Source organism: Clytia hemisphaerica, unplaced genomic scaffold (genome assembly GCF_902728285.1).
Source record: "Clytia hemisphaerica strain Z4C2 unplaced genomic scaffold, Clytia hemisphaerica genome assembly, whole genome shotgun sequence".
Classification (NCBI taxonomy): domain Eukaryota; kingdom Metazoa; phylum Cnidaria; class Hydrozoa; order Leptothecata; family Clytiidae; genus Clytia; species Clytia hemisphaerica.
Genome location: NW_027103315.1, coordinates 101,953 through 225,137, shown reverse-complemented (window position 1 = coordinate 225,137; position 123,185 = coordinate 101,953). Strand labels below are relative to the sequence as shown.

General features: G+C 36.5%; 7 protein-coding genes across 7 annotated transcripts; 3 read left to right on the top strand and 4 right to left on the bottom strand.

Moving 5' to 3' along the window:
• Nucleotides 1-1,813: 1,813 nt before the first annotated feature.
• LOC136813610 (uncharacterized) lies at nucleotides 1,814-7,619 on the top strand. The gene is made up of 2 exons (XM_067070114.1): nucleotides 1,814-3,877; nucleotides 7,398-7,619. Exons 1-2 carry the CDS (start codon nucleotides 1,814-1,816, stop codon nucleotides 7,617-7,619), a joined length of 2,286 nt encoding a protein of 761 aa, XP_066926215.1.
• Nucleotides 7,620-37,623: 30,004 nt separating this feature from the next.
• On the bottom strand, nucleotides 37,624-39,257 carry LOC136813685 (uncharacterized). Its single transcript, XM_067070185.1, has 2 exons — nucleotides 37,905-39,257; nucleotides 37,624-37,681 (listed from the first exon to the last, which is right to left on the bottom strand). Exon 1 carries the CDS (start codon nucleotides 39,164-39,166, stop codon nucleotides 38,435-38,437), a length of 732 nt encoding a protein of 243 aa, XP_066926286.1. The 5' UTR covers nucleotides 39,167-39,257; the 3' UTR covers nucleotides 37,624-37,681; nucleotides 37,905-38,434.
• Nucleotides 39,184-45,250, bottom strand: LOC136813591 (uncharacterized). Its single transcript, XM_067070093.1, has 3 exons — nucleotides 44,875-45,250; nucleotides 39,401-44,640; nucleotides 39,184-39,252 (listed from the first exon to the last, which is right to left on the bottom strand). The coding sequence occupies exons 2-3, from the start codon at nucleotides 44,540-44,542 to the stop codon at nucleotides 39,184-39,186; spliced, it is 5,211 nt and encodes a 1,736-aa protein (XP_066926194.1). The 5' UTR covers nucleotides 44,543-44,640; nucleotides 44,875-45,250.
• Nucleotides 45,251-45,964: 714 nt separating this feature from the next.
• Nucleotides 45,965-47,071, bottom strand: LOC136813580 (uncharacterized). Its single transcript, XM_067070085.1, has one exon. It carries the CDS (start codon nucleotides 47,069-47,071, stop codon nucleotides 45,965-45,967), a length of 1,107 nt encoding a protein of 368 aa, XP_066926186.1.
• Nucleotides 47,072-56,869: 9,798 nt separating this feature from the next.
• Nucleotides 56,870-65,577, top strand: LOC136813674 (uncharacterized protein DDB_G0288805-like). The gene is made up of 2 exons (XM_067070173.1): nucleotides 56,870-57,199; nucleotides 64,754-65,577. Exons 1-2 carry the CDS (start codon nucleotides 57,172-57,174, stop codon nucleotides 65,482-65,484), a joined length of 759 nt encoding a protein of 252 aa, XP_066926274.1. The 5' UTR covers nucleotides 56,870-57,171; the 3' UTR covers nucleotides 65,485-65,577.
• Nucleotides 65,578-69,450: 3,873 nt separating this feature from the next.
• Nucleotides 69,451-70,954, bottom strand: LOC136813570 (uncharacterized). The gene is made up of 2 exons (XM_067070077.1): nucleotides 70,799-70,954; nucleotides 69,451-70,320 (listed from the first exon to the last, which is right to left on the bottom strand). Exons 1-2 carry the CDS (start codon nucleotides 70,952-70,954, stop codon nucleotides 69,451-69,453), a joined length of 1,026 nt encoding a protein of 341 aa, XP_066926178.1.
• A 14,365-nt stretch (nucleotides 70,955-85,319) lies between these two features.
• On the top strand, nucleotides 85,320-88,148 carry LOC136813562 (uncharacterized). The gene has a single exon (XM_067070069.1). It carries the CDS (start codon nucleotides 85,320-85,322, stop codon nucleotides 88,146-88,148), a length of 2,829 nt encoding a protein of 942 aa, XP_066926170.1.
• Nucleotides 88,149-123,185: the final 35,037 nt, after the last annotated feature.

Genomic DNA, 123,185 nt, shown 5'->3' with positions numbered 1-123,185 from the left:
AAAAAGCGAACCTTTTTTTGATAAATACTTTATTTTTTTCATGAATCGAAAAAACCGTGTGGATAGTATGTCTTGGTGCCCTTGGTAGTAACCATACCAATGCAGTGTCTGTTTTCAAATTTTGAAAGCTCTATACCTACTGAATTGTTAAGCTCTGACTAGCTCTGTTTTTAAAACTTTGAGCCATGTTTTTTTCTTTGTTGCTATTAAAGATGGATTTTTAAATTGTCGTAATGTAAATTTATGGTAAAGTTTTAGTTTTTGAGTTTAGTTCATCAGTAGTACATACAGAACAGTAGTATTTTTTCAGTAATCCTTTCTTGTAAATATAGTAACATTTAACCAGACTCATTGCCCTCATTATATTCGAATTTGTATTTTTTTAGGACTGATAAGTACATATTTTTAAACACCAAAACAAAGCAAACAACATGCCAATTCTTTCTGGAAAAATATATATTTGAGTTCTATTTTAATCAGACCTCTCAACTACTGATCTTTCAACTATCATTTAGGAGTATAGAATGGGCTTCCATAGTACCATTTTCTCTAAGTATTTTGTGCAAATTTTCAACAAAGAAGTAGACTTCTTGACTGTCCTTGTCCCTTATGTTAAAGTTGTTCTGATGGAGGACATTGCTATTTATATTTGACGGTTGAAAAGAAAGATGGAGGATGCAAAATGTAAACAAACGAAAATGAAAGTGAAACTGGTTCTCGTTGGCTGTCAGCGTTAAACGTAAATTAGTACAGACAAAAAGAACTACTTTGCTGTAAACATTTCTTTGCTTGCTTGCTGTGGATTTTGGGCAAACAACAGGAGCTTGAGGTATCCAATCCTCTTGGGACTGCCCGATTATCTGAAGTGATCCTGATTTTCAACATGTTGCAAGTATCGCAGTCTTCTCTAATGCTTGGAGGAGACAGTGAACCTACAGCCACATGCAGCCGATGCTACAAAAAATGCAAAAGCATCGCTGGGTTGAAGAACCACCAAAGGGCGTGCAAAGTGATGGTTCAACAAGCACCTCCTATTACTGAACGGAGCCCTCCAGACCCAGACCCACCGGATGGATTATACAAACACCCCCCAGAAAACATCCATCTCAATTGCCTCAATGAAGATGTACCCAACAGAGAATGTGGAATCGACATTCCAGTAGTCAATCCAGCCGAACCAAATGACACCTTTTGTTGGGGAAACTACAAAGGATCAGAATACACGCAGACTCTAGATACCGTTTACGAAAAGATCGTCTTCTGGCGACAAAATCTCTTCCGTCTACCATCAGGAAACAGTGGCAAAAGGTTTATTCGTGAACTCAGCCGACTCGTAAACGCCTGGGTAGAAGAATCATCAATCAAGCCCATTGCCCTCAAAGCGATTATGGTAATGCCTGCCCTCCTCCTGCAGAAACCATCGAGAAAATCGAAATCCAAAGAGCATGCCGACGCGCTTTCCAGACGCCTCACCCTATGGGAGAATGGAGACCTGCTTGAGCTACTGCATGAAGGTGATACCATCCAGAAACATCTCTACTCGTCGAGCCCAAAAAGCCTATCAATCCAAGAGATCTCGAAACAGTTCGTCAAGAAAATGTCGAAGGGGAACGTCAACGGTGCGATTAAATTACTCAGTAAAAACATGAGCAACGGAATCCTTCCCCTCAACTCAGAAACAATAAAGCTTCTTAAGCAAAAGCATCCTCATTCCGAGACCGCCGATCCAGCTATCCTCCTTGAAGACTCTCCGATTAAACTCCACCCTGTCAGATTCGAAGAAATCGACGGAGACATGATTCGATAATCAGCAATGAAGACAAGAGGAGGAGCTGGACCTTCGGGACTAGATGGAGATGGTTGGCGACGCATCCTTTGTTCGAAAAACTTCAAGACAGAGTCAAACGATTTGTGTTTATCGCTCGCACGAATGGCGAAACATCTGTGCACCACAATCGAAACAGACAACTCACTCGAAGCTTTCCTGTCAAGCCGACTAATCCCGTTGAACAAAAATCCCGGGTTACGACCAATCGGCATCGGTGAAACATTGAGACGAATCATCGGTAAAACCGTAGCGCGATTACTGAAACAAGACATCGCTGATTCCGTTGGTTCTTTGCAAGTTTGCGCCGGCCAAGATGCAGGCTGTGAAGCTGCTATTCACGCGCTGAGAGAAATCTTTCGACAAGATGATACCGAAGCGGTTATGCTGGTTGATGCCTCAAATGCTTTCAACGCGGTCAATCGAAACGCATTCCTGCATAATGTCAATGTAATTTGTCCATCCATCGCCACCTTTACGACGAATTGCTACAGCTCACCATCTAGACTTTTCGTTATCGGCGGAATTGAAATCGCTTCTTCCGAAGGAACCACACAAGGCGACCCGATAGCCGGATTAGTCTACGCGATCGCAACAATTCCACTCATCATGTACACAGTTGGCGAACTGCGCGAGCACAACACGAACACAAAAGCAGCTGGATATGCCGATGACGTTTTCGGAGGCGGTACGATTCGTGGACTCAAACGATTGTGGGATACCATCGTCAAGTGGGGACCGAAATACGGCTACTTTCAACAAGCCAGCAAAACGTGGGTAATCGTCAAACCACAATATCTTGAAGAAGCCACTGAAATCTTCAAGGATACTAACATCAAAATCACTACCGAAGGAAAGAAACACCTCGGAGCTGCCATCGGTTCAGAAAACTTCTGTGAAGAATTCATCACCGATAAAGTCAACACGTGGATCAGCGAAATCGAAACGCTCACAGAAATCGCCAAGATTGCCCCACACGAAGCCTATACCTGCTTCACATCAGGGTACAAGCACAAGCTCAACTTTACCCTAAGGACAATCCCCAACATTAAACAACACCTTCAAAGGCTAGACGAAATCATCACAGCGCGGTTTATCCCAGCCATAACCGGTGGAATTCAGCCAAACGAAACCGAACGTGAGCTGTTCACCTTGCCACCAAGCCTTGGCGGTTTAGGTATACCAAAGTTCAGTGACATTTCAGATCAAGAGTTTTCCAATTCGGAAGCGCTGACCAAACAACTCCAAAATAAGATCAAAAGCCAAGACTATGTCAACGACATTGACAAAGACGAGATCACGAAACTGAAATCATCATTCAAGCGTTATCGAATGCAGAGTTACCGCCAAAAGCTTGAGCTCATCAAACAACAGTCGCCAATTGAGATGAAGAAGTTGATTGAAATCAACAGCGAACCAGGAGCATCCCTTTGGTTATCAACGCTTCCAATCAAAGAAGAAGGATTTCAGTTCGACAAAACATCCTTTTGGGATCTTATAAAAATCCGCTATGGTCACCAGCTGAGTCGCTTACCTACCATCTGTCCATGTGGTTCACCTTTTGATCTGGGACACGCACTCTCTTGCAAGAAAGGCGGTTTCATCATTCAGCGTCATAATTCCATCCGTGACACCACAGCATCCCTCCTGACACAAGTATGCAAGGACGTGAAGGTCGAACCGATATTGACCACCTTGTCAGGGGAGACTTTTGAAACTAAATCGACCAACATCCAAGACCATGCCCGTCTCGACATTGCTGCTAGGGGATTTTGGATTCCTGGCCAGAAGGCATTCTTCGACGTAAGGGTTTTCAACCCAATCGCCAAAAAGTTCAGGAATTCCACTGTCTCCAAAGCATGCGATGCAAACGAAAGGGAGAAAAAGAACGTTTACAATTCAAGAATCATGAAAGTTGAGCACGGCTCCTTTACCCCAATAGTTTTCACCGCAATGGGCGGAATGGGGAGAGAAACGAGACATTTTTACAAAAGACTATCAGAACTTTTATCTGAAAAACGAAACGAGTCCCTTGCCATCACGACAACTTGGGTAAGAAGAAAGATTAACTTTGCCCTCTTGAGTTCGGTTCTCCTGTGCCTCCGCGGCAGCAGAACTCCATGGAGCAAAGATAGTCTTTCTTCTTCGCTCTCATATAGTTCTAGTGATTCTGAACTTTTGTGTTCCTTCTAGATTTTCGACAAAACTTACTTTATTTAACATATCTAATATTTGGCGTGCCGGGACTGCCTCCGTGCAAAAATTGTGTAGTATATATTTAATATTTGGCGTGCCGGGACTGCCTCCGTGCGAACATCAAAATAGAACGATGCGAACTTGGCTCGGAAAATTAAAAATTTTTGGTAGCCTTCACATATCAATAAGGAGCTTTGGTGTAAACGTTTTTTCTGATGAAATCATACTAATCTGAAACTTTTAGGCCTTTATGAACTTTCTAGAACAAGAATCTTGCTCCAATCTTGAGAAACACTGGAAAAATAGGTTAGCATTCCCTGCCATAATTTCACAGATTTCCTCTGCTTTCTGCTTGAAAACGCTGTCGTATAGCCGAAAACGAAAGTGAAACTGTGAAAACGTCCGCAAATTCGGGCCCAGTCCTCTTCCGAGACGGAGGCTAATTAACATAAATTGACTGAAAATGTCCAAAAACACTGAAAATCCCAAAAATGCAAAAACAGAGAACAAAACACAGACCAGACAGAAATAACGGCCAAAACAGGGAAAACACAGAAAAAAACTGAAAAGGCCAGAAAGACAAGAAACTGAAAACTACGGCTGATGCTGTGACAAAGACCCTCTGATATCGACAATCTGTTCTATAAGGACGCGCAGTATAAAGACGGGACTCCAAGGACTCCTTAATGTATTAATGCAAGTCTGACTTTTAATAATAGCATTGTTCTTATAGTAAGACCATCTGATATCGATATTCTGTTCTGTAAGGACTCGCGGTATTAAGACGGGACTCCGAGGACTCCTTAATGTATTAATGCAAGTCTGACTTTTAATAATAGCATCGTTCTTACAGTAAGACCCTCTGATATCGATATTCTGGTCTGTAAGGACTCGCAGTATTAAGACGGGACTCCGAGGACTCCTTAATATTTTAATTAAAGCCTGACTTTTAATAACATTGTTCTTACAGTAAGACCTTCTGATATCGACAATCTGTTCTGCAAGGGCGCACAGTATAAAGACGGGACTCCGAGGACTCCTTAACATATTAATAAAAGCCTGACTCTTAATAGCATTGTTCTTATAGTAAGACCCTCTGATATCGACAACGGTCTGTAAGGGCGCGCAGTACAAAGACGGGACTCCGAGGACTCCTTAATATATTAATGCAGGTCTGACCTTAAATAATAGTATTGTTCTTATATCTAAGAAAAGTTTGAAAATCTCTCATGGATCAAAACACTACCCTCAACATAATCTCAGCAAAAGCTGAAACAGTAAGACCCTCTGATATCAATAATCTAGTTTGTAAGGGCGTGCAGTATAAAGACGGGACTCCGAGGTCTCGCACCGTAATATATCGAAAATCTGACCTAAGGGCGCGAGTGTTTTCGCTGGGACTCCAGGGTCTCCGCATATTACGTATAGTAAGTGTGACACGCAATATTAACCCCATGTTTCGCGACCATGTTTTCACGCCCTGAAAGAAAAAACATAAGAAAAAATTTAAAACCCAGAGTACAGTTTTTATTAAATATTTCCCTACTATAGGGGAATATTTGTTAAAACGGCTTTTTTCCGTTTCTTCTTCTTCTTCCATTTTCGATGTTAATTCTTATTTATTATTATTATTATTATCTCTTTTATCACCAATAATGGTATAAACTTTATTAATCGTTAAAGTTTTCTTTATTCACGTGACTAAAAACCATCGCGAAGATTTAGCAGGGAAGCGTTTTTTTATAAAGACGAGGTTTTGGGTTTTTTCAAAAAATAGTATACATTCTTTTATCAAAATATGGCAGGGGTTTTTACCAGCTTTTCATAAAACAAATGATTGTGTGTAAAGCTCAGACTGCCTGGAGTTTTTCTCGTATGTGCTGAATTTATTGTTTTTCCAAGTAAAATTCTACAGAGCTTTGAAAATCTTTTTTAGTGATAACTTATTATAAACTCAATATTTAAATATAGCACATCTTAAGTATTAGAGAACAAAAACTTAACTTCCCAAAAACTATAAACACTTTATATCCAGTGTATTAGAAAGACCATGCCAAAGTTCAATATTGTGATTTTCAAATTTCCAACATAACCCCCGTCCCGAAATCACTTTAGATTTTGCACGGGTTTTTTGAGATTCCAGATCAAGAATAACAGTCAAGGACTATTGCAAACCAGGACAAACTATCCTAAATAGGCTAGAATATTTATCCTAGATAGGAGACTTCAAAAACTATCGGATTTGGCTGAAATTTGGCACATTTGTTCCTTGAGTGAATATCTGAAAGCATTTTTTTTCATTTTTCAAAAGTTTTGATTTTTGGGGCCTGGGGACGAGCTTTTGCTAAAACGAGGCTAAAACTTTGGGGCAGCCTGGAAACTTCAAAAATTGTCGGATTTAGCTGAAATTTGGCACACTTGTTTCTTGGGTAAATATCTGGAAATGTATATTTCATTTTTCAAAAATCTTGATTTTTGGGGCCTGGGGACAAGTTTTAAGCCAAAACGAGGCTAAAACTGTAGAGCAGAGCCTACAGGCCTCAGAAATGGTTGGATTTGGCTGAAATTTGGCACACTTGTTCCTTGGATGAATATCTGGGGGTTTACAATTGGGACTATGAATAATTTGAAGCCACTGAAGTTAAGCCCAGTGCGTTGCGCACGTTCGACTATTAGTTAAATAAAATACATTTATTTTTGTGTTAAAATGATTATCATTTGCAAGCAATTTTTTAAAAAGTTTTTTGACTTATATCATCTGTGAATATGTCCATGAAATAACAACAATTTCTAGCAGGAATATGGTTATATTTTGTTTTCCATCGGATATTGCTTAATATAAAGGCTTTAATAAATCCATGTTACTAAGTTGGGGCTTCACGATAATCTGTGGGGTTCGACTGCGACTGCGACTACGATCTACGCTCTGAGCTATTGGAGGAAATATTTAACCACATCTTTGTGGCTCTTGTTGATTTTGAAACATAATTTGTTTTTAATAGTAAATTTGAAACATTTATAATCGAATTTTACAATAAAATTATAATGATATGCAGCATGCCTTTTTAATAAAGTTATTTTGGGTAATATTTGGTCTTGAAATTTAATACCCACCAGTCGAAGCGAGCGTGTGCTTCCCCTCGTGTGCTTGGTCGACTTGCTTGCTCTCGAAACTTGAAACTAACAAGACACAAGATGAGAGTACCCCAAAGTTGGGAACGTTTTATTGATAAAGCTTTAATGTTTCTCTTCGAAGTTTAATCTTAAAAATGGAATAATCACACCGCAACTAATAGCTGGCTATCGTCGAACAACTGATGTCTACAGTTAATTTGCTCCAGATGTTTTCATATGGGATCCAGTTGAATCTTCTCAGGATAACAACCGTTTATGTCCAGAACATTTGACAAGCTTAGAACTGTATAACCACAAAGTTCGTTCAAGTGATAAGCAACTGTTGGATGAAATTCCTCGTTACACAAATGATATTTTGTTTGGGTACAAATTCGCTGTTAAAAACCAGTTTTTGAATAGTATATTTCAAGATATATGGAAAGGCTTGACCTTTAACAATATCTACCAAATCTTGGAGGAATGAACACTATCAACATTACTTTTCAACAAGCAAAAGTACATGTTGGATTGCCAGTTGAATGGCATTTTACCAGAGGAAGATTAAATGGAAGCAATCAAAGCAATTTATTTGAATATGCTGACAAAGCCTGACACGTTAGAAGACCTTTTCAAGGTCTGGTTCAAACAAAATGAAAACTGCTTGAAATCATCAATGGCATCACTGAATGAAACAGTTTTGACTCCTGACCACAATTTCAAGGTACTGTTATGTTATAACAACATGTGGTATCATCGTGAAAGCTTGGACTTGACCATTAACACATTCAATAACTTTGTAAATGATAAATCAATGCCATGGACATGTCAAAATTGTGATTTTCAGAGTGATTCCAACAGTTCGAACACAACATTGGATACTTTCAAAACACCAAACAACAGCAAACCACATGTAAGAACAAAAACAGCAGAAAGATTGACTCTTGTAGTTTGCAACTTCCAAGGTATCAAACAAAATTTAGAAATGGATCCCAATGACCGCTTTCAATCTCAAACACTAGATGACCGAGCTCAACGGCAAGTGTATGTTGTCACTTATTCAAGAGCAAACCTGGAAAAATTCCCAAGCCGAGAATCCTTTGCATTGAAAGTTGTCCATGCGTTCGCCTTTGGGTCTAAAATCAGTGTGATGCAGTGGGTTTGTTGCCGTAAACCCCACAAAGAAATTGGACTCCACTATCATTTGGTTCTCAAACTTTCTGCAAAGAAAAGATGGCTTAGTGTGAAGAACCAATTGATGGAGCACGAAGGAATTGTACTCCGTTTTAATGACGGTCATGATGATTACTGGGACGCCTATGATTATGTAACAAAGGAAGACTAAATTATTAAGAGCATTGATCACTCCGAGAAACCCGTACGCCCTTCGCAAATCAAAAAGGCCATAGCACAGACCTCGATATTTCCACAACCACGAAATTGATATTCTAATGGGCTCAGAATCGCACCAATGAGAAAAAAAACATCCGAGTGTCTGATACAGCAACACGCAAAGACCAACCTGACGGCAAAGGTCGTGTGATCATAAATTATAAAGAGGAACTAATTATTGATGAAATAAAACACGAAACCGCAAAAGTACAAAAAACTCTTGATAAACCTATATGATAATTTGTGCATGTTACCGCTCAATGTACAACACAGACATCCAAAATAATCAATTGATATCAGAAATCAAGCAAATATGTAAAAACTACAAGAACAATCCCATATGGATAGGAGGAGACTTTAACCTTCAAGATATTGATTCGTTAAACAGCAGCATCACAAGCCATCAATATCTAAAGGCACTGAACGAAAACTTTCTAGAAACTTTTGAGACATGTGCATTGAAGCAGCTGGTAGACTCTCCTACACGCTTAGAAAACACACTTGACCTACTACTAACAAATCGACACGGTCTTCTCAACACATGTACACATACTATGGGTTTTGGAGACCACGAAACTGGAATCCTTGCTGACACATTCTGCTGCCCTAAACGCCATAAACCAGTGAAACGAATTATCAATTGCTGGAACAGAGCAGATATCGAAACCTTAATATCAGAAATGAAAAAGAACTTGACTACTGCCTGCCAAAACTACACAATTGACACGCCAATTAACGACCTCTGGAATGATATTAAGACAGTAATGCTGAACACTCAAAAAGAACAAGTACCAACCAAAATAACCTCGCAACGCTCTTCTTAACTTTGGTTCACCCACGAATGTAAAAGAGCAGCATGAATGAAAAAACGTACGTACAGACGTTATAAATCTACTAAAGACCCAAAAGATGAGGCCCTCCCAGCGGTTTGCGGGATAGCGTGATTGGGACTTTTTTCTTGCGGGATGGCGTGATCAAAATTTTGGCGTGATAGAGCAAAAATTTGAGGCGTGATGCGTGATTCGAGCTATTTTTCGCTATTTTTTACGTGATGACAAATTTTAGCGATTTTCGCGATGCATGATGGAGAATTTTTTTTTGCATGATGGCGTGATTAGGGGTGCCGCTGGGCGGCGGCTCAAAAGATTGGAAGACGTTTCAAGAGCATCACGTATGAAAAGTAAATTATACAACAGAGCAAAAAGTATCTTTATCAAGAATTCTGTTGGTGGAGACAAAAGCTTTTTAAATATATAAAATCGAAGCGTAGAGACATTGTCGGAGGTGCACCATTAGTCGACGAGAACGCGGCCATCTTCAATCGGACGATAAAGTCATAGCTGAGTAAACAATACTGTAGCGTTTTTTCAAAAGATGATGGCAAATCACCCACCATCAACGCCAAAAAAGGTTGCCAAATCAACCAATTCATCATAACACGGCACGGTATTGTAAAACTCTTCAACAATCTTGGCCCAACAAAAGCAAGCGGACCAGACAATGTTGCATCACGACTACTAAAAGAATGCTCGGGACAAGTTGCAGATGCTTACGTTCTGCTGTTTAATGCATCATTGAAACAATCATCAGTACCAAAAGACTGAACACAGGCTCGTCTAACACCCATACACAAAGGCAACAACAAATCTAAATCAAAAGCACAAAAGTACCGACTAGTAAGTCTCACTTCCTTTTCGTGTAAACTCTTAGAGCATGTTCTACAAAGTCATATTATAAATCACCTGGAGGAACAGAAAATACTATCCAACAGTCAACATGGTTTCGGTAAGAACCGCTCATGCGAAACCCAACTCCTAACCACTGTAAACGACTTTGCTAAGTCCTTAAACAATGGTGAACAGGTAAATGTAATACTTCTCGACTTCTGCAAAGCATTTGACAATGTATGTCATCGTAAACTACTACTAAATTTTCAACATTACGGAGTCTATGAAAAAATCCTTGCTTGGATTAAAGATTTTCTGCCAGGAAAATCACAGAACGTTGTTGTAAGAGGCACAATTTCTGAAAGCTCCCCATTTACATCAGGCGTTCCCCAAGGAACTGTTTTAGGGCCCCTGTTGTTTCTCGTTTACATTAATGACATGCCTCTAAAGGTAGAGTCGTCACTTCGATCAGCGATAAATTTATCAACTTGTCCTTCCACAATGAACATGGGTACATCACCTAACGAACACAACATTGTATGAAATTCACCCACATTGAATCTCTCGCCCAAGCTCTCTTCTGCTTTCTTGCGATACTTCAGGAATTTATCTTCCCCAAACAGATAACATAATGCTTGGCCAGGAAGAAACATATATCTGAAAACTTCATTTCGAAGCCCCAACTCATCACAACAACAATTATCCAGCATGAATTGGTAAGCCTTCTCTCTCGACCATCCATACAATTAAAAACATCGTCATAAAGTCCTAGTTCGTGATCGATATGTTCTACATAAGTAGCCCAGCCTTCATGATAAGCTGACTTCATACCAACGTGTGCCGGTAGATCCCAGTATCTCAATTCGTCAGCGAAACGTCGGTGATCACGAAGGTCTGATTCTGCAGCAAGAACAAGTTGGATGTGATGACCTGGTAAAGCTTCGTGAAGAATGATTCCTGATACATCGTACTTCTTTCTGCTTTTTGGTGAATATGTGTTCAAAATGAAGAGCCCTGGCCGGTCTTTTTCCACATCTCCAGCGACATAAGGTCCAACACAATAATATTTTTCAATCTCCACCGGTGCTGGAACGATTTTGTCGGACAGTTTTGTAAGCTTAGAAAAGACTTTCGGTAGAAGGCTGTAAACGCGTTCACTCTCCTTTTCGTAGACTTCCATCATCTCTTCGCGTTATGAAAAGGAGAATTTTGGATCTGTTCTCAGGTATTCAATGAATTCACGTTGTGTTCCTTTGAACCCGACTTTCTTCTGTTGCTCTTCAAGTTTCGGTTTCAACATTTCCACTTTGGATTCCAAACTCTCATTCAGTCATCATTTAGACGAAAAAATAAAAAAAGCCAATAAAGGTATTGACCTCATTAACAGACTTCGCAATCATGTACTAAAAAAATCTCTGCTTACTTTAAATAAATCTTACATTAGACCTCACTTAGACTACGGGGATATCATATACAACCATCCTGGAAATTTGACTTTTGTGCGTAAGCTTAAATCTATCCAATACAATGCCTGCCGTGCTATAACAGACTGCTTTCGTGGAACGTCTCAAGAAAAACTTTATTCTGAACTTGGTCTCGAGAGTCTTGCTGATCGTCGATTTAGTAGAAGAATGATCTTCTTCTACAAAACTTTGAACAATTTAGCCCCCATTTTATTTACGTAACTACTTACCAACAAGACTTGCGGCACCAGATAATCTAAGAACAAGAAATCCTATTTATCAACTTAATATTCGAACTGAGCGTTTCCGAAATTCTTTTTACCCTTACTGTATATCACAGAGTATGAGTATAAGAGATATGCCTTCAGTATCTACCTTCAAAAAAGCAATCTTCGAGTTTCTACGGCCCAAACATTCTCCTGTTTTTGGAGCTCGTGACAACCAGGGTGTGGTCCTTCTCAACCGTCTTCGAGTAGGATTTAGTCAGCTCAATGAGCATAAATTTAGACACGGTTTTCGTGATACCTTGGATCCTTTTTGTGCGTGTACGACAAATTCCATGGAAAACTCTCAATACTTTCTTTTGCACTGCTCTATTTTACTCCCAGGCAAGACATCTTTTGTTCAACAAACTTCAGTACCTAGACATAAATATTTATCCACTAAGCCCTTCTAAGCTCTTCAACCTTTTGTTGTACGGTGATCCAGAATTACCTTTCAACCTAAACAACTCAATAATTAATCTTTCCATTTACTTTATTCCTGACTCTGAGAGGTTTAGTGGTGCCTTATTTTAGTTTAATGATCTTCTCACACAGCTCTAATATTTTTTAATATTTGTGTTTATCCTTTTAGTGATGGTTTTCCCTTTAAATTTTTTCTTTCATTCAATAGCTTAGTACCCTTGGCGATATCACTTAGTCCCTTGCTGGGGGAGGAGCTTTTTACTTTTTCTGTGTTTGTTTTTGTAAGTATGTTCCTAAGTGTAATGTAGTTTCTCAAATCATATTATATATAAAAAAAGGATGATCATCACCGTTTCCTTAGATGAACTGACCACCGTTGTTCAACTTTTCAATAATATTTTATCTGCAAAATCGATCAATCAAACCGTTCACCAGTTATTGGGCACTTTCGTTTTCGAGAGCTCCCTCTATCCCGTCCTCATCCCGGTTGAGATCCCTCTAAATCGAAATCAAGATAATTCCGGATAGAAAAGTGCTAGGGACTTGAAATTTCCCCATAATGTAATTATATTTGTCCTGTAAAGGATAAAAGAAAAAAAAAGCATTTCTACTCAGTTTATTTCTTAAAATTTGGCTAAAACAAGGAAATTTGAATCCGATTAATCCAATCAAAGATCGCCGTGCAACAGCTAGAAGTATCGGTTTCAAATATTGAACGTTTATTAAACGAGTTCAAAGATCGTGAGTTGTATGAAGATTTCAGAAAAGTCAGAGAGGAAGAAACCAAAGATAGCAAGTCTGACTCTAAATTTGGCAATGGGATAAACGATAACTTGGTGAAGAAAAAGAAAATGAAGAAGAGTGGGAGGAAAAATGAATGGATTTGGTATTGGAATCGTATGAGTGAAACAAAGTGATCAAACCAAAAAAACGAGTACTACTCGCCGTCATTTCGGAAGGAGATGCTTCCAAAGACAGTATTCTGGACAAAGATTTGTTCTTAAATGTCCTCAAATGCAAGTGTTGAGAATTATTTCAAATATGTGAAGTCAGAACACGATACCAACTTACCGGTTACTAATCTCATCCAACAATATAGAGAAAGAACCAAAGAACTTGCTGTTGAGTAGTCTACACAATAGACAGATCCAGGCTTTTAGGCCTTACTCTTGGTCTATAGGCACTGCTATAGGCGGCCACTAGTGACCCCCACCGGGAATTGCTTATTAATAGGTTTAAACATAATAGACAACATTCACAAAAGATGTTTACCAATAGATATTTTAAATAAAAGAATGTTTAAAACACAGCTGATTGGCTTAGGTTTCGAAACTCTCTATTGTTTCATTAAAACCTCAGTGCGCATGCGATTTATCTGGAGAATTTCAATATTCAAAACAAGAGCAGTGCTCATAGCCCGAAGAGTAGGAGTTTTACGCTCGAAACGAAGGAAGATATGACGTAGCCTAGCTGTTGAGTATAGAGAAGAAATTATCAAATGTGCTGGGAAGTTCAGGGTAAGAGAAAACATCAAGATTGCTCAAGATTGCTCAAGACGACGTTGAAAATAACCAAGTAAAAGTCGTGACGGAAAAATGGAATCGAAGATCAAAAAGGAAGTATATTACTGGAAACAAGTTCCTCCATCCTTCAAAAAAGGCTAAATTTGATTATGTGCAAAACAAAACTCCGACAAGGGAAATAAAGAATTCAGGTAGAGGAGGAAAACAAACAAAAACACACTAAACTGGAAAAGAAGATGTAGCTACAGAAAGTCAAAGAAAAGAAGATGCAGAAGAAGATCAAGAAAGTACAAACGAAACAGCAAAATTGGAGGAAGTATACGAGGAGATTGCAAACGCTAACTAATTGACGTAACTAAAGGTGAAATCAACCCTCAAGATACCACATTACAAGGGTACTGTTCCCGGAATTTAGGGAATATATTCATGGTGATCCGTTTTGACTGTGAGAAGCAGTATTGTGGACGTTGCCTAAGTTTAAATGCAAAGTTTTTGGATTTGGTGAAGATCTTTATTTTTAAATAATGTCAAAAAAAGAACAGACTAGTTTAGCTAACTTTTTTCATTATCAGGCTAGGAAAACGGAGCCAATCGAAAATTGGAAAACTCTACTGAATAGTCTTGAAGCTGACACGCTTGAAGTATTTGATGGCCATAACTTCGTCCTTGAAAATGATATCATCGCCGAAGAGATTAAAGTAATAAGCAAAATCGGCATCTTCAACAACCAAAGGAATTGTTGGTTTTCTGCCAATTAACGTCTGTCATCGATGGATGGGAATCTGGAACACATTTCCGTACAACTGGAATTGATTCCATCCTCAAAGAATCCAGCTATTAATCTGGATAAAGAATGTTCTGCACTATGTCATACTGGGTGTTCAAGTTGGCAGAGACCAAAATCAAGATCCATCAGAACTTCTCTTCAAATGGATTGAACAAATGTCGGAAATAAGCAAATTCCTATTGCACCCTATTACTGTTTCTCTTTGTGGATCTTGCAAAATGGTTGGACAACATGGTGGCGAGGAAAAATACATGACTCTTAACATTTCCCGAAAATTGTCAGCAAATAAAGGTATCAGAACTATTTTGGTACAATCTTGCTAGCTTCGATCTCTAGATTATGATGATGTTATGATGAAGTGCAATATTGCCCAACCGCCACTCTACGTAGTTTCACCGTGTTGCTCAACTCTCTAGAATACCTGATCGTTAAGTTTGATCCTTGTCCCCATCGGATTAAAGATCAGGTCAATGTGGTCCAGTCAAAGGTCGTACTAAACGAAATGATTGACTTATCCCCCTTTTCTACAAAATTTCAAATCCCTGCAGCATATACTCTTTTTGCAACCATCAACTATGGCTATAACCACTTTACCGCGACCTTTTTCGATAATGGTGATGGAAAAGCCATCTGGTTTGACAATATTACAACCAGGAGATACGACTTAGTGACCAAAACTTTCAACAAACTCTTTACATTGGTCTATTCATTCGTTCATCTTGTGTTGGCGTGAAAATTCCATACATCAATTATCCTTCGCATTTACAATCGGCTGAAGTTTCATTAGTTCCTTGTTCGGTGAACTCACAGAATCGTCACTAAAAGGTAAGATTTGTTAACCTGTTCTGGTGATAACCGTCTCAATTGCAATGTTATTTCAGCTTTCCCTAAAGGGAAGAAATTTTTGGTACGCAAAAATAAAAATATGAAGGTATCTGATTAAAAATGATGCATATTAGACCCCACAACAAAGAATTTCATGTTTCAATTTCTCTGCTGAGGAGCCCTCCTGAGTGTGGTTTTACATCACAAAATTGACTAATGATAGGGTTTAAATTTGAGTGGATCTCTCCAATAGTATTACCTGTGATAATTTATTTCGCTCTTCAGATTTTAATAAAAACATTGTAGCAGATTAACATTGTAGTAGATAGCGAAGTGAAAGCGCGCGAAAAAGATTGCACAAAAGGCATTTATAAGTCTTTGTTGATGGCCCTCCATCTGCCATGTTTAGGAGTGCAATAAGGGATAAGATATCGTATAACAAAAAAATGAAAAAAATACAATAATGAAAAAAAAATTATTCATAACTCAGGTTAATGGAAAAGAGAGTCTTTGACGGCGCCCTAGTCAACGCCCATTACACCCTGTTAGTCGTGTGCGTTCACCAGATCTACTTTAAATTTAGCTGACCTCGTGCGTGGTCTCATATAAAATACCTCAGTCTCTAGTAACGCTTCTTCGAACATCGTCAGTCCACTCAAAGCAGCCATGAAGATATTTATTTTTATAACTTTCACAGTTCTGACCTTGTGCTTGGCTGATCCTTTGTCTTCGAGCAGTGACACCAGCTCTTCAAATTCATCTAGTTCTTCTGATGAGGAACCACCACCACCTAAGAAGAGAGCAAGAACACGGCGGTTGGTGGACGAAGAATCGGTCTTATCAGACAACCAACACGAGCCACAAGACACAAGAACTGATACTATAACCTCTGCCTCTTCTTCATCTTCATACCAACGCTTCACTAAAGAGGCCCTTCAAGACGCCTGCAAATTATGTAACATTCAAACTTCAGGGTCACGCCCTACAATAATTCTACAGCTTGAAGCATTTGATCGCGAGCAAACCAATTTAAACTCAAACAGACAGAGACAGCAAGAAGAGGATTTACATCGTAAACCCCCACCGCCTCCGCCACTCGTCGTCGTTCGAGGAGAAACCGACGAAAAACTCGTCGTACGAGAAGACACTGCAGGAGGAGAGAAAACAACAACAATAATCCTGCATAACTTCGCCGCCATTTTGTACGCAGTGCTGAGGCTCCCCCTATACTTTCGAGGCTAATCTACACCCTCCACCGTTTTCAAACCGTCAAAACATTACCCTTCCTGGAATTCCAAAGCAGCAGCTATATAAAATTCAGAAGGGTGAGTTTGTTAACTTTAACTTGCTTCTTCCCAAGCCAGCTTCTGCCTCTAATTCAACTCAATCATTTACATTTTCTGTTTCGGAGAATGATCCTGGGAGCCTTTCTATTTCTGGGACTGGGGACTTAAATTATAGACTGTAAAAAGGTAAAGTAAAAGTTTCAAACCAACAATGGTGGTTTCTTGCTTGGTCGTTGTTTTTTTGGTCTATCGTGGTGTTTCATGAACACTTAGCCCCCTTTCTGATTAGATACCAGGAAAGGATTTGCTGAATTTTTTCCGACGTATCCCGTTCAATGTGTGGCTGATTATGAGTCCAATTCAGAAGGAAGTTGGCTGGAAACCCAACCGAAACCTTCTGGGACAGAATCGACCTGGATATTTTTTCTTCTACTTTGAGGCCTCAGGTTGTTAGCTCTTCCTCCAGCCAAGCTGGTTCGTTTCCTGATGTGACTTGCTACAAATGTAAGAAAAAAGGTCATTATGCAACTAGGTGTCCTAACCCTTCGTCCTCACAGGATCAACCCACTAGTACCTTCACGCAGTCTCGACCACCTAGACCTCCCATTTCTGGTGCTAATGCACAAATCCCCTTTCAAGGAAGTGCCCATGATGCATCGACTGAGGCATGCCCCTATTTCAATTCTAGCTTCGGCAGGAGAGGCGCCACGTGTCCGTTATGCCCATAAATGCTCCTACTGTGGAAGGCCAGGTCACCCTGCACACAGCTGCAGAGCAACCAGGCCCTCTGACTGTTTCCCCTACCTCCTTCTGCTATTTGCAGGATTAATGTACGATTGTTTCTTGTTTTTCTTGAAGGTCATCCTGACCTCTACATTGTTGATTTTCTTAAGTCTGGTTTCACAGATGGTTTTCGTGTTGGTTTTATTACAAAAATGTCGTCCTATGATGTTTCTGAGGACATTTCTACAGCCATTCTCAAAGATGAACAGGGGACACACAAAAAGGTCCCTTCACTATACCTCCTTTTAAAAATTTCTCCTTTCTCCATTTCTTACTGCTTTGGGTGATGTGCCGAAACATGATGGTTCGATCAGAGTTATCCTTGATCTCAGCAGCCCAAGAGGGTCTTCAGTCAATGATGGTATCTCTAGGGAACCTTTTTCTGTAAAATATTCTAAGTTTGATGATGCAGTCGATTTAGCTGCTACACCTACAGGTTGTTTCATGGGAAAAAGGGATATTAGACACATCCGGAAGACTGGCCTTTAATGGTTTACTGATGGAAAGGCAAGTATTATGTAGACCTTGTGTTGCCTTTTGGTTTGCGCTCTTCCCCATATATTTTCAACACATTTGCTGACTTCTTGGAGTGGATTTGCAAAGTTAGAGGAGGAATTAAAGATATGTTACACTACCTGGATGATTATTTCTTCACTGGTTCATCTGTAGATATTTGTACACAGGCAATGAAACAATTTGACAGGATTTGTAACAGTTTGAACATTCCCCTAGCAGAGGACAAAAAAGAAGGCCCTTGTCAGACAGTAACATTTTAGGCATAGAAATAGATACTCTGAACAGGTGTTGTCGATTACCAGACAAGAAGTTAAAAGATTTGTTAGGTAAGTTACAAGGCTGGAGTAACGCTTCTCAGACTTCAAAGCGGGAGTTGCTCTCGTTGATTGGTTCTTTGTCTTTTGCAGCCAAGGTTGTTAAGCCAGGTCGCACTTTTATGAGGCGGTTGATTGACCTCTCCAAATCGGTGACGGAGCTTAGTGACATAGTGGAAATTTCTGAACCTGCTCTTAAAGACATCAAGTGGTGGAGTGACTTTGCCCCGTGATGGAACGGGACCGCCTTTTTCCAGGATCCTGTAGTGACATCAGAACACTTAGATTTCTTCACAGATGCGTCTGGTTTCGGGATAGGTGCTGTCTTGGGTCCTAAATGGTTTTCTGTTGCCTTGCCAATGAACGAAAAAGGCACAGGTTTTGCACTTTTATCCGCAGGAGCCTGCGGAGTACCTCGTCTCTCTTTAAAGATAATAATGATTTTCTCGTTTCAGAAATGTAATGATAACAGCCCCCAGAAATCATGTTCCGCCGCCGCCTGCGGAATCGCGGATATTCGCGGATATCCTGCGGATTTCATCGTTTCAGAAATGTAATGATAACAGCCCCCAGAAATCATGTTCCGCCGCCGCCTGCGGAATCGCGGATATTTGCGGATATCCTGCGGATTTCCTCGTTTCAGAAATATAATGATAACAGCCCCTGAAATCATGTTCCGCCGCCACCTGCGGAATTGCGGATATTTGCGGATATCCTGCGGATTTCCTCGTTTCAGAAATGTAACGATAGCAGCCCCTGAAATCATGTTCCGCCGCCGCCTGCGGAATCGCGGATATTCGCGGATAGCCTGCGGATTTCCTTGTTTCAGAAATGTAATGATAACAGCCCCTGAAATCATGTTCCGCCGCCACCTGCGGAATCGCGGATATTCGCGGATATCCTGCGGATTTCCTCGTTTCAGAAATGTAATGATAACAGCCCTCAGAAATCATGTTCCGCCGCCGCCTGCGGAATCGCGGATATTCGCGGATATCCTGCGGATTTCCTTGTTTCAGAAAAGTAATGATAACAGCCTCTGAAGTCGTGTTCCGCCGCCTGCGGAATCGCGGATTTCCTCGTTTCAGAAATGTAATGATAACAGCCCCCAGAAATCATGTTCCGCCGCCGCCTGCGGAATCGCGGATATTCGCGGATATCCTGCGGATTTCCTCGTTTCAGAAATGTAATGATAACAGCCCCTGAAATCATGTTCCGCCGCCGCCTCATGCCAAAAATCTTGATATTATTTCAAATTTTGAATTTGTACAAAAATTATTTGAATGAAGGTAAGCCTTTTTTGATTTTATAACTTCTTGATACGAAATTTTTCTAATTAAAAATTGTATAAATTTATCATCCTTCATTATCCTTACACCAGATATGAATTATAGAAAAGATTTAATACAACTTAAGTTATATTTCCAAGTAATCTTTTAATGTTTTTTCATAACAAGATATACTGATCAAAGCTATTTTTATAAATCATAAATCACAAACATTCAATAAATAAATAAACTCTACAAAACCAACGTACAATCGAAAGTTTAAAGTTTCAGAATGCATACAACTAAACTGGAAAAGAATAGAAAAAAGGAAACCTAAAAAACACAAAGATTCTTAAAAACTTTAATTAGAAGGTCTCATTTCAAAATAAACCATTGTTCAAATGACATATCTAATTTATCATAAACATATTTATAAATCAATATTTAACAGTCTATATTTCTTTCTGAGGTTCTCCTTATCGGGACATGTTTCATCGTCCAACGAATAACGTTTGAATGATTTCGATTGAGGGGACACTCTTCCAAATCCCAGATGCTCTAGTCCGGCAACAAATTTCTTTCCAATATGTGACCCAGACTCGTTGTTTATTTGAGGGTATACTTTATCCCTGGATATGTGTGCAAGAGGAATTGATTCGTCTCGTAAAACTCTTTTCACTTGCTTGTGGAATGGCTTTAAGAAATCAATCGTCATGTTTTCACCTTCAGGTACTGGCTGTGATGCCTGCCATGTAATACTTTATTTACACCTCTCATAGAATTGAGCAATTTGTAATAACATGGTGAATTATGCGTTTTGTCACGGTTCTCAATTTTTGATTTATTCCACTATTTAGGCTTGAAACTGGATGGTTTGTATATAAAGCATCGTCTTATATTAAAGAGTTCAATACTTGGCCACGAAAACCTAAGACTAAGGAATTCGACTTGGAGAAATTTTGTGCAGATAATTACGAACAAATTCGTAGAATCGTTGACTCCAAATGGTTGAAGCATGTTTGTAATGAGACAGGCTGTAAGGAACGTCTCATAGTGATAGATGAATTTAAATATCTGAAGAATGGAGGTATTTAGAATTGCAAGTTATGATTTTAGTATCTATGTGATTCAAAATTCATGAATTGTAAAGTCCGAACCCTACCTCGGCCGCGCATTTTTGGAGCATAATACGCTGGTGGCGAAAAAGCATCATGTAATCTGTCAAGGATATCAGGCGGATGATGATTTTAAGAGACGTCATAATCTAAAGATATCCGCCGGACTTCCGCGATTCCGCAGGCGGCGGTGGAAGATGATTTCAATAGACGTTAGAATTTAAGGATATCCGCCGGACTTCCGCGATTCCGCAGGCGGCGGCGGAAGATGATTTCAATAGACGTTAAAATTTAAGGATATCCGCCGGACTTCCGCGATTCCGCAGGCGGCGGCGGAAGATGATTTTAATAGACGTTAGAATTAAAGGATATCCGCCGGACTTCCGCGATTCCGCAGGCGGCAGCTGATTTAAGTACTTATGTATCTATTCCGTAATAATGAATGGAATGATAGTATCATTCGAGGATATGTTAATTTCCGCCGGATCCTGCGGAGAGGAATGAAAAATCTGTGCCCTAATGCAATGAACTCCTATTCACATCTTTAAAATTTACTTACTTTGTTTTCATACTTTACAGTGCCATGTTATTATTTGTTTCATTTGCATGTCAAATTTTATGCCTCTGTGAAATGAAATATTTAACCCCTATTTTAACACTTTCTTTAAAGTTTGGAGCTGAAATTATAATTTAAAAACTAAACATAAAGAGTGGGAAAACGACTTCTATTACACCAACCGTTGACATGTACCAATACATTAAACATGGTATTTATCCCTTATTTAATTTTTCTTTTTACCTTTTACTCTTGGGTCTGATAAACAGGCAGTCATCTCAAATTAGCAGCAGGGGTGAATTGGGAATTAAAACGTGTCTATTGCTACAAAAGGGGCAGCTATGTAAGAATTGACACAAATGAAAATGTATGTGGAAAAAATTACAGTAATTTTTTAATGTTAATTTACTTTTATTTATTCCAGCAATGAAATTTCGCCCAATGCAGTTGAGTGGTTGAAAAAGGCGAATTGTATTGGAAAGTATTATTTACCAGATTACATTGATATGGAAGAAAATTATAAACATCGAATCGCATTATTATCATTTAAGGCGACATTGGGCGATATTACAGACAAGGAAAAAGAAGAAATGAATGAGGCATTTTATTTTCAATTTTGCAAGAAAGAAGACTTTGTTGAATTTTGTAAAGCAATGTTAGACCAAAATATTGATATATGTGCATGTGTCATTGCAGACTGACTTCATTAAAAACACTGAATAGCCTGTTTTTGAAAGTTGAAAGTGACGTTGTGTCAGAGAAACATTTTTAAATATATTTGCATATTTTAACATGCTTTATTTACATTTCTTTTGATTTCATTATTATATTTTATTTTATAAAATAAATGTCCACTGTCATATCTTACTTTTTGGTAACTAATGTACACCCTATTTTTTATAAGCAACCCTAATTTTCAGGTCAGGTCTGGCATTGCTCAACATTTTAGCTCAATTTCTGAAAAATTTGCTTTAACCACCTAATATTATACCATATTTATGCTTATTATTGGGCCAAGGGCTATCGTTTACCATGGTTAGATTATCTAAAAAGCTTTTACTTTAAGCGATAGTGAAAATCTTTTTTGGAATTTTGAGGTTGCTTATAAAGAAAAATGTGTAGACTGATTGGTTTTATTTTTTATGATTCTCATTCAGAAAAAAATTTATTCACATCATGATTTAGGATTCTCTAAAAATTGTTTGGAATAGAGAGATATTTTGAGTTTTTTTGTTTATAATTTATTTATTCTGATTTATCTTGCAAGAAAGATAGCATCTATTGACCTAGATCTGTAAAAATTCATTATCCAAATGAAAATAGATGGACTATAAATGCAAGTAATATGAGCAGGTATTGATTTCAGGTTTTCTAGAAGACATGTAATCTGACTAATCTCTCTTTAATTTTAGTAAAAAAAATAGAAATGACAGCAAGACTTAGAAATCCTGAATGGAAAGTAGATAGAGAATTAGAGGAAGAACTGAGAGATCTTTTACTATGACCGTAAAAAGGAAATCCTTACTCTAATGAAGAAAAAATACCCACAGTATGCGTGGTCCTTGCGAGGCCTTGCTTTGCGTCTCAATCACTTCAATATCAGGTACATAGAATACAACACCTCCATGGATCAAGTTTATGAGGCTGTAACAGAAGAAATCAATGGACCTGGGAGAAATCTTGGTTATCGATCTGTTAGTCAAAAGGTACAAGAGCTCCACAATCTGAAAGTACCACATGATGTTGTTTAGCTCTGGTTTAGTCGGCCCACTTTTAGCCCTGCCTATTCTAATTGCTAATTAAAGTTGGCATAAAGTGGATCGAAAGTGGGCTGTCTAGAGTGAAATGTTATGTAAAGTCGACATGGTGCCCTCTTTTGATTCGCGTCGAGTGGTTTTGCCGATCATAATCAAGAAAGTAGGCAGAAAGCGGGCTCTCTTTAGACAGCCGTTTTTCGATCCACTTTTAGCCAACTTTTGTACGATTTCTTGTAAAAGTACACGAAATTTAGGTTACTGCGCATGCTCAGATTGAATTTCGTCGAAAATTCGAAAAAAGAATTAATCAAAACAAACCATCGGAGATACGAAAGGAGAGACAAGAAATCAGCAGAATTATCAGCAGAATTATCAATCATCTATTACAAATTTATTTATTCTTTTTTACTTGCACTCACAGAGGACATTAATTTCCAAGTTTTTCTACATATTTTCTACATATTTTCTACAACAACAACGTACATATACAATTGAACATTCAGCCCAGAAGGTAGTATCCCATCCCATTTTTCTACAGTTTTTCATCATCATAACATTGTCAACCAAACCTTTGTCATGTCTCTCTTGGACGATATTAATACACCATGCTTCTATGAAGATGAACTCAGAAATCAGTTATTTTGTTCTGATTCTGAAATTAACTCTGATGAAGATCATGATGATGGTGTACTCTCCCCAATCATAACAGATCCGAGAGACATCCGTGAGAGATTAAGGGAGGCTGAAGGTTCACGTGAAGGTTCTCCCATAAAATCAAATGGTAAAGGCAAAAAGAAAAAAACGGGTACAAAGGCTATTTGGCCTCAGTCTGTGGTAACAGACATGGTTGACATTATATTGGACACGCCAGAAATAAAAAAAAGACTTTTTACATCAATCTCCTCAAATAAGAGAAACAAGGAAGTTTTTCAACAAGTTATAAATATTCTAGAAGAACGATGTGCAGCCAATGGCACTTCTTTTATGTTCAATGTTGAACAAACAAGACGAAAATTTCGCAATTGTATAAGCAAAGCAAAAAGTTTTATGCTAACATCCCAAAAGGGTTCAGGGTTGACCAGTTTCATGGAGGACAACGAATTGGGTCCTTGGTTCGCCCGTCTCTGCCAAGAACTCAAATCAAGACCCACGTGCAGAAGGTCAGAACAGATTGAACCGAGTTCGTAAAAACGGAAAGTGGTGGAATCTGAGTCTCTTTCTTCAAAGAAAGACAGTGATGAGACACCACCAACTTCGTCGTCATCTGCCTCTGCACGTGGCTTTGTCCCAGATCACGAGACATGTAAAAAGTCTACAAAATCCAAAAATAAAGAAAAAAATTATGTTTTACAAGAAATTTCAAATACTATGAAAAACTTAAATGATGCGTTATCAGCTACTAAACCACTCGATGATTTAGTGAGCCTCATGAAGGAGGAGTGCAAGCGTTTGAATAGTGTTTGAATATGTCCTTTGACTTCTTTTCTAGAAAGTTTATCTAACATTAACTGTGTACTAGTATTCTGCTTTTGAGGTAACTTAAGTTTTGATAGTTTTTCAAGCTTTTGTTTTGATTGTAGCTCAAACAAGTAGACCAATACATTTTGTTTGCAAAGGTTTGCAGTTTTCAAATATAAATTCAGTTATTTTTAGCAAAAGGTTAATTGAATTGTAGTTATTTATTATTTTTTCAGCAAAAGTTGAATTGAATTGTAGTTATTTATTAATTTTTTAGCAAAAGTTGAATTGAATTCTAGTTATTTATTATTTTTTAGCAAAAGTTGAATTGAATTCTAGTTATTTATTATTTTTTTTAGCAAAAGTTGAATTGAAGTTACCGTTGACATTATGATTTCACGTTTTTTCCTTAAATATTCGGTTAAGGATCTCAAAAAAATCAACCTTTTCTTTTGTCTCGATTGTCGTCTTTTCAACAAAGTAAGGAGAAGGGCAGTATTATTTGGTTTCATACTTTCTTCACGTCACGTGTACTGATTGATTATAAAATGAATAAAAAATGAATGTCCAACTGCAACTGCTGTTGTGTTCTGTGTGTACGTTGTGAATTATAAAAAAAAGTCCAATAAAATATGTAGAAGTTAATTACAAAATTGTATGTCCAGGTAAGTATGTACGTTGAATCGAATATAAAAACAAATATCAAATCTTGAATTGTAATACAGTTAAAATTCTCAGCAACTTGCTTCACTTGGGATTGAATTTAATGTTTTCTTCGTTTGAGATCTGACATCCGTAGAGTGCAGACGTGTCAAAAAATTTTGGCGCGTAAAAAGTAGGCGTTTTGTTTCTCGAGCCATTTTTTTACAATGAATGTGACAACAAGAAAGCAGCAAAAGAACATCGAAGAAGTACTTCAAGATATACCTTTATACACTACTACACAAGATTCTCCAACACAAAAAGACACTCAAGACACCTCATCACACCAAGAAAAAGACTCTCTTCAAACAAAAGACACAGATAAAGACTTTGTGACAAGTCCTGGTGGTGATGTATCTTATTCTTTTTCTCAACCTTATAATCTTCATAAATCATTCGAGGAGGAACCTATGGAGGGGGTTACACTTGAAATGATCTTTTACGAAATGAGGGTTATAAAGTATGACATTGCATCAAAGATAGAGAGTGTAAAAGAAGATATTACAATCAAGCTCCAAAATCAAAACTTGGAGATGAGAAGAGAACTGGACGAACTTAAGCAGGAACTTTCTTCGAAAAGCAAAATTATTGACGATTTGAGAACTGAACTGGATCAAGTTGGGAAAGGAAAGGTTGATTTGGACGACGTTAGCACAGTAGAGAGACAAAACAGTGAACTTCAACAATACATAAGAAGGAATAATATCGAAATTGCGGGTATCCCTGACTCTGTGAAACAAAACGAGTTAGAATCGAAAGTGATCGAAATAGCTAAAGCCGTCAACATTGATATTCCTCCCAACGAAATCGAAGCTTGTCATCGCCTGTTCCAAAGAAAAAATCAAAAAGGTCCAAAGCGCACAATAGTGAGATTTGTAAACAGAAAACTTGCAGAAAAGTTAATCAAAAAAGGCAAAGACTTCAGTAAACGTGAGGTATTTGAAAAAGCAGATTTGACAAATAAAATTTACATTAATAATAACCTTTGCAGTTACTACAGATTTCTCTGGGGAAGAGTTAAAGCGTTGTATGGTCGTAATGCTATTGAATCGTTTTGGGTGTTTAATGGTTCTATTAACTTGAGATTTAATGATGACACAGATGAAGTCTTGAAAGTAACACATTTAAATGATTTAATTGAATTCTTTCCTGATCATAAAGATCTCTTTGTTTCTAAATAATTTTTTCATTCTGTAGCGTTTCTTATTTATATCTTAGTTTTTGAATGCTCTGTTTTTTATTATACTTTGGCTCGAGAAACATTTCTCTTTTGCACACTGATTTTCCAGTAATGACAAACGATGATTGCTCTGTTTGCTCGAAAAAAATTACTTCTAAAACCTTTCATTTTTGTCCCAAGTGTGAAAGACGATCCCATGCAAAGTGCTTAGGCGTTGAACCAAAATACATAAAAAACATTTGGCTCTGTAAACTTTGTAGGCATGATGCTCTACCTAATCTTGAATCCGATGAAAAATTACCCATTGGTAAAGACATAAGTCACTTAAAAAATTATTTTAAACATCTAAATTCTATCTCGAATTCTTTTTCTAATTTTGATTCACAAATCGACGATCAACTTGATAATATTACTTATGATGATCACGTTAATCATTTCGACTGCAAATACTATAGTACTCAAGAATTTGCTTCTCTTCCTCTTAAAAAACAAAATTTTTCTTGCTTTCATCTCAACATCTGTTCTTTAGAAAAACATCATGACAATCTTACTACTTTACTTCATAATCTCAATCATAATTTTAGCATTCTCGGTATCAGTGAAACCAGACTCAAATCTTCTATCGAAAACACTGAACTTTCTATCAACGGCTTTAAATCCTTTGATACCCCAGCCGTCTCATCAGTTGGGGGAACTGCTCTCTTTATTTCTAACTCTCTCAAAAGCAAACCTCGCACAGATCTTTCAAAGATAGTGCACTCAGCCTGTGGTAATCTTGAGTCAACTTTTGCTGAAATCGTCTTAAAAAATAGGAAAAACTATATCGTTGGTTGCATCTACAAACATCCAGACCTTGACGTTGATCTTTTTAATAAAAATTTTATATCTCCTTTGCTGAAGAAAGCCTGCCAAGAAAACAAAAATCTTATTTTATTAGGCGATTTCAACATAGATCTTTTGACTTGTGACTCTGTAATCTCTCACTCTAAATTTCTTGATATTCTTGGTGCTTATCAGATTCTTCCAACTATTACCTTGCCAACACGGATCACTGATACCTCCAGTACTCTTATCGATAACATTCTTACTTCTCCTTTTAACTGTTCATCAACTTCTGGAAATCTAACTGTTGCTATATCTGACCATCTTCCTCAATTTCTAATTCTTAATACTGACTGTGATTCTGACTACAAATCTGAACTTCCTTTTCGTCGAGATTGGTCCAAATTTGATGAGGCTACTTTCAAAGATGAATTCGACAGCGTTGATTGGAAAGATCTTCTTAAAACTGAAAGGGGGGATGTTGACTTATCTTTTGATTCTTTTTTGACTCGTTTTTCTTCTTTGTATGATAAGCATGTTCCTCTGAAACAGTTGACCAGACGTCAAGCTAACCTCCTTCTCAAACCCTGGATCACCAAAGGCATTCTTGTCTCGATGAACATCAGAGATAGCCTCAAAGACGACTATTTGAAAGTTCCTGATTCTTCACCCGATCTTAAGAAATTTCTTCGTGACAGATACAAATTTTACCGAAATCGCATTGTATCTCTTATCCGTGCTAGTAAAAAACTCCATTATTCTCGCTACTTTTTTCAAAACTCAGACAATCTTCGAAAACTTTGGCAAGGCGTCAGAGAGATTATATCTTCTCCTTCTTCTTCAAACTCTATTTCTCTTAACATCAATGATTCTTTATCTTCCAACCCTGAAGAAGTATCTAAAGCTTTCAACGATTTCTTTTCAACCATTGCAGGTGAAGTTCGTTCAAAAATTCCTTTTACGCGTCATCATTTCTCAGAGTGGCTAAAGAACGAAAATCGAAATGCTAATGACTTTTTCATTGCTCCAGCTTCAAAACCAGAAGTCATCAAAACTCTCATGTCTCTCAGTGAAAATAAGGCAACTGGTCCAAACAGCATCCCGTATCGAATTATTTCTTCCAACTTGGACACGCTTTCTTCTATCTTCACTGATATTATTAATCTTTCTTTCTTTACTGGTATCTTTCCAAGTCAGCTGAAAGAAGCGAAAGTCATCCCTGTCTTCAAAAACAAAGGTTCTCCATTCGATGCTGAGAACTATAGGCCAATTTCTCTTCTTTCTAACATTGACAAAATCTTCCAAAAACTCATGCATTCACGACTGATGAACTTTCTCGACCAATCAAACTCGATCTACCCATTACAGTTTGGATTTCGATCAAACCACTCGACTGAAACAGCCCTTCTCTATGCTATCAACAAAATATCAAATGCTTTGGATGAAGGTAAGTATGGATGCTCTATTTTCATCGATTTACAAAAGGCATTCGATACCGTCGACCATTCTATCCTACTATCAAAGCTAGATTTTTACGGGGTTCGTGGAAAAGCTCTTGATTGGTTTCGATCATTTCTTACTGATAGATCACAGTTTGTTTCAGTCTCTGGTAAAATTTCTACTTCTAAAAATATGAAACATGGTGTCCCTCAAGGCTCTGTTTTAGGCCCACTTCTTTTTCTCCTTTATGTGAATGATCTCCATATTGCACTTCGATATGCTTTGGTCAATTTGTTTGCTGATGACACTATGCTTTTTTTTGAGAACGAATCCTTGAAACCGATCGCTAAGCAAGCCAATATCGATCTAAAGCTTCTTATGAATTGGCTTAAAGCAAATAAAATCTCTCTCAACACTAGTAAAACTGAGCTTTTGTTGTTTCGTCCTGTCCGAAAGAAGATCGATTATGACTTGAAAATCAAAATCAACGGACATCGGCTTAGACCCAGCAAGGTTGTAAAGTATCTTGGTGTATACATCGATGAACATCTGAACTGGAAACACCACATTGATTTTGTCTGCAATAAATTGAAGCGAGCTAATGGAGCTCTAAGTAAACTTCGGCATTATGTCGACAAGAAAACACTAGCATCATTATATTTTTCCCTTTTCCAATGTCACGCCTCTTATGCAGCCCAGATTTGGGGGCAACGCCAAACAATCCACGCCCGTCGAGTTCTTATTCTTCAAAAACAAGCTCTCAGAATCATGTCTTTCTCTGACTTTCGTGCACATACTTTTCCTCTGTTTTTAGAATTTAAACTTCTTCAATTTTTTGACTTTGTCAAATACCTTAATATCCTCTTTCTTTTCAAACTTTTGAATCGAAAATTACCTCTTCCTCTTTTACAAACTCTTGAATACAAACGTCTTAATGATACTGACCGTCATGAAGTAATTCGTTGTAAGTCTGGACTTCTAAAAATACCCGAAGTAAAAACAGTGACTTATGGTAACTATTCAATTCTATACCAATCCATCTTGGTTTGGAATGAACTTCAAAATTTCGTTTCTCTCGATGATTTGTCTACACTAGCATTGGATCGTCTTAAAGATTTGAGCAAATTATATTTCCTCTCGTCGTACACTTGATTTGTGTTTTTTTTCTTTTTCGAGTTTGATTTTAAATTTTAACATTTTCCTTTCTTTTCTTTTCTTTTCTTTTTCTTTTTATTCTTTTGATTCTCTTCTTTTTTAAATCTGTTTTTTTTTTCTGTTTTTATTAAAAACGAAATTAAAAAACGAAAATTATTTCACTTTATTACCCTAGTATGATCGTTTTATAAACTTAGTATTTTTTTTCACTTGTTGTTGTAATTATATCGTGCGGCCACCTCCTTAGTTTAGCATTATGTCTATGAGTGTGGTCGCTAGTCTCGCTTTCGTTGACAAATAAATGATTTACTTACTTACTTACTTACTTACTTACTTACTTACTTACTTACTACTTACTTACTTACTTACTTACTTACTTGCTTGTACATCTATATAATAATTTTAAATATATTCTCGAACCTTACTTACTTACTTGATATAGATCGACGAGAGAGGATAATTATTCCGCAGCTGAGTCTACCATGTTTGTTTACTTTTATCGCGGTCACACGCACCATAAAACCGGACATAAAATATTTTGCGCATAGAACTTCGAGCTCGCAACCAATGACGCTATACTATTGTTTCGCAAAAGTCGGCAAAGAGTTGGCCTTCTAAAGTCAAACAAAGACAGCCCACTTTCGATCCACTTTATGCCAACTCTAGCAATTAGAATAGGCAGGGCTAAAAGTGGGCCTACTAAACCAGAGCTTACGATGTCATGAAAGACATTGATCCAGAAGGTCTTGAAATTCGTTCTGGTGTTGGCCAGTCCAAGCGTAAAAAGCGGAATAGAAGATTTATTGCATTGGTGAGTATATACAATATATTGTGTGCAAATAGTGCAGGTCCTACCGAAATTCCAGCACTATCTGGAACCCGTCAAAAATAACTGAAAACCGGTAAAACTGGAAAAAAAAAAAAGAGATATTGAAAACAGTTGTGTGATTATTGGTACTGGTATCTTAAAAATGCCATGAAACAACCAAAATTTGACCCCTCTTGTGCAAGGAAAGATTTTTGTATCTGCAGACCGACTGAGAATGTGCCTACTGTTTGCTGTGTATGGACTGTATCACAAGATACCTTATGGGAAGAAATTTTGGCAGAAATTCTATTTAGCAGATTGGCAAATAAACTAATAAACAAAATAAACTTTTGGCGGATCGGCAAATAAACTAATTTTGGCGGGAATTTAATTTGGTTTCAAGGTTCAAAATCAAGGTGAAAATGTTAAGAATACCCCCTTTTATGACCTAATTAGTGAAAAATCAAGGAGTGACACATGTACTGGTTTGAAGTCGAGCCTAGAAAATTTAGGGGGTACCATTCACAGATCTTTAGATAAATTCTTACTGGGGACCTAAACCGTGATAGTTTCACGTAATGTATACATTATCTAGAAATATTGTAGAATTTATGGATTTTTCTATGTAACAGTTACAGTTACAGTTTTTTTAATTTTAAAGGGATAATCAGATGGTTTGAGATATTTGGCCTGCAGAAAGCTTATGTGAGCTTGAGTAAAACCTCCAAGTATGTTTGGGTAACTTTTTTCCAAAGGCGAGATATCACAATTTGAAATTTCTGAAAATGGGTTCTCACACGGTTCTTACGTTGAAATTCTATTGTTCTCTTACAAAAAAAGTCAAAAACTTGTAATTTTAATATCTCAACTTTGGAAAATATTTAGGCAAAAACATTTTGAGGTTTTCCTCAGGACAATAGAAAGATTACACATGCCAAATATCTCAAATCATCCCTTTAAGATTTTTGTACTGAAAAATGACGTCATGGGAAATTGGACGTATGTGGAACTTTTGATGATATTTCTTTGCAGAATTTAATTTACGATGTGTAAATTTATTAATGATAAATTGTGTTGTTATCTGAATTCATTGTCCCCCTTGTGCATTTATGGTGGTCAGAACACTTTTAGTGGAAAATAATGTTTTTAAAAATTTGGACATCAAACAACTCACCTGATGTTATTGGTCGTCATTACTTTGAACACATAACAAAAACAAACGATAACACACATTTTTAAAAGAAATAACTTGCTAAGACACCATCCCTGAAAACCTGAAATTGACCGTTGCAGAGGGGACATTGCTTTATTTTCGCGCAACTTAACAGTGCATGTAATTTTGTATTAAATTTCAAGCATTTGTGGGCCTCTGCGCAAAACTTAGTACGCGCAAAAATAAGATATTTTAATTAAATAAATCAATCCTTCCATACATTTTCAGTATACGATTAAGTAAGATTAAGTATTTTGTTGTAATGAAAATTCTCTTTTTTTACTGATGATGGTACTCTGTTGAGGCCGAAAAGTTTAGAAAAATAAATTTAAAAAAATGAACCAAAAGTAGCTTCTGTTACTTAATCTTAAGATATTTTAACTAAAAACCTCGTTTTTTTTGCATTCATGTATATGCTTGAGCTATATATTGTAATGTTCTGATCCTATTTTTTCCAAGGAATATTTTTAGCCTAATTGCAGGGTTGTAGCACCAACACAGTAGAATTTACATTTTTTATAAGCAACCGACACTACTAGGTCCAAAAACATTGATTAGGCCCATGTTCAATGTATTTCATGGACTGTCATCAAGTTTTATTGACTTTCAATTGTAAATTATTGACAAAAAATTGTTTGTATTGACCATCAATATTTCCTTTCTTACAGTCATTGATTTGTATTGACTGTCAATTATTTTGTTGCCAGCTGTAAATGTAAGTAATGAACAGTCAATACAAAAAATTGACTGTCAATATTGACAGTCAATATATTCTTTTGGTTTTCAAGAAAATTGATTGACAGTCAGTGTTAAGTACTTTTTGTCAATAATTTGATTTTGACACTCAATAAAACTTGCTGATAGTCAATGAAAAGCATTGAGCATAGGCCTAACCAATGTTTTTTGACCTAGTAGTGCGAGTTTCTAAGGGAAAATCTAATAATTGCAAACGATAGCCTTTGACCCAATTAGCAAAAATATGGTATTATACCAGTGGTGGTCAAACCAAATTTTTCAAAAATTGACCTAGAGTGCTATGTATGTATGTATGTATAAATTTACAAATTACTAATTCCTAGTAATATTTGTACATGCAATTCCCTAGTACAACAAGTACACTAAGTACGAGTTGTTCCGAAGAGCATGTAAATTTCATCTAAATAAATAATCATGATATTTTCTTCTTTTTCATTGCGCAATTGCATAGCTGGTCAAGAGATAATAACTCATTATCAAGAACTTGTTCTAAGAGAGATTTTGATGGTCTTCCTCTCTTTTTCGATTTATCATCATTGAATAAAAGCAGTTTTGGTGTTCGATTATGAGACATGCGTATCAAATGTTCAGTGTAGTTTCGCTGCTGTTTCTTAACAAATATCGAAACATCATTCGTACCACACAGCGAGTGAAGACTTTTGTTATTTAATTTAAATCTATAATCATTTTCACTCACACGATTAAAACCACCTCTTACCATACGTCTCAATAGATTACGATATGTAACATCAATTCTTTCGTATTGATCGGCTGTCAAGTTCCAATTTTGATTTCAGGTTTATTTTCACATTCTGCAATAGGGTTGACATCTCAACGAATTTACTGATAGCAGTTTGGATACGATAGCTTAGTTCAACATCTCCAGTATTCGGCTGGTCGTATTTTGTGAAAGCACCAAGATATTTGAATTTTTCTACGTTTTTGATTGGGATATTTCCGAGAGATATGATTGATTTTGGGTAATCAGGCTGAGTACTATTAAGAATCATTGTTTCAGTTTTTTGCTCATTAATTTTGAGACCAAAACGCTCAAACACATTATCCAAGATCTCTGTAGCTTTTTGTAATTCAGATTGAGATTGGATAAAAAGCATACCCACACCATGGAAGGTTTACGTTTCCCTCATGATTTCGATTTTTTGATCTCATTGATAGCCTTTCTTCTCGGCTAACAGAACGAAGGTTGATACGATAACGATGTTCGTAGAATTTAATATTAGCATGAGTGGCGTTATTAATGAAGATTCTCATTACGAAGTCGGTGAATAAATTAAAAAGAAACGGGCTTTCTGGACCACCTTGACGCACTCCAGATGTGGTTTCGAACGTTGTCTGTATTTCCTCATAAGTGAGAGTTGTAAGTTTGTAGAGACTATTAAGTATAGTAACAAGTCTAGGAATTTGGTCAGCAGGAAAACGCATTTCGATAGATTTAAACAGCCAGTCTCTTGCGGATGAGCTGGAGTTTTTACAACGTCGGTCATGATTATTGATGTGTATTTCACAGAACGCAAAAACAGAATAAGTTGAGATATATTCTATCAGAAAAAAAAATTTACACCCTCCCGAGGTCCCGAAGTCCCGAAATGTAAAACTTATGAAAAAAAAATTACACCAAACAAAAGTCCCGAAGTCCCGAAAGTCCCAAATTGAACTATATCAAATATCGAAGAAAAAAAATACACAAACCTAAAGTCTCTAGGTCCCGAAAGTCCCGAATTGAAATATATCAAAATTCTACTAGAAAAATCTTTTTACACCAACCTAAAGTCCCGAGGTCCCGAAGTCCCGAAATATATCAAACTTATGAAAAAAAAATTACACCAACCAAAAGTCCCGAGGTCCCGAAGTCCCGAGTTGAACTATATCAAATTTCTGAGAAAAAAATTACACAAACCTAAAGTCCCGAGGTCCCGAAAGTCTCGAATTATAATATATCAAAATCTACCAGAAAAAAAATTTACACCAACCTAAAGCCTCGAAGTCCCGAATGGAAATTTACCAAAGTATAGTCTGAAAAAAGGTTTTTGACTTTTGGTTGGTGTAAATTTTTTATTGATAAAATTTTGACATACTTCAATTCGGGACTTCGGGACCTCGGGACTTTCGATTAGTGTAATATTTTTTTTCAGAAAGTTGATGTATTTCATCTCGGGACTTCGGGACTTCGGGACTTAGGTATGGTGTGATTTTTTTAATAGATTTTCGATATATTGCAATTCGGGACTTCGGGACCTTGGGACTTTAGGTTGGTGTAACTGTAAATTATTTTTTGATAGAATTTTGACATACTTCAATTCGGGACTTCGGGACCTCGGAACTTTTGGTTGGTGTAATTTTTTTTCTCAGAAATTTGATATATTTCAATTCGGGACTTCGGGACCTCGGGACTTTTGATTAGTGTAATATTTTTTTTCAGAAAGTTGATGTATTTCAATTCGGGACTTCGGGACTTAGGTATGGTGTGATTTTTTTTAAATAGATGTTTGATATTTTGCAATTCGGGACTTCGGGACCTCGGGACTTTGGGTTGGTGTAATATTTTTTTCAGAAAGTTGATGTATTTCATTTCGGGACTTCGGGACTTAGGTATGGTGTGATTTTTTTAATAGATTTTCGATATATTGCAATTCGGGACTTCGGGACCTCGGGACTTAAGGTTGGTGTAAATTATTTTTTGATAGAATTTTGACATACTTCAATTCGGGACTTCGGGACCTCGGAACTTTTGGTTGGTGTAATTTTTTTTCTCAGAAATTTGATTTATTTCAATTCGGGACTTCGGGACCGCGGACTTTTGATTAGTGTGATATTTTTTTTCAGAAAGTTGATGTATTTCAATTCGGGACTTCGGGACCTCGGGACTTTTGGTTGGTGTAAATTTTTTTTTGATAGAATTTTGACATACTTCAATTCGGGACTTCGGGACCTCGGGACTTTTGGTTAGTGTGATTTTTTTTTCTCAGAAATTTGATTTATTGAAATTCGGGACTTCGGGACCTCGGGACTTTTGATTAGTGTAATATTTTTTTTCAGAAAGTTGATGTATTTCAATTCGGGACTTCGGGACTTAGGTATGGTGTGATTTTTTTTAAATAGATGTTTGATATTTTGCAATTCGGGACTTCGGGACCTCGGGACTTTGGGTTGGTGTAATATTTTTTTCAGAAAGTTGATGTATTTCATTTCGGGACTTCGGGACTTAGGTATGGTGTGATTTTTTTAATAGATTTTCGATATATTGCAATTCGGAACTTCGGGACCTCGGGACTTAAGGTTGGTGTAAATTATTTTTTGATAGAATTTTGAGATACTTCAATTCGGGACTTCGGGACCTCGGGACTTTTGGTTAGTGTGATTTTTTTTTCTCAGAAATTTGATATATTTCAATTCGGGACTTCGGGACCTCGGGACTTTTGATTAGTGTAATATTTTTTTTCAGAAAGTTGATGTATTTCAATTCGGGACTTCGGGACTTAGGTATGGTGTGATTTTTTTTAAATAGATGTTTGATATTTTGCAATTCGGGACTTCGGGACCTCGGGACTTTGGGTTGGTGTAATATTTTTTTCAGAAAGTTGATGTATTTCATTTCGGGACTTCGGGACTTAGGTATGGTGTGATTTTTTTAATAGATTTTCGATATATTGCAATTCGGGACTTCGGGACCTCGGGACTTAAGGTTGGTGTAAATTATTTTTTGATAGAATTTTGACATACTTCAATTCGGGACTTCGGGACCTCGGAACTTTTGGTTGGTGTAATTTTTTTTCTCAGAAATTTGATATATTTCAATTCGGGACTTCGGGACCGCGGACTTTTGATTAGTGTGATATTTTTTTTCAGAAAGTTGATGTATTTCAATTCGGGACTTCGGGACTTAGGTATGGTGTGATTTTTTTTAAATAGATGTTTGATATTTTGCAATTCGGGACTTCGGGACCTCGGGACTTTTGGTTGGTGTAAATTTTTTTTTGATAGAATTTTGACATACTTCAATTCGGGACTTCGGGACCTCGGGACTTTTGGTTAGTGTGATTTTTTTTTCTCAGAAATTTGATTTATTGAAATTCGGGACTTCGGGACCTCGGGACTTTTGGTTGGTGTAATTTTCTTTTCTGAGAAATTTGATTTATTGAAATTCGGGACTTCGGGACCTCGGGACTTTTGGTTGGTGTAATTTTTTTTAATAGATTTTCGATATATTGCAATTCGGGACTTCGGGACCTCGGGACTTTAGGTTGGTGTAAATTATTTTTTGATAGAATTTTGACATACTTCAATTCGGGACTTCGGGACCTCGGAACTTTTGGTTGGTGTAATTTTTTTTCTCAGAAATTTGATATATTTCAATTCGGGACTTCGGGACCGCGGGACTTTTGATTAGTGTGATATTTTTTTTCAGAAAGTTGATGTATTTCAATTCGGGACTTCGGGACTTAGGTTTGGTGTGATTTTTTTTAAATAGATGTTTGATATTTTGCAATTCGGGACTTCGGGACTTCGGGACCTCGGGACTTTTGGTTGGTGTAAATTTTTTTTTGATAGAATTTTGACATACTTCAATTCGGGACTTCGGGACCTCGGGACTTTTGGTTAGTGTGATTTTTTTTTCTCAGAAATTTGATTTATTGAAATTCGGGACTTCGGGACCTCGGGACTTTTGGTTGGTGTAATTTTCTTTTCTCAGAAATTTGATTTATTGAAATTCGGGACTTCGGGACCTCGGGACTTTTGGTTGGTGTAATTTTTTTTAATAGATTTTCGATATATTGCAATTCGGGACTTCGGGACCTCGGGACTTTAGGTTGGTGTAAATTATTTTTTGATAGAATTTTGACATACTTCAATTCGGGACTTCGGGACCTCGGAACTTTTGGTTGGTGTAATTTTTTTTCTCAGAAATTTGATATATTTCAATTCGGGACTTCGGGACCGCGGGACTTTTGATTAGTGTGATATTTTTTTTCAGAAAGTTGATGTATTTCAATTCGGGACTGTGGCGGGACTTATAATTGGAGCCGTAAATTGAGTTTGGTGTTGATAACGAATGTTTCAACTAAAAATTGAAAGCAAAATTTAGTTTGACAAAGTTTGAAAAATAAAAAAAATAAAAAAGTTGAAGGCTAGAATATTTCAAGAAATGTCTAGAAATAAACAAAATGTGCCTGAAAAATGTCTCTAGAAAACCTAGAAATTACCATAAAAATGGGTGTCAAAATGCCTGGGACAAAATATGTCCAAAAAGTAGCAGAAAAATAAGATAAAAAATACTATCTTACCAGCATGCGAAACTCTGAATGATGTAATAAATATGCTCCATAAATCCACATAAAAATGTAAGTAATGTGAATGCTAAGTCAATCAAACCAAGCCACATAAATAAAATTTCAATTCATTTTGATTCCATGAGAAAAATTCAAAGTCAAAACTTCAAGTCGAAAATCTCAATACTTGAAAAACGGATGTAAACATGCATCCTTTCTCTACAAAAGCTCTCATAAGAATGAATCTTGTTTCAAAAAATCAAAATTTGAAACGCCTAAAAAATTGCGTCATAAAAGTAACGCGTGAAAGTAATTAACTTGAGGCCAATTATCTCAAGACCAATTATATACGATATTGATTGCGTTTATAAGCACAATCACATCCAGATCACATCACACTCCCCACCATAAACCAATCAATAACGTAAAATAACTTTTGACCAATCAATAACGTATAATAACTTTTGACCAATCAATAACGTATAATAACTTTTGACCAATCAATAACGAATACATTGACCAATCAATTTAACGAATACATTTGATCACTGAAAAGCACCGATCCTTGAATCAGCGAGACAAGCCATCGTAGCAAGCTCCGTCATTATATCGAGTTCGTCGATAGATTGGATGAGTACCAATGAACGGATGGCTCGATTTGTAAAGCGAAATTTATTTTCTTGGTGATTCTTGTAGCGGACTGAAGCACGTCTTGCTTTCCCATCTTTTCCAATTTGAACATCGTCAACGATTCCATACTGATAATCTTTGCAAAGGACGGATTCCTGCTTAGTAAATAGGACAACATCTCCTTTCGATAACGGCTTATCGTCGCGAAACCATTTGCTTTGAGACATGAAATTGGGAATATGTAACAACCAGACTTCGAACCAGGCGTTGAAAATTTCTATATTCTCTTCCACAACCTTTAATGGATTGAATGTGGTAAGCATCTCACCGTGAGGGCATCTTTCGTTATTCCTTCCCAAACGAAGGCGGTTTGGCGTTAGAAGATCGATGGCTTCATAATCAGAAACTTCATTCCTGATTGCAATAGGTAGGTTGTTAATGGAATTGGCAATCATTGAACCCAACGTTTCCCATTGTAGCAAAGATAAACGACAGTTTAAAGTAGCTTTCTCGATCGACAAATTGATTTCTTTGATCTTTCTTTCAACCTTCCCATGAAAGTTGTGACCACCGACAGGGCAAGTGTTGTACTCAACACCAACATCTCTGTGAAGTTGATTCATCGTGTCTCTGAAGTTCAGTTTCATCTCGGAACAGCCTTTGATTAGCTGACTTCCTTCATCACACAACAAGGTTTTTGGAAAGCCGGAATCGCTTGCAAATCTGATAAATGCTTGGATAAATCCAGGGGTTGAATAATCATCCATTATTTTGATGGAAATGGAAGAAGTGGTACAACAACAGAAGACTACGAGCCATATCTTCAGGGTTGTTCGCTTGTTGTGCTTTGAATATGCCTTGTAAGGACCAGATAAGTCTACCTGGCTGACGTAGAAAGCAGGAGCGATTGTTAAGTTGAATGAAGGTAAGGGACCCATCGAAACTTCGATCGTCTTTTTCATCAAGTAACGACACCGTTGACATGACTTTTTGACCCTCTTAACAATTGATCGTAGCTCAAAGATGTAAGCTTCTTTCAAAATATTTCTGATAGTGGTTTCGATTCCACGATGAGAACAGGACTCGTTGTACCAGTGAGCCTCATTGATGATAGCATATGCCACAGGAGAGTGCTTGTCAATGATCGGTACACAAAATGTTGTGGATGTCAAATCCTTCATGACTCTGGTAAACTTTCCTGTGATTGTGAAGTCGTCACAAGATAGGATTCGTCCGGTGTAATACAGGATATCGTCATTCGTCTTGGAGATCTTCTTGTATTTGCTCTCCGGAAGAAAATGTTTGACTTCTGCTGTACACTTCCTGAAATAGTAAGCTTTTGCTGCATCGATGTCTTGTGATCGAGTTGCCTTTTGACTTTCGATTGGTGAATAATCAAACTTCAATCTAATGAATTTGTAGATGTAGCTTAATATTCTGACGACTTTGCTGAATCGATAACGATTTGGATCGATCAGGTAATTTGAAAATTGATGACGTTCCTTGACTTCATCAGGAACAATTGATAACGGTTGATCTGGATTTGATAAAAAGTGTGTTTGATGAGGCAAGGTTTCCTCATTGATCTTTGATAATTCTGTTTGGCTCAAGGTGATATCAGAAATACGAGTGATTGGAAATTCGGATCGATCTTTAGACATCCATGGAAGGCCATTGATCCAATTGGAATTTTGAGAAATTTCTTCAATCTGCACACCTTTCCTTGTGCCAACATCTGCTATCATGTTTTGTGAGCTGACATAAAACCAGTTATCTGGTGACGACAGTCTTCTGATTTCGATCACTCGACTCCTCACCCATTTTTTGAGTGGTTTCTCCTCATTATTAATCCAATGAAGGACGACTTGACTATCAGATAGCTTTATTGACGACTTGTGAAGTGCACCGAACGATCTGCTAACAACTTCTGAAGTGTGAACATTCATGATAGCAGCAATCATCTCACCACGTGGCTGAGATATTCCGTCTGGAAGGAGTTTTGATCTCGAAAAGATAAGTTGACAATGGTAGGATCCATCACGTCGCTTGATGCGAGCGTAGATTGCAGAGCAAGCAACGACTTCACTTGCATCAGCTGCATCTATTGTTTCGATCTGTAACGATAATGCATCTTCAGGTATGATACATCGTTTGAAATGAATCGATTTAAGATCCTGCATTAATTGGAAATTGCTGAGCCAAGTATCACGAAGCTCAGATGGAATGGGGTCATCCCAGTCTAGCTTTCTCAAAACTAGATCATGTAAGTCGATTTTAAATGTAGCTGTTATTGGTGTGGTCTTGCCAAGAAGATCATAGATTTCTCCAACCTTTGATGCACAATGGCGTTTTGTCAGTACATTTGGAATAACGTTTGATTTAGCTTCAGGTTTCTTTCCTCTTTGTCGTTTTGCAAAATTGAGGTCGCCGACGTTGAGCGAGAGTAAGTCATGCTTTGGTAGCCACTTCAGTCCAGCGACAATAAGACACTCTCCATCTTCTGATAGGTTTTCTAGTGGGTTTTCTCCTGAGAATGAGACTCCTTTCAACTGAAAGCCTCCTCGATTAACAACAGTTTCAAGCTCATCAGCTCTCTCACGTGCCCTTGTAATGGAAGATTCACCTGATATACAATCATCAACGTACGTATCCTTTCGAACAATACGACTTTCTGGGAATTCATCTGATGACATCTCAGCAACTTTCCTCAGACCATACTCTGCCTGGTTTCCGCTAGGCTTGACACCGTATATCAACGTTCTAATGACCTTTTCCTCAGGTGGTTTGGAAGGATCAAGGCTGTCGTGCCACAAATATCTTTGAAGACACCAATCTCTCTCATCCAGACAGATTGTGTTATACATTTTAGATATGTCAGTATGTAGTCCGACAGAATGGGTGGACCATCGAATAACGATTTCTTGAAGCTTGTTCAATCCGTTTTTTCCCTTCGCGAGAATGTCGTTCAAACTTGAACCGGATGGTGTGGGCATGGATGCGTCAAATACAATACGACAAGGGGTTGAAAGTGAAGACGGTTTCCAAACAGCCCTCCACGGGATATAATTTTGAACTGGATTGCCTTTGAGGTCGGATTGAATGTGCTGGGGTAAATCTTTGATGTAAGCTACGTAACCGAGCTTTTGCAGCTTTGCTTCCGATTCTAAAACATCGGATTTATCTTTGGTGTTTTCGGGTTTGTTCAGCTTTCGGATTTGCTGTTCATAGACTTTTAACGCAACCGGTTTGTTGGGTGCTAGCCGTTTGGCGGGGTTGTATAGCACGGGTAAGCGGGCGGTAGTGATATGGGATTCAATATCGATTGAAACGGAAGATTCGATAAGGGCTTGTTCGGCCTCTTCCTTTAGACTGATTGATTCAATGGAATCATGAGTTTTGCAATCTTTGCATTCACGGCAAGATACACAACGATAACTGATTTGGGAACCTGCATTCTCAGCATTTTCGAACGATTTGAGTGGATTTGCTTTGAATGAGGAATGAACAAAATCAGACTCTGACAGAGCAGAAACCATCATGATATTGGACATACCACTGACGAATGATGGTGAAGAAAAGTGAGATTGGAAGCGAATCTTGGAAAACGATTCGTGTGGACCACCAATGATGCCAGTGGTTCCGTCAGCACCCCGAAAGATGGATTTAAAAATGGTTAAACCCGTTGGTATTTGGAAGATTGGTTTCGGATGGTACTTTAGGTATTTCATACCAATCATAAAATCAACATTTCCACCGATATGACTTGGCACTTTTGGAAATGTTTTGGCTAGAGGTCCGGCAGCAAAGCAGAGATCCTTCTCGGCTTCTTTTAGTGGAAATTGCGGAAACTCCCCGGTTATATCGGTAAGACAGGTTCCTCTTAGAATAGCGGTTTCCCCGGAAACAAGCGGAAGTTGAACGCGGTAAATTCCATGCTCCGCAGAGGTGCTTTTCTTTCCCACTCCGGTAATCGAAACAGGGATGTTTGAGATCAAAGTAACGTGTGACCCAAGACGCTCAACTGCACTTTTTCTGACGATAAAGTCACTACACCCAGAATCAAAGAATATATTGAATACTTCACCATTGACTTTGATTGACTGGAACATGTAGATTCCTCGGTCTGGGATGTCTCCACCTTGATCCTCAAAATCTGTTTGAACATTGTTGACTTCGATTTCTCCACTTGAGATTTCTGAGTAGAAGGATAATTTGATGTCTCTGGAAAATGAAGGTAAGCTTGAATTTCTGGTAATGAATCTGGACTTGTACTTGTCCAATAGATCCTGATTTTCGTCAAAATGCTTATGCTCTTCACATATAAGGATGTGTTTCTTTTTGGGGTACTTTGAATGTGATCCATGTGGGCAAACAAAATCTTGCTGGCATTTCCCTTCCTCGTGTCTGCCAACGTTCCACTTAGCCCCTGGCGAAAGACATTGAAAGCAAAGACCCTTTTTGCGCAACATTTGAAGTCTTTGGGCAGGTGTCTTCTCGACAAACTTTCGGCACGAAAAGTATTGAATGACTTTGACTCCTCCCGGCCCTGTGGTAGCAACATGGTCATCTTCCCCAGCAGCACTCCCACATAAAATGCAGATTTCATTATCAAATTTGTCTGAATGATAGCCTGATAAGCCTGGGCCTTTTCGTTTTGGGGGTGCAGATTGTGGATCCTCCCTTCCTGAGAGTCTAAGCTTTTGTTGTTGGATCTTTAACTCCTTCTCTAAGAAGTCAATGACGTTTTCCCACAACACCTTCCCACTCTGGTTGATCCCAATAGACTGTTCAAGCCACTTGGTAACCCGGTAATCACCCATCAATTTGTAGACTGTATCCAAGGCATCCCCGTAGTAAAGGTACTTTTCGATTCTATGCCTGGACGCAAGGATCATCAAATCCCTCATAAGATTGATCAGCTGGCTTAACCCTGCAAGTACTTTTCCTGGGTCCCTGGATCCCTTGAAAGATTGGATGTCACTCAACGAAGAAATTTTCTTTGTAAGTAGAAACTTCGTATCCCCATAAACTTCCTTGAGGCGAACCCAGATTTCGTCAATGTTGTCTAAGTGTTTGACAAGGGACAATGCAGGCTCTGACAAATGATTGTTAATCAGCAAATCAGGCAAGAGACGTTTAGTGGTGGTTCGGAGATGCAATTTTTCGAATTCGGATTGAAAAGTATAAATGTCAAGATCTGAATTGTAGCCAGAGAAATGGGACAATTTGATATTGAGCTTCGTCTCTTTGATCAGATCCCTCTTATTCAATTCTCTTTGATCAATTTCACTTGTCAGATCTTCATTGAATTTGGACTTCAGAGTAACAACTAAGGTATATCTCTTACCAAGCTGCTGTTTTGCCTTGACAAGCATCTGACCTGATGGATTGAACTTCAAAGATTCTTGGTACTTCTGGGTTGCATGTTTGAAGCTCTTCAGGTAATTCTCCTGATTCTCCTTCCACCTTAGCAGTTGTTCATCAGTTGCAAGTTGCACATTCTTCTCCCAAGACATTTGCAACTCTTTCAAACAATGATCGGTTGATTCCACTTGAAATAGCATGGCCTCCTCCTCGAGGTCATTGGTCGTCTTTTGCTGAATCGCTTGTAGTTTGGATGACTCGTCTTTGGCGATCTTCATCTCGTCCTTGGCAGCTTTGATAGCATCTGTGATTTTGTCCACGAGTGTCTGGTAATCCATGGCGTGATTATCGTTGTAAGACACACCGAGATAGTGTCGAAGTTTGTAATGTTTTGCACGAAATGTCGTTCGATGCTTTTCCAATTGAGACAGCACGTCACTAGCAGGTTGCAATTCGTACTGTATTTCATCTATGAAGTCGGAAATGTCGTCTTTCAAGATGGCTACTTCAATTGACAATTCCTCAATAATAAGCTCACGAGGCGTGGCATCACCATCGTCTGCCATTGTTGTCGATTTCGGGATTCGTCTTGGAATACGACTGCCTGTCAGAATATTCAACGGCCTGTAGTCGACACGGTCTTGTTCTCGACGACGCATGAAACGATCAGCAGGATAAGTGTTTCTGCTGTTGAAATGTGGCGGGACTTATAATTGGAGCCGTAAATTGAGTTTGGTGTTGATAACGAATGTTTCAACTAAAAATTGAAAGCAAAATTTAGTTTGACAAAGTTTGAAAAATAAAAAAAATAAAAAAGTTGAAGGCTAGAATATTTCAAGAAATGTCTAGAAATAAACAAAATGTGCCTGAAAATGTCTCTGAAAATGTCTCTAGAAAACCTAGAAATTACCATAAAAATGGGTGTCAAAATGCCTGGGACAAAATGTGTCCAAAAAGTAGCAGAAAAATAAGATAAAAAATACTATCTTACCAGCATGCGAAACTCTGAATGATGTAATAAATATGCTCCATAAATCCACATAAAAATGTAAGTAATGTGAATGCTAAGTCAATCAAACCAAGCCACATAAATAAAATTTCAATTCATTTTGATTCCATGAGAAAAATTCAAAGTCAAAACTTCAAGTCGAAAATCTCAATACTTGAAAAACGGATGTAAACATGCATCCTTTCTCTACAAAAGCTCTCATAAGAATGAATCTTGTTTCAAAAAATCAAAATTTGAAACGCCTAAAAAATTGCGTCATAAAAGTAACGCGTGAAAGTAATTAACTTGAGGCCAATTATCTCAAGACCAATTATATACGATATTGATTGCGTTTATAAGCACAATCACATCCAGATCACATCACAGGGACTTCGGGACTTAGGTTTGGTGTGATTTTTTTTAAATAGATGTTTGATATTTTGCAATTCGGGACTTCGGGACTTCGGGACCTCGGGACTTTTGGTTGGTGTAAATTTTTTTTTGATAGAATTTTGACATACTTCAATTCGGGACTCCGGGACCTCGGGACTTTTGGTTAGTGTGATTTTTTTTTCTCAGAAATTTGATTTATTGAAATTCGGGACTTCGGGACCTCGGGACTTTTGGTTGGTGTAATTTTCTTTTCTCAGAAATTTGATTTATTGAAATTCGGGACTTCGGGACCTCGGGACTTTTGGTTGGTGTAAATTTTTTTTTGATAGAATTTTGACATACGTCAATTCGGGACTTCGGGACCTCGGGACTTTGGGTTGGTGTAATATTTTTTTTCAAAAAGTTGATGTATTTCATTTTGGGACTTCGGGACCTCGGGACTTGAGTATAGTGTAATTTTTTTTAATAGATTTTCGATATATTGCAATTTGGGACTTTGGGACCTCGGGACTTTTGGTTAGTGTAATATTTTTTTTCAGAAAGTTGATGTATTTCAATTTGGGACTTCGGGACTTCGGGACTTGAGTATGGTGTAATTTTTTTTGATAGAATTTCGATATATTCAGTATTTCAATGAATGTAACTTTGTAATTTTAAACATTGTAGTAAGAAAGGATGAATTGATGCTGTTCTGCAAAATTCAGCATTTTTCTATCTTGTAAAAACTCCAGCTTGTCCCGTCTCTTGAGATGTGATCGAATGCTGCGGTAAGATCAACAAATAGTAGATACAGTAGTTGCAACTTCTTTTGGGTAATTTGTTGGACTCGTTTTAGTGTGAAGATGCCGTCAGTTGTGCCACGATTTTGCCTGAATCCGTTCTTCTCGTCTGATAACTGAGTTTCGTACCACGGTCTTAAACGTTCAAGAATAATATTTATTATGAGTTTACAGACCGTTGACCCAATGCTAATTCCTCGGTATTTCGTGGGGTCAGACTTGGATCCTTTGTTTTTCCATAAGGTTTTCAGCTTGGAGTTGCCCCATGCGTCGGCAATGTCTAGGTTATTCCACAGATTGAGTGTCATTCGGTGGATGACTTGGTTCATTATGGGGTGGTTGCAGGCTTTGAGAATATCTGGAGCAATATCATTGCTTGCCTTATTATTTTTCAAGAGTTTTAGTTGGTGCTCAATTTCGTCAATTGTAGGGGGTGAATCGTCGATATGTATATTTCTTGAGATATTTTGAAGTTCTTCAAGAAATAAAGGTAGGTTATCTCTTTCAAGTTCAGGTGAGGTTGGACCAAAGTGATCGGTCGGGTTGAAATGATCAGCAAGCTTTTGAGCGTCGCATGAGTGGTTTAAGGATTTGAGTGTCTTTCCTTGTTGTTTGGCTCTGTGGAATAGTTTCTCTAATTCACGGTTGATGGCCAGTTGATTAAGCTTTTCAGCTTCGTGTTTAAGGTATTCATCACGAAGAAATCTAGCTCTTAAACGGATTTTCTTTTTCATTGCCTTCAGTTTATTGGAATCTGGAAATTTAGCTAAAAGCTCATCTTTTTCCTGGTAAAGTTGTTTCAATTTCTCGTCATCATGCCATGGCTGATAAAGTTTTGTGTTAGTTTTTTGCGGTAATATACTTTTTGCAGCTTCATTCAACGAATTAACAAATGCTGAGTTCAAAGTATTGTTATCTCGATCTAGTTCAATTGTGGTAAGTTTATTGATGCTTTCATTTCGTACATTCGCTGCTATATTTTCGTTTTGAAGGGCTGATAGATCTAAGTGTTTTGCATTAGTTTTCATATGTCTCTTTCAGAATCTGGCTGCTTTTGTGCACGGAGTGTTCATATCAGCTATCACTAGCCGGTGATCGCTATCGAAATCAAAACTGTTATGTACACGACAGTTCTTAACGTATTGACGTATCCATGAACATGATAATATAAAGTCATATACTTTTTTCGTGGTTCCATCAGGTGAGTGCCATTTTGTGTGGCCATTTTGAGTGCGGCGACATTTTTTGTGCGAAAACCAAGTGTTGAGTACTGATAGTTTTTGCGTGTTGAAAAATTTGTGGAATCGTTCTCCGTTATTGTTAACTTCGAGGTCTTCGATAACAACATGTTCTCGAAGTGATGAGTTATATAGGGTAGCAGAAGAGGTTGCATTGAAATCACCGAGACAAACAATTTTACGATCGGATTTAGTATTAAACTGTTTTCTCAGATTAGCATAAAACGTGTCTTTGGCGGACATAGTAGCGTCTTCTGTTGGAGCGTAACAACTATAGTATGTGGGAATAAGGGTTTTCCTATGAAAAAATAGTACCGTAAATGACCAATTAAGCACCCGGGGCGCTTATTTAAAAATCAATTTTTTGAGGGGGCGCTTATTCGACCCGGGGCGCTAATTAAATAATTTTCAAAATTGCAATATTTCTTTCATTCCTTCTTTTCATTTATATTATATCAATGTTCTCGTCATCCTCACAGTCTGAATCGATAGTGAGGAAATCAGGCGTAGTAGACCAGCGTCCGTGTTCGATAATTCTTTCACTTCGTAGGGCACCCCTTAGATCAGGGCAAATTTTTGATATTTTGTTCATACAAGTGTGTAGATCTCACAGACAAAATTTGCCTCTAAAATTCCCTGCAGATTTTTAGTAATTTAGCCCCAAAGTTCACTATTTTTCTCGATTGGGTTCGATTAAGCTCGATTGTCGATTTTATCGCATTCTTTGTTTTGATCCGGCGTTACAAAAGGACGAACAGACTTTCGACTGTATTTTGCCGTATTCTAAAGCGTTCTTCAAATTAGCGTTCTGCAAAAAGTCGCAAAATCGAAAGCGAAACCGAGTAAAAAAGTAAACAAAAATCTAGTAAAATGGCGAACAGACAGACAGTTGTAATTTGATATTGGTGTTCCTTTGATATTATTATGGAGGAATGTTTGATTCACTTTTTTAACAAAGACCGAGAAAACTGTTCGAAAAAGAAATTTACTGAAAAGACTTACAAAAATGTAATTTCTAAGCGTCAAAATTGGTTGAATTTGGCTGGGGAAAAACATCAAGCCATCGAAGTTGCCCAGCATATTGCAGGTCTAGGAACACAGTTTGATCTGTCTAAAGATTTATCGTACCACTTGGAATGTTACCAAGACTTTACTAACTCTTCCAAACTTGAACGTGTTAGTAACTCTGTAAAGAGGAAGAGAAATTACGTCTAAGAAAATCGACAAGACTCAATCTGCAACAACAGCCCAAACCAACAAATGAACAAACAAATGAAGTATCATCTTGTTCAAGAACAAATGCTGGTGTGTTGCCCAAAATATGCGTTATCTTTGATAGAGTTGATCACTTTTATACCGATAGAATTGATTCGAAACGAAAACATCAAGGCCTTACGAAATCTGAAAGCCTGCATGAGGCATTATTAAAAGAGGCAGCATCTATGAAGAAAGATGAATCAATGATTGTCAAAATGGGTTTGAAGGATGCTGTTGCGAGAGAAGTTCACTATCATAGGAAGTGTCATGCAAAATACACTGAATGTACGAGGAATGCAAAACAGAAGGTTGCAAGTTCTACCAACAGTAATCCAACCAAAATACCAGACTATGATTCTTCATTTGATTATTTTTGTGGTCGAATAATTAGAAAAATAATTATTGATCAGCATCGCGTTTACTGCCTGACTGCCTTATTGAAGACATTCATCTTTACTGTTATAAACAACGGCAACAAGTTGACATTCCAGACTATCAGTCAAAAAAAATTGAAATCCCGTTAAAATCTGGTTAAAAGGTTCCAAAACTTGATTTTTTATCAACCAGAGGATCAAACTCTCAGTGAGCTTGTTTTTGATGGAAACAATCCAACTGGTATTATAGCTGACAAAGAACTTGCAGAAGAATTCTATGATTCTCAAGCATCGCAGTCTTCATAAGATAAAGATTCACAATATGAATCTGATGACAACTCTATTGATAATTCTGATGGTGATTCTGATTCAGATTTGGATTCAGATGATGATGTGGAAGATGATAATCTCAGCCCACGTCTGTTGATCGAAAAGTCTTCCTATCACAACCTTATCGTAGAAATGCGTAATGGTTTAAAAGATGCACCTGGTGTGATAGGCTGGCCTCCACAAACTGATACATTCACCCTAGATGAGTACAAACGAATGATACCAGCGGCATTATTTAATTTTCTATCCCTTCTACTTGGTTACTGAGAAAACTTTTTCACTGATGATGATAAACATCTAAACTATTCAGAGAAAAATGCTCTGAAAGTCTATTCCATCGCACATGATTTGATATATGCCCATTCTAAAGGACGTAAACAAACATTGAAATCACTTGCTTTGTCAACTGCAATCAAACAGATCTCAGGCTCAACCCAGGCAGTTGACTTGTTGAATGGCTTTGAAACTGCCTTAGCTACAGTAAACACAAACACAGGAGCACTAGTACCAGAGAGGGTTCGGAGGCGGATATTTTCCACGTTTGTATATGACAATGCTGATTTCCCAGAAGAAACCTTGACAGGGGCTGTTAAGTAATTTAAAGCTTGAACAATTTTATGCATACTTCATTCAAATTTTGCACTGTTTGTGAACATCAAAGTCTAGTTTAATGTAAACTAGTTTTTTCTAAATTAAGTGATCAGATTTCATTAAAATTCTAACTTAAGAACTTATTAATAAGGGACAACATTTATGTGCAAATTAAATTTTGCAATCTGATTTTTCGTTATTCAAGTACACGCTTTTTTAATAAGAATAGTTTACTTTGGCTGAGGGTGAGGATCATTATTTTTTCTTATTTTTCTATTGTTCTAAACAATAGGCTTATTGTTCTAACTCCGAAATCTCACCCTGATTTTCTTATAGAAGTTATTCTTATAAAAAAATGTGTACCTGTTCCTGAATTTCAAGAAGACGATGTATGTCTGTTGTATTCTACCAACAAAGTGAGTCTTTTTGCTCCTGGATAGTAGGTTGATAGCTGCTTGTTCTTTTTTAGGTACCACACATGTAGCACATGGTACCGGGTGCCTCAGAAAAAACTTTGGACGTTTGGCGAGCCACTGAGGCCGAACAAAGTCTTGTTTAGACCCACTTTTATTAGAAAGAGGACATGCTAACTTAAATTTTGCGGTATAACTTTTTAAGTTTGGTCAAGTAGTTGTCAAGTTATAAGCTTTTGAAGTTAAAATTCACTTTTCGAAAAGTGTGAAAAACACGTAATAAAAGGGTATTAAATTTATGCAAATAATGAAAAAACCTCTTTCTAATAAAAGTGGTTTTGAGCCTAAACAAGGCTTTGTTCGGCCTCAGTGGCTCGCCAAACGTCCAAAGTTTTTTCTGAGGCACCCGGTATATGTATCCAGAAGGAAATCAACACTTATAATGTCACACAACCCATAGCACAAGTCAGCAAGCGTCTTAGATCTTTTGATACCACAACTGAAAATCTGCCCGATTTTTATCTTGGAAAAAAGGAATCGCCTTCTTTATCAGATCATGCTGACCTCATTTCATTGGATTTTGAAAAGTGTCATATTCAGGAAAAATTCAGTAACATTGATCTTGCTTTCAATTTGGTTAAATTTGTAGCTGAGCCAGTCGAGGAGCTACTTCCTGGTTGGACTGGTTTCAATACAATGAGAGCCAACTTCAGTGATAATAAGAGTGAACCAGTTTCATCAATCACTTATTTGCCAGCCATCAATGCACCAGTAACAGAAAACTCCACCATCAACGCTATACTACAGAATGGTGTTGACATTGCAAACCATCTGGAATTGGAATCTGTTGGCATGGTGTTTGATGAAGCTGTCTATGCAAAAATTCAACTCATTAGATGGAAAAATGAAATTTACCAAAAGAAAATCGTTGCCAGGCTAGGTGATTTCCATATGGTCATGTCTTATCTTTCTTCAATCGCAAAGATCTATCGATATGCTGGACTGAAGGTACGATTGATGGTTTATTTAACTTTCATTTCTTGCACTTTTATGATGATGTCCAAAATGTTTGTAAAATTGTAGCTTGATGCACTTTAGGGTTTTTGATGTAACCTTTATATAGGGGACCACCCTTTCCCTTTGAGGGTCAGATAAGATGACATTAGATAAGTAAATGTAATTGCATTACTTTTATTTTAAGAACGTTTTCATCGAATCAGATGTTGTTGCAGAGGGAGTACAATCGTGCAATGAGAGCCCATAAAGCTATGTATGAAGCACTGCATAGATTACGGTTTCGAGCATACCTTTCCAGTATGAGTTTTGAAGAAGAACAAATTGCTGTAGACGTTATCAATTCAGTATCATGCTACGTGGAAGACGAAGACTATGACATCCACCTTGGGTCTGAAGAATTGACAAATATCACTAACAGGTAAATTACAACTTTGCTCTGTTTTAGAACCTCGCGAATTCTCTCAAAGGGCATCATATCAAACATGAACAAATGCTACAATGTCTTATTAATATGATCAAGATTTGTGAGGTGTGAAACTTCTAGTGAATATCTTTTTAAACTGCTGCTTTGAAAGTAAACGTGATTGGAAAACTGTGTCTAATTTGCTAAACTTTCCTTCCAACTTTTCCTTTGTAGGTATGAACAGTTTGTAACAAAGAAAAATGAAGAATCAGAACTATTTGCATTTTTGAGCAATTATATTGGTATGGTCGAGATTTTACTTCTACATGTGAGAGCCACCAGAACCAGCAACTGGGATTTGCATCTGTCAGCAGTCAAATCTATGCTGCCTTGGTTTTTCGTTACAAATCATCCAAATTACGCTCGATATGGGTCTTGTTATTGGGTAGAAATGTATTGCTTGGAAAAAACCCATAAAAGTAAGTCTTTAAAATTCTTTAAATTTTGTAGGTTGCTGATTACTGCTAATAACAATCATCATATAAAAACTATATCAAATACATTTTTAATGGGCCGAGATTATTGTCGCTAATTATCTTTAAGGATTTTGTTTTCATTTCGTCTCAAGCTGGGCAAGCTCTCCTCAGACCCAGACTCCTTCAAAACTGACTTCACAATGGTACTTATCATCCTAGGTATTTACAAAGAAATTGCTGGCAATTGGACTGTCAAACGTCAAAATGAATATGGATTTGCCAATGTTGCATGCGATCAGACAATAGAACGTGACGCTATTCTATTAAACAAAAGAAAACATATTTTATCCAACTAAAACGAAAAAGAAAACATATTTTATCCAACTAAAATGAAAAATAGCATTCACGTGATCAAAAAAACCCTTATACAATGTAAAAAATTTTGAAACAAAAAGACATGTGGAAATAATAACGTTCAAAAGCCGACGTTGATAAAACATACTAAAAACATTCACACATAAAAGGAACTCAGAAAAAATAAACAGAACAATGAAACTATGGAAAAATAGATTAACTTATAACTTTTTAACAGTAATTTTTTGACAGAAATCTGAAAACAAAATTTATTCAACCTGCAAAACAAAGTTAAATAACTATTAAATACTACGAAACTAAATTTTAATAACTATTACCAATATACGAATGTAAATTGAAACCAAAGAAAATAAAACAGAAGATAAAACTGATTTACAAAATGAAAAAATAATAAAAAATTAAAAAAAATTTTTTTGGAAATTTTTTCTGGAAATAGATTAACCAAAAAATAAATTAATACCAAGAAACAATCAATCATGCTCGACTACTTACTACCTTCACATTTCTTTATTTATCAGACGAAGAATCACTGAATGACGTAAACCTTTCAATGAATGACGTAAACCTTTCACCATCAATATGTAATAAATACACCACCCCAAACGGCAACAACAACAACATCGAAACCACCCGAAATGGCAATGACAAAAACGACAACCCCATCAAACCCAGGATATTCAATCTCTCATTTTCCCGATCAAACAACAACAACAACCACAACAACGACAAAACGAAAACCAAAAACGCTGATCAGACAACCGTACAGAATGACAACAAAGAAACTCCTTTGAAGGATACTAATGGCACGATAGCCCGTCTCCGAAAACTTCAAAAAACACCAAAACAAGAAAGACCAAACGCAAACGAAAACGAAGACCACATTATAAGAAGCTATAAATATCACACGACCAAAATGCTTACGAACGAGAGACAAGGTGCCTACCTGGAGGAACGGAAATCTACACAGAAAACTCCACCGGGTCTAATCCCAACACTTAAATCCAACTGCATAATGTCCAAACCACTGCAACAACAGTGGACACATATTCTGGAGGAAGCGGGGAGAAAGCTTCGTAATACAATGATTGAACACCATAAAGAACAAACAACCTACCATGAACAAATGATGGATAACCTAGCCCGGAAGATCGATAGAGAAACTCTAAAAATGGTCGATGAACAAATTGAAATAGAATTTTTAAGCAAGAGAAGACGCTCGAATGATAATATACCATCAAAAAACGAGTAAACTCTGTATATAATGTAAATAACACTTTATTTTATACTAACCATTATATTAGCTCAACGAAAGAAACATACTCATCAAATCAAAAAACAAAAACTACTGTCTATAAAATGTCTGAAATACCTAATAAAACTAACAAAACCATAAATAACAATAATAATCCATCAAACAACTTAATTATCAACCTTTCTAAAATAAAACTAAACCGAACTGAAAAAAACATTTTGAATAAAGGACTCTCATTTATACCCACGCCTACTACTAAACATTTAGCTAAAGAAATTGAAATAGCTTTAGACAAATATAAAAATCGACTATATAGAATATACTATTTTTCTCAAAAAAATAAACAATCTAAACATTCAAAACCACTACACAGAACAACAAATTGGCAGGCTCCTACCCCGGATAACAAAAATTTATCTTTATATATTACCAAAACTATTGAAGAACTTACATTACTATACAATAAAATTATTAAAGGAAAACCATCCGGAACTAGAAATGTCACTGACAAAGAATTGAAAACATTAATGAGACTGTCAAGGAATAAAACAATAGTAATTAAAAAGGCAGACAAGGGGAACTCTATCGTAATTCTAAATCGAGATGATTACGAAAATAAAGTAATGGAACACCTTAACGATACAAAATCTTACGAAATAATTAAAGAAACTAATGTAGTTAAAGACTTACAAACAAATATTGAAACATTTCTAGAAACTATATTTCTTCACTATCATATTAACCAAAATACCTACAAATATCTAACCCCACAACAAAACCCACGAACTAGCCTTTTCTACATATTACCAAAAATACATAAACCACTTATACCAGGAAGACCAATCGTATCTTCTGTCAACTCTGTTACCGAAAACATGTCAGAATTTTTAACCAAATGTTTTCAACCTTTAGTTTATAAACTAGACTCGCATATCAAAGACACAAAAGCATTTCTTAAATACATTCTGAGACAAAAAAACAGCAACCAAACTAAATACTTTGTCACAATAGACGTAAAGTCACTTTATACAAACATATCCCACGAAGAAGGTATCCAAGCTTGTTTACACTTCATCGAAAAATACAGAAATGAACTACCCTCTTTTACACCCAACAATACTATCATAAAGACAATGCTATACTTTGTACTTGAAAACAACTATTTCCAATTCAAAGATTTTCTATACAAACAACTATATGGAACCAGTATGGGGACTAAAATGGCACCACCATTTGCTAATTTGTTCCTTGGAAAATTCGAACACGATTTCATAAAAAACAAAAATAATACACAAAATATACTATTTTACAAACGCTTTCTAGACGACATTTTCATTCTATGGGGAGGCTCTTTAAGGAGCTTAAAAATATTTTTGGAATATATTAATAACGTACACCCTACAATAAAATTCACATGGGACTATTCTAAGAAGAAAATCAATTTCCTAGATACTACAATATATAAAGACAAAAAGACAAACTCTTTTAAAAGCAAATTATACAAAAAATCCACTCATGCTAATTCCCTTTTACACTACTCTTCGTATCACCCAAGCCACACAAAAGAAAATATAATTTATACACAAGCCCGTAGATACCGTACACTGATCACTGATAACAGAATTCTCAAGAACGAATTAAAAAGTCTTAAAATTAACCTAACTGAAAGAGGTTTTCCTCTCCCAATCATAAAACGAAATATCAGAAAGATAACCAATTTAACACAAAAACAATGTCTATACGGATCACGAAAAAAATTAAAAAACACAATTATCGCCAAACAAAGAAAACCTCTGTACGGATTACAGAAAAATTCAAGAAACAGGACTACCCAAAAACAGAAACAGAACTTACCATTTATTATAAAATACTATGAACAACTCACTACATTACAGAAAGTAATAAACAAACACTGGTATATAATAAGAAATGACAGTCTCTTGAACAAATTATACCCAAGCAAACCTTTTGTTGTATATAAAAGGCAAAGAAATTTAAAAGACATACTGATCCGAACTCGCCACGTGGACAACGGAAAATAGCTATGATATTTTATAAATAAGATGTAAATTTACGATTAGCTTACTTATATATAAAAACAACTGAATTATATCATTTGTATCTTTATCCTACGTTTTTTCCCTCATTTAATCCCACAATTTACCCGATAATCTCTACCTAGAAATCATAGGAATACCATATTTCTTCCATATCTAAATGGAATGTAATGTTTTTTAAAACCAAAAATACCCATACAATAACAAAATAATTGATCCCTTACCCACGGGAAATCATCCCAAAAAAATGTTTAATAGTATAATTGACTTATAATAATTACATTAATTGACTTATAATAATTACATTAATTGAATTACTCATCGGAAAAGTATTCAAAGCTTAAGTAGAATACTTCTAACATACCTTTTTAGACTTATACACAAACAAACAAATATGAAATAAAAAATAAAACATAGACAAAACAAAACCAACAAAGTTAAACTGAACACAAATAAATAAACAAAATTAATATTCATTTTTAAAAAAAAGGAAAATCAATTCTATATCCAAAAAACAAAAAATAAAATAACCAAGTGAAATTGAGTACGAAAAAATAAACAAACAATCAATGTTCATTTATCTAAAAAATAATCAATTCTATCCAAAAAATACCTCAAATTACAAAGGATATTTCTAAATTTGAATATCTTTTAACTAAATTACAGATCCTCGTAAGGATTAAATTAACTCACTATACTGCCGTGTCAACTTATTAAACTAAATCAACAAAACTCGTCACATTTCAAAATCAACTACAAAGAATTCAAAGCGAAAATAATATATTAATTTACATGAATTATCGATTAGCTCAATTAGCTCAATAAATTTACATAAATTATCGATTAGCTCAATTAGCTCAATAAATTAATCAAAAAATTCCATACCCATATAAGAAATCATACTGAAAAGCTGAAGCAATAATTTCAAAAAAATTTAACACCAGAATGTAAAACCACTTTGAAACCGAAAACATGTGAAATTTTCACGACACTGAAAACAAAAAGAAAAAATATCGTCCATAAACCAACCTTGATAAAACATACAAAAAACCTTAATAAAAAATACAAGAAACGTTAATAAAACATACAAAAAACGTTAATAAAACATACCAAAAACGTTCACACATTTATTCAGAATTTACGATTCTTTCAAACAAAAGAAAAAATTATCCAATAAAAATGAAGAATAACACTCACGTGATCTAAATAACCAATCGAATCACAAATAAAACAATGAGACAATAACATTATGAAAAACACATGGTCTACTATACTATAAAACCAAAATCTAAATCAACTAATACCCTTCTTTACTTTCATTCAAATTTATTACCTGACAGACAAGATGGCTTCACAAAAAATTAACAAACCTGGTAAGAATATATATTTATCTAAATACTTATTTCTTTGCAATCTTCTACATCAATGTTCTAGGTATATAGTATGCACCTATGATATCTTAAGGGTCCTCTGAGTGATGACTAAGGCACTGTAACATACACTCAAGTCCCAGGTTCCTTAGTCTTTATACCTCTGAACACCTCTTAACGCTCTATTAACAAACTTGTAAAATTATTGAAACTTTTCATACGTGTACTAAATGATATCGAAACTTTCCATACGTATTAAATGATATCAAAACTGTTCTCTACAAAAAATAAATCACTTCATACTTACAAAAATTAAATCACTTCAAACTTAAATCAATTTCAATACACTTAAATCACTTCATAAAAATTTTAAATATACTTGAAAATGTTTTGCATTGACACCAACATATAATTAATGTAAACCACTTAACACAAAAAATTCCAGATATTACTTTCTGTAAGAAGATAAATTCACTTCGCTACAGAATTTTCAAAGGAGTACTCCACAAAAGAATGGTACTCCCATTCCTTTCTATCAAAAATCTCTTGAGATGTGATCGAATGCTGCGGTAAGATCAACAAATAGTAGATACAGTAGTTGCAACTTCTTTTGGGTAATTTGTTGGACTCGTTTTAGTGTGAAGATGCCGTCAGTTGTGCCACGATTTTGCCTGAATCCGTTCTTCTCGTCTGATAACTGAGTTTCGTACCACGGTCTTAAACGTTCAAGAATAATATTTATTATGAGTTTACAGACCGTTGACCCAATGCTAATTCCTCGGTATTTCGTGGGGTCAGACTTGGATCCTTTGTTTTTCCATAAGGTTTTCAGCTTGGAGTTGCCCCATGCGTCGGCAATGTCTAGGTTATTCCACAGATTGAGTGTCATTCGGTGGATGACTTGGTTCATTATGGGGTGGTTGCAGGCTTTGAGAATATCTGGAGCAATATCATTGCTTGCCTTATTATTTTTCAAGAGTTTTAGTTGGTGCTCAATTTCGTCAATTGTAGGGGGTGAATCGTCGATATGTATATTTCTTGAGATATTTTGAAGGTAGGTTATCTCTTTCAAGTTCAGGTGAGGTTGGACCAAAGTGATCGGTCGGGTTGAAATGATCAGCAAGCTTTTGAGCGTCGCATGAGTGGTTTAAGGATTTGAGTGTCTTTCCTTGTTGTTTGGCTCTGTGGAATAGTTTCTCTAATTCACGGTTGATGGCCAGTTGATTAAGCTTTTCAGCTTCGTGTTTAAGGTATTCATCACGAAGAAATCTAGCTCTTAAACGGATTTTCTTTTTCATTGCCTTCAGTTTATTGGAATCTGGAAATTTAGCTAAAAGCTCATCTTTTTCCTGGTAAAGTTGTTTCAATTTCTCGTCATCATGCCATGGCTGATAAAGTTTTGTGTTAGTTTTTTGCGGTAATATACTTTTTGCAGCTTCATTCAACGAATTAACAAATGCTGAGTTCAAAGTATTGTTATCTCGATCTAGTTCAATTGTGGTAAGTTTATTGATGCTTTCATTTCGTACATTCGCTGCTATATTTTCGTTTTGAAGGGCTGATAGATCTAAGTGTTTTGCATTAGTTTTCATATGTCTCTTTCAGAATCTGGCTGCTTTTGTGCACGGAGTGTTCATATCAGCTATCACTAGCCGGTGATCGCTATCGAAATCAAAACTGTTATGTACACGACAGTTCTTAACGTATTGACGTATCCATGAACATGATAATATAAAGTCATATACTTTTTTCGTGGTTCCATCAGGTGAGTGCCATTTTGTGTGGCCATTTTGAGTGCGGCGACATTTTTTGTGCGAAAACCAAGTGTTGAGTACTGATAGTTTTTGCGTGTTGAAAAATTTGTGGAATCGTTCTCCGTTATTGTTAACTTCGAGGTCTTCGATAACAACATGTTCTCGAAGTGATGAGTTATATAGGGTAGCAGAAGAGGTTGCATTGAAATCACCGAGACAAACAATTTTACGATCGGATTTAGTATTAAACTGTTTTCTCAGATTAGCATAAAACGTGTCTTTGGCGGACATAGTAGCGTCTTCTGTTGGAGCGTAACAACTATAGTATGTGGGAATAAGGGTTTTCCTATGAAAAAATAGTACCGTAAATGACCAATTAAGCACCCGGGGCGCTTATTTAAAAATCAATTTTTTGAGGGGGCGCTTATTCGACCCGGGGCGCTAATTAAATAATTTTCAAAATTGCAATATTTCTTTCATTCCTTCTTTTCATTTATATTATATCAATGTTCTCGTCATCCTCACAGTCTGAATCGATAGTGAGGAAATCAGGCGTAGTAGACCAGCGTCCGTGTTCGATAATTCTTTCACTTCGTAGGGCACCCCTTAGATCAGGGCAAATTTTTGATATTTTGTTCATACAAGTGTGTAGATCTCACAGACAAAATTTGCCTCTAAAATTCCCTGCAGATTTTTAGTAATTTAGCCCCAAAGTTCACTATTTTTCTCGATTGGGTTCGATTAAGCTCGATTGTCGATTTTATCGCATTCTTTGTTTTGATCCGGCGTTACAAAAGGACGAACAGACTTTCGACTGTATTTTGCCGTATTCTAAAGCGTTCTTCAAATTAGCGTTCTGCAAAAAGTCGCAAAATCGAAAGCGAAACCGAGTAAAAAAGTAAACAAAAATCTAGTAAAATGGCGAACAGACAGACAGTTGTAATTTGATATTGGTGTTCCTTTGATATTATTATGGAGGAATGTTTGATTCACTTTTTTAACAAAGACCGAGAAAACTGTTCGAAAAAGAAATTTACTGAAAAGACTTACAAAAATGTAATTTCTAAGCGTCAAAATTGGTTGAATTTGGCTGGGGAAAAACATCAAGCCATCGAAGTTGCCCAGCATATTGCAGGTCTAGGAACACAGTTTGATCTGTCTAAAGATTTATCGTACCACTTGGAATGTTACCAAGACTTTACTAACTCTTCCAAACTTGAACGTGTTAGTAACTCTGTAAAGAGGAAGAGAAATTACGTCTAAGAAAATCGACAAGACTCAATCTGCAACAACAGCCCAAACCAACAAATGAACAAACAAATGAAGTATCATCTTGTTCAAGAACAAATGCTGGTGTGTTGCCCAAAATATGCGTTATCTTTGATAGAGTTGATCACTTTTATACCGATAGAATTGATTCGAAACGAAAACATCAAGGCCTTACGAAATCTGAAAGCCTGCATGAGGCATTATTAAAAGAGGCAGCATCTATGAAGAAAGATGAATCAATGATTGTCAAAATGGGTTTGAAGGATGCTGTTGCGAGAGAAGTTCACTATCATAGGAAGTGTCATGCAAAATACACTGAATGTACGAGGAATGCAAAACAGAAGGTTGCAAGTTCTACCAACAGTAATCCAACCAAAATACCAGACTATGATTCTTCATTTGATTATTTTTGTGGTCGAATAATTAGAAAAATAATTATTGATCAGCATCGCGTTTACTGCCTGACTGCCTTATTGAAGACATTCATCTTTACTGTTATAAACAACGGCAACAAGTTGACATTCCAGACTATCAGTCAAAAAAAATTGAAATCCCGTTAAAATCTGGTTAAAAGGTTCCAAAACTTGATTTTTTATCAACCAGAGGATCAAACTCTCAGTGAGCTTGTTTTTGATGGAAACAATCCAACTGGTATTATAGCTGACAAAGAACTTGCAGAAGAATTCTATGATTCTCAAGCATCGCAGTCTTCATAAGATAAAGATTCGCAATATGAATCTGATGACAACTCTATTGATAATTCTGATGGTGATTCTGATTCAGATTTGGATTCAGATGATGATGTGGAAGATGATAATCTCAGCCCACGTCTGTTGATCGAAAAGTCTTCCTATCACAACCTTATCGTAGAAATGCGTAATGGTTTAAAAGATGCACCTGGTGTGATAGGCTGGCCTCCACAAACTGATACATTCACCCTAGATGAGTACAAACGAATGATACCAGCGGCATTATTTAATTTTCTATCCCTTCTACTTGGTTACTGAGAAAACTTTTTCACTGATGATGATAAACATCTAAACTATTCAGAGAAAAATGCTCTGAAAGTCTATTCCATCGCACATGATTTGATATATGCCCATTCTAAAGGACGTAAACAAACATTGAAATCACTTGCTTTGTCAACTGCAATCAAACAGATCTCAGGCTCAACCCAGGCAGTTGACTTGTTGAATGGCTTTGAAACTGCCTTAGCTACAGTAAACACAAACACAGGAGCACTAGTACCAGAGAGGGTTCGGAGGCGGTTATTTTCCACGTTTGTATATGACAATGCTGATTTCCCAGAAGAAACCTTGACAGGGGCTGTTAAGTAATTTAAAGCTTGAACAATTTTATGCATACTTCATTCAAATTTTGCACTGTTTGTGAACATCAAAGTCTAGTTTAATGTAAACTAGTTTTTTCTAAATTAAGTGATCAGATTTCATTAAAATTCTAACTTAAGAACTTATTAATAAGGGACAACATTTATGTGCAAATTAAATTTTGCAATCTGATTTTTCGTTATTCAAGTACACGCTTTTTTAATAAGAATAGTTTACTTTGGCTGAGGGTGAGGATCATTATTTTTTCTTATTTTTCTATTGTTCTAAACAATAGGCTTATTGTTCTAACTCCGAAATCTCACCCTGATTTTCTTATAGAAGTTATTCTTATAAAAAAATGTGTACCTGTTCCTGAATTTCAAGAAGACGATGTATGTCTGTTGTATTCTACCAACAAAGTGAGTCTTTTTGCTCCTGGATAGTAGGTTGATAGCTGCTTGTTCTTTTTTAGGTACCACACATGTAGCACATGGTACCGGGTGCCTCAGAAAAAACTTTGGACGTTTGGCGAGCCACTGAGGCCGAACAAAGTCTTGTTTAGACCCACTTTTATTAGAAAGAGGACATGCTAACTTAAATTTTGCGGTATAACTTTTTAAGTTTGGTCAAGTAGTTGTCAAGTTATAAGCTTTTGAAGTTAAAATTCACTTTTCGAAAAGTGTGAAAAACACGTAATAAAAGGGTATTAAATTTATGCAAATAATGAAAAAACCTCTTTCTAATAAAAGTGGTTTTGAGCCTAAACAAGGCTTTGTTCGGCCTCAGTGGCTCGCCAAACTCCAAAGTTTTTTCTGAGGCACCCGGTATATGTATCCAGAAGGAAATCAACACTTATAATGTCACACAACCCATAGCACAAGTCAGCAAGCGTCTTAGATCTTTTGATACCACAACTGAAAATCTGCCCGATTTTTATCTTGGAAAAAAGGAATCGCCTTCTTTATCAGATCATGCTGACCTCATTTCATTGGATTTTGAAAAGTGTCATATTCAGGAAAAATTCAGTAACATTGATCTTGCTTTCAATTTGGTTAAATTTGTAGCTGAGCCAGTCGAGGAGCTACTTCCTGGTTGGACTGGTTTCAATACAATGAGAGCCAACTTCAGTGATAATAAGAGTGAACCAGTTTCATCAATCACTTATTTGCCAGCCATCAATGCACCAGTAACAGAAAACTCCACCATCAACGCTATACTACAGAATGGTGTTGACATTGCAAACCATCTGGAATTGGAATCTGTTGGCATGGTGTTTGATGAAGCTGTCTATGCAAAAATTCAACTCATTAGATGGAAAAATGAAATTTACCAAAAGAAAATCGTTGCCAGGCTAGGTGATTTCCATATGGTCATGTCTTATCTTTCTTCAATCGCAAAGATCTATCGATATGCTGGACTGAAGGTACGATTGATGGTTTATTTAACTTTCATTTCTTGCACTTTTATGATGATGTCCAAAATGTTTGTAAAATTGTAGCTTGATGCACTTTAGGGTTTTTGATGTAACCTTTATATAGGGGACCACCCTTTCCCTTTGAGGGTCAGATAAGATGACATTAGATAAGTAAATGTAATTGCATTACTTTTATTTTAAGAACGTTTTCATCGAATCAGATGTTGTTGCAGAGGGAGTACAATCGTGCAATGAGAGCCCATAAAGCTATGTATGAAGCACTGCATAGATTACGGTTTCGAGCATACCTTTCCAGTATGAGTTTTGAAGAAGAACAAATTGCTGTAGACGTTATCAATTCAGTATCATGCTACGTGGAAGACGAAGACTATGACATCCACCTTGGGTCTGAAGAATTGACAAATATCACTAACAGGTAAATTACAACTTTGCTCTGTTTTAGAACCTCGCGAATTCTCTCAAAGGGCATCATATCAAACATGAACAAATGCTACAATGTCTTATTAATATGATCAAGATTTGTGAGGTGTGAAACTTCTAGTGAATATCTTTTTAAACTGCTGCTTTGAAAGTAAACGTGATTGGAAAACTGTGTCTAATTTGCTAAACTTTCCTTCCAACTTTTCCTTTGTAGGTATGAACAGTTTGTAACAAAGAAAAATGAAGAATCAGAACTATTTGCATTTTTGAGCAATTATATTGGTATGGTCGAGATTTTACTTCTACATGTGAGAGCCACCAGAACCAGCAACTGGGATTTGCATCTGTCAGCAGTCAAATCTATGCTGCCTTGGTTTTTCGTTACAAATCATCCAAATTACGCTCGATATGGGTCTTGTTATTGGGTAGAAATGTATTGCTTGGAAAAAACCCATAAAAGTAAGTCTTTAAAATTCTTTAAATTTTTGTAGGTTGCTGATTACTGCTAATAACAATCATCATATAAAAACTATATCAAATACATTTTTAATGGGCCGAGATTATTGTCGCTAATTATCTTTAAGGATTTTGTTTTCATTTCGTCTCAAGCTGGGCAAGCTCTCCTCAGACCTAGACTCCTTCAAAACTGACTTCACAATGGTACTTATCATCCTAGGTATTTACAAAGAAATTGCTGGCAATTGGACTGTCAAACGTCAAAATGAATATGGATTTGCCAATGTTGCATGCGATCAGACAATAGAACGTGACGCTATTCTATTAAACAAAAGAAAACATATTTTATCCAACTAAAACGAAAAAGAAAACATATTTTATCCAACTAAAATGAAAAATAGCATTCACGTGATCAAAAAAACCCTTATACAATGTAAAAAATTTTGAAACAAAAAGACATGTGGAAATAATAACGTTCAAAAGCCGACGTTGATAAAACATACTAAAAACATTCACACATAAAAGGAACTCAGAAAAAATAAACAGAACAATGAAACTATGAAAAAATAGATTAACTTATAACTTTTTAACAGTAATTTTTTGACAGAAATCTGAAAACAAAATTTATTCAACCTGCAAAACAAAGTTAAATAACTATTAAATACTACGAAACTAAATTTTAATAACTATTACCAATATAAGAATGTAAATTGAAACCAAAGAAAATAAAACAGAAGATAAAACTGATTTACCAAATGAAAAAATAATAAAAATTTTCAAAAAAATTTTTTTTGGAATTTTTTCTGGAAATAGATTAACCAAAAAATAAATTAATACCAAGAAACAATCATTCATGCTCGACTACTTACTACCTTCACATTTCTTTATTTATCAGACGAAGAATCACTGAATGACGTAAACCTTTCAATGAATGACGTAAACCTTTCACCATCAATATGTAATAAATACACCACCCCAAACGGCAACAACAACAACATCGAAACCACCCGAAATGGCAATGACAAAAACGACAACCCCATCAAACCCAGGATATTCAATCTCTCATTTTCCCGATCAAACAACAACAACAACCACAACAACGACAAAACGAAAACCAAAAACGCTGATCAGACAACCGTACAGAATGACAACAAAGAAACTCCTTTGAAGGATACTAATGGCACGATAGCCCGTCTCCGAAAACTTCAAAAAACACCAAAACAAGAAAGACCAAACGCAAACGAAAACGAAGACCACATTATAAGAAGCTATAAATATCACACGACCAAAATGCTTACGAACGAGAGACAAGGTGCCTACCTGGAGGAACGGAAATCTACACAGAAAATTCCACCGGGTCTAATCCCAACACTTAAATCCAACTGCATAATGTCCAAACCACTGCAACAACAGTGGACACATATTCTGGAGGAAGCGGGGAGAAAGCTTCGTAATACAATGATTGAACACCATAAAGAACAAACAACCTACCATGAACAAATGATGGATAACCTAGCCCGGAAGATCGATAGAGAAACTCTAAAAATGGTCGATGAACAAATTGAAATAGAATTTTTAAGCAAGAGAAGACGCTCGAATGATAATATACCATCAAAAAACGAGTAAACTCTGTATATAATGTAAATAACACTTTATTTTATACTAACCATTATATTAGCTCAACGAAAGAAACATACTCATCAAATCAAAAAACAAAAACTACTGTCTATAAAATGTCTGAAATACCTAATAAAACTAACAAAACCATAAATAACAATAATAATCCATCAAACAACTTAATTATCAACCTTTCTAAAATAAAACTAAACCGAACTGAAAAAAACATTTTGAATAAAGGACTCTCATTTATACCCACGCCTACTACTAAACATTTAGCTAAAGAAATTGAAATAGCTTTAGACAAATATAAAAATCGACTATATAGAATATACTATTTTTCTCAAAAAAATAAACAATCTAAACATTCAAAACCACTACACAGAACAACAAATTGGCAGGCTCCTACCCCGGATAACAAAAATTTATCTTTATATATTACCAAAACTATTGAAGAACTTACATTACTATACAATAAAATATTAAAGGAAAACCATCCGGAACTAGAAATGTCACTGACAAAGAATTGAAAACATTAATGAGACTGTCAAGGAATAAAACAATAGTAATTAAAAAGGCAGACAAGGGGAACTCTATCGTAATTCTAAATCGAGATGATTACGAAAATAAAGTAATGGAACACCTTAACGATACAAAATCTTACGAAATAATTAAAGAAACTAATGTAGTTAAAGACTTACAAACAAATATTGAAACATTTCTAGAAACTATATTTCTTCACTATCATATTAACCAAAATACCTACAAATATCTAACCCCACAACAAAACCCACGAACTAGCCTTTTCTACATATTACCAAAAATACATAAACCACTTATACCAGGAAGACCAATCGTATCTTCTGTCAACTCTGTTACCGAAAACATGTCAGAATTTTTAACCAAATGTTTTCAACCTTTAGTTTATAAACTAGACTCGCATATCAAAGACACAAAAGCATTTCTTAAATACATTCCGAGACAAAAAAACAGCAACCAAACTAAATACTTTGTCACAATAGACGTAAAGTCACTTTATACAAACATATCCCACGAAGAAGGTATCCAAGCTTGTTTACACTTCATCGAAAAATACAGAAATGAACTACCCTCTTTTACACCCAACAATACTATCATAAAGACAATGCTATACTTTGTACTTGAAAACAACTATTTCCAATTCAAAGATTTTCTATACAAACAACTATATGGAACCAGTATGGGGACTAAAATGGCACCACCATTTGCTAATTTGTTCCTTGGAAAATTCGAACACGATTTCATAAAAAACAAAAATAATACACAAAATATACTATTTTACAAACGCTTTCTAGACGACATTTTCATTCTATGGGGAGGCTCTTTAAGGAGCTTAAAAATATTTTTGGAATATATTAATAACGTACACCCTACAATAAAATTCACATGGGACTATTCTAAGAAGAAAATCAATTTCCTAGATACTACAATATATAAAGACAAAAGACAAACTCTTTTAAAAGCAAATTATACAAAAAATCCACTCATGCTAATTCCCTTTTACACTACTCTTCGTATCACCCAAGCCACACAAAAGAAAATATAATTTATACACAAGCCCGTAGATACCGTACACTGATCACTGATAACAGAATTCTCAAGAACGAATTAAAAAGTCTTAAAATTAACCTAACTGAAAGAGGTTTTCCTCTCCCAATCATAAAACGAAATATCAGAAAGATAACCAATTTAACACAAAAACAATGTCTATACGGATCACGAAAAAAATTAAAAAACACAATTATCGCCAAACAAAGAAAACCTCTGTACGGATTACAGAAAAATTCAAGAAACAGGACTACCCAAAAACAGAAACAGAACTTACCATTTATTATAAAATACTATGAACAACTCACTACATTACAGAAAGTAATAAACAAACACTGGTATATAATAAGAAATGACAGTCTCTTGAACAAATTATACCCAAGCAAACCTTTTGTTGTATATAAAAGGCAAAGAAATTTAAAAGACATACTGATCCGAACTCGCCACGTGGACAACGGAAAATAGCTATGATATTTTATAAATAAGATGTAAATTTACGATTAGCTTACTTATATATAAAAACAACTGAATTATATCATTTGTATCTTTATCCTACGTTTTTTCCCTCATTTAATCCCACAATTTACCCGATAATCTCTACCTAGAAATCATAGGAATACCATATTTCTTCCATATCTAAATGGAATGTAATGTTTTTTAAAACCAAAAATACCCATACAATAACAAAATAATTGATCCCTTACCCACGGGAAATCATCCCAAAAAAATGTTTAATAGTATAATTGACTTATAATAATTACATTAATTGACTTATAATAATTACATTAATTGAATTACTCATCGGAAAAGTATTCAAAGCTTTTAAGTAGAATACTTCTAACATACCTTTTTAGACTTATACACAAACAAACAAATACGAAATAAAAAATAAAACATAGACAAAACAAAACCAACAAAGTTTAAACTGAACACAAATAAATAAACAAAATTAATATTCATTTTTTAAAAAAAAGGAAAATCAATTCTATATCCGAAAAACAAAAAATAAAATAACCAAGTGAAATTGAGTACGAAAAAATAAACAAACAATCAATGTTCATTTATCTAAAAAATAATCAATTCTATCCAAAAAATACCTCAAATTACAAAGGATATTTCTAAATTTGAATATCTTTTAACTAAATTACAGATCCTCGTAAGGATTAAATTAACTCACTATACTGCCGTGTCAACTTATTAAACTAAATCAACAAAACTCGTCACATTTCAAAATCAACTACAAAGAATTCAAAGCGAAAATAATATATTAATTTACATGAATTATCGATTAGCTCAATTAGCTCAATAAATTTACATAAATTATCGATTAGCTCAATTAGCTCAATAAATTAATCAAAAAATTCCATACCCATATAAGAAATCATACTGAAAAGCTGAAGCAATAATTTCAAAAAAATTTAACACCAGAATGTAAAACCACTTTGAAACCGAAAACATGTGAAATTTTCACGACACTGAAAACAAAAAAGAAAAAATATCGTCCATAAACCAACCTTGATAAAACATACAAAAAACCTTAATAAAAAATACAAGAAACGTTAATAAAACATACAAAAAACGTTAATAAAACATACCAAAAACGTTCACACATTTATTCAGAATTTACGATTCTTTCAAACAAAAGAAAAAATTATCCAATAAAAATGAAGAATAACACTCACGTGATCTAAATAACCAATCGAATCACAAATAAAACAATGAGACAATAACATTATGAAAAACACATGGTCTACTATACTATAAAACCAAAATCTAAATCAACTAATACCCTTCTTTACTTTCATTCAAATTTATTACCTGACAGACAAGATGGCTTCACAAAAAATTAACAAACCTGGTAAGAATATATATTTATCTAAATACTTATTTCTTTGCAATCTTCTACATCAATGTTCTAGGTATATAGTATGCACCTATGATATCTTAAGGGTCCTCTGAGTGATGACTAAGGCACTGTAACATACACTCAAGTCCCAGGTTCCTTAGTCTTTGTACCTCTGAACACCTCTTAACGCTCTATTAACAAACTTGTAAAATTATTGAAACTTTCCATACGTACTAAATGATATCGAAACTTTCCATACGTACTAAATGACATCAAAACTGTTCTCTACAAAAAAGAAATCACTTCATACTTACAAAAATTAAATCACTTCAAACTTAAATCAATTTCAATACACTTAAATCACTTCATAAAAATTTTAAATATACTTGAAAATGTTTTGCATTGACACCAACATATAATTAATGTAAACCACTTAACACAAAAAATTCCAGATATTACTTTCTGTAAGAAGATAAATTCACTTCGCTACAGAATTTTCAAAGGAGTACTCCACAAAAGAATGGTACTCCCATTCCTTTCTATCAAAAATCTCTTGAGATGTGATCGAATGCTGCGGTAAGATCAACAAATAGTAGATACAGTAGTTGCAACTTCTTTTGGGTAATTTGTTGGACTCGTTTTAGTGTGAAGATGCCGTCAGTTGTGCCACGATTTTGCCTGAATCCGTTCTTCTCGTCTGATAACTGAGTTTCGTACCACGGTCTTGAGCGTTCAAGAATAATATTTATTATGAGTTTACAGACCGTTGACCCAATGCTAATTCCTCGGTATTTCGTGGGGTCAGACTTGGATCCTTTGTTTTTCCATAAGGTTTTCAGCTTGGAGTTGCCCCATGCGTCGGCAATGTCTAGGTTATTCCACAGATTGAGTGTCATTCGGTGGATGACTTGGTTCATTATGGGGTGGTTGCAGGCTTTGAGTATATCTGGAGCAATATCATTGCTTGCCTTATTATTTTTCAAGAGTTTTAGTTGGTGCTCAATTTCGTCAATTGTAGGGGGTGAATCGTCGATATGTATATTTCTTGAGATATTTTGAAGTTCTTCAAGAAATAAAGGTAGGTTATCTCTTTCAAGTTCAGGTGAGGTTGGACCAAAGTGATCGGTCGGGTTGAAATGATCAGCAAGCTTTTGAGCGTCGCATGAGTGGTTTAAGGATTTGAGTGTCTTTCCTTGTTGTTTGGCTCTATGGAATAGTTCCTCTAATTCACGGTTGATGGCCAGTTGATTAAGCTTTTCAGCTTCGTGTTTAAGGTATTCATTACGAAGAAATCTAGCTCTTAAACGGATTTTCTTTTTCATTGCCTTCAGTTTATTGGAATCTGGAAATTTAGCTAAAAGCTCATCTTTTTCCTGGTAAAGTTGTTTCAATTTCTCGTCATCATGCCATGGCTGATAAAGTTTTGTGTTAGTTTTTTGCGGTAATATACTTTTTGCAGCTTCATTCAACGAATTAACAAATGCTGAGTTCAAAGTATTGTTATCTCGATCTAGTTCAATTGTGGTAAGTTTATTGATGCTTTCATTTCGTACATTCGCTGCTATATTTTCGTTTTGAAGGGCTGATAGGTTTTGCACTAGTTTTCATATGTCTCTTTCGGAATCTGGCTGCTTTTGTGCACGGAGTGTTCATATCAGCTATCACTAGCCGGTGATCGCTATCGAAATCAAAACTGTTATGTACACGACAGTTCTTAACGTATTGACGTATCCATGAAAATGATAATATAAAGTCATATACTTTTTTGGTGGTTCCATCAGGTGAGTGCCAGGTGATGCGGCGACATTTTTTGTGCGAAAACCAAGTGTTGAGTACTGATAGTTTTTACGTGTTGAAAAATTTGTGGAATCGTTCTCCGTTATTGTTAACTTTGAGGTCTTCGATAACAACATGTTCTCGAAGTGATGAGTTATATTGGGTAGCAGAAGAGGTTGCATTGAAATCACCGAGACAAACAATTTTACGATCGGATTTAGTATTAAACTGTTTTCTCAGATTAGCATAAAACGTGTCTTTGGCGGACATAGTAGCGTCTTCTGTTGGAGCGTAACAACTATAGTATGTGGGAATAAGGGTTTTCCTATGAAAAAATAGTACCGTAAATGACCAATTAAGCACCCGGGGCGCTTATTTAAAAATCTATTTTTTGAGGGGGCGCTTATTCAACCCGGGGCGCTAATTAAATAATTTTCAAAATTGCAATATTTCTTTCATTCCTTCTTTTCATTCATATAGACATTACAATCATAAAATCTCATATTATATCAATGTTCTCGTCATCTTCACAGTCTGAATCGATAGTGAGGAAATCAGGCGTAGTAGACCAGCGTCCGTGTTCGATAATTCTTTCACTTCGTAGGGCACCCCTTAGATCAGGGCAAATTTTTGATATTTTGTTCATACAAGTGTGTAGATCTCACAGACAAAATTTGCCTCTAAAATTCCCTGCAGATTTTTAGTAATTTAGCCCCAAAGTTCACTATTTTTCTCGATTGGGTTCGATTAAGCTCGATTGTCGATTTTATCGCATTCTTTGTTTTGATCCGGCGTTACAAAAGGACGAACAGACTTTCGACTGTATTTTGCCGTATTCTAAAGCGTTCTTCAAATTAGCGTTCTGCAAAAAGTCGCAAAATCGAAAGCGAAACCGAGTAAAAAAGTAAACAAAAATCTAGTAAAATGGCGAACAGACAGACAGTTGTAATTTGATATTGGTGTTCCTTTGATATTATTATAGAGGAATGTTTGATTCACTTTTTTAATAAAGACCGAGAAAACTGTTCAAAAAAGAAATTTACTGAAAAGACTTACAAAAATGTAATTTCTAAGCGTCAAAATTGGTTGAATTTGGCTGGGGAAAAACATCAAGCCATCGAAGTTGCCCAGCATATTGCAGGTCTAGGAACACAGTCTGATCTGTCTAAAGATTTATCGTACCACTTGGAATGTTACCAAGACTTTACTAACTCTTCCAAACTTGAACGTGTTAGTAACTCTGTAAAGAGGAAGAGAAATTACGTCCAAGAAAATCGACAAGACTCAATCTGCAACAACAGCCCAAACCAACAAATGAAAAAACAAATGAAGTATCATCTTGTTCAAGAACAAATGCTGGTGTGTTGCCCAAAATATGCGTTATCTGTGATAGAGTTGATCACTTTTATACCGATAGAATTGATTCGAAACGAAAACATCAAGGCCTTACGAAATCTGAAAGCCTGCATGAGGCATTATTAAAAGAGGCAGCATCTATGAAGAAAGATGAATCGATGATTGTCAAACTGGGTTTGAAGGATGCTGTTGCGAGAGAAGTTCACTATCATAGGAAGTGTCATGCAAAATACACTGAATGTACGAGGAATGCAAAACAGAAGGTTGCAAGTTCTACCAACAGTAATCCAACCAAAATACCAGACTATGATTCTGCATTTGATTATTTTTGTGAGCGAATAATTAGAAAAAAGATTATTGATCAGCATCGCGTTTACTGCCTGACTGCCTTATTGAAGACATTCATCTTTACTGTTAAAAAACGGCAACAAGTTGACATTTCAGACTATCAGTCAAAAAAATTGAAATCCCGTTAAAATCTGGTTAAAAGGTTCCAAAACTTGATTTTTTATCAACCAGAAGATCAAACTCTCAGTGAGCTTGTTTTTGATGGAAACAATCCAACTGGTATTATAGCTGACAAAGAACTTGCAGAAGAATTCTATGATTCTCAAGCATCGCAGTCCTCATAAGATGAAGATTCACAACATGAATCTGATGACAACTCAATTGATAATTCTGATTCAGATTTGGATTCAGATGATGATGTGGAAGATGATAATCTCAGCCCACGTCTGTCGATCGAAAAGTCTTCCTATCACAACCTTATCGTAGAAATGCGTAATGTTTTAAAAGAAGCACCTGGTGTGATAGGCTGGCCTCCACAAACTGATACATTCACCCTAGATGAGTACAAACGAATGATACCAGCGGCATTATTTAATTTTCTATCCCTTCTACTTGGTTACTCAGAAAACTTTTTCACTGATGATGATAAACATCTAATCTATTCAGAGAAAAATGCTCTGAAAGTCTATTCCATCGCACATGATTTGATATATGCCCATTCTAAAGGACGTAAACAAACATTGAAATCACTTGCTTTGTCAACTGCAATCAAACAGATCTCAGGCTCAACCCAGGCAGTTGACTTGTTGAATGGCTTTGGCCATTGTTGCTCTTCTTCCACATTGAGAGGATTTGAAACTGCCTTAGCTACAGTAAACACAAACACAGGAGCACTAGTACCAGAGAGGGTTCGGAGGCGGTTATTTTCCACGTTGGTATATGACAATGCTGATTTCCCAGAAGAAACCTTGACAGGGGCTGGTAAGTAATTTAAAGCTTGAACAATTTTATGCATACTTCATTCAAATTTTGCACTGTTTGTGAACATCAAAGTCTAGTTTAATGTAAACTAGTTTTTTCTAAATTAAGTGATCAGATTTCATTAAAATTCTAACTTAAGAACTTATTAATAAGGGACAACATTTATGTGCAAATTAAATTTTGCAATCTGATTTTTCATTATTCAAGTACACGCTTTTTTTATAAGAATAGTTTACTTTGGGTGAGGGTGAGGATCATTATTTTTCCCTTTTTTTTCTATTGTTCTAAACAATAGGCTTATTGTTCTAACTCCGAAATCTCACCCTGATTTTCTTATAGAAGTTATTCTTATAAAAAAAATGTGTACCTGTTCCTGAATTTCAAGAAGACGATGTATGTCTGTTGTATTCTACCAACAAAGTGAGTCTTTTTGCTCCTGGATAGTAGGTTGATAGCTGCTTGTTCTTTTTTCGGTACCACACATGTAGCACATGGTATATGTATCCAGAAGGAAATCAACACTTATAATGTCACACAACCCATAGCACAAGTCAGCAAGCATCTTAGATCTTTTGATACCACAACTGAAAATCTGCCCGATTTTTATCTTGGAAAAAAGGAATCGCCTTCTTTATCAGATCATGCTGACCTCATTTTATTGGATTTTGAAAAGTGTCCTATTTAGGAAAAATTCAGTAACATTGATCTTGCTTTCAATTTGGTTAAATTTGTAGCTGAGCCAGTCGAGGAGCTACTTCCTGGTTGGACTGGTTTCAATACAATGAGAGCCAACTTCAGTGATAATAAGAGTGAACCAGTTTCATCAATCACTTATTTGCCAGCCATCAATGCACCAGTAACAGAAAACTCCACCATCAATGCTATACTACAGAATGGTGTTGACATTGCAAACCATCTGGAATTGGAATCTGTTGGCATGGTGTTTGATGAAGCTGTCTATGCAAAAATGAAATTTACAAAAAGAAAATCGTTGCCAGGCTAGGTGATTTCCATATGGTCATGTCTTATCTTTCTTCAATCGCAAAGATCTATCGACATGCTGGACTGAAGGTACGATTGATGGTTTATTTAACTTTCATTTCTTGCACTTTTATGATGATGTCCAAAATGTTTGTAAAATTGTAGCTTGATGCACTTTAGGGTTTTTGATGTAACCTTTATATAGGGGACCACCCTTTCCCTTTGAGGGTCAGATGAGATGACATTAGATAAGTAAATGTAATTGTATTACTTTTCATTTTAAGAACGTTTTCATCGAATCAGATGTTGTTGCAGAGGGAGTACAATCGTGCAATGAGAGCCCATAAAGCTATGTATGAAGCACTGCATAGATTACGGTTTCGAGCATACCTTTCCAGTATGAGTTTTGAAGAAGAACAAATTGTTGTAGACGTTATCAATTCAGTATCATGCTACGTGGAAGACAAAGACTATGACATCCACCTTGGGTCTGAAGAATTGACAAATATCACTAACAGGTAAATTATAACTTTGATCTGTTTTAGAACCTCGCATCTTATTAAACATGAACAAATGCTACATAATGTCTTATTAATATGATCAAGATTTGTGAGGTGTGAAACTTCTAGTGAATATCTTTTTAAACTGCTGCTTTGAAAGTAAACGTGATTGGAAAACTGTGTCTAATTTGCTAAACTTTCCTTCCAACTTTTCCTTTGTAGGTATGAACAGTTTGTAACAAAGAAAAATGAAGAATCAGAACTATTTGCATTTTCGAGCAATTATATTGGTATGGTCGAGATTTTACTTCTACATGTGAGAGCCACCAGAACCAGCAACTGGGATTTGCATCTGTCAGCAGTCAAATCTATGCTGCCTTGGTTTTTCGTTACAAATCATCCAAACTACGCTCGATATGGGTCTTGTTATTGGGTAGAAATGCATTGCTTGGAAAAAACCCATAACAGTAAGTCTTTAAAATTCTTTAAATTTTTGAAGGTTGCTGATTACTGCTAATAACAATCATCATATAAAAACTATATCAAATACATTTTTAGTGGGCAGAGATTATTGTCGCTAATTATCTTTAAGGATTTTGTTTTCATTTCGTCTCAAGCTGGGCAAGCTCTCCTCAGACCCAGACTCCATCAAAACTGACTTCACAATGGTACTTATCATCGTAGGTATTTACAAAGAAATTGCTGGCAATTGGACAGTCAAACGTCAAAATGAATATGGATTTGCCAATGTTGCATGCGATCAGACAATAGAACAAACCTTTAATAGGAGCTCAAAAATCAAAGGTGGTATTGTGGGGATAACCAAGAAGCCTGGAGTCGTTGCCCGTTGGATTTCATCTCAAGCAGACAGAGCATGGATAAAAGAAGCTGCAGAATCATTTGCTGGACGCGAAGTTCATAAAAGCTAATAATGGCACTATTTTTCTTTTAAAAACCTATTTTAGGGTATATCAATTGCAAATATTTTACAAGTTCCTCGATTGTTCTACCAAGCAATCACTGTTCTACCCAAAGTATGATTACTAAGAAGGTCCTTGTTATAGTTCACTTTGAAAGGTTTAATTAAACTTCTAAAACTCAGTAATGAGGGGAGCCAACTTCAAAGTAAGGTTTGGATATAGGTCTAATGATAATCTTCAATGTCATTTATTCAGAAAGCGGAAAGATCTTGACAAGCCAAGAATGGACAAGGATGAACACGCTGTCTTATCTTTAATGGCAACGATGGAAAACAAAGTGGATCCTTTCACACTTTGTAACGAACTCATTCATATCGCCAACGGGGGGGGGGGTTGCATCATCTTCCTTGGCCTCTCACATGAAGGAAATGAAGAAAACTGGCGAAATGAGAGCTAAAGATTTTATCAATAACAATATCTTAGCAGCGACTCCAGACATCCATAGTAAGATTGAAAACTCCGGGGTCAAATTCTTCACACGTGATGGATCTTCCGAAGCAAAATCAAAAGACGGAGAAATCATAGCATTGAATGACACCAAGAATCTATTCGCTAAGCTTTTGCTCTTAGCTCAATCTCGAAACGTGGACATGAAAGATGTTCTTCAACACTCCCTCCGACCTTTCCCTATGCCCCTTGCTACAATTGATGGTAAAATCATGAAAACCGTCAAAAGTAAGCTGTTGGAATCCCTAGAAAAACCAGTCGGAGAACAAGCTTTGGTGACAAGTGTTCCAGCAGGCTCAACATTGATCTTAGATGCCATGGCTATCGTTCAATCCATAAGATCTACTCCGAAAACCTTTGGAGAGCTTTCAAGAAGCATCTTCAAAACATTGATGTCGTTATCAACTACATTTACTGCTAACCGTATTGACTTCGTTGGTGACCGGTATCCCAAAGAGAGCATCAAAGGGTTGGAACGTGCAAAGCGTGCATCAAGTGGCTCTCGGCTTTACAAAATCATCAATTCAACTCAACCAGTTCCAAGGCAATGGAAAAAGTTCCTTTCACGTGGCGAGAACAAGGAGGAGCTCCTGTCTTTTCTTCGGAAACATTGGTCCACCTTCTATCCAACTGCATTCAAATCAAAAACACTTCTAATTACAGATGGTTCAAAATGCTTTTCTATGGTACCTGGAATAGAAAAGCTCGACGTCCAGCAGGTCAATGAACTGTCATCAGACCACGAAGAAGCAGATAGCAGAATGCTCCTTCATTATCACCACTCCAAATCGTCAGCATCAAACATTGTGATCAGAAGTCCTGATACTGATGTTTTTATCATAGCCATCCATGCTTCTTTCCAGTCAGTGTCGACTAATTTGTTCTTTGCTACTGGCCCATCTAACAGTCCATACGTTCGGCGAAAATTTGGCTTCTAAAATCGCACCCCTTATAGGGCTGAAATAAACTAAGAAATTTCAATTTGAAATAGTATATTTTTCTATTCAGCTAGGAATTGGGAATACGTAAAGTTTCAGTGAACACAATATTCCTCAATGAATGAATTGTTCAATGTTTTATTTAGAAATGATTAAAATGTTCCGTCTCCCATCTCGAATCCCATCTTCGTCTTCAACTGTTCCTTTGTTCATTTTTATAGAGAAGAACTCGTTCATGATTAATGTGATACTAATTTGGTGTTCTATCAAAAAACATTGTGGTCTCTAAAGAGATTGAACAGTACATTCCGCGATTCATTTTTACTGTTGGACTAAAATGGATACATCTAAAAGGAACTTTTCCACGTTTAAACTTGACAAAAATAGTGTTCTCTTGAGAGATAAAAAAATATGTTCAAAGCAAATTTCATAAACTTATTTTATAAGTTATACATAATTAAAGCTGAAGTTATATTTTCCTCAGAGAGATTGAGCAATAAATGTATTCTTCGTATCAGAGATATGCCATATAATATAGGGTTCCTATTGGACAATGCAACTATTGCGGGTACTTTGAGTTGTATTTCTATTGGTTTGATTTGGAAGGTAAAGATTACAAACCATGAATGGTTTATTTTATATGGTGTCTAAACAACCCCCTGGTAAAATGATGTCTGAAATAGTGAATAAAAAGATCAAATCTGATCCAACACTCACTCCAGATTTGGAGCTGTGACATGGACAGAAGACTTTGTGTAAATCGGAAGTCTCTAGAAGGCGCAGCTCACGGGAAAAGACCCTTGATCATTCGTCCAAATAACGAAGGTTTGTTTACCTGCCCTATAAAACTTTGTTTACATGCCGACTTCAAAAGTAGCCGTGGTTTGACAAAACATGTGTCAAACAAATATCCGTGGTACTACTTTGATCACCAACCTGTAGTAAAGCGTGAAGACATACAGAGAATTATTCCGAAAAAAAAAGCAGTAACAGTTGAAAAACCTGCATTTTCCTGAGAAGAGGGACTTGGACTTCGCTTTGTGCAATGGTTATGTACTTCTTGCGGATGAGGGAAAAACTGAAAGGATGCCCGGCATATCGCCAAGAGAGCTATGAAATTCTTTTTGCACACCATTGGGGATAACGAAAGTGATAACGATCTAACTGAGGAATTTGTCGATTGCTGCTTGAGTTTCACTTCTATTTTTATTTATTTTTTAACTTTTAGCAGAAGAATGGAAATTAAGTGAATTAAGTGAAAGCAATTAATGATTTTGTAGATTTTTGAAAATCTCACGGCGTTCCGGATAGCACTTTACGTTGTTTTGCCGTCGTAGAAGTTTACCTACGCCGAGAACTTTGAATGCAACAGAAATCTTGATTTGGAAACACTTATTGCGAGAGACAGTTGGGCATCCATCGAAGAAATGGAGGAAGTGATCCCTTACCATATGCGATCATTCAAACAAGTGATACACAAGTGCACCCTAGATGAGGGTTCAAGGATGTTAGCAAAAGGCGATTTAGTTTTTTCAATTCGCCTCATCACAATACTTCTTTTTTTGAGAGTTAAGTGCTCTAGACCAATGACTTTTCAATTTCTTACCGTCGCCATGATAAACAAGGCTCGTACTAACGGTGGTTTTATTGACCAAACTGAGTTCAAAACTGCTGCAAAGTACATTTTTTACAACTAAATCATTGATGATGATGTAATGACATTGATCGACCTATATTTAGAGCACATTCGGCCACGTCTAAATCCACAGTGCGAATATTTACTATTGTCGACCAATGGAACCCAATTTCAATCTTTAACAACATCTATGACAATGCTTGTTCACGAGGCAATCGGTAAATACATCAACCCAACCAGATAAAGACAGATTGTAGAGACTGAAAGCAGTGAGCGATTATCACTTGAGGAGCAGCACTACATTACTGAGGATCAACAACATAGTTTTCAAGTAGCAAAGATTTATTATAAAAAGAAACAATCTAGAGTTTTTGCAATCGAGGGCAAAAGGTGTATGGACAAAGAGACATCACGTTCTGCACAAAATGGAAATTTGCTACATTTGTTCAGTAACATTGATCTCACATACGACAGTGAAGTTTTAGAAAAGTCAACAAATCATCTCAGACACTGCTTCAAGTAGCTCTGCACCAAATATTCCAATGGATATGGAAACACATGACCCTTATCAACCTGTAGTTGAAGGCTGATGATGCAATGGATTTGGTGATTACTGAATCTCAAATTGATGAGAAAAATGTGCAAGCCGATGTTTCAGAAACGAACAGTAAGGCTTGTAAAAACGTTAAGTTTACTGCTGAAGAAGATCGTTCTTTTAGTGAGAGAATCAAGAAATATGGTAAAACCTCTTTAATTTTTAAGGACAAGGCACTTAAATTTCATGAATCTCGATCTAGAGATTCTCTGAGAGTGAGAGCAGGAAGTGCAGCATTTAGAAAACTACATTGTACCTAATATTTTCATAAAATATGGTTTTTGAGAACAATGTAATCTAATCTTTTAAAAGTAACAGCCTCAAGAGGGTTTTTATTCACACGAGGAATGCTTATAAGTAGGTTTGACCTCTTTCTCGTGTTCAGTGTTGGAAATTTGCAGACATGACTGATAGTTCAATCGATATCTCAGATTTTCCCTCTTCTAGTGAAGATATTTCTGAATTCTCGTCTTGCAACGAAAAAACTTCAACAGAAATGGAAATCATTCCATAGACTGATTGTGAAGAAAAACTGAACCTTCTCACAGTCGTTTAGAGTCAGTTCAAAATAATTGTGTGTTTCAAGAGTTTTTCGAAAAGACATTCCAAAATCAAACTCTTTTCAAGACATTAAACAATGAGACTGGTATTGTTGAAATTGACGAAAACCCCATGATCGAAGAGTTTATCAATAACTATTTATTATTAATTAGGAGAATTGATGTGTAAAATATTTGTAATGTAGTCGTGTTTATATTTCTTGCTAATATATTGATAAAATACTTTTCATAAATTCAAGTTTTTTATCACAACTGTAACAAATATTAAAACATGTTGTAACCTATAGGTTCACCCTACCTCACAACATTTTAAGCAGAAAATTTATCCCAATCTACAATCGGTGACTAAATATGTGGCAATTTCTTGGAAAATTCCTCCCCCCCTAATATCAGTGTTGATGTGAGCTTTTTCTGAGCATAGTGGCAACCTTTCCACCCATCAACATTGGTACTAGGGGGAAGGGAATTCTTGCCACAATATTTAGTCACAGATTGTCTGAGAATATTCTGGAATATTTCATGGTGGTGAACTTCTGTATTTTTTTTCAAGGGACATTTTATGTTTGACTTATTGTTTGCTTACAAAAGAAATTGTACAATCTTATCTAGCCTTTAGTCCTACGTATAAATTATAACAATACAAATGTGTGCACATGAACGGTAAACAATGAAAATCAATCGCTGTCATTACTATTTTTACTAATATCAATTTGTGTTTATTTCTTTTCAGACTTAACAAATAAGAAAAATCAGAACAAGTGCATTTCTTAGAGCTTTAAATCAAGAAATTGGTTTAAGACGATCCATTTACCGACATGCTACAAGTGAACGATACATTCCGAGAGATGCAAGAAGAGCCAACCCTGGGAAACCAAGGGTCTTGAGTCTCGGAGATGAACGTTTAATTATTAGAACTCTGTATCGCCTTAGATCAGAAAGAGCTTCTTGTACTGCCAGGAAAATACGAGAAAAACCTGGGCTGACCAATTTTTCGCTGAAAACTATTTACCGAGTTTTACGCAAGCATGGTTATTGTTACAGTCAGAGTGGTAAGAAAGAGTTGCTATCAAAAGAGGAATTGAAAAAGCGCTTGAAGTTTGCTCGGACAATGAAGAACGTCCCGAATGATTTTTGGACCAAAAACAAAACGTTTTATTTTGACGGAGTCGGTTTTGCTCATCGCACAAACCCATACGCTTAAGCACAAGCAGTCTCTTCCATGGTAACCAAGAGAAGGATTATCGATCACAACCAAAGGTGAAAAGTAAGGCAGCAATGGCTAACTTTTTTGTTGCTATATCTCATGGAAAGGGCGTGGTACTTTGTAAACAACATGATTGGCAGATCACGGGGGGATCACGCTTTGCAAAATTCATTGAGGACAACTTTCCGAGTGAGAAAATTTGATTGATTTTCTATGTTTCTTTCATGCTTTTTTTCTAAAATCAGAATACTATCATATTTGTATGATTAGGTACTCAATGAACTCAAAGACTTTGATTATAAAAAACCTTGCGTAAAGGATAATAAAAGAAAGTGAAAGAAAGTTTTAACTATCTCTTTCTAAATGTTTCAGAGTCATGAAGATTCTGAAACCAAGATAGAGTCGTCAATACCGGTAACCTTGGTCATTAACAAAAATGTCTTGTTTGAGACAGACAGTCTTTCCCGGGCATTCGTTTGTTACCTAAGCTCTTTCTACGTACATCATGATTATCTGATATTATCTTATATTTTGTTAAATCCCAAAGATATCGAAGTCGCTTTAACAATTATGCAGTGGAATGGTCTTTGGTGACAGGGTGACAGTAAAGCACCCGAAGAACTTCTTACCAGACACACCGAGCTGTTTGAGTAAACAAGAAATAAAACGCGACAGTTTTATTTTGTTTCACCTTATTATGCAAACCAATTTCATGGGAATAAACATTTTAAAGAAAATTTATACAACTCACTTATAATTTTACAATTTGAGTGGCTGAAAATGCAATAATATGGCGGAAATCAACGAAAATTCTAACAAGGAAATTCAACAAAGTTATGGATGCACACCCAATAACTGTTTAACAAACACCATCATAGCAGATAACACCGGGGAGGGGTACTTAGGCAAATAGAGGGTACGGTATTTGCTGTCCTCAAGGGCACCTTCTTTGGATTTCCAAAAGTCCCGCTAAAGGTCAGAAAAATAAGAAAATCAAATTTCAGTTCCATTAAGGGTAGGAGAAATAGGAAAATTTCGACTTTTTACCCCAGAAAGATCGAAATTTTGTCAAATTTGTCCCGGTAAGGGTCGTAAAATTCACAAAATTTTCCTTTGTTTTCTCCTTTTTAGTCCCGGTAAGGGTCCGAGGGTCGAAAGTCGGGCGGCACCCCCTGTCAGCTCGCAACCCTAGTACCCCTTCCGAAGATAACGACACCTTACAATGTAGGAGACGTGATAGACTAACATTATGTTTGCTCTGAGCTCCCGGCCTATCAGATTCAGCTTTATCTGCAATATAATGGCCCGCGCTTCGAATGTTGAAATTGTGTTACAATAACGCCACTCTTACTTCAGAGGATTAAAACAAGCAGACAAAAAGCTCGCAGTAACAACGAAAGAAGCAGATAAAGATGAACATCATGTATTGAAAATAAGTTGCAAAGAGAGAATACCTCTCTAGAAAGGAAAGTCAAGAAGCTAATGAATAAAAAAGACGTCAACAAAGAACAGAACAACAAACGATCTGAAACACAGCTCAACAACACATAAACAAAAAGAACAATCATATGCATAAGTCACCAAAGAAGATCTACAAAGAGTGCAACATCATGATTTAGGTGAAAACAAGCACGAGGACGAAGAAGAGCAACGAGTTCGTGACAAAGATTTTATAGAAAAAATGCTGAAAAAACAAATTGGTTTCGATGTGACGATAATCAAGGTAGAACGCATAGGTGCTCGTGAAGATGAAATGTATACAAATGAACGATGGAGACCATTAAAAGTTACTCTCAAGAGTGAAGAGGAAAGGATTAGAATCCTTGCATCAGCCCACAAACTAAATAAAGATGATTTCAGAGCATCGGACGATTTTTCAAGGAAAGAGCGCGAGATAATAATGGCACCATAAAGCAAAAGAAAAAATCGAAAAAAAAAAGACAAGAGTCATATATGGAAGTGAGAGATAGTCTTAGCGGCCATCTTTATTTAGTTTGTTTATATTTGTCGGCTACCGGCATTTTACGATCACACGCTTTTGTAAACAGGGCGGACCTAGCTATGATCATTATAATATAACTTTACGTTCAGACCAGATACACATGGTTTTATAGTCACTTTCTTTCTTATTAACGTGGTGATAGGCTTCGAACTTAGCCACTACACAAACAACACAGAGAAGCTTGAAGACATACACTTTCAAGTTTTCCACGTCAAATCCAGCTATGGCTGTGAACAGGGCACCAAAACAATGGTCCCTTACTCGTCAAGAGACAATTACTTCATTCGAAAGCTGGAGGCAGAACCTCATGTATATTCTGTCCCTTGATGCCAGCTTTGCTCAGTTTCTATTACCAAACACCACTTGGCTTAAGAAGACCAGAGCCACTCCACTCAGAGGATTTGTTAACGACCCTGAAGATGTCCCCAACCGGAGAACAGCAGCACAAAAGGCTGCACAGCTCGAACTTATGCTGGGACAAATCGCTAATTTTTGTCCAGTCATCTCCAGGAACACTATTACAAAGAACTGTACTTCCGTTGAAGGTATCTGGCAAGCCATTCGTGCTCACTATGGCTTCCAGGCAACAGGGGCTCACTTCCTCGACCTCATCAACATTACCCTCAAACCCGACGAAAGACCCGAGGATCTGTATCAGAGACTTATGGCGTTTGTCGAAGACAGCCTTCTCCACCCGGCTTGCGGCTTAAGTCACCACGGTGAGGACATAACCGAGGAGGAAGACCTCTCACCAACCCTGGAGAACCTCGTTGTATTGTTATGGCTCCACCTCACCAATAAGGATCTTCCCGGCCTGGTCAAGCAAAAATATGGTACCGAACTGAGATCACGTACCCTCGCATCCATCAAACCGGAAATCTCCCAAGCTATGGATTCGTTACTTGATTCTATCCAGACGAATGACGATGCCAGAGTTATGAGAACGATGTCGTCCAAGTTCCGGCCCCGAACCAGCAACAGGTCATCCTCGAAACCATCTTGTCCATTGTGCTTCGCTGCAAAGCGCCCCTCTAACCATTACCTCAGTAAATGCCAATTTCTACCTGAATCAGACAGAAAGTTTATCGCTAAAGCCAGACTTATTGGTTCCCTAGAAGACGAGGAGGAATGTGACTTTACGTCAATAAACCATGAAGAATCTGTCGTTTCAGCTGTTACGCTCACTCCCTCTACACGTAGAGTACAAGTCAGTCTTTCACCCACTGTTGATATGTATTACAAACACAATCGTTTGACAGTAACTCTAGACACTGGTGCAGAGACAAATATGATCCGTGAGTCATCCGTTCATAAGATTGGTGCTACTATCATCAAAAGCAACCAGCTAGCTTTCCAAGCCGATGGAAAGTCTCCGTTGAACATTAAAGGAGAAACTAAGCTTCTACTCTCGTACAACAACAAACAGTTCACCCTTAATGCTTTAGTAGTAGAAAGCCTTGATGTTGAAATTCTCGCCGGTATGCCATTCCTCAACAGCAATGACATCACGATTCGTCCAGCCCGAAACCAAGTTATCTTTAGTGATGGGTCTATCCAAACCTACAACGAGCCCAAGGTTCTCACCGACCACAAACCACCCACCATCAGTAGAGCCCGTGCATACGTACTCAAACCTCCAGCCACAACTATATGGCCAGGTGACTTTATCGATCTCCCAGTCCCATCTGATTTAGAAAGTGAGGACCTCGCACTCGAACCTCGTATTAACAGCAGTGAACCGTTTTGGCCATCCCCGACGATAACCCAAGCAATTAATGGAAAAATACGCATCTTCAATAACACCTCTACCCCCAAAGTCTTAAAGAAGAATCAACAATTTGCCCAAATCCACCGTGTTGCTGATGCCCCCGAAAACCACCATGAGACAAGCCATCCGAGCACGCCACCCTCGACCGACACCCTGCAGACCAAACCAAATCCATCGAAGTTGACCCTGACCACCAACTTCCAGCTGAGATTTGCGAAGAGTTCAGAGCACTCCACCATCAGCATGCATCTGTTTTCACCAGAGACTTCGAAGGCTATAACGGAGCATCTGGTCCCATTAAAGCCACCGTCAATATAGGTCCCACAGAACCTCCCCAACGAAAAGGGAAGGTACCTCAATACGCGAAAGATAAGCTTGTCGAACTACAAGCAAAATGTGATGAACTTGAACGCCTTGGAGTACTTCAAAAGCCAAGCAGAGCAAGTAAACATTGTTCCTGAGTATCTAAACCCCTCTTTCTTGGTCAAAAAGCCGTCAGGGGGACACCGCCTTGTCACCTCATTTGGAGAAGTCGCACGTTACTCAAAGCCACCTCCAACATTAATGCCAGACGTTAACAGCACCCTTCAATCGATTGGTCAATGGAAATATATTATAAAGACTGACTTAACACAAGCTTACTACCAAATCCCTCTTGATCAGAAATCCATGAAGTATTGCGGTATAGTCACCCCTTTTAAAGGTGTTCGTGTGTACACCAGAAGCGCCATGGGCATGCCCGGTTCCGAAACCGCTCTTGAGGAGCTTTTATCGAGAATTCTTGGCGATCTCATCCAAGATGGCATCGTTGCCAAAGTCGCTGATGACCTCTATTGTGGAGGTGACACCCCAGACGAACTTGTCAGTAACTGGGATAAAGTATTACAAAAACTGTCAGCAAATCGTCTCGTTTTATCCGCAAAGAAAACCATAATCGCACCCGAGTCAACCACAGTTCTTGGATGGGTCTGGTCCTCAGGCCAACTACGTGCATCCCCACACCGCATCTCTACGCTCACCACCTGTTCTCGCCCTTCCACCGTCAAGTCACTTAGATCGTACCTTGGTGCATACAAGTTTATCTCCAGAGTCGTACCAAATTGTTCAACATACCTTGCACCACTGGAACGTCTTGTAGCGGGAAGGACATCCAGTGAAAACATTGAATGGACAGACGAATCCAACGAAGTCTTTCGAGCATCCCAAAACCACCTGCACAATTCTGAGTCAATCACCATCCCGAAACCCTCCGATCAACTTTGGCTAGTCACAGACGGTGCCGTCAAACACCCAGGTCTCGGTGCTACACTCTATGTACAGCGCAACAACGACATCAAAATCGCTGGTTACTACAGTACAAAGATCAAAGAACGACAAACCCTTTGGATCCCGTGTGAGTTAGAAGCCTTAAGTATTGCTGCTTCTATCCAACATTTTAGCCCATTCGTCGTCCAGTCACACCATCCAACTTGTATTTTAACTGACAGTGATCCATGCGTTAAGGCATACGAGAGACTTTTAAAAGGACAATTTTCACATAGTAGCAGAGTAACAACATTCTTATCTGTTGCTAGCCGTTTTAACGTACAAATTCAACATCTTTCAGGCACATCAAACATCCCCTCAGACTTTGCATGTCGCAATGCATTGGAGTGTCATGAACCTAAATGCCAAGTTTGTTCGTTCGTCAATGAAATGCAAGGTGCTTCTGTCAATAAAATTAACGTCGACGACATATTCAACGGCAACTCAAAGATGCCTTTCATCAGCCGTCCCACCTGGCATTCTCTACAGTCCGATTGCCCTGATCTACGTCGCTGCCACTCTCATTTGAAACAAGGTACCCGACCTTCCAAGAAGCTCACCAATATCAACGACACCAAACGTTACCTTCAGCACTGTACCATTTCGAAGGATGGACTTCTCGTCGTTCCTCACAGAGAACCTTTCGCACCAGTCCAGGAGAAGATTGTCGTCCCCAGGAAAGTCCTCCCTGGACTCCTGACTGCCTTACACGTTAAACTTAATCATCCCTCTCCGTTCCAGCTGAAACAGATCACCGCTCGCTACTTTTTCGCACTTGATCTCGACTCATCAATTCGAAACGTCAACGACAACTGCCATACGTGTACGTCACTGAAGAAGATGAGCAAATCGTCCCCACCTGCAACCACAAGTGATCCCCCGACAACCGTTGGTATTTCGTTTGCATCCGATGTAATACGTCGCTTCCGTCAGAAGATACTGCTTGTACGTGAAACAGTCACCTCCCACACCTCAGCGTGCATCATTGCTGGAGAAGACCACACCGAGCTCCGCAACGGCTTGATCCGGCTTTGCATCGGTCTCCGTCCCCTTGATGGACCTCCTGCAATCATCAGAACGGATCCCGCACCTGGATTCAACAAGCTTGTCAATGACAGTATCCTCGCGAGTCAACGCTTATCTATTGAGATCGGTAGGGTTAAGAACTGTAACAAAAACCCTGTTGCAGAAAAAGCTGTACAAGAGCTAGAAGATGAACTTTTAAAGATCGATCGCAACTCGGTCTGCCTCAATGAATCCACCCTCGGTATTGCCGTCGCTAACCTCAACTCCAGAGTTCGTTTTTCTGGATTATCCTCCAGGGAGATGTTAACTCAAAGAGATCAATTCACCGGCGAACAGCTGCCCCTCGAGGACCGTAAACTCATAGCTGACCAACATCACCGTAGACTTGCTACAAACCTCTTCAACAACCGCAAGGCATCTAGTGAACCAGAATCAATCATTCCAGAAGGTGCCATTGTCTATGTCAAAGCTGAACGAAATAAAACTCAGTCACGTCCCCGCTACCTCGTTGCTCACAGAGAAGGTCCTTGGTATCACCTCAAGAAGTTTAGTGGTGATCAACTTCGCAACTCCACCTACAAAGTTCACCGTAGCGAACTGCTTCACATCCCCATTCCTGAGTTCCAGCCGTCTCCGGCTCCACCAGGTGAAGAAGACCAACCTTCCACCGTCGTCCCCACAGCGGATACATTACCAACTCCAATGCACCATCAAGACGTTCCAACGCCTACGTCCCCAACCCAACCTTTGGATCCCCCGTCGGTTCTTGTCAACCCCTCAGCCACCGCTGTCGATGATGATGGGACCTCTCCGACCCCTGTGGAGGGTCCAACTAACTCAAGACCACAACGATCCAGAAATCCTCCAAAATGGATGGATGATTACGTTCGATACTAGCTATTGTTTACTGTCATGTTGAACTGTTGACACACTTCATTTACGCTTTGTTTACGTTATATTTGTCATGTTGAACTGTTGACATATGTTTCTTATGTTGTATGGTTTTAAACCTCTTCACACGTTATATTGCATTGGACTCGTGTGTTTGATTACTTATTCATTCGTCTTCTATTTGAAGTTACAAGCATTGGACTTGTCATGTACAAACGTTGTGACTTGTCACATTGTTCCCTTTGTTTGATATATACTATATTTTGTTGGGCCATTGATTAACATTGGTCGGAACTATTACCTTACGATTTTTATTTTCGCTTTCTAAATAAGGAGAGAGAAGAAGAAGACATATTGCGGCCATCTTTATTTAGTTTGTTTATATTTGTCGGCTACCGGCATTTTACGATCACACGCTTTTGTAAACAGGGCGGACCTAGCTATGATCATTATAATATAACTTTACGTTCAGACCAGATACACATGGTTTTATAGTCACTTTCTTTCTTATTAACGTAGCACTAAACTCTTTTTCAAGAAATTTACGACAGAAACAACATGATTATAAGAAGAGCGGGTTAGAGGCCCAGTGTGTGCCTAACTGTAAAAACTCTGACATAATAATAATAATAAAAAAGTTTAGCTACCTTAAGGGAAGAAATTTTCCCGGTTTTGTCATCCGCGAAATTAAATTCCGCAAAACACCGCTCTTCATAAAATATTTAAGCCCTAAATTTGCCTTTTCTAGACAAAAATAGCCTATATATTTACGAGAAAATCCCATCAACCGCGAATTCCCTTAGGGTTACGTGATAAAGTGCCTCGTGACATTTATCAAGCATTCTTTTATTTGATTAAGGGAAGAAATTCAAAATTGGTGAATTTTGCAAAACTAAATACCATCAAAATTTCTTCCCTTAATTAAGTTATGCTTATTGTAGCATCGTTTAAATTTACGAAGAAAAGTTTTTATTAGATATTTACGTTAGCGCCCCAAGATAAATTTATCACCAAACATTCTTATAGTTAAACATTTTTTATAGATACTTTACTGGGAAAGAAGTTTTAAGATTTGAAAATTCTTTCCCCTAAGGTTAATATGATTTTAGCATCATACATATTTACACAACATAAATTTTAGTTTATATTTTACATAAGGATTGTTTTATTATATTCATTACAAAAATATATATTTTTTTGTTAATTGCGTGGAGCGTTTGCAATGATCCGGCTTTAATTTACTAGTAATAAGTAATTAAAATTACTTCTAACAAGTATTACTTCTAAAGGGTAAAAATGTTTCAATATACAGACAAATTAAATATTACTTATCTGAAGTAAATCTTTGCTTCTGATAAGTTTTTTTTTACTTCTAAGAATACTCGGGTTTTTGTAGTGCATACTTTAATCATTCTACTAAGTAATATCTTTCCAATGATATCAAATTTTTATTCCTTCAAAAGTTAGAAGCAAAAGAAAAAAGACTGCACACTTATCGTAAACAGAATGAAATACTAATACTAATAATAATACTTTAACAATAGATGGATAAATAACCTGTTTGGAACGCATCCACAAAACAACTAAACGCTTCAGGGCTAAAGAAGCAAGACAGTATCATCAATTTAAAGAAATTTTGCATGCCATTAGTTAATGAAAACCCAAATCAGGAACTTACTCGAGTTATGAAAGAAGCAGCTAGATCAAGAACACCCAATAAATCAGGAAAAAGAACAATAGAGATTGGCTGGTTGCACTACTCCAACAAAAACCAGAAGTACATATCTGTTAGAGGACCCAAAGGGGGTGTGAGGAAGCTACAAAAAGTCAATGAAACAACAACTTTGAGGGAACTCCTTGTTAAAGGTACAAATGTTTTCTTCAAAAGAGGAATTCCATTAAAGGCAATGCAGACCAAATGATTTTCAATCTAGGTTTGTACAATAATGAAGCAATTGACAATTAGGAAACAACAAGGAAGGTATCAATTTTTGACCGCCTGAAGGTTTTTTACCGTTGTGTCCATGGTACGGTGTCGAAAGGTTGACTGTGTTGAAAACGAAAGTGAAAGTAACTGAAAGTCATAGTTACTGCTACCATTTAGGTGGCTAAATATTAAGGAGATATCTGTAATTTTGTAACCTTCCTGTAACCTCGCTCTAATGTAGTACCACGAAATTTATATTTCCGCGTGGAGTTAAGTTTGGATACGGCTTTCAAGAAATTCTTTTGCATCTTTGTGAGAGGGTACGAGAAGACCAAAGAAGAATTCTGCTGCAAAAGTAATTATTTATTTTATTAATCTATTCTTTGGAGTGTTTTGCAACATATGAAAGTAACTAATAAATGAAGCTTGATATATGCAAACTATGCGCTTCCATCTTGAAAATTCCGTGAAATCTACTCCTGGCGTGTACAGCTGTCCGATTGATTCATTTATCCAACTGGTTTTCCATACATTACTACCCGTTTTGAGGAATCTGAAACCTCGTACTGGTACATTCAGCAATTTGCTGCTGGACACATGTGACAAGTACCAGGCTTCATGCATTCAGCATCAGCTAGACTTATCGCACTCAACCAACCACTACCTTCATTCCATCTAAGGCAAAATCTGTTGGATTACGTTATTGAAAACTGCATATCTTTTGTCGCCAGAAATTGTAATGCACAATTTTCAAATATTTTTCGAGAGCGAGTTTTTGCTGTTGATAATGATCTTGAGAAATATTTATTCATAACATCTTATTCTTTTAATGAAACTTGACAAAACTGTTCAACATTTAATACTGGAAGATTCTTCATATTTGTGCATTACTCTCGACTAATAGACGTCCCCCCGCTAATTGTTAAGAGAAAAAAAATCCATTCCCCCCGCTGATTAAATTTGAGGAATTCAATATTTTATTACAGTGTAGATAGACCTTAAACTTGTTAAATTTTCCTTTTTGTTAGTATTGGTTCTTATTTTACGTGTTCATTTGCCTTTTTTTGTTGTTGAAATTGATGCCAGTTAAAAAGAATTCTGTATTCAAATTACTCCCTCTTATTCCGTCCCCACCCCCCGCTTATTAGAATTTAGAAAGTTTTCCTATCCCCTGCTTATTCGGACCGTCTATTCGGGAGACCAGAGTACATAAGTGAAATTGAGCATTTAATTAATTGGCCCTTGAGACTGTACAGTCCAAATAGCTCATTCAAAAATGTTAAATGTAATAGTTGTGACACAAGGATGCCTATGGGGCACACTTTTCAGTTGCAGTTGCCTTTGATACTGGGTGGAATTATTTTGATGATCTCAAAACTAGAAGTGAATTTTTTCCTTTTCGGAATCTGTACCTAAATTAGTTCCCATTCCTCCTTGCAGTGGTACCTCAGACACCTGTGGATCACAATATGAAAGAACTCAATTCCCACTAAAGTTAGCCTGGGCAATAACCATCCACAAATCACAAGGTTTAACTATTAACAAAACACTAGCCGGTACCCGGCGTTGCACGCCGGTTAAGCTGTAGCTGAACGCACTAAAAGTCCATTGGATGTTGAAGCTGGCTTAAAAAAATGATCAACAAATGAATTAAAATATATCTTCAAAGTCTGACTCTAACCCTCCACCGGAGATCTTTTTCTCGCTTCGCTCGCATTAAATACTCCGCCCAGTTTGAGAAAATTTGAGAAAATATTATGGTAAAAAGGAGTAAAATGTAGAAATGAGAATTCTTCAAGAAAAAGCGGGAAAGCCACAAAGAATAGTGCAACTTTGTTTTTATCAGATTTAAAAAGATAAATAAGTCAATTCTAAATTGCTTTTTTTAAACCCTTGTCATAACTTTTCGAATTTAAACATGTAAAATGACGTACACAGTTTTTAACAGTATCACCACTTGAATGTTTTTATATGAAGAAAGAGATGGCCTAATTTCTTCTCTTGCTTTTGATCGACCTTTGAATGCTGTTATTGTTCGACAAACTTTTTAATTTTTATGTTTTGATTTACATTTGAAATGTTCTTTTCTATAAAAGAAACTTGTTTTGTTTTGAAAAGAATTCGAATGTCATTAATAAAATACGATCGTTAAATACATTCGAAAAGAGAAAAATCGGGGTCAGGCAAAGCTGGGCATAAATTAAAATTGCTAAATGTAGATGGGCCTTAAATTTCGAAACAAAGGCTGAAAAAAGTCTAAACCAGGTTTTATCCGATCCGTCAATCAAAACAAACTTATCGAGAACAAAACATTGCTTGTGAAATCGAAAGTGACACACAGACAGAAAACAGAAAACAGACATACAGACTACGGCTATTAATATATAGATGGATAAATTTAGGAAAGTCTGAAAAATCTCCAGGTCTAACATATGTTGCTTTGTCAAGTGTTAGAAATTTAGACTCGGTTATAGATCCAATACCATTTGAGAGACTTACTGCAATTTCAAGAAGCACTAGTTTCCTCCATAGAAGTAATGAAAATAAAAGACTGAAGAATTTATCTTTAAATCTATGAACAACTTTTTAACTTTTCAGTGACAGGATCGAATTCCAAAAAGAAAAATCAAAACAATGAGGTTGTGAAAGGCATAAACGAGAGAAAACAAGACGACAAAAAACCTTCCAAGGATGAATCAATTGAAATTTAAGATTCAGATTTACAAAAGTAAGGAATAAATCGATTTTAACTATTTAAGTCTTCAAAAGTTGCATTGAAACCTTTCAAGAAATAAAAGTAATTTGTTTCCTCACACTTCACTAGAAATGTAATTCTTTCTATCTTTATGATTTTATTATTATTTTATTATTGTAAAAGCTAAGAATTATTTTGCTTTCAGCACCAGCATCACCACATCAAAGACAGTCTGCTGCCTCCAATAATTGCTACACGCCCCTAAGATTTGAAGCATCGTTATCTCTCAAACACTCTGCTGCGACTGCCTTTGGTTATGACACTCCTACTAAATCATTAAATGAAGCTAGTCCATTTAAATCACCGAGAACACCAACAAATTCCAAAGGTAACTGTTTTAACTTTTTCCCACCTACACCCTGATGGATCAGAAGCATCTTCCTATCTGATTTTAGTGCCCCAAGTCCAAAACCATGTTTTTGCCTGCCAAAATGTTACGATACTTAAGTGCCCCAACACTCACCCCGCCCTTTACATTTAGACCAAGAATGGCCATGTTAAGTTTCCATCGTTCTATTTACTTGTTCTTAGTAATTCAGTTTTCAGATATCATTGGATATTCGTGCATACCAAATGAACAGCAGAAACTACTTTACAGTCCATTTCAAAGTTTCCCAAACTGATTTCACAAAATAATCGTCAGCAACCATAGCCAGATTCGAGCTGTCCGGCAGCGATTTGTGGATGGCTTTCATAATAAAGTATTATTACAGATAAATGGTCTTGGAGTCGGACGATTTGATGTTTTTCAACCCCAGCAGTTCCAGCCCGGCCGGTTCATAAATGTTGTGATGAGGTTCCACTTAATACTATTAACGAAGATGGTTTGGTGATATCTGGCAAAGGGAAGATCAAAGTTATGTCAGAAACCAAAGATGTACCCTACTTAAAAGATGGTCGTTAAAAGTCAGACCGAATGATAAGGGCACTGCTGTTTGATGGAACCAGATCAATGGAGATTCGTATTTGGTCTGCCATGATCGAGGTTATCAGAGAAGACACGATGTTACAACTTGCTAATGTAACAGCCAGGACAGTCGACGATCATCTCACTCTGGCGACCGATTTTGGCACTCCCCTTTGTTTTTTGTTTTTTTTGAAGATCAAAATATCCAGCACGACAAATCTTTATTTCGCCCAGACACTGAAGAGCAGCAGTCAAATTAAGTTTTGGTTTCACCAACAATTGAATCCATCAAAGTGGACCAATTTTTGCCTTGTATGAATTGTAGGGCAAAATTGGACCATAGCACTGGTATGCACAAATAAATACACACGAATGAATTGCACAAGAGAATTTTTGGTTGATAACGACTCGAGCTGCAGTCACAAGAAGTTTTTGATTGACTTTTCAAAGAAATCTTCGAAAATCTAACAAATCTTTACAAAGCCTCCTTTTCGTTGCGTTGTACCATCATCTTTTTGCACCTCAAGCAGATTATCTACCACTAAAATAACTTTGGGAGGCGGAAACACGATTTTCTACACAGGTAGTTTGGAGCTGGACGGGTTAAAATCAATCTTTTTTTCATACATTTTTCTTTTTCATTTTAAAGAATTCTTATTCAGATGCCCATTAAAACTTTTTCTTACGTTCTTACACTTTATAAAAACAAAAAACTATTTAGGCCAGGGTGCCAATATATTATAAACAAAAGCAAAGATTTTGAGTTTAAACCAGCTATAAATTTATTTTGTTGTTTTGTTGATGGATAGCATTTTACTTCTCAAGAAAACCATTTTATTGAAAGATATTTTACTTAACATTCATCGCATTACCAAAGAAGGTAGTTCAAATTTTTACTTTATTTTCCAATAAGGCCTACTGAACTTCAAAATCAGTTACCGAGACCACCCAAATTATGCATTTTACAGGTCAATTTTCCAATTTTACTGAATCTGATTTTTTTCTAGCTAAATTGATTTAGATAATTTGGTGCAAAATTTGTGGTTACAAGTTGGCTAATTCCTCGCATAAACATTATAGACGTTATATTTGGCTAATTTCCGAGGCAAAGCACCTTGTTCAGACCAAAATCCATTAGATTTCAGCCCTTAACTGGCAAAATTGGTTCTTTCTTTCTATTAACTTCTTGCTTTGGGATAATAAGGACTGGAATTCTTGACTTGATATCCATAACTTAATTTCTAGCGGTCACACCCGACAAAAAAAAACTTAATTTACCCTCTACTTTTGCGTGTAATAGGACGTCACACGTGGTAGTGGCAAGTTCCGGATTTTCGGGTGTTTCCGTATGGAAAAAAATGACTTACTGTTGACATTTTTTCCAGTTAGAGATGCCGGTCTGTCTCCAATCCGGCGGTCGCACCAGTTTGCTCTGAAGCAAACTGTGACCTAGTCCATATATATCCATGTTTAATCTACTTAATCAACATATCGAAATAAAGCAAAAAACAGGTCATCAGGGTGAATACCATTAAAAACCTAAATAAAATTGATATTGAAATAGTTTGAATGATATGAAGGGAATTTTTGTAGGTCTCGTTCTATTTTTGATAACAAGTGTCTTTCTAAGGACTTCTTCTCAAAGCCTATATGAATTGGTCACAGATGAGCGACTGTATATCGAGATTGAGCATGAAGCTGTTAGAAAGAAAAGGAAAGTCACAGAGAAATTCAGTTCTTCATTGCATATGACACAAGGAAAGAGTTTGAAAGAAACCAATGTACAATGTGTACATCATATATAGATCTTATTCTACCATCACGTTCGCCAAAATCGCTTGGCTCGCCACTGTTGCTCAGCTCATCATTATCGCTTAGTTTATCTCCCGAATCAAAAAATTTGGACATAGACTCTTGGTTCTTTCATCAGACAATTCATTCGCGATCACATCATTACAGGTACAAGAGCAGCCTACCCAAACAACACAGGCACTAAGTATCCATCGTTGAGACACCAAACGTTAAACAAACCGTACAATCAAATTCACTCTCACGAATTTCAAATTATTAGAACCAACACAGTAAAACCAATGTCAATCGTTCAAGCAAACACAGTAAAACTAAATTCAATCAGTCGAAAAACTTCACCCATTACTGAAAATTGATTTTTAATCTAAACGCGTATTTGCTTGGAAAAAATGTTATGTCTTTAAATTTATGTTTAACCAAAAAACCGTCAATTACTTTTACGAATCTTGGAGAAAATCGGCTGCCCACCGAAGCTAATGAATCTTATCAAACTTCTCTACACTAGCGTCTGATTGTCGATGGTGAGTTATCCAAGCTCTTTGATTATAACTGCGAATTGAAGCTAGGCTTTAAACTTGTTCCAACTTTTTCTGGTATGTACGCAACGGTCCTGCTAGTGGTTTGCTTTTAAGAACATCAAACATAGCCACTCGTATGTACATATAGATAAAAATTTAGAAGAGTTACGCAATTTAGATTCCCTTGAACAGACAAGACAGTTCAAGAGCAAAAACCTATTGAGGAACCTGAGGAGGAGCCTTATTTTCAAAGAAAAACTTGCGGAATGGATTTTGCTAAACAAAATCACAAGAAATGCAAGTGATGGACTATTAACTCTGTTTAAGAGAAGAGATATAAATCTTTACCTAAGTGTACCCAAACTGTCTTAAAAACACGACGCAATTTACAAATACCTGAATAACGCGCAGGTGATTTCATTTACCTGGGAATTTCTAAAGGCATACAAAGAGTCATCGGTGAGAATCGTTATGTAGATCTACATCAAAGATATCTCTTCTTGTTAATATATCGGTGAGAATCGTTATGTAGATCTACATCAAAGATATCTCTTCTTGTTAATATATATCGTGTGCTATTGTTAAGTCATCTCCAGATTAAGTATGGCTAATTCAGGGATATTTGGGAATTTTCCAGTATTTACAATTTCATTATGGCATGGCAAAGGAAAGCGAACCATAGCCGGTGTTGAAGAATTTTTGAAGGATTTTCTTGTGGAATATGCTCTTCTCTATATAAGTGGGGTTCCAATAGGAAAAAGTTATTTGGAATTTGAAATCAGTGTTTTTATTTCTGACGCACCAGCTAGACAGTTTGTAAAAAAACATCAAATCACACAATGGATACAATTCATGTGAGCGGTGCGGTTAGAATTTGTTTGTCAGCGTCGAGGTACGAAAAAAGTAAAGCCATGGAAACCTACTGAATTTCGTCGATTTTTGCTGTATAGTGGACAAATTGTTTTAAAGAGTGTTATTGACAAAGATACTTACAAACATTTCCTATCATTGACTCTGGCACTACGGATTCTTCTTGACACAAATGAGACATTCAGAAACTCGAGTCTTACGCACACGACATAGTGGTTTATTTTATGAAAATGTGTATAATCCTGTGCCTTATCCACTTGAAAAACGATTCCGAAATGTTTAATTGTTCTCTGGATGAAATTAGCTCATTTCCATTTGAGGATTATTTACAGGTAATCAAAAATTTCTCATTATAGCCCAAAATCCACTGGCACGAACGTCAGAATCAAAGCTTTTCAACATTGCCTTTATACAATCGGGGAAAAACTCAATGACAGTGAACTTAACACAAACAGATTTAGTTAGAAAGGTCATAGCTCTTTTCTTCAAAAATTATTTCTATCTGTCTGTACTCAGGAATCTATCAATGATCTGGATAAGTTTCCGTGTTGAATTCCTTTAGCAAGAAGTTATCCTAGTTCAACCATATCTCTATAAACAAGGTTCAAGGGAGAAAGGTGCAGCATGGACAAGAATAGCAGAATCCTTGTCAAGCAAGGGACAACCAAATTTTATGTTAATCAAAGATCTGTTCGCGAACGCTTTTCTTTGATACATACAGGATACGTCTCTATGGTGGTTGAAGAATGAAAACAACATCAGACTTAATAAGCTCATTTACGATATTTCATCCATCAAAAAATATTCCCATAAATGCTTTGTAGGGGATTTCAACTTTCCTACAATTAACTGGGAAAATTGGACGACAAAACATCAAGAAGAAAGCAAAGAAGAGAAGTTCTTAGATACTCTCCGCGACTCTTTCCTCCATCAGAACGTAGACGAACCAACACGATGCCGTGGAACCGATGAACCATCTTTGGTTGATCTCATTCTAACAGGAGAAGCCAACCAAACACAAAATCTGGAATATCTCAGTCCATTGGGTAAAAGCGATCACAGTTCCCTGACCTTTAGCATAAAGTGCAATGCATATGTAAAGCCCACATCGGAAAGGTACAATTATGATAATGCTGATTTTGAAGCAATGAAGCAAAATCTTGAAACAGGTAACTGGCAAAGGATTTTTCTAGATGCGGCTAATGACAAATCAGTCGAGGAACTTTGGCAAGTTTTCAAGAATAAAGTAAGCGAATTGCAAAACCGTTTCATCCCGCTCAAAACGATTGGAGGCGAGGGCTGGAGAAAGAGAGGAAGAATTCCTATTCCAAAAGATCTCAGAACTGAAATAGCAAAGAAAAAGCGTCTACATAGAAAATGGATGAAATCATCGCCGCGAGAGAAAGACGAGAATCGCGTGAAATACACCCGTGTACGCAACCGAGTGACGAAAATGATGACACAAGCCCATAGAAATTACGAACGGAAAATCTGCAACAATTCAAAAACAAAACCAAAAGTTTTCTGGTCACATGTCAGGAGCAAAATGAAATCTTCCAGTACGGTATCATCATTACTTGAGGCACCAAATGACAAAAATTCTTTGAAACATGAAGACCATGAAAAGGCGAATATACTTCAACGTCAATTCTGCAGTGTTTTCACAAGAGAGCCTCCTGGGAAGCTACCGGACTTCGAGAAAAGAACTGAGTCCGTAATCGATGAAATCCATATAACAAAAGAAATGATCCAGATCGAAATAAAACATCTAAATCAAAATAAATCATTTGGTCCTGATGGAATACATCCTAAGATGCTACTGTCGTTATCTGACTACGTCTCTGAACCTCTTGCAGTAATAATGAACACATCATTAAAGGAAGGGTCTCTACCAAAGGATTGGAAAGAAGCTCACGTAATACCCATATATAAGAACAAAGGTGCTCAAAATCTTGCAGTAAATTATCGACCTGTAGGCTTGACATCAATAGTATGCAAACTGATGGAGTCAATAGTGAGAAAGCATATTATGGAGCATCTTCTTGATCAACATCTTTTATCGAACAAGCAATATGGTTTTATCAAAAATCGATCCACCGTTACGCAACTGTTGTATTACCTGGATACATGCTGTGAAAGTACATCGGAGGGAAAAGTGATTGATAGTATCTATTTTGATTTCGCAAAGGCCTTTGACACTGTACCTCATCGTCGTTTATGCCAGAAACTATTAGCATACGGCATAGATGGTCCGATAATGTCTTGGGTAAAATCATTTTTAAATGGACGAACCCAATCAGTGAAAGTAAATAAATCATTTTCGACAACGGATCACGTGGTTAGTGGTATCCCACAGGGTAGTGTCCTTGGACCGTTATTGTTCGTTCTTTACATCAACGATCTTCCTGAAAGAGTGATATCATCATTTATACTCCTTTTTGCTGATGACACCAAAATCTTCCAAGAGGTCAACACTATCGAAGACTCTATTTCCATCCAACAGGATATAGACGCGCTAGTTAAGTGGTCGAAAGAATGGTTATTAAATTTCCATCCCGACAAATGTCACGTACTAACTATTGGCAAATTCTCTGACATCAAACATGCCTATCCATATTGTTTGGATGGAAATCAGCTCGAACATGTTTTTGAAGAGAAAGATCTTGGGATTGTGATCGACTCAGAACTTACATTCGAGGAGCATATTGCAAAGCAGGTAAAGAAGGCAAATTCAATACTAGGAGTGATTAACAGGAGCTTTGAACATCTGAATCCATCCATCTTCCTAGTACTATATACTTCGTTTGTCCGTCCGCACTTGGAGTATGCTCAGTCGGTATGGTCACCTAAACTTCGAAAATATGTTAATTTGATCGAGGGTGTACAAAGACGCGCCACAAAACTCGTGCCTATCTGCAAAGATATGTCCTATGAAGAACGCTTGCGCATACTTGACCTCCCCACGCTTGAATTCAGGAGACTCTTTTGTGATATGGTCCAAGTATACAAACATCTCCACTACTACGATAAAAATACTCTTCCAAGTAAATTATCGACTCGAACACGTCCGAACAGGAGACACAAAGATGAGCTGATACCAAATTTTGGTAAAGATGGATTCCGAGGCGCACAAACCAACTCGTTCTTTTACAGGAGTATACCAAACTGGAATAGATTACCAAGATACGTTGTAGAGGCAAAGACTGTCAAAATCTTTAAAGAAAGACTCAACGAAGCTTGGAAAAAACATCCGAAAAGATTCGAGACAAGACAATTGTAATCAAGATCCGGTTCTCAGAGGCCCTCGTGTGCCTTGAACTTGTATACATTATTATTATTATTATTGCCCCGCAGGGGCTTTTCTTGCTTCACGTAGCGGACTTGCTCGCCAGAAAAATATTCATGTTCATGTTGTTTCGTTCGATTTTTTTCGTGATATTTTTTTAACTTTCGTGCATTTTACACAGAGCATTTGTGAAAGCGAGAAATCGAAAGTCCCGTCTGCACTGCACTGCCAGTCCACACAGCTAGGCTTTCACAAACAACAAACAGCACACAAGATTTCTGCTTGGTTAATATCTTTTTAACGTAGTTGTTCAACTGGATTTACTTGAGGGACATTGTTTGCTACTAAATGAATAACTATCAAACTACTGATATTGGATCAAACCTTATACGATTGTCAGAATGGACGACATCTTCATTCAATGACAGTGTGCTACACACACACCAAGTGCCAGTTATGCGCTGCTCTACCGAAACCCTACTGATATTATAAAGGCATAGAAAAAAGGGAAATTGACTGGTAATTCATATTGTTTTTACCTATATAGTGACTTCATTTTGAAGGAAATTAAATTGAAATTTTTTAGGCCTTGCGCCAAAACGTGCCAAAAACTGGTATAGCAACATTGAGTTTCTTACAGAAGGTTTAGTGAGTAAGACATGCCAATGAGAATATACTATGACTAGCATGAACTGATTCATTCTCGTGGACATTTGAAGCACAGTGTTACAGCAAAAAATGGTTGAGCATGGGGATCAGCGAGCAGAAAAATGTAAACAGAAGCGGAACAAAAGCCGAAAAACGATGGATTATGGAGTATTTGATGCTATTTTGTGAATAATTCTTTTGCCAATATTGAAGCTTTAGGAAACTTTAATAATGCTTTTTATGTCACTGTGCCAGAACGGTCGAACGGTACTTCGATATGTATGTACGCCGAAGATTTTCAGCCTCATATTATGAACAGACTCGAACACTCTCTCTACTAATACCACCACTGCACACTGTACCTTGTTGATTTTGAACGCAGGAGCCTACTTTGCTCAAATTAAAACTGAACAAACTTTTTGACTTTTTAGAACCAGACGTCCAATAAAATACAAACACAATGTTGTACCTACCTGTTGACGGTGGTTACAACAGGACAAGGTATCTGAAATTCCCTTCGCCTTTATTTTCAAAACATGTGGATTGAAGACAAGATGAATCTGTTTTTATGGGAGCGAAACAAAGACACTTGTTGAAATACAAAGTCTGGCACTACTTCAATTGGATCAATTTATATTTTGCAGGAATTACCTTAAGATTATGAATTTATGCAAGGATAAATTAATGCAGGATTAATTAATGCAGAATTAATTAGGCCCTAATTCGCATTATTTAAATTTGGCAATTCTTCAGCCAGTCACATTGAATAATTCTGCATAATTATTTATTCTACCATTAATTTATACTCACGGTTAGGCATCCACTATCCACAAAATTTAAGCTTTTTGCAAGGATTTATTTTTGTGTTTTCCCACGTTAAGTTATTTTCAAAAAGTGATAAAATGCGTTTTGGTATTTTTATGTATTAACAGTCCTTTCGTTGAAGAATCTCCGCTTTCTTGCTTGCCAGGGAAGTGGAAGTGGATTACAGCAATAGAAAAAATTGTGTACAGTGGCGGATTAGACGATGTTTTAATATTTTCATGGTGACTAATTTTCGCTCAAGGCACTTTTTCAGATTTTCTTAGGATTTTATTTTAATATAGTCTTTGGTAAATAAGAACAAAGGCTGTGAAATCCGGGGAAATTTTTAATCCCTGAAAATTAATACCTTTATTAAAAGTATCTGATTCAACTGCCAATTTGGAGAGCATATCTTTAGAGCGAATTCATATCTTTAGTAACCATGAAGAAATTTTATTCTAACTAAAAACTTTTTGCAGAAACACGTATAAAGATTGTTAAAGTTTTCCAGATAATTTTCAGTAACCTTTATGATACAAATAGATTATATCTACAGTATGCCACCAGTCCAAAGTTACTTACTTTTTAAATTTCAAATCAACTGACTGAAATTGTATTCAATTTAATGGAATTCACCTTTAATCTGCATTATGTAATTCTTTATGGGAGGGAAGCACTTTCAGTTTCACAGTACACATTCTTATGTTTGGGTTTTCAAAAGTGATTTTTATCTGGTGATTGAATAGAAAATCAACTTTGATATCATTCTAGCTCATAACATGTTGCGAAACCTCTAATGGTTTTAATTTAGGTCACTTTGCATCAGAAAGTGTAGATTTAACAGGGTTTTTTTGGATTGACACTTTCGTTATGTATGGATCTTACTGAGGAAATTTTAACCGCATCGGCTCGTGTTTCTTAACTTTAAACAGCTCTAGTAACATTGAGCACTTTTTATGAAGACTCGCTTCACCAATTTATAGTCTGATTATGATTCCCTTGCTCTCTTCATGGCTAAGTTCCTCTGGGCTAATATATGCTATCGGCGGGGCATTCATAGCGACAGCTAACTGCTAGTTATTATTATTATTATAAGAACTTAAAAGGAGTGGTATTGTGCCTCCTCCAAGCACGCTACATGTGAGTCACTTTTAGGAGACATTTCTAGCAGAAAAAAGGACTTCGACGCTAAAGAAGAGAAACAAGCTGACCAGAAGAAAATCCAATACGTACGCTTGAAAGCCCTAGAAACATTGAGCGAGACAAGGAAAAAAAGGCGGATGACGACGGTAAGAAAAGTGCTAGAAGAAGGCAAAGTGCTGACCCCACCGCCGTTCAATTTTTGACCGAAAAAGTTCAAAATGATCAATTATTTAATATGCAGCAGATGGAGATGCAAGAAACGTTTCAAAAATAGAATTCTGAATAAGAACTTCGAATAAACGCTCCTCTTGAGAAAAGACGCCCCTCTTGAGAAAAGACGCCCCTCTTGAGAAAAGACGCCCCTCTCGAGAAAAGATTTTAAAGAACACCCCCTCAAAACCTCTCTAGCAAGGTGTGATTGATAAGGCTGTAAATGGTGAATAGAGTGCCTTTGCTCTCAGGGTTAATTTGATAAGGCTGTAAATGGTGAATAAAGTGAACTTGCTCTCAGGGTTAATAATTTTGAATTTGAATATTATCATTTTAATGGTTGCTCGAAAATTTGATGTGTTCTTTCCTCATGGGATTCCTGGAAGTTTCAAACAGATACAAGGCCGTTGAGACAGTGCCTGGATTTTCTGAACAGGTTTTGTGTACTGCTTCCTAGATTTTTAGTACAGTTTTTTTTAGTACTAGATTTCTACCAACCATAAACGGCATTCCATTTTTTATTTAGAGTTCTCATTTTAGTTTACAGATTATAAAATTACCAATTATCAATGTTGCATAATTACACTCGTTTTAACGAGCAAACTTGCAATATCTCATAAAGAAACAGTTGGATTTTCGGAGACATCCTGATTTCAATCAAACGTAGGATAACATATTCAGACAAAATTTCAAAGACCCTTCAGCATAACATAACAGTGCCAACACACGAATCCGTCTTCCGTCCAGTTTTCAAAGTCATCAGGAATCATTGCCCTCATTTCGATTTTGATGTTGCCGTTCCAAAGCGTGACAAAGAAGAAAGAGGTGAACAGTTTTCATTTGCTTTTAAACATTTTGGGGAACTGGTTTTTCACCCTGAAGTACAAATTCACAATTTAAATCATAGAAAGACTGACCCTTTAAAAAAGATGTATGGCATGCTATAAAGATAGTGTGTGGGTGTATTCACACTGTTGCTTGAAATATGGGAACAAAGAAGTGCACGATCTTCTCCTTTGTCTCTTATTATCTGACTTTTCACGATCACATGATTGTTACTCAAGCAAACTTCAAAACCATTGATGATCTTGTTTTAATGGTAAAAAATACTTTTATAATAAGAGAGAAGAAAACCATGAAGTATATCAACGTGAATTCGTTGTTACAAAAAGCTAGGTAATTTAAGTTCATTGTTTGATTACACCCTTATGCTTTTTGACATGTATGTAATTTCTTGTCCACACAAACATCAAACGTAATCAATCACCCTCAACGAGGTTTGGCACTTCAGCAACACAGACAGACTCTGGATTTCCATCGATATAAAAAAGCTTCTAGTGAGGTCTGTTAGCACAAAAATACTTCAGATGGTGATTAAAACATGAAATTTGGCACAGATGATCCTTAGAGGGTCTAAAACTTAATTTTAAACAGTAACACCAAATTTTGCCACCTGGCCACCTGCCAGTTGACGTTATCAGGTGGCTTAGCAAAAATTTATTTTTTTGAAAATATTTAAAATCTGATGGTATCAGCGGAAAGAGCATGAAATGCTGATGAAAATCGAGGTATAAAACATGCCTTCAAAATCTTCCTAGCAAAAGTTATGAAGGTTTAAAGTTTTGTGATGACGTCATCATAAGCCTTTCCAGGCAAAACCTAAAATCCCGTAATAACGGAAATAATTGACCAAATTTAGTGTTTTATACATGAATCCATGTCAAAATTTGAAGTTCCATCTGATGCTTGGGTCTAAACAACGTAGGAAGGCTTAAAACATCCAAAAAAAATAGTTGGTTGTACACTGTGCTCCTGAAGGGAGAACGCTGCGTTGTAAAGCTCAAAATCTAAGTTTTAGTATTATGTAGGATTTAAAGCTTTTAGTTCAATTTGAACATCGGAATCGGAAAAAGCAATGAATTTTGATATGAATTCATGTATAAAATATGAAATTTGGTCAATTTGTACCAAAATTACGAGGTTTTTAAGTTTTGCCTGGAAAGGCTTATGATGACGTCATCAAAAAACTTTCAACCTCCATAACTTTTGATAGTAAGATTTTCAAGACATGTTTTATACCTCAATTTTTATCAGCATTTCATGCTCTTTCCGCTGGAACCATCAGATTTTGAATATTTTCAAAAAAATAATTTTTTGCCCAGCCACCTGATGACGTCATCTGGCAGGTGGTCAGGTGGCAAAATTTGGTGTTACTGTTTAAAATTAAGTTTTAGACCCTCTAAGGATCATCTGTGCCAAATTTCATGCTTTATTCACCATCTGAAGTATTCTTACGTTTTTATGTGCTACCTGACCTCACTATTCTTGATGAGGGAGTCTACTGGCTCAATGATCAATTCAGCTCTGGAAAACAATACAATTATTTTCAGATTATAGCAAATTAACATAATTTCAAAGTTAGCTTTTCACTTTAAAAAATACCTTTACCTTTGATAGTATCATTCCAAATGTATTTGAGTACTCTTGGGTACCTGATAGCCGGGGGGTTTGAAATAAAGCAGGAGGGTTGGAAAAAATCTCAAAACTTAATAAGCAGGGGGGGGGAGTTGGAATAAAAATGTGGAAAACTTTCAAAAAGGAGGATAGTAATGACAGGTTACCTAGCATCCTTTTTTATACGAGTCAGTTGACTTTTTTTCCATCCTCTTATAAATTGCCACTGTTCTGCCAAAGGAATTATGTTGCCACAAAATAACACTGGCTTTTCTTTATCAAAAAGAAAAAATTGGATGTGTACGATAATTGTGGTGCGATCTTTTCTTGCACAAAGAGCCACAGAATTGACCGTCTTGCTTGCACGCTTGTATTCGGCAGATGAATAGTAAGTACCATTTAGCTTCAGCAAATAATATTTTTAGGTTTCCTTGGAATGATCATTTGATTTAACTTGTGTTTCAAGATTTTTTGGAAAACCAAAGGAATCTTCCTTGCCACCAAGAAAACAGTTCTTTGAAACTTGATACCATTTACTTGTGTCTCTAAAATGGAGAATGATAAGTTAGATAAAAGATTTGGTAGTCAACCAGTGAGCATCAAAAAAGCTTAAAATAGAGTGTAAAACAGATAAGAAAGAAAATGCTAAACAAATTCAAGTTTACAGTAAAGAGTAGAAAATAAAGCTAAACTGTAAATTGTGAGAATATTATTATATATTAAATATATTTTTCTTATCTGACCTTCGACTATTAACTAGCATTGACTTGAGAATTTCCTTTGTAAGTTCTTTAGTTTTGGTGGCAACAATCATTTCATGAATCATCTTCAAACCATTGAAGGCTCTAAAAACCTTGAATAAATAAATTGGGTGTAATAAGAAAAAAAGAAAGATCCTTTCTTATAAACCAGGAAAGTCACATTGATTTTATGAAGACTCCTTCTATTTTTTATTTTCATAGGTGAAGCAATTTCATACCTGAATGGTAGCACTTCTGGTACCATGAACTTGTTTGATGATAGTACCATTCAGACTTTCGAATCCAAAGCTAGACCATTCCCATAAGGGTCCCCAGTATTCAACACACATGGTTAAATGTCTCAAATTGTGAACATTTAAACCGCATTTTCTCGCTTCTAAAAGTAAAAGATATAATCGGCCTAACAAATAGCTAAAAAGCATTTTTTTAAATCTTTAGAAATAAAACATGTTATGGGAAAAGATTGTTTAGCCTCATTTGACAGTTTATTCGCTGAAGATTGCGGTACCAAAAGGAAGGTATGCAATGGTATAAATAATAGTGTTCTTATAATGTCCATACAATGCTTACCATACAATCCTTCAAAATACTTGTAGAACAAGTCTAAGCAAGAGTTTGCCCACTGTATTTGCTCTTTTGTTATTGCTTCCTTGAGAAGAATGTGAATTGCTTCCACAAGAAGAGCAAAGTGATCCAAGTAGACTTTTGGCAGGATGTCTTCCAAACATGGCAATGAATAAAAGAGAAGCCAGGCTCTTAGTTCATTAGCTATAAAATGGAAGTTTAATAACGATTTTATAACTATTAGAACTCAAATAGATTTTCAAAACACTAGAAAGTACAATGGATTTGCCACTGAGGACGTTCTTTACTACTGCTACTACTAAACTATTAATGTATCTAATGCATTTAAAGAGTCACCTTTGAGATGCCCAACATTTCCAGATAACTGTCGAGGTCTTCTGGAAATAGCATCTGGGCGTTTCATGGCTAGTAATCTTTCATCAACATCAGCAATCTGAAAAAAAATGCTAAGTTAAAAATTAAATGCAATAATTTTTTTTGGTTTGGTAATGTTTCCAGGAAAATTGGTATAGTGCATAGCAAACAAACATCTTTAGGCTAGGTCTTTTAGCTTTAGGCAAACCTTTTAAGAGATTTTTGCAATATACATTGTCTGATGATAAAGATCTTTAAAACTTAACCTACAATGAACTATTGAAAGTTAAATATTTAAACTCATAAATAGTTTCAAATTTCATTAATACCAAATGACTAATGTGATAATCCGGGTATGTTTTATGTTCCTTGTAATAACTTTTGTGTTCTGACGAATCAAACCATAAGGAGAGCAAACTTTTAGTCACACCCAATAAAACACCATGCATATAGTCTGGTACAACGCAGTTGGTTAAACTAAAATGTGGCAGTGTCATCAGACAGGAGGGTGCTTTGATTCCATTTTCCTATTAGAAGAAAGTTTGAGTTATTTTAAAGCAAACGCCTTAACAAGAAATTCAGAGATTATCTCTTTAAAAAAATAAAACACTCATTGTAGCATTACTGTATTATATTGAAAAAGTTTCAGATCGAAACTCAATTTTACAAATTTTACCTTTTTACCATTTTCAATAGCTCTTCTTGCATCCTCCAAGTAACCAATGTCAGTACGTAAACCGGCTTCCTTTGCTTGTTTATAGGGGTAAATTTGAACGTTGCTTTGATAAATTTTTCGCTTGAAAAAACGTGGGAGCCAGTTTTTGAAGGAGGAAGTCCACGACTTTGGAATTTTTTAAAAAGTGGTGCTTATAAGAGTAAAATAAAGACAAAAGTGTGACTAAAATACTATCAAAATAAAAATAAACTAGTAAATAAAGAAACTATGTATATACATTGACTATAAGCTGTGTAAATCTGATCAGAATTATTATGCCTATAGTGATGACCTTTTTATTACTGAGAGAAAGCCCACCCCGATCCCACTCACTATGGGCATAAAAATGTGGAAAATGATGATAGCGGAGAAGATTCACCGGCAAAGAGAGGTAGGAGAGATAAGGTCAAGTTAGATGAGGTATCGGTTTACGAAATTATAACTAGGCGTAATATTAAAACTGAGGACGATCTATTTTTGGAAGCCAGGCTTCAGTATGATGAAGGTAAAAGTGATCTTTTGAGTTTTGTGATGAGACAGAGCGCCACGAAGAAGAAAGAATTGATCAAGACAGCTTGGGGCGTCAAAGATTCAAAGCGGAAGGCAGATAGAAAGAAAATGAGTAGGATGCAGATCTTGAGAGAGGCCAGGGACATGGAGTGTGTTTGTAATGATCAATACAGGCTTTGCGCGGTAGAAGTTTTGAAAAGAAATGAAGTAGACATTGCCAAATTCAAAGCGCCAATTCTGCAGGCTATTGAGTTTGGGCGGGACAAAGGGAACAACGTTATGCTAACTGAGCTTTCCAATTGTGGGAAAACCTTTCTATTGAAGCCGCTACTAAAAGTTTTTGAAACCTTTTCGTCACCTGCTACGGGGACTTTTGCTTGGGTTGGTGCAGAAAAAGCTGAAGTTGTCCTCTTGAACGACCTCCGCTGGTGCGAAAAACTCATTGCGTGGTCAGATTTCCTCAACCTTCTGGAAGGATGGCCCATACATCTACCAGCCCCCAAAAACACTCACCCTGAGGACATTGTATGGGAAGCAAGAACCCCTATCTTTGCAACGTCAGATGACAAGCCGTATATATATAAAAGTTGCGAAGCGATCCAGAGCCTCCTCGATTCGCAAGTTGCAAGCAAGAAATTTAAGACATACAAACACTGTATATTCAATGGCATTTGTAGCTGGGAGACCCGACTTCTCTGTCTATGTGGTTTCAAAAAGATATCAAAGTATAGACAGTAGTAGCCGGGAATTATACAAGATGCAAGAATTAATCGCAGAATTTGATTGGCTAATATCTTATTGTTATGATTTGATAAACAAAAGTATGACGTCAAACAGCTCTATTGTTTCAAGAAGTGGCGCGAGCTTTTGAATTGTTTTGAAAAAATAACGGTTTTTTCTTTTGTAATTTGAAGTGATTTGAATCGAGTCAATAATTCCATACTCTGTATTTCAGTGAAGTTGTTGGGATTTTAAAAGGATAGAAATATTTTTGTAACAGAGTATGGTCTCCAGACTATGGCATTTGTGAAGTTTTACTTAATACATTCGCTGCAGTCTTTCCGAATATCCTATCATTCGCAAAAATTTTATAGTTCTCTATAAAAATGACATCTGTAGATTCTCTCATTGATGAAAAATGAAGCTTCAACCGTTCTATTTGTCATTTTCTAGAATAAATAGCAAAAAGTTTAAAGAAACAGCAATATAAGAAAAGTAAGATGAAAACACTACAGTGTAACACATTCAGGGCATTTTGAATTTAAAAAAAAATAAAAAACAAACTTTACCCTTATACACGTTTTTTTTTTTATAAGGAACCTTAACTTTGCTCTGGGCCTGGAGTTCCTTATTTTTACAGAGAATTTCAGTCTCAAAGTTCCTTATCGAGTTCCTTACTACATAGGAAATTTTGAACTTTTTGCCCCTTGAAAGATCAAAATTTGGTCAAATTAGTCCCAATAAGGTACATTATTTTCAAATCCACTTATTCTAAGCCTGAGCAGTTCCTTAACAATTCCTTATTTTTTGAACCATTTTCAGCCTCGAGTTCCTTATAAACGTGTTCCTTATAAAAAAAAAAACGTGTAATCATAAAGGTTGGTGAGTCCAGTCAGAACACAGATTTGATCTGTAGCGTCACGCTTCACCTTCACAAAAAATTTCATAATTAAAAAAAAAGTCACTTTGTATTATCATAATATACTAATAATGTTAAAAAAAGGAAAAAACTTTCAAAACAGGACAAAGCAATTTCATATTCATAATTTCCAACAGATTGCAAGGAGGGAAAAAAATCTTATGGGAAACATTTTTGTAATCTGAAAGAATGCCCTTCAAAGGGAAAAAAAACGTATGTGGAATAAAACTTCAAGTCGATAACAAAAGTTTCCCATACTCTTGGGTACCTAATACCGTAAGTTGGTCTAATATCGACATGCCATAAAAAGGGTGTCGGAATTAGAGGAGGGATGTTGACATTAGACCAAGTTACGGTAGCCGGGGGGTGGGGCTGCTAATTAATTTTTCCAAAATTCTCCGACCCCCCCTCGCTTATTAAATTTTGAGATTTCTTCCAACCCCCCTGCACCCTGCTTATTCCAAACCCCCCGACTAACCGAGAGTATTAGACAAACGTGGAAGAAAATTTCCAAATTGACAGCTTTCCACATTTAAAACACAATTATATACCGTGAGATCGGGTAACTTGCATCAGTGGAGGCTAACATGCATAGCCCTCAAATAAATGACCTGACTGGTCATTAAAACACAAAGTTAAATCAAAACAAATTTGTAAGGTATGCGAACATATTGGAGAAAAGAGACTGTTTTAATCTAACGTTTCCAGTCCATCTAAAAAGAACGACAAATATCTATTAAAAAGCAACAAAAAAAGAACAACAAACCTTAACTAATCAAAGAACAACATATTTTGCCATTCACAACCCCGACCGAAAGTGACTGTACCACCCCTACAGATTCATTCATCATTTTTTGTAACAGGAATTAACTACATATGGTTTAAAAGAACGCAAAATTATTCATGCGAACTCGGGTAACTTAATGCATGTCCCAAAAATGCATTAATTTTTCCGCCCCAGTTCCAGTCTCTAAACCATAACAAACTATACATTTTTAGAAGCGTATTTGGATGTAGAATACCGTATTCGGTGTAACTTAAATTCTTTCTCAGCAGAATTTGAGTTTTTTTAAGAAAACGTGATTATGACGTCATTATTTATGATGTTGAATATTTGAACAGTTGAATATCTCAAGAACTAATACTCTAAGCTTTATGAAATTTGGACCAATGATAGAACTCATCAAGGGGAGGAGAATTTTTTTGAAAAAACTAGAAAATTTGCTGATGTCAGCATTTTATCGCAAAAATTCGAATTCTTGCAATTTCTGCTGACGTCATTAATTTTTGGAAATAATTTCAAAATTTTTTGAAACATTTCAATGTACTTTATCACTGGTCCAAATTTCATAAAGTTCTGATTTATATTTCTCGAGATATTCAACTTTTTGTATTTATGACGTCATCAATCATGACGTCATAATCAGGTTTTCTCAAGATATTTCTAATTATACTGAGAAAGAATTTAAGTTACACCAAATACGGTATTCTACATCAAAATACGCTTCAAAAAATGTATAGTTTGTTATGGTTTAGGGACTGGAACTGGAGCGGAAAAATTAATGCAATTCTGGGACATGCATTAAGTTACCCGAGAATAAGTCTCTATTTGGGTGAGCTGGAAAGATTAGATGAACTAACTCATAAACAACAAAGGTTTTTCAAAGTTTTTATAGTTGACGACAAAAGGCATGTCAAAGAAGGTTCAAAAGTTCACGGCAAAAGTTAAGAAAATTTTCAAGTATGTTGACAACAAAACTTTTCCACATTCAAAATGCACAAAGAACATTTCAAAGTAAGTTCTGCAGAAGCTGGGTTCTGGGTTCACCTCGATTCAGCCAGTTTACCAGATGAGTTCATCTCGGTTCCATCCCCCGGTTCACCTTTTTCTAATTTATGTTTTCACTTGCCAGTTAAGTCAATGTTGTAGAAGAAGAAGAACTCAGTGAAATCCAATTATCAATCAGTCCATCTTGCTCCAAGGTTGAGTTAAAACTAACCTAAGTCAGTGAAAGTTATAAAATTGTCCTGTTTTCGCAATCAAGAAATTGAATCTCTCAACCATCAAAATGGAAACAAATTTAGATTCCCCAAAATGAGTTTCAATATTGAGGTTGGGAACTAGTTTTCTTGAAGTGTTTGATGCCTGATCATAGCAAAATATTTTTATTCAGATATGTTGATAATTGTTTTACTTTTCGTAGCTATTGTGCGAGATAGACAATTTGCAAAATCATACAAGTCTTTTGAAGCAACTGTCCATGTGGGTCATTAACTAATCTTGAAACTTCATTTTTTATCGAATGATGGTTAAAACGATTAGGAAACTCAATATGACAGATAGTTTCATATGTAGTTTTCTCTGAAGCATTATAACATGTTTGACATAATATACACTCTAAGCTAGATATGGTAAAAACAGATTCTTCTGGTGCAGAACTTAGATTTAAATCATAAATTTGGTACAGCAAATATATAAGACATTTTTGAAAGTGACTGTGATCATAATCCGGCCCAAGACAAAAAGAAGGAATCAAATGGTATGTTTCAATCGGTGCATTTGACATATCGATAAACAATTCTCTAATCATTAACTTTCCTGAGTTACCACAGTTAATGTCAAAATTATAAACAAAGTCACGAAAACTTTCGACAGAATATAATGCTTGAATAACAAAATTAAAAAAAGCAGACATTTTGGCCCAAATTTTTTGGCCCCTAGTGGAAAAAGTCTTGATTGTCCTGGCATTTTGACGAACACGATGAGAGAAATATAGAAATAGTGGATATTTAGGACTGTTCTGTTTTAGTCGGACGTCAAATTTTTTATTCAAAAAGTGTCGGTGTTGATATTTCTTAATCAGATCACATAGTTACAGACAGACAGGATGCTGGGAAATTTAACTCTTGTGTCAAGAAAAATTTCTCTCAAGTGAAAAGAAAACTATGACTGTAAAAGGTGGAGAGCAATTTCCTTCCCACTGCTAAAAGTGAGGAAAAAGTCAACAAATATATACTTCCCTCTGTTGGTGCACAAAGTTATGTGTTGTGTTTTGTTGAATCCAAAATACTATGGTGGATAAAACTGATTATATGATTTTTCCAAATGATAATCGCCACAGCAGAGCAATAAATTCACTAAACTGGTAGCTAGTTGGTAGAGATTTCCAAAAGCTTCCAGGTCGATAAAATTCTTCCAGTAAATATTCTTCGAATAAAAAATTCACAAAATGGTTTCGATAAATAAAAATAAAAAGATCAAAACCATAACAACGAAAATATCAACCAATCAGTTGTCTGATAGTACGAAAATATCAACCAATCAGCTGTCTCATAGGTGAAGGAAGAGATACAAAATATACGGAAACGACGAAATGTCTCTTTTGGAAAAAAGCCCTAACTCGGACAATTTCGGTGCCGTAAAGATCAACTTTATTAACGAAACCATCTACCAAACCGAGATTGATACCTATATTTGGACGAGAAACACAACCTTGAACGAAATACTTATCTACATTTAACAGATGGGAACTAAATTTTCATTTTCCTTCTGCGCTCCCCTGGTATATAGAGTTTAAAGGTACGCACACACTATAGCAAAACTGCTTCGCTCATACTTATTCGCTTCGCAATAAATTGGTTAAGATGGAGGGTCACAAGATCGACAAAGATAATACTAAAATGATGGACAACCGCTGGGTTTATTTTGACTTTCGCAGACCGCTAAAAGTTACACGAAAAATAGAGCCCTGCGGAAAGTGTTTTGCCAGATTTATAATGTCCTAGAGTATATAATATAGTTTGTTTACAGAATTGAAATCTTTTAAATAAATTTTCATGGGAAATGGCCATATGTCCGGACCGGACACTGTCAATTATTAAAAATAAATTTTAATTTATTTCTTTTATAATTGACGGTGTCCGGTCCGGACACCGTTGGAAACCCAGTTATATCGGTGATATCTCGGTTTAACTGGTTGAAAATCTCAAGTAAAGGAATGAAAAATTCAAAAAGAGTTCAATTCTGTACCAAAGTAGATATGTTTTCTATGTATAGATTTACATACCATTATCAGTACTTGGTTCTTATCCCATTATTCTTGATGACCAAATCAATTCTTTTCGGCATTGAGTCTATCGTGCGGTCAATGATTTCTGGGCTGTATGATAAGATCGTGTTTCGAACTCTTCGACAAAACTCCTCAAAGGTCTCGCGTTCAATTTTTCCTTCTAATGCGTCTTCGTTCAACTTTCTCCGGATATTATGGAATGCGTTTTCAATAGGATTAAGATCTGGACTATGGGGCGGAATTTTGAAAATCCAACAGCCTACAGCATCCATGGCCAACTGTGCTGCTGCTGAATTTTGAATGGGGTCACCATCTTGCAAAAAAAATTTTCCTCGTGGGTTTGCTGACGATTGAAACATTTCAGGGAACCGTTCTTTAATGTAGCCTTGGCAGAACTCGCCATTTACTTTTCCTGTAATATGGTGGCATTCCATGAATCCTCTTCCGTATGCAATAGCGCAGAAAAATTTGGCAGTGCGGGAACCAACTCCTTCCATTTTGCCCTTGGCGGTGTTGTGCAGGTCTAATTCTTCGCCTCTCTTCATGTATGCCCTTGTCCGGCAAGTTTTGGCATAATCACAAGGGTTAGTTTTGTGTACGAAGGATACACCGTCTAAGTAAAATCCAATTCCTTCCTTCCAAAAGTTTGTGGGTAGTTTTTTGCACCGTTTAGCAAATTTCATTCTTTTCTTTAGGTCACCCTTCAATAGGATGCCTTTCTTCCTACACTGTTTTTACTTGTAGCCTGTCGCATTCAAAACAAATCGCACAGTTCTTGGGGCAAGGTGATAAACCCCTGCTTCACGGCGAATGTGTGTTGCATTAAAAGTACCGTACTCCTCTTTTAGTTTTCTCATTGCAGCAAATATTTTTCTGCGCTCTCAGTCAGTCACTTTAGGTGGTCTTCCCGTCCGTTTTTTGGGCTCACTCCCAGTGTCATTAAGTGTCTTTTTCATGTGCCGATTAATAGTTGTACGTTTGTATTGCGGATACGCCTCTTGTAATTGTTTCAACGTTTCGCCTTTCACCTGATGTAAAAATGAAAGTGGTACTTTCATTTTAAACTGTTTTCACTTTTTTACTTTTTCTATTGTTATATTTTTTATCCTTAAAGATAAAAATACGTTGATATTTTAGTATAAAAGTTTAATATATAATAGTAGAGCGTTGGCACATCATATAATATATCATAGTCATTTTGATAGTCATCATGGAAAACCGGGAAAGAAATACTCTCCGCGCACCACAGACACCTTTTGTAAATTATAATTGAAAAAGTGAGCGGCCGAACTTTTAAAAATACCGTTAACAAATTTCATCCTCTAACTTGATTACCCGTCTCTTCAAGCAGATTGAAGAACAACAACAAAGGAACTCCATTCAAGTAACCCCCAACACTAATTTAACTTGGAACATTTCAATACTTTTTGCCTTTTTTTCTACTCCGGTAACAACAAAATAAGATGTAAAAGTTTATAGCTATCCTGTTTTCGTAAAGTGTGCGGCGGAGAGTCATCGCAACCCCATTGTTTACCACTTGTATATAATAGTTTACGACCTTGTTTATTTGTTGTTGTTTACCTTAACCTAGGAGTAGTTTCTATAGCTTTAGATTTGTATACTCTTGTAGTAGGAACCCAGAACAAAAGAAGACACAAAGTATTGTCCCTCAAGGGGACATCAAAAACAATTCTTCAAAAAAATTTTCAAAGTCCAGACCACCTGACTCCTCCAAGACAATACTGGCAAAAAGTAATGGAATTTTCTTTTCCTGGTTAAAATTTGAAGCTTTCCCCCCTTCCCCCCCTTTTACAATGTTGAATTTCACAGTACAGACTGCAAAATGACACTCAACATTGTAGGGAGGGGGAGGGGAGGGGAGGGAAATGACAAGAAAAAACCCTAGAATATGTAAAATTCCATTTACTTTTTGCCAGGATTGTAGATCTTCTTTATCTAAGAAGCTGTTGTTCGCAAAGTGTTTTATTGGCAAGTCAGGAGTTGTGAACTTTAATTTGTCTCCTCTTATAATAGACAGAATATTTTGATCCTTAGTGATATTTTCCCATTCTTAAAAGTAGTTTTTTAGTCTTCCTCCTTTAAATTGTTGGACATTTATCTGAGATGCTTTAATAAATTATTTTACCTTTTGTTGTAAGTCTTGAACTTCTGATGAGTCTTTATTGTTAACATCTGAGGTTGAATTTTCGACTTCTGAGGTTGGTTTCTCGACAACTGAGGTTGATTTCTTGACATCTGAGGTCTTGGTTGCACTTGTTTTTAGCTCTACTTTCATTTTGTGTTGGTGTTTGTGGAGGAGGACATCCTCCCCCGGCCTCGGCCTAAAAAAGAATTTGGACGAGTGTTTTTGTTGTAAGGATTATATTCACTGTTTCGCTTTGAGAACTGGCTTTTCTGTTTATAGCTTGATGTTTTGTTATTGTTTTTCAGTTTGTTTCTTAATTTCAAATCTTTAATATTTTGGCTCAGGTTTTCCCCAAAAAGTTTTTCAGTTATATGTGGATACCAAGTCTTTAAATTCATTTTTAAGGGCTGATTTTATAAAAAGTTTCCTCTTAAAGGCAATGTCTTTGAATGCTTGACCAATGAGGCCTGCTATATCCGAAGATATTTGAACAAGCTCTTTCTTGTTTGCGTCTTCATTGAGTACATTTTCAATAATTTTTATTACCCCAGAGAGGGCAGAAATTAGATTTCTTTGGATCATAGCCATGGATACATCACTTTTTCGTTGAAAACTGTTGAGTAATTGCCATAACTCAATGTTTAGTTTAGGCACTGGTATGTTGCAGTTTTCAGGTAGAGGGTAGCTCTGCCTGAGCTTTTTGATATTCTCCTTATCTTTCTTAGAATTGTAGCTGACAAGAATTATTCTAGCAAAGTCATCTTTTATTTTTTCCCCTTTGTCTTCTTCTATTGAGATAATCCTTATGTCAGAGAAAATATCTTCATCTTGTGTGCTTGTAGATGGAGTGGGTTCATTTCGCACTTGGATGCTGGTGGGGACCGCAGAAGAGGTGTCGTCCTTAGCTTTAGTGCTAGTATTTTCCTCTATTTCATTTTCAAAATCCTCATTTTGGGAGGCGTAAAGTTCTAATTCTTCATCAAAATCAAGTTCATTAAATTCCATATCCTCATCCTCATCTTCATAATAGTCCCTCTGAGGGGAGGTATCTATGCCCTGCTGAGGGGTTGGTCTTTTCGAGGAAGTTTGTGATGATGTCAAAGCATCTATTTGTTTCTGCATGTTGTTGACTATATTTCTCAGTTGCTCATTTGTATTTGAATTATGTTCTGGTGAGGAATCTGACATTTTGTTTAGGTTCTAAAAGAGAAGAGAGAAAATAAAAAACACTTATCTGATTTTTCGCAGCTTCTCCGCCCTGTTGCTTGATCCGTCATGAACTGTCCAGCTTGCCGTTCTATCTCGCTTTATACTCGTAATCTCGGAATAATTTATGCAATAAAATTTGACACTCAGCACAAGAAAGGGTCCAGAAAATCGTTGGTGCCCCTTTTTGAGAAATGGTTGCTTTCAAATTATTTTTTTGTTGATTCCAATAAGAATTTGTGCCAGAAACACTTTTTTGCATAATAAGTAATTTTTTTCATCAAAAGATTTGAGGCATCATCTTGCAACATCTCCCTCAATTATTCAATACTCAAAATGTTTACTTATATAGTAAGAACCTTGTATCAATAATCTCTTTCTGTAAAAAGGCAAATCTGGGATGCGCAGCAAACCTATAATTCCACTTGTTATCCTCATAATCTGCAAATTTAATCAAATGTTTAAATTTCATGGAAAAACTTCCAGTAGGCTTATCAGAAATGCATCGCATTATCCCCTCAAAGGTGGGGTCTGCGCATCCATCAGGAAAAAGACAAGGAAAACTCATAGTAGCTAAATATTGGGTTGAAAATTCATTAAAAGGCTCATCTTGATTAAAATTCATTTCACACTGATGTAAGGTATCCTCTAAACGATCTTTCTCATTGGGTTGTGGACAAGATGAAGGCAAAAAGCTAGATGTCTCAATTTCTGCTTTAAGTTCTGTACTGTCATCACCACTTGGTCCTTCGTCAACCTTCGAAAATTCTCTGCCAGAAAGCTGATATACAGCCACAGAGACATAATCATTTTCTGGCAAATCTTCTATTCTGTTCATGTCTATAATAATATCTTTATATTGAGGTTTTTTCTGAACCAATCATGTTAACGCACACAGTACTTTCTCTCTACGAACTTTAAAGTCAATAGATTTATCATTAGAGGTATCACAATGAAATTTCACAATTGTCAAATCTTTGGGCAAATTTGGTAAAACATTGGCAATATTTTGAGCATCATGAGGTAATGTAAACTCAAATAGCCTGCAACAGGTCTTGTGTAGACCAACATTACAGGAAATGCCCTACTTATTAACATCTCTTCACATTGTGTAAAATTCTTTAATTCCTTTGGAACCTTACAAGGAACCATGCCGTTCTCAATACTAAACTTTTTAGGCACCTTTTTATCACATTTGCAACGCTTACAAAAATATTCTAAGCTTTTTTGTTTTGAACCTGATGTGACAGGCCATGCTTCAAAGCAAACTGAGCATTACTTAATAATCATTTTGAGAGATTTCCGAATTTTTTTAACTTCTGCATTGACTTTCTTAGAATCAAAGAGTTTATTAGCAAAAGGTGCATCAGTCTTGAATTCAGAATTTATGTTTTGCTTCTTACAGTCAGAAAAATCATCATCAATATCTTTAGGTTTTTTGCAATGAGGTTCCTCCTGAAGACCATTTTCATTTAAACGCTTACGCTTTTTATAGCTCTGTTTTTTACCTGAATAAATTTTGCTTTGTTTGACATACAATAAGAATGGTCTCCGAAATTCTTTAAGGATATTGAATGATCTCCAGAATTTTCTTAAGATGCTGCTGCCAAATTGTTTGTAACAGGCAATGTATCAATATTAATAGAATTTAACTCTAAAGAATTTTTAACCAAGACCATAAAGGGAAACGAAAAGTATAAGGGCATGAGCATCACGGAAGACCTCTGTAGATCCGACCGCGAATGCTATAAAGAACTGTCCCAGCAGGCTAAAGACCGAAATCGTAATCTCACCACGAATGAGTTCATTTGGAGAGTCCGAGGATCCTCAAAAAACGGATTCGACCTAAAGAAGGTTTACAAAAAAACGACACTAAACAACAGCCAAACCAACGTAACAGCCAACAACCCAACCAGCCAATAAGGCCAAACAAAGATGATAACGACGATAGCTCAAATGAAAACCCATCAAACCAAAACATGAACAAACCTACAGAAACAACCGCAACAATTAGAGAACTTAGGATAATTTACACAAACGCTGACCAAATGACAAGTAAAAAGAAAAATGAACTGTTAAAAACGGTAATCGCAGAGCAACCACATATAATTGCCATCACTGAGGTAAACACCAAACGAGTCTCCGAGAGAAAAGATCAAGACTACTCTTTCGAAAATTACTCCACACCATATAAAACAAATATTGGAATGAAAAAAAGAAGAGGAATTATAATACTAGTTCACAACTCCATTGAACACCTTATCCTACAAATAGAAACAACAATTAGATTTGAAGAGGTCTGCCTGATAGAAATAGCAATGCAGAACAAAGACACAATGTTATTTGGCTGCTTTTATAGAATCCCGACCAAAACCGAAACAAACGACTACGATGAAAATAACAAGAACATGAACAAGCTCATAAAAGATCGCTGCTTAAACCCAAAATACACTCACCTATGTCTTGTAGGAGACTTTAACTACGGAAAGATCGATTGGAAACATTGGTCTTCCCCATGCGAAGAAGATAGCAACGAGGAAAGATTTCTCGATGCTCTAAGAGACTCTTTCTTATACCAACATGTCCTCGAACCAACACGCCGACGTGGAACCGATAGGCCATCGACACTCGATCTCATCCTTACAGGGGAAGAAAACCAAGTCTCTGAGATAAAATATCTTGCCCCACTCCATCTCAGTGATCATAGTGTCCTCTTTTTTAAATTCTATGGCTACTTCACTCTCAAGGATGAACCAAATAGATATCAATATAACAAAGCTAACTACCACCTAATGCGAACCCATCTGAGCCAAATAAACTGGTCCACCAACTTCATCCAGCGGTCAGTAGAATTAAATGTAAATGAGAGCTGGGACCTGTTCCTAAAGCAAATGATCGAGCTCCGAAACCTTTATGTGCCAACTTCCAACAATAACAACAAAGACTTGTCAAATAAGATCAAAAAAGGCAAATGCCCATTAAATTCAAACACTTGTTACCTAATTAATGAGAAACGAAAAGCACATAGAAAATGGATCAACTCTCTACATGATGAAGACACTGAAAGATATAGAAGAGAGTATGTAACAAGCCGTAATATCGCCAAAAGAGCCCTGACTCGATCCAAAAGAGAATTCGAGAAAAAGATCAGCGAACAGTCCAAAACAAACCCAAAAAGATTCTGGAAATACATACGTAGTAACCTTAAGGCAAGATCTGGAATCCACCCTCTGCTTGAGAATCCAAATGACGAAAACTCCATTAAGTATGCCGATAAAAGTAAAGCTGACATCCTCCAGAACCAATTCTGTAGTGTTTTTACGCGTGAGCCACTCGAGGAGCTCCCTGAATTTGATTCTAGGACGGATAAAGAAGTCGAGATCAACATACTCACTGAAAATATAAGGAAAGAACTAAAAAAGTTAAATCCAAATAAATCCCTCGGCCCAGATGAGCTTCACCCAAGGTAGCCTGGATATCCAAGCTCAAAATTTTAGAAAAAATAAGTTTTACCTCAGCCAGATAAAGTTCTAAAATTATAGAGCTTGGTTCACCTAGAAATCAGGTGAACCCCTGTTGACAGATTTTCCTGCATGAATCCCATGGCTGCAAATAAATATATGCACATAATGACATGCATAATTTCAAGATGGTACCCCAGCAGTGATAAATCAATTTAGAATGGCAGCCTTGACCATAAAATATAGACAGTGTGGTGGAAAGTCTGTTTAGACAAAAAAGTGCAAAGTGAATTTTGGAGAAATTTTTTTTTCAAAATCCAACCCAAAACAGCAACAAAAATTGGCAAACAGAAAAGAAGAATTGAAGCAAAATAAAGATATACCTTTTTAGTTCTTTACACGATGCAACCAAGTCATTAAGAAGATTAAAACAAGAATATCTAAGCAAGTAATTCAGTAATTCAAAAGAAAACAACCAGAACATTTAAAAATTCCCATGTTTTGATCTTCCCACTTCTTCCCTACCATTATTGTTATTTTTATTTGGATGCGTGGTCAAACACCCAGGGGAGATAATTAGATATTCTATTGTTATTTGCTTCGAAGAAGAAAAGTCAGGGAGATTTGCAAAGCAGCGTATGCGCCTTGCTGATGATCGCCCGCGCGGTCCACCTAAATATTTAGGCGAACACTTCAAGTCGGCTTGCATAATTTCTTATACGCGCGCCACCATTCAGATCTCTGATTCGCTTGGACCAACCAATCAGAATATCCGCATAATCATCCTTAGATGAGAATGCAGACGATCTAGGTAAACCAGACCGTAAACATAAGAAATATCAAAATCAAAAAAAAGTTTACGGGCTGGATATCCAGGCTACACCCAAGGATGCTCAAGGAGCTTGCCGAATACATCGCAGAACCGATTTTCCTGATAATGACAAAATCTTTCAATGAGAGTTGTCTTCCGAAGGACTGGAAGCTTGCAAACGTATCACCTGTCTATAAAAAAGGAAACAAAAACATAGCAGAAAATTATCGTCCAATCAGCTTAACATCTATAGTTTGCCGAATAATGGAAAATATTCTCAAAACCCATATTATGACATATCTTGATCAAGAGAAATTACTATCTAGCAAACAACATGGCTTCATCAACCGCCGGTCAACTGTAACACAATTACTAAACTACCTAGATGCTTGCACCGAAGATATTGGAAACGGTAAAGCCGTAGACGCAATATACTTTGACTTTGCAAAAGCATTCGACTCAGTTCCTCATCAACGTCTCCTAATCAAACTGGAAGCATATGGGATAAAAAACAAGTTGCTTGAATGGATCAAAGACTTCCTGAAGGATCGATCCCAGATTGTCAAAGTAAACGGAGTTGAATCGGTGCAAAAAGTAGTGCTCAGTGGAGTACCTCAAGGTACTAGGTCCTAGGGCCTACCCTTTTCGTTCTCTATATCAACGATCTACCAGAATCCGTTAAGTCAAAACTATTCCTTTTTGCTGAAGACACCAAACTCGTCAATAAAGTGGAATCAGTTGAGGATGCACTAGTAATACAAAACGATATTAACCAACTACAAAAGTGGTCCGAAACATGGCTATTAACTTTTCATCCTAACAAATGTCATGTGCTAACCCTAGGAAAGCCAAATAATATCAAACATGTACACGAATACACACTAGGGGATAAAATTCTTGAACGTGTATCATTCGAAAAAGATCTTGGTGTTATCATCGATAAGAATCTCTCCTTTGACCAACACATATCAAATCAGGTGAAAAAAGCTAATTCAATGGCTGGTCTTATCAGGCGGACCTTCACGTACCTCACTCCAGAACTGTTTCGAAAAATATACGTAACATTTGTCAGACCACACTTAGAATACGCCCAGGTTATCTGGTCACCAAAACTGAAAAAACACGCGAGATTGATAGAAGGTGTTCAGCGACGCGCATCTAAAACAGTTGAGACATGTGGACAGCTAAGCTATGAAAATCGAATGCAAAGAATCGGAATAACTAGTCTAAAATACAGACGCGAGGTAAGTGACATGGTTGAGATCTTTAAACATCTAAACTACTATGACAAATCTTGCATCCCTAAGAAATGTAACCAGCGAGGGAGACCTATGAGAACGCACGACTCTGAATTAGTAGTAATCTTTGGGAACGATGGTGTTCGCGGTCCGCAGAGTAACTCCCTATACTATCGGGGCATTAAGCAGTGGAATAGTTTGCCTTCTAAAGTAGTC

Coding starts and splice junctions, on each gene's coding strand:
- LOC136813562 (XM_067070069.1), top strand. CDS start 85,320: ATGAACTTGAACGCCTTGGAGTACTTCAAAAGCCAAGCAGAGCAAGTA.
- LOC136813580 (XM_067070085.1), bottom strand. CDS start 47,071: ATGAAAACTAATGCAAAACACTTAGATCTATCAGCCCTTCAAAACGAA.
- LOC136813591 (XM_067070093.1), bottom strand. CDS start 44,542: ATGCGTCGTCGAGAACAAGACCGTGTCGACTACAGGCCGTTGAATATT. Junction 39,253..39,400: donor CTGCTTTCTACGTCAGCCAG/GTAGACTTATCT, acceptor GATTTATCCAAG/CATTTATCAGATTTGCAAGC.
- LOC136813610 (XM_067070114.1), top strand. CDS start 1,814: ATGAAGACAAGAGGAGGAGCTGGACCTTCGGGACTAGATGGAGATGGT. Junction 3,878..7,397: donor TTGCCATCACGACAACTTGG/GTAAGAAGAAAG, acceptor GAATCTTCTCAG/GATAACAACCGTTTATGTCC.
- LOC136813674 (XM_067070173.1), top strand. CDS start 57,172: ATGGCTTCACAAAAAATTAACAAACCTG. Junction 57,200..64,753: donor ACAAAAAATTAACAAACCTG/GTAAGAATATAT, acceptor TTTATTTATCAG/ACGAAGAATCACTGAATGAC.
- LOC136813570 (XM_067070077.1), bottom strand. CDS start 70,954: ATGTCCGCCAAAGACACGTTTTATGCTAATCTGAGAAAACAGTTTAAT. Junction 70,321..70,798: donor TTGTTATCGAAGACCTCAAA/GTTAACAATAAC, acceptor AAACTTTATCAG/CCATGGCATGATGACGAGAA.
- LOC136813685 (XM_067070185.1), bottom strand. CDS start 39,166: ATGAAACTGAACTTCAGAGACACGATGAATCAACTTCACAGAGATGTT.